Source organism: Rhipicephalus microplus, unplaced genomic scaffold (assembly GCF_043290135.1).
Source record: "Rhipicephalus microplus isolate Deutch F79 unplaced genomic scaffold, USDA_Rmic scaffold_15, whole genome shotgun sequence".
NCBI lineage: Eukaryota > Metazoa > Arthropoda > Arachnida > Ixodida > Ixodidae > Rhipicephalus > Rhipicephalus microplus.
In genome coordinates, this window is record NW_027464588.1 from 21,519,311 (window position 1) to 21,645,756 (window position 126,446).

At 46.2% G+C, this 126,446-nt stretch overlaps 1 protein-coding gene across 2 annotated transcripts; it reads left to right on the plus strand.

Annotated features, from left to right (window-relative positions):
* Positions 1 to 13,310: 13,310 nt before the first annotated feature.
* LOC142784704 (uncharacterized) lies at positions 13,311 to 74,178 on the plus strand. 2 transcript variants are annotated; one of them, XM_075883204.1, is made up of 16 exons: positions 13,311 to 13,589; positions 14,191 to 14,275; positions 18,926 to 19,105; positions 26,071 to 26,241; positions 29,717 to 29,785; positions 31,148 to 31,205; positions 35,745 to 35,909; positions 38,893 to 39,078; positions 49,427 to 49,496; positions 50,811 to 51,001; positions 57,349 to 57,444; positions 58,883 to 59,015; positions 63,653 to 63,906; positions 68,985 to 69,202; positions 71,919 to 72,026; positions 73,666 to 74,178. In XM_075883204.1, the coding sequence occupies exons 2-16, from the start codon at positions 14,258 to 14,260 to the stop codon at positions 73,774 to 73,776; spliced, it is 2,028 nt and encodes a 675-aa protein (XP_075739319.1). In that variant the 5' UTR covers positions 13,311 to 13,589; positions 14,191 to 14,257; the 3' UTR covers positions 73,777 to 74,178. The 2 variants fall into 2 exon arrangements, with proteins under 2 accessions (XP_075739319.1, XP_075739320.1); XM_075883205.1 differs by lacking the exon at positions 14,191 to 14,275 and adding an exon at positions 25,333 to 25,432.
* The last annotated feature ends 52,268 nt before the right edge of the window (positions 74,179 to 126,446 follow it).

Below are 126,446 nucleotides of genomic sequence, written 5' to 3' on the forward strand. Positions count from 1 at the left end.
TCTTTCGCAACGAGGAATTCGGCACTTGAGGTCATCAGTTTTCTATCCCCAATCAAATGGGCAAATCGAGCGCTTTAATCGCGTTCTGAAGGAACATATCCAGATCGCCCAATTAGAGCACCGTCCCCTCAAGCAAGTGTTGACGGAATGTTTAGCTTCGTACAGGTTCACACCACAAGGCACCACTGAAGTGTCTCCTGCTCAACTACTCCACGGTAGGCAACCGCGAGTTGCTCTCGACATAGTCTCTTTGCCTCGTAACATAGCAGTGTCTTCTCCTGATCAAATCCGTACCAAGGTTTTTTCTCAGCAACAAGCAATGAAAAAGTATGTCGACACCCGTCGAGGTGCAAAGCAGTCCAAAGTTCGCACTGGCGATTTAGTCAAGGTTCGTGTGCCAGGGAAGCGGCCCAAGTATCGCGGTCCTTACAAAGTCTTGGGCCAGGTTAGCCCCACTTCTTTTCGCTTAAGTGATGGTAACATCTGGAATGCTTCGCGCCTTGTTATTTTTCATACGGATTCGCCTTCAACACCTAAAAGTCTTCCTCATAACGTTCCGTTCACGCCTTTCAACTACGCATCAGATTATTACCTGTGGCCTCCATGTACAGGCATTTCTTCTTCAAGGGGGGAGGAGTTACCAGTCGGTGTTGCTGGTTCAAGTACACCAAGTCATACGGTTCACTTCGAACCTTCAAATTCGGCTGAGACCGTTGAACCGGACTCCGGTCTGCAAAATTCTTCCCAAGCTCTTTCTGCGAGCTCTGATGAGACCGCGAATTTTAACGCTCGTTCAGAACCTTCACAACTTTCTTCTCCTCTTGCACCCGATTCTACACCCAAAGGGGCCCGCCCTAAGCGGAAGCGGCAGAAGCCGCGTCGGTTCGATGACTACGTGACGTAGAACTATGAATCTATATTGTACTGAGTTGTATAGATTTTTTAGTGAATTTTCACGACTTCCAATGTACATATTTCAGTGCATTTCAAGACTCGTAGTGTGTGAGTTCAGTGTGCCGTGTTTTGAATTTTCATGTGTTCTAACGTTCATACTTTGTATATACTTTTGTATCGATTATGTATAAATGTAAACAGTGTATAGGTGTGCTTTTTTCGAGGAGGGGATGGTTGTTGTGTTCTGGGGTTTCGGTTTCGATTTGACATGTGAGGATGCCAGGGGGCGCCGCTCTGGCATCCGGGAATGCAAGGCGACTGTAAAATAAAACCAGTGTGTGCTAGGTAGCCGTGGAGTGCGGTTGTTGTTCCTTCTTCGGCGCATCGCACCAACCCGCGTGTTCGGGCTGGTGAGTCCCCGCCGGCCGCGTACGTCTCCGGCGGCCGTCTTCTTCTTCTTCTGCTTCGTCGGGACCAGCCAGCCCCCAACACAGCAATGCATTATTATTATCATTATTATTATTATCTTTTTCCTTATGGCCTTTCTCTTCATCCCAGAATAGCTGTAGTGCAAGGCAAATAAGTGAAAAGGGCTCATTGCCTTCATGATGGTTTGTTTTTGTACATCTAATGCTGACAACATTTACAGTTCATTGTATGCCAGTACGAGTTTCATTTCAAAAAGGCACAGGGTATTTCAAGTAGTGCAAACAACTAAAAAACAGTTTGTGTAAAGCACAGGACATATGCACAAACAAATATTGCTGTGTGCTGCATCGAAGTTTAAACGGGCTGGCACTCCCTTACCTCCTATTTCCTAGCACCTCTCTGCCAGAGGAGGACATGACACTGCAATTTATAGAAAGGCATAAAGCTACTCTGAAAAGGTCTAACTGCTTTGCCTCATACTGCCATCACCTGATCTTTTGGAGATAAGGTAAGGTTTCATGAAAAACAGGTAGCCTTGCATCAGTCATTCCCTAATACGTACCTCCTTCAAAAATCCAAAACATCCCCGGGATGTCCTGAAATGATGCAAATATTCTTGTCCTGTATGGTGTGCCACAAGACTGGCTGATATATCTGAGTCCATTAAATGCAGTTAAAATATGTAGATCTTTGTAAGGACATTATAAATACTGCCTAGAACAGTGTAACAGTGAAATACAGATTTAATGAGTAAACTGCAAATCAAGAGCAATAATAATAATAATAATAATAATATTAATAATAAATGAATATATTACTAACATGATTATATTAGTATTGTGGGGTTTCCACATACAAAGTAACTAATTTTCGAGGATTAAAAGGGAGTGCACAGGAAGGCAATGAGGTATATTTATAACAAATTCAATCTAACAAATTCTCTTACTGTGTTGCAAACGAAAGCTGGTCTATTAACACTACAAGGTATGCCAAAAATAGCAAAACTAAAGATTTTGTTTCAATTAATTCATAGTGACATAAACATCGACACGTCAAAAGTAATTTTTTTCTGTCATTTTAAGTTAACACATTACAGGCACTCACAAACACATAATAAATACACTTTTAAATCAAGTTGCTATGAATATTCATACTTCCCCCAAACCATAAAAGAATGCAAACCAAATAAGTCCTTTTGGTACTGATGCCTCATCTTTCACTGTGTCCTTAGATATGGTACAAGCATCGCGCATAACCGAGAGAAGAGAAAACAAAGAAAGGAAGGCAGTATTTGTAGAACAGTATAATAGACAGCGCTTTCTTAAGAATTACATAGAAACTGCAGTTGGATAAAGATAACTAGATGGCGCTGTACCCCTACTCTCAGATTGGCTGCATGGGGGGCTGTGCCTGGATATGCATAGAACGAGCGGATTTCTCAGTCTCCTTTATAGTCACCATACGAAGTGGATCGTTGGTGGGGTATGAACGAAGCAGAGTGGCGGGCACAATAAAGACGCTTGCGCTTGGCTCCTTTGGCACGCGTCTCATCGGTGTTACCCATGCGTCATCTGCATTCTCGAACGCGATTGAACGCATAGACGCACGCATGGACGGACGCTTTACCCCACTCATCATCAATCACTCCATGAATATGCTGTAATTTTTTTAATTTTCTTTTTTTTCTTCTGGAACTTAAAACATTTATCATTATTTTTCCTCATTTTAACTTGCACATATGCTGTAATACCACAACTATTATTATATTCTAACAAAGCTTATTCAGCAGCTAAGTACCTCTATATCACTCTACATTTCATACAACATTATGCAGTATAGATTCAAAACTACGCTTCAAAGTTAGACTCCACTTATTTACTCATAAATTGTGCCATTCTCAAGATGGAGTGATTCACAAACTGAAATATTTTAGAATTTTTTAACACATTTGACAAGGTCAGTCATAAACATTTACTTTAAAATTAAGTCATCTGGACCTTGGCATTACCGAACAATGTTTAGTACTTTGAATGCTTCGCATGAAATTGAACTCACTTTGTGCTCAGCTAAGCCCAGCTTATTTCTCATTTCAACTGCCAATGCCCCTTCCTTGCTATCATCTAAATTTCGTCATGATTTGCTGATAATAGTGTTGTCATTTGTGAAATTACTACCAGAAACTATTTGTACCTCATGTTATAGATATATTGCTAAAAAAATAGGGTGGAATTAATCTGAAACTCCCGCACTAACTTTAAAGTTAGTGCGGGATAAATACCATATTCTTTCGTCACGATCATAAAAATGCACGTGGCGGAGGCATACTCATCACCACTAAAAAAGAACTATTATGCTCTCTAATCAACACATCTTCACAACTAGAATCATTATGGGTAATATGCCGCGCCCCTCCCGAAGCAATAATACTTGGCGTATGCTATTGGCCCCCTCGAACTGACCCAGACTTCCCCCGCAAGCTTAACGAAATCTCATCTCAGGTAACTAATAAACACCCTAATGCACGTGTTCTGCTTTATGGTGATTTTAACTTTCCCTCCATTAATTGGCTCAATGAGGTTTCACCAACCTCGGGAAATACTGAAGCAAGAGAATTCGTCGATGCTTGCCTCAACTTTAATCTCATCCAACAGGTAACTGAACTAACGCGCGTCACTAGTGAATCCTCAAACATTTTAGACCTGGTACTAACAAATAGCCCCGAAAGCTTAAAATCTATTGCATACTTACGTGAAGTCAGCGATCACAAAGTCATTCATACTATATTTAACTTCACCCCAAAAATACGCTTCATTTTCCGCAAAACGATTCACTTGTATGATAAGGGTAATTATGAATTAATTAATCGTGAATTACGAGATTTCTTACCATACTTCGAACTCAATCTCGCTTCCTGTTCTCTCAATGACTGCTGGCTAATGCTTAAAGACAAGATAACTGACATGACTAATAAATTCATCCCCACAGTGAGCTTTACTGCCAATAAAAATAAACCATGGTTTTCCAAAAGTTTGAAAACACTTGAAAATAAAAAAAAGCCCCTCTTCCGAGCTGCGAAGTTTAATGGTAATGCGTGCGCATGGGGCACGTTCTATGCTGTGGAAGATGCTTATTATGCTGAAATTAGAAAAGCGAAACGGACATTCTATCACAATGATTTATCTAAAATTCTGAAATCTAACCCTAAAATTCTGGGAAATCATAAGCCCGCAACTAACGTGAGACATCACGCTTACAAACGATAAAAATGAAGACGTAAGCGACACTGTGTGTGCCAATATCTTTAACACCGCGTTCTCATCAGTATTCACTAAAGAAGCCAACGTACCATTTCTTACGCCACCTACTATAACATTACCAGTGATGGCCCCTGTTGTGTTATCCGTTAGTGACATTTCATCACTCATTGACAAATTAAAACTTTCATCATCAGCTGGCATAGACAATATTAACTCTAAATTGTTAAAAAATACTAAGGAAATTATTGCAGTGTACTTTTCAATGATGTTCTCATTTTCACTCGAAACAGGAATTTTACCAGACGACTGGAAGGAGGGGAAGGTCATTCAAGTCCACAAATCAGGTAACAGACAGTCCCCCCTAAATTATTGACCCATCTCTCTAACAAGCGTCCTCTGCAAAATCATGGAACATATCATATATTCACACATCATGAACTTTCTTGACACCAACAATTTTTTTCATTCTTCCCAGCACGGATTTCGTAAATCATTATCCTGTGAATCCCAACTTGCTTTATTTATTCATGATATACACTCTTCTCTCGACTGTCACTTTCAGACCAATGCAATCTTTCTCGACTTCGCGAAAGCCTTTGATAAGGTACCGCACAAACGCCTACTGTTAAAACTTTCCCAGCTGAACCTGCACCTCAACATTCTTGCATGGACCACACAATTTCTTACTAACCGCTCTCAGTTCGTCTCGATTAAAAATACCCGTTCTAGCTCCCTCCCAGTAACATTCGGCGTCCCCCAAGGATTTGTATTCGCACCCCTCTTGTTCCTAATATATATTAATGATCTTCCTGTTCATGTATCTTCTCATATCCGTTTATTTGCCGACGACTGTGTCATCTATCGCACAGTTACTAACGTTTCTGATCAAACTACACTCCAACAGGATCTGGATCTCGTGCAACAGTGGTGTGATCTTTAGTTAATGAAGCTTAACCCCACTAAATGCAAACTTGCCTCATCTCAACGCCAGCGTAATCCTTTATCATTCTCATACCTAATCTATAATTCTGCTATCAAACAAGTTCAGTCATAAATACCTAGGCGTCACCTTAACATCTGACCTTTCCTGGAACACTCACATAAACAACATCATATCATCCGCGAACAGACCCCTCGGTTTCCTAAAGCGTCATTTGCGTCACGCACCACTAGACATAAAACTTCTGGCTTACAAATCGCTCATCAGACCTAAACTAGAATATGCAGCGCCCATCTGAAGCCTGCACCACATATACCTAATAAACGAAATAGAATCTGTACAAAATCGTGCCACTAGGTTCATTCACTCTTCGTATTCATACGACATAAGCATATCATCCCTAAAACGTGACATTGATATTGATAATCTTTCTGTACGTCATCGCATCACCAGCCTCTGTTCGTTTCACAAGTTTCATCATCCTTACAGCACCTTACATCAACCCACCAACGCGCATATCTCACCGCACAACCCATCCTTATTCAATCGCATGAGCACGCGCTCGCACTACTACTTTTGCTGCCTTATTTTTTCTTCGCACAGCAGTGGACTCTAATGGCCTTCCCCGTGACATTGCAGCCATCAAGTGTTCATCAACGTTTGCGCAAAACATAAACACATATTGTTTGTCAGAAGACCACTCTCTGTAACCTCCATTTGTTAACCCACCCCTTATGTAATACCCCCTCACCAGGGTCTTTAAGATAATAAAGTGAAGTGAAGTGAAAGTTAGCAGTGCTAACCACATGCTTGGCTTGTGCCAGAAATGTCGCACCACTCCTTCCTTTCTTAATGTTAACGTACAATCAAACCAAAACATGTGCACGCATGTGCCTTTAACACATTTTGTAAACAGATTTGTCCAATGATTATGAACAAGCCTTACCAATGCCTTTTGGCCTGTTTGACACTTCAGGGCCTTCGATGCACTGTGAGGGCACAAGAAAACTTGTGGGTCTTAAAAGTGACTTGTTTCAAGACTTTGCAATATGATGGTTGATTGAAAGTGATAAAATACTGAAGTTGATAAATGAGTTAGTTATGGTGTCTTGTATAATGATATGCATACTCTGTGAAAAAGAAGCAAGCATGCAAATTACTAAATTCATAATGAAAACATAATGACATCAGTGCAAGATAGGTTGTTGTGGTAACTCACCTGCAGTTTGATCGTAATTATGGAATATGAATGTTTAACTATCTTGAGTTTTAATGAACTGGCATTTAGTTTGTGAATAACAGTATGCTAAAGAGCATGTACATATTCTTGTTTGGTTGTACAACAACAGCGTTAGGAAATATTTTTAAAGAATGAGTGGTAAAAAATTTGTGGCACAAGCCAAGAACACTATTAGCATTGCTCATTTTGTAGCCAGCCTGGACATTCGAGAATAATTTAACAGACATCTGCCCAGCCAAGTATTTAAAATTACCGAGGATGTTTCAAGGGACGACTACATAATAATTGCACCTGCATGCATGAGCTCGTGTCTCTCAAGTTTCATGCATGTGCTTCGTCATGGCAGAGCACGGTGCAAATACACCCAATGGTTGTCGGCCACTGTTTGGTACACAAGTTGTGCAGCAAAACGAATTTGAAATAAAATTTAATACAAAATGTTTCATTGCTATTTCCCAGTTGATGTATTATTTCCATTGCAATATAAAACAAGTACATCAAATACTGGCTGTATCTCCCTTTGCAGCTACGATAAGGACTCCTAGAAATCTTAAAAGTAGGAATCGAGTATCTGGCAAAAACATCAAGCCCTTAAAATCTACAGAAGTGTTAAGAAAGGGTAAGTGACAATTGTATAGGTAGCAAAATCACTTTCCTAGAGCGAAGCAGCCAGCTGCACTAGATAAGCTGTCATGTTTAATGCGTATAACCTGCCAGGGATAAAATTTATTATACTTTTACACATTTTCTCTTTATTTCAGTGCACTTAACATTTTAAATTTTATTAAACTAGTAAAAAATGTTTAGTTCTACAAATAATGGCGACTGAATCAAATAGAACAGTATTCAACTCGGTATGTGAAATCGTAGAATATTTTGCACACCCTTCGAATTTGGCAGTTGCAGAATTTCCTTGGGACACATACTTCTCCATATGGGCTTTACATGTTTTCTAGAGAAAGCTTCTGGGCCATCATTGTGAAATAATTTTTTTAATTAAGCCATCATAGCAAGTGTTATACTTGTACTTCATTTGTTTTTTGCAAAGCAGTTGTAGGGTTCACATATCTCTATTTTCAAGAAATATGAAGTGAATGAATGAAAGTATAGTTAGGCAGCTAACTGAATGATATAATGACCCGTATGGACTATGACCACTGGAAGGGTGGAGCGTGTGTTGTTACACGTGGACTTAGAGGCTGTTAAGGGTAGACAGACAAATATGGCTGATTGTGTGTAAGTATTAGGGCATGTCAGTTCAGATTAAATACCAGACAAAGATTACAGGCAGCAGTCCTGATAGATGTGAACTGTTGGAAGCAGTTCAAGCTGGAAAAGAAGTGGTGTATTTAATTGTGACACATTTGTTGAAACTTTGAAAACCAGGAAAATTTCTCGAGCAGGCAATGTTAAGTGATGTTTTTGATGACTGTGACATTGCACACTGTCACTCTGCACATGTGTCTGTTTCCTTATGTATTTTCTACCAAAGCCACAAACAAAGATAGATGGCAGTTAACTCGCGTCCTGTTTCCTGTCTTATGCAAGTGTCATTCTGCATTTTATTACCTTAGAAGTACTTGTTGCTGGGCAGGTTGGTATAACATTATTAGGGAAAATTCTAGACGAAGCGAATGTGTGGTGCAGTGTAAATATTTTCTGTAGTTCAGCTGCGACCGATGCTCTTTTTCTGTGCTTTTTCATTTTTCCAGTGGTGCTTAGGCATCTATAATTTTCCCCCTTAGCTTAATTACCTCCCTCAAGCTATGCATCATCTTGCCCATTAACAACCATTGTTAAACTATTGTATGTGGCATTGTTGATGCAAAATGACCTTAGAGTATATGCTAAAGCTCCTGCAGAATCACCGGCTGAATGTGACAACCAGTTCACCATTTATAGGACCCGAAGTATTGACATTTTCAATATGTCTGTTTGCAAAGTGCTTCATTGAAGTCATGCAAGCTTAAAATATGGTGCTCCCACAGAGAGATGTTTCTTCCTGTGCTGCGACCAATGGGAAAAATATGTAGACAATAATGAAAAGAGATCACAACTAGGCTTAGCTGTGTGATGTCTGCCTCAATAAAAATGTAATAAATTAATGCAAGTGTGTTCATATTATCATGGTGTTGCCAGTTTATTACTACATTTGATATGAATTTCTGTTTGCTCCACAATGGTGTTCCTAAGGGTGTACACAGTCTTACCTCTGAGACAGCATTGCCAGAACTAAATTGACTGTCACAACCTTGAACAGGTGTGCAACAAGCATGCGCCAGTGCAGAGAACACAAGAGAAGTGGTCACTGCTTGCATGTTCAAGGTCGTATGCACGTACACCGGACTATGATTTTGCAGTGTCTTACATTTTGAGTGGAGTATACATCGTGATGGCGGGAGCCATCTCTGTGGTCACCAGCTAGACTGTCACAATGTGCATATTGTTGCTTCAGACAACTGTTTAGGACAAAAAAAGGGCACCGTAGAAAAAAATATTTTTAGGCTAATGTAAGGGCTTGTGGTGAGGAGACTCTCAAAAGGTATATGGTGTGTCATCTTGCAATAGAGAAGCAACATTTATACCTAGTTTATGTTAGTAGGAGTCTGCTAAACATTGGCCATACAAGCTTGTGGCTAGAGAAGGATGATGTCCAGGAGATGCCCTCCTGAAATGTTAACTTGCACCGTCCTCCCTTGCCCTTCTTGGTGCACTGGAATTTTCGCCCTATAGGTACTAAATCCTTCAGTGGGTACTCTTGGAGGACTTCTGAATAAGCTCACTCTTACCACCTGCTTTACCCAAGGGCAAATCCTACTGTTGGAACTTGTTTGCTTGGCAGAAATTTTTAACAGGAAAAGAAGCTTCACTCGTTACACAAATAAAGCTACAGCATTGCAAGATTACTATGATGTTATGTACACAGACCTCCCACATATAACTCACTAAAATCTCACCACTTACCTCTATGGTGAGCCTGATTATGCCTTAAGAGAGCATGTAAGTTTCTTGATCCTATACTTTTTAATTAGTACATGGACCTTGGAAAAACAAGATCATCACGTGCAGTCCGTAAAACCAGTGCTTATGAACTGCAATGATGCCATCGAAAGCATCAGCGAAAGTAAATTCACCCTGCTGGAAAGCAAATTCTGTATGAAGCCTGTAAATGTACTGTTAACAAAGTCTTCTCGACAACTTCATTATGTCTATTTCTGCAATTTGCATAATACTGTTTCATACATACCTTGCTGTTCACCCTATAATTATTGACCTCTGAGTGTTACTCAAGTGACCATGCTCATTTAACATACCTGCAAGCCTCAGTGCTAACCTAATGAAATTGGAGACTTTAATAAAGTAATGCTCTCTAATGCTCACCCCTTCAAAAAAAGTTTTTAGCATCCCCTGAAAACCCTTTCTTTAAAAATTTGATCATCAGAGATGCGATGTATCTTCACACCTGATGACAGACATTTGTCCAATTACAGCCACATTATAACAAAAAGCAGCCTTTGTAAGATGCGTGAACACGTGCCATCATCTCAGGTCAACATGTTTCCTGAAACCAGCTTGCTGTTAGTTATGCGACAGAATGGTTTTCATAAATCATTTTCTTGCTAAGCTTAACTTGCCCCATGAGAAACTGCGTATTTAATTTTAGACCATTCTTGGGGAGCTATTTTTCTTGATAACTAAAGAAAGCCCGATAAAGTGAAGCATGAGCTTTTAAAAGGAAATTTTCTAAACATGCACAATCGTCTCCAATACCTAGCCTGAGTATATATTTCACTAATAATGATCATTTTCATTTTCGAGCACATATCTGATGGCACAAAATCTGGAGTACTAAGGAGTCTTCACAGGTATTTTTCACTTCGTTATTAGGGGCCATGCAACAATTTTAAATTATTCATGCAATATACTAGAAGTTTACTGCAGTGTGAATCACTTGCCACAATTAAAAAAAATAATTATGGGGGAACATATGGACTCTTTACAAATGTTGAAGTTGGTGCTGATGCCGTCTGTCGCATGACCAGTAATGAGACAAAGCACGGCGCATCGCATTAGGCCTAATAGCAGTGCTACGCTTGCATTTCACACACACACGCGCGCGTGCGTTATGTATGCTTTGCTGCAATACACTGCAAGTACTTCACCCCATGACACTGCTGTATTGCGGCAATGTTAACTTTTAAAAAGACCTTTAGGGGTTAGCAATTTAAGCTCGACAATGCTCCCAGCAATGAAATTTCTATATTATTCCATTGTTTTTTTTTTCATTTTTATACACTTGTTTAAACTAGTGTTACCAGCGGTCCCGAATTTCGCTGGACTGTCCAAGACTTTGCCCGCGCTGTCCCAGTCGGGGCAGTTGTCCCCGATTTTTTCCGGACCGTTCAGTAAACGAGAAAAAAAAAAGAAACGTTGTGTGTTATCAAAGGCACGCCAAATAACGTGCGTCCAACTGATTACACAGACAAAGAAATGTTGCTGTGGATAGCTGCAAGGAACTTCAAACACTTCAGCTGAACTTTCACGTCAACTTTTACTAGAGCATTCTACAGCGAGAGGAAGTGTCACGAAAAGCACATGGCAAAATTTAGTGCCACATCAAGAGATCGACGCAAGAGAAGAAATAACGAATTTGTTTGGAAGGCACCGCAACAAAGAAAACTAATTTCCTCACCCACACACAACTACCTTCACTGTTGGTTACCCCAATCTAAACACACACTGCTAAGCAAAGAAATTGCCATCATCTGCGACTGCTTAATAAAGCCACTCGGACAAGAACGTTCTCTAATTCCAACTTGTGCATTCCGTATCTATCTCGCGCACTTACGCAAGAACAAGCTTCAACGAAAGCGTTGGCACAAGCATATACTTCCTCCCAAGTGACACCAGCTGTTTGATCGGTCCTCAAGCAACACGCATGCACCTACCCATAGCCTCCTATATTTTTTTGTGCCCGCGCATTAGCGCTAAATACATACGCGCCATCCGTCCCTTATAGTTTTGGCGCTCGCCGCCAGATGCCGCACCGATCCCATAATAACAGCAGACGACGCGGCCTATGCACGCTTGCGTTTATGCGAAGTTCAGAAAAAGTGGGCGGAGAAACTTCACGAGCACAACCTCCAAAAGTTTTTTATGATGTCCCGGGGTCGAGCACTTGAGTTTGTCACGTTTCTGTAGTATTTGCGCGGCGTTGTCAACGGCAGCCTTCAGTGGCTGATTCATCTTTCTCGCTCTTGCGAGGAAAACTTCCGCGTAATTCTTTAGAGAATTTAGAACCATTACGAGCTCAATTGACGGATACAGGAGTACACCTGGGTGGATATCTCCACATTCAATCAGAACATGCTCCGCCGTTTCCTTATCTTTCCCGCAGCATGTGCATTGTTCTTCTTCTTTACTGAATCTTGCTTTATAACTACGCGTTCTAAGGCAACCCGATCTCGCTTCAAACAGTAAAGCGCTTCCCCTTGAATTATCGTAAAATGCCTCCCTCCTTATTTCATTTTTGCCCTTTCGGTAGTTACTCAAAGCCGGTTTTTTCTCCATAGCTGCCATCCATTCTCTCGTTTTGCGCCTCGGCGCTCCGCCAGGAGCGCTCGCATCCCATAATAGCTCGGGGGACGGCGCTGAGGGACCGACCGCTCGGGCACAAAGTTATAGAGGAGGCTATGACCTACCATACATCCGCGTAGTACATGCATCAGACCAACATTCACAAATCGCGTTCCAAAGGCCTTTATTATATGCTTGTTATCATTGCTTGTAGATTTGGTGGCAAACACTTCGGGCTGGTAGGTGTTCTGTGCTTCGGGCGAATGACGTCAACTACTCGATAAGCACGGATGAGAAGCTCCTGAACACGGCGACACCACAGGAATTAACAAAAGCGGCAGCGACTTGCGTATGAATCATTTTCTAACAACAGAAAGCGACCACGACCCCACGGGCAGAGGCGGTTCTCGCCATTTCAAACAGATTACAGTCCAATCCCACACCAACATCGGAGAAAAAAACATCACGACTAGAATACAATGAACCCGCCACAGACTGTGTGTCACAAGCTAGTGAGGAACTCTACCTAAACCACAGAATAAAGATCGCCCAAATCGCCTGAAAAATGTTTTCTAACACACCGATTCTAACGCCATTTATTCATACACTTTAAGTCAAGTCAAGCCGGTTTTAAGCGGCTATTGGGTGAACCGAACGCTTTTGCCTCGAAACGGTTCGTGCCACCGCTTCCTCCGTGTGCCACCGGGTGAACCAAAACACTTCCCACAAAATTCTTTCTGGAAGAAGAACCTCTTGAATTTTTAGTTTCGGTTTCCGTGCCGCCGGCGCCGCCGCCGCCGATGAAAATTGGCCGCGCGCCGCCGCCGATGAATTAACCGGCGTGCGCCGACAACGCCGCCGCCGCCGCCGACTCTGAACGACCCTGACGCCGCCGCCGGTCGAAATCACCTCGGCGGCCTCGGCGCACACCTCTACTCGTGGGCCACAGCAACCTTTATTTCTCTATGGCCACAGCGCGCGTGCGCGCTGCAAAAACGGAAGTGTGGTCGCCGGAAGTATCGCTGTTCGAACGAAATTTAAATCAGCCGCTAGCTTCCGCCGAGAGCCGTGGTGCCTCAAAAGTGACTAGGCAGCCCACAAACTCCTCATTCTCGTTTTGGTGCTTCAGCATTCGATTATGTTGTTGCGTCGCTCCTTGGGCCAATGAAACGAAAAAGCGAGCTCAAGTGGTAGTGTATAGGTGTTCTGTGGCGAGCAGTGAGCGACCACTTTGCAGCGGCTACGGTGCAAGGTTTGTCAGCTTTCTGTTTTCTCTTAGTTCATTGTTTTTTCACCAATTGATTGATAGATTGATTGATATGTGGGGTTTGACGTCCCAAAACCACCACATGATTATAAGAGACACCGTAGTTGATGGCTGCGGAAATTTTGACCACCTGGGCTTCTTTAACGTGCGCCCAAATCTGAGCACACGGGCCTAGAGCATTTCCGCCTCCATCGGAAATGCAGCCGCCGCAGCCGGCATTCGGTCCCGTGACCTGCGGTGCTTTTTCACCAATTGGCAAGCGTTTTTCTGCGTGCGAAACCGCTCTCATTAGACATTGCTCGGAGTATGATGCCCCACAAAATTATCTTTGCCGGCCAAAGCCGAGTACGTACAGCAAAGCCCGTCTTTGCTGTACGTACTCGGCTCTCCAGAGCGGAGAGAGGGACTAGTTGGGCTAGATCACTTCGTACTGCGGAGAGAGTGCTCCACGAAGTGCTCTGCGACACTGAGTCCCTGTCGAGCTCGAAGAAGTGACCTCAACAATCTCGTAGCTCACTCAGCCGCTGTACTTAGTAACCTTGCCTGTGCTCACTGGTGCTTCTTTTCTTGGCGTTTGTTGGCGCAGTGGTCCGGCTGTACTCGGACCATTTCGGGCTTGCAGCTGACCGTGGTCGCGACTTGATCTGCCAGTGATGCCGAGGACACACCAGGTGAGCTGCTTGAAAATTCCAACTTTTCTTGCAGGGTTGTGGTAAGCATCGCCGGTTGAACCTCATGGCGAAATGTTTGCATAATAGGGGTTTGTTTTGTTTTCGTTTTTCTAACACAACGTGAGAAATTGAGTCAGTATACGATTTCAACTGTGCTACTCATTTGACATTAGTATGCAAAGCATGCAGCACATTAGAGCACCGAATGTGAGAGTGGAACAAAATTTGCTTTAGGAAATATGGCATCATACGAAGAATTTGTAATGACCATTACGTAAACATGAAATAGATATATTCCCATTCAACGTGAACTTGGTTTACAGCGCAACACTGGAAACACAGACGCAAGGAAGCAAGCAGGCAAAAGAGAAAGACTCCAGAGCCCTCTACTATGCCGTCTCATAATCACATGGTGGTTTTCGGAAGTTAAACCCGACATATCAATCAATCGCGAAAGAAAACGCAGCATTTTGCACTAACGAGCTCATACCAGTGCCGTCCTGTCTTTTCTTTTTCTTTTTTCTCTTTTGCTCCTTCCTTGTGTCTGTGTTTCTGATGTTGCTCTGTACACCAAGTTCATATGATTCCCAGCCAACTGGCCCAACTTGTCTTGCCAAGATCATCATCATCATCATCAGCCTGACTACGTCCACTGCAGGACAAAGGCCTCTCCCATGTTCCGCCAGTTAACCCAGTCCTGTGCTTGCTGCTGCCAATTTATACCCGCAAACTTCTTAATCTCATCTGCCCACCTAACCTTCTGTCTCCCCCTAACCCGCTTCCCTTCTCTGGGAATCCAGTCAGTTACCCTTAATGACCAGCGGTTATCCTGTCTACGCGCTACATGCCCTGCCCATGTCCATTTCTTCTTCTTGATTTCAGCTATGATATCCTTAATCCCCGTTTGTTCCCTAATCCACTCTGCTCTCTTCTTGTCTCTTAAGGTTACACCTACCATTTTTCTTTCCATTGCTCGCTGCGTCGTCCTCAATTTAAGCTGAACCCTCTTTGTAAGTCTCCAGGTTTCTGCTCCGTAGCTAAGTACCGGCAAGATACAGCTGTTATATACCTTCCTCTTGAGGGATAGTGGCAATCTACCTGTCATAATTTGAGAGTGCTTGCCGAATGTGCTCCACCCCATTCTTATTCTTCTAGTTACTTCAATCTCGTGGTTCGGCTCTGCGGTTATTACCTGCCCTAAGTAGACAGTCTTTTACAACTTCAAGTGCACTAGTACCTATCTCAAAGTGCTGCTCCTTGCCGAGGTTGTTGTACATTACTTTCGTTTTCTGCAGATTGATTTTAAGACCCATCTTTCTGCTCTCCTTGTCTAACTCCGTAATCATGAGTTGCAATTCGTCCCCCGAGTTACTCAGCAATGCAATGTCATCGGCGAAGCGCAGGTTACTAAGGTATTCTCCATTGACTCTTATCCCTAACTGTTCCCATTCTAGGCTTCTGAAAACCTCCTGTAAGCATGCGGTAAACAGCATTGGGGAAATTGTGTCCCCCTGCCTTACACCCTTCTTGATTTGTATTCTGTTGCTTTCTTTATGAAGCACTATGGTAGCAGTTGATCTCCTGTAGATTTCTTCCAGAATGTTTATATATACTTCATCTACGCCCTGATTCCGCAGTGGTTGCATGACGGATGATATTTCTACTGAATCAAACGCCTTCTCGTAATCTATGAAGGCTATGTATAGTGGTTGGTTATACTCTGAGCATTTCTCTATGACCTGATTGATAGTATGAATGTGGTCAATTGTTGAGTAGCCTGTTCGAAATCCTGCTTGTTCCTTTGGTTGATTGAACTCTAATGTTTTCTTTACTCTGTTAGCAATTACCTTTGTAAATAGCTTGTATACTACAGAGAGCAAGCTGATCGGCCTGTAATTCTTCAAGTCCTTGTCATCTCCTTTCTTATGTATTAAGATGATGTTAGCGTTCTTCCAAGACTCTGGTACTCTTCCCGTCAGGAGACACCTCGTAAACAGGGTGGCTAGTTTTTCTAACACAATCTCTCCTCCATCTTTCAGCAGATCTGATGTTACCTGATCCTCACCAGCAGCTTTGCCCCTTTGCATGCTCCCCAAAGCTTTTCTGACTTCTTCTATCATTACTGGTGGGGTGTAATATGGGTTACTGCTAGTTCTTATAGTATTAAGGTCGTGGTTGTCTCGGCTACTGTACAGATCTCTGTAAAACTCCTCCGCTATTTTAGCTATCCTATCCATATTGGTAGTTATTTTGCCTTCTTTGTCCCTTAGTGCATACATCCGACTTTTGCCTATCCCAAGTTTCCTCTTCAATGCTTTGACACTTCCTCCGTTTTTCAGAGCGTGTTCAATTTTCTCCATGTTATACCTTCTTACATCGCATACCTTACGTCTATTAATCAACTTCGAAGCCAATCAATCAGCTAGCACTGAGAGGGAAAGTACAGGAATTCAGAGTGTCGCTGCAGAACAGGTACTCGGCTCTTAGTGAGGAAACCAACCTTAGCGTAGATACAATGAATGATAATCTGACGAGTATCATTACGGAGTGTGCAGTGGAAGTTGGAGGCAGGGTAGTTAGACAGGACACTGGCAAGCTTTCCCAGGAAACGAAGAACCCAATTAGAAAGCGTCAAATCATGAAGGTGTCAAGTACAACAGACAAAATAGAACTGGCAGAGCTTTCGAAGTCTTACCAAGATATGTCCCTAAATGGACTGATTTTCTGTAGCTGGTCTATCCTTGCTTATATGTTGCTGTGTTGCTTATTGTTCTGTGTATTCTGTCTGTGTACTTTCTTCTTAAGTATTAACATTCTTAAATGCATCTTGAGATGCGCAACATTACTGCCTCCACGGTAAATCAGTTCTGCGAAAGCTCACAAGGCCGAAAGAGGCTCATTCTAGGCTAAAATGAATTTTGAAAACACCAAAGCTGCTTAAGCCTGTCATAAAAGCTTTGGACGGCACAAAAAGCTATCGTCCTCGTTAACCATTGTGACTCATCCAAAGATAAATACCGTGGATGCACGTTTCAACTTTGCTGAAGCATCTGTGCAGAGTGCTTCAGCGGTGCGTACGAGAGAATAACTAGGGAACTGGAAAGGCAGCAGCCACTGTGTGGAAACATCTCCCCCCCCCCCCCCCGAAGTGGTTGAAGCCCTGAGCGAACAACGACATGCCCATAGATTTATGGGAGATGCAAACACTGTATTTCAGTGAGAGTTTCTGTCCCTGGAGCTAGGGCATCCGTTTTGTGTCTGTGACTCACTGTGGTTTAACTCGCTCAAGCCTCTCTTCGTAAAGAAGCAGCCGGCAACACATAGCCTTGCAACTACCTTCAAGGAAGCAGATCAAACTTAAAAATCAGCCAGATTCACTGTTTCAGGCCTTGTATGACTTAGCGGTAGCTTTGCCACTTTTTTACACTTCAAACTTTTATTTTTCTGATGGTGGTCATCGTAGCTTCATGCTGCGACTGGTAGGTCACAATCTTATTCTTTCTGGTTGAAATGTTTTGATGAACTTTCAACAGGGCAACTTCTGTACTCTGCCACCTGAGCCTTGGTTTAATTGAAAAGTCCTGCTTGAGATGGTTTAAATACCCACGGAAAAAATCTAGTGGAAAAAAGCCTTTGTACTCGGCTGTGATTGGGGACAAGATTCTTGAAGTCAAGTTTAACAAATGTTCAGCCTGAGGATTTCACGTAGCACCGATGTTAGCATGTTGATCCATTAGGCTTGCCTCTCACGACGCCAAATGTATGTGATGTATTAATGTAGTTTACTAGCAGCTTTGCAAGTTGAGAGCCCTGCAATACCGAAATTCATTCAATTAGGTCCGCTAAACATAGTTGCACATCTTTTATTTTCCACCCTGTATTCTGAGGTAATGTTCCTGCGGCTGGTTTGTTATTTGTCGATAAATCAACCCTCATTGACGAGCCACCGAGACAACCTTGTGACTTGCGCAGACTTTCACTGCGGTCTAAGAAGCTTAATACATTAAATTTGTTTAAGTCGCTATTGGTGCTAAATTCATAACTGGCCATCGTAAATACTCTGTACAGTGTGGAAAAAAGGCTTCAAGGACGCTAGAGCTTCCTATTTTCAAGTGGAACAAGAGAGATAGCATGATCAGTCTCTCTTTGCATATTCTCCTCATTGGCCTTGGCTTTCCTTCTCATTTTACGCCACAGTTGTTGCTACTAGAAAAGGAACATATGTGTCCTTAACATTGGCTGTAAATCGTGAAATCGCAAACACATTTAAGAAATTTCTGTGGGCTTTTGTAGGTTCAAGCTTGACTGCTGACTCGAAAAGTGGCGGGATGGTAGCTTGGCCGCGGCCGCTGCATTTCTGATGGAGGCGAAATTGTTTGAGGCTTGTGTACTTAGATTTAGGTGCAGTTTAATGAAACACAGGTGGTCGAAATTTGCGGAGCCTTCCACTACGACACCCCTCATAATCGTATAGTATAATACTCTATGCACTTCTAGCTGATTTATGTTCATTGTCATTAAGGACTGCTATAACGAGTGTCTAGCCACTCCGGGTTGGACCAGACACCCTCGGTTCTGAACTGATTCACCGCCTTCTGAGCGCACGTTCCTTAACATTATGGACATGCCATGCCCTCTGAATCGCTGCAGGCTCCCCAAGGTGCTGCTGCCTCCAGCTCTGCTTCAAAGACTGCCGACTACCAGCACAGCCCCGCACATCGTGGTCGCCTGGCAAACGAGCCAGTTAATTTGTACGTCGCTTCAGCATGGCCACTGCCGAATGGCTCACCTCATGGCCTGGAAGACTCTGAAAAAGACAGGCTAGGTCATGTAAGTAAACACAGTTTGCACTTACAGCTTCTGTTCAGGTACTATCAGTTGGCTTTGCTTTATGAGGTTTCTCATGTCTGCATCTGCTAGTTGGCAGTGTGGACATGAGGGCTTAGTTCGTTTCTCTATTCATGAAGTCAAAGTTTTTCCTAAGGGAAACTCTTTAGTTTGTTTTAAGTTCCAATAAGTGCGTAAAAAACTTTCAGGCAGTAGAATTAGTGGCATTTCAGAATTCTCGTATAGATTGGTTGAGAGAAGTTTCTACTGGGGGAGTATGTGAATGTGCATAAGCTGCTAAGCTAAAGAGTAATGCCCAAGATCCAGGTTATTGAGGGGTTCTTTTAATGGCAAGTTAGTTATTGGTGATGTCTGTGATCCTACAAACCAAATGGGTGTCCAATATGATGATCGTTTGAGTTTTTTTTTATCCCACACAATACGTTTGAATGAACTAGCGGGAGTTTTCCTTTATGATGTTCAATACTCTAATATTTGTGGTGCATTAAATTTTCTCTGCTTAGAACTGCAGTATATTCATTTTGTTTGTAGCATCTTTTTATTGTCCACTCTGCTGCATTCTAATAAAATCTGTATCTTGAGTTTTGTATTTATCATTAACCTTTCTTTGTTCAGTGGGCTTTAATTCTCTGACTGTGTGCTACTATATTATGGGAACAATGCACATAAATCTCTCATTTCCATGCAAAGCAGTTCTCCTTGGTGTAAATGACAGGTTATTTTTAGGCTTGTGCGAATATTCAAATGCTTCGAATATTTGAACGTATAGTAGAGTATTTGAATTCACTTCGATTCGAATTTAAATATCGAATGTATTGAAGTATTCGCCTCGCCGTTGACCCGCCTTACGAGAGAAGACGTCGCATTCTTATGGAATGAAGAACAGCGAAAATCCTTCGACGAGCGTTGGCAACACCTTCAGAAGCCACCAGTCCTTGCACACTTTGATGATGACGCCTCGACAACAGTGCACACCGACGCTAGCAATGTCGGCTTGGGAGCTGTACTCGTGCAGTGGCAGGATGGCGCTGAACGAGTAATTCCTTACGCGAGCAGAACTCTTTCACGTGCGGAAGAAAATTATTCAACCACGGAAAAGAGTGACTTGCGGTAGTGTGGGCCGTTATGAAATTCCGCCCATATCTGTATGGCCGTCCTTTTAATGCCGTCACCGGCCATCACTCTCTCTGCTGGCTGACAAATTTTAAAGACCCTTTAGGACGGTTGGTGCGCTGGAGCCTGAAGCTTCAAGAATTCGACATGACGGTGGTCTACAGATCGGGGAAGCAACATTCAGACGCCGATTACTTTTCTCGTGCGCCATACGAACCTGCAACGCCAGATGATGACGATACAGTCTTTGTCGGGTTGTAAACACTGCTACTATCGCACAGCTGCAACGAAACGACCGGGAACTAGGACCCGTATTTCGTTTTTTGGAAGGTCGCGCTTCAGCTGTACCTAGACTGTTTGCGAGAGGGCTTTCGTCGTTTTGCTTGCGCAACGACGTCCTGTATAAAATGAACTTCACGTCACACGAAAACGGCTACTTACTCATCGTGCCAACATCTCTACGGAGTGAAGTATTACAGGCATGCCACGATGAACCAACATCCGGCCACTTGGGTTACACGCGTACGCTGTGCAGAGTGAGGCAGAAATACTATTGGCCAAGACTGACGGTGATCGTTCGACACTATGTTCGGACGTGCTTTGATTGCCAGCGCAGAAAAGTCCCACCCGTCAAACCAGCAGGCCTCCTCCATCCTATTGACGTGCCTGTTACTCCATTCGCTCAAGTCGGAATAAATCTTTTGGGCCCATTTCCCGCCTCATTGGCAGGTCGCAGATGGATTATAGTAGCCATCGACTACCTCATTCGTTACGCCGAAACCAAGCCTCTGGAAAGGGGCATGGCAAGTGAAGCAGCCAGAATTTTCGTGGAGGATGTGGTGCTGAGGCATGGCGCTCCTTCAGTGGTAATAACTGACAGGGGAACTGCATTTGCAGCCGAACCATTACGGACGGTTTGAAGACTTAGTGGCACATCCCACCGGCGAACAACGGCGTATCATTCGCAAGCGAATGGTCTGATGGAGCGTCTCAACAAGACACTTGCGGATATGCCCTGCATGTACTTCGGTCTGGAGCATAAAAACTGGGACGAGATCTGGCCGTATGTCACGTTCGCCTATAACACGGCTCGTCAAGAAACAAGAACGCCATTCCGCCTTCTTCATGTCGTGAAGTCGCCACTATGCTGGATGCTATGCTGCTGCACGAGTGCGAAAAGGTTCAGACGGATGCCGATTATATCACCCAACTTGCCGAAGAAGCCCGACAACTTGCACGCCTACGTATTAGTCGCCAGCAGGACTGCGATTCACGATGGTACAACCTTCGTCACCGTCTAGTCTCGTACAAGCCAAGAGAGAAAGTTCGGATATGGACTTTTATTCGGCACCGTGACCTATCGGAAAAAAATGTTAAGACGGTACTTCGGGCCCTATGAAGTTCTACGACGTCTCGGTGACAATAATTATGAGGTTGTTTCTGAAACTGCGCACTCCTTAAGGCGTCGAAGGTGTGCTCCAGAAGTTGTGCACATTGTTCGGATTAAAACTTATTTCTCTAAATGAACTCGTGCGTTTCCAACGAGTACAAAGCACTTTGATCATAAAGCATTGGGAATGGGAGGCTAATGTCACGGCTAAGGTCGGGCAAGAAGACTGACTACGAAGTGATGAGCGTGGACAGCACCCACGGTTGCTCCGAGGAAAACGACGTCGAAGCGGCTGCTTTTTTGTTCTGTTAATACAGACCTCGTTTTTTCTGGTCGCACCGTTGTTCTGTATCCTGTTATTTTTCACGTCCCGACAATATGAACAAATAGATCTATATTTGTCCCCATGTAACCGCCTGTAAGGGTAGTTTCACTGCAGTGTAGTGGTGTTAAGCCGTGAAAACACCTTGCTAGGGGAATTTCACTCTGACGCGAAGTCTTACTTTAAATTTACAGGGGCCCTGCAACACTGGTTAAGCATGGCCAGCTGCTAATCGGTAGTCGAGGCAACCGAGAACATGCGAGCTTAATATTATAGCGCAGCACGTGACCTGGAATTCACAATAAATTCTCAATCAGATAAAAATTGCTCTCTTCTTTCAGCAAATGACGCCACTATGTCAAAAATCACTCGTCACAGCCATTGTACCAGCTATTGGCTGATTTGAGCATGGTTGTTATTGGGGCCGCCGTGGGTAGCCGCGTATTCAAAGAAAAAGAAAAAAGAATTCACAAAATCGTGATGCACACCCGACATATTTTCTTTCTCTATGCCATCTCTCGCGGCTCTGCTTCAAGCACTCTGCTTCAAGAGACAAGAAGGGAGAATGAAGTTGTAGCATGTGGGGAATCGCTAAATTCTGCTCATACTGGAGAGGCTCTAAAAGTTTTTGCAGCAGTTAATTCGTGAGGCAATAAGCTTCTTTAGTGAATCCATTCCATGGCTACTTGCAAAGTTGTTGAAAAACCCTTTAAATGAACATATGATCCTCAAATTGATTGATTATTTTTTATAAGCTTAAAAGCCTGCTTTGTTGACTTATACATTCTAACTGTAATGAATAATGTTACGTATTTTACAGGTTATCACTTGCATCCTACTGAATGCCAAATCCTGCTACTTCTCTAAGTTGTCTAGACTTCATTTGAAGGGGAAAGAAAAGAAAGCACTTTTACATAGAAGCCTTATTTATATAAAAAAAAAAAAATTCTGCAGGACAGTTAGGTCATGATAAATAATAGTCTATTTGATTGGAAATTATTCGACCAAAATCCCTATTCGCTTCGAACCTAAAATTCACTATTCTCCCAAGCCTAGTTATTTTTGTTGTAACACCTTCTTCGTTGGTACTCTTCGGCAAATTGTAGGTTACGAATGAATGCACGACTCATGCGCTAATGAGTGCAAAAAAAATTAGATGCCTTGTCTCCAGGTCTTAATTGCTGCCACCCCAATAATCCTTTGTTAAACAAGGCAACGAGAATCTTAGTGGCAGCTAACACTTAAAATAAGGAGGTGTGCATATGATTCTTATTAAAATTATGTACTTTATCCAACTTGTAGCAACACCCCTCATCTCGGCACTTCAGACCAGTTTTTCTAGACTCCGTTTGTAGTACGGCACGAGGAAATGAGAAATTTATCTGTTAACCCTCATTTCATTGTGCTAAACGAGTGTACCGGTTTATGTGTCGTGATATTAGAGAAAAAAAAACTGTGCGTTTCATTATTGTAACAGTTTCTTGGGACCGTCATGCAGTCGGACCTGGCCTGTTGAGTCAGACGCGTGCGTCCGTTGGAATATTGGCATTTTTTTGCTGCCACTGTTAAGCATGGTGGCTTACAGGTTGCGCATTGGAACAACCAGATTGTCCGAGTGCATGTGGAGACTGCTTTCTTTAGTGCTTTTAGTCGCTTAATGAAATTCACCACCTGCCCCGTTGACCTGCCCATTACGAGGGCTTACCGTAACTACGTAGCTGAGTCAAACCCAGTTTAAAATTTGCACGTTCGCAAAAATTATTGGTCCAAATTGCAGTTTTAACTTTAAAATTGAAGTTGTTAGTGCTTGCGTCGGTGATAAAGGCAATACTCAAACTAGTGAAGATGGAACTGCCTATTTTAAAACCTGTGTCCAGAAAATGAGACAGCCTGTGCAATGAAACGATAGTCAAGCATAGTTGTCAGTTTTTGTCTGTAATCTTATTATCGATGGAACATTTCTTCTATGCATACATGGTCAACTATTGCAGCGTTATCGTTGGAATGTTCGATAACGTATACATAATTGCTGAACTCTTGTTGCTTGCATACATTGGAACAGCATAAGCAATGAAAGGTTCCAGAATATTTTGGTGTGGCCTGTCCCCATAAGCGTTTAGAAATGTATGCTTTAATAATATAGGAATAGATGCAGTCTAATGTCCCGAAACGACGTTATGATTATGAAGAACAGTGTAGTGGGGGCAAGATGGCAAGTTGGGGCAGTTGGATTACGTTCATATCTGAAAATTTTGTTGAAGCACACTAAAGTACGGATGGACAGAAGACTGTACTTGTCAGCATCTTCTGTCTGTCCGTTTTAGTGCGCTTCAACAAAATTTTCAAATATGAACGTAGTGGGGGCTTTGAAAATTTTGACCAGGTTTTTTAATGTGCTCCTAAAGCCAAGTACATGAGCCTCGCACATTTTTTGCATTAATTGAAAGTGCGGTCAATGCCGCTGGTATTGGGTCCCGCAACCTTAGGGTTAACAATCGAGCGTAATCGTCACTACAACACCATAATGCGCATGTATCGCTTTTGTGAAGGAATTTGACTCGGGCAGGAAAATACAGATGCACCTGTGAAAATATTAGGAACTGTACATTAGTCAAAAATGCAGTTAAATGTACATACAGTTAAAGGCAGTTAAGTGCACATACAGTGAAATGTATGTGCATGACACCAGTAATTCCTTGTTAACTCGAAGCTGTCAAATCCAGGGAAAATTTCGAGATAAGCGGTATTTCTACTTACGCAAAACGTTGAAAATGTTTGCCCAGGTCACTGCAAAAGAAAAGCCAGTGTTGTTGGGAAAAGCACCACAGCACGAGAGAGCTACTGTAATAAAGGCATAAGAATTCGCAGGGAAAAAGAATTTATCACCGAGGACCAAAAAACTATGTAATTCTCGTCTGTTTCACGTTCTTGCTCAGTCCGAGAAAGGAGTTTTACAGTTGTTGGTCGCCACCACTGCATTCGGCCTCGTTGCGGTGCAAGTGTAGCATGTTACGCGTTTCTGTCGTCGTAGGCACTTGTCGGGGCTCTTCTTCTTCTTTGTGGTCATCTGCATTGTTCAAGGCCATCTCAACGATATCTGCATCCGACAGCATACTGGTAACGGGGATGCCCGCCTCGTTAGAAGCTTTGCTCAAAGCCTTCCAAAACCGTTTGCTTGTTCTTAAACACTGTCGAGGAGATTGACAAGGGGGTGCCGAATTTTGGCGATGCACGACTTGCTTCGACATACTCTTTCTACTTCCTTGATTAAGGCGACTTTTCTCTCCAACGTTAGCGATTTGTACTGCTTTGGGGGGCAGATCTTGGTTGATATTTAGAAGCATTCGTTGCACAGACCACGCACTGAAGATTCGTCTTGCGCAGATCGCTGGGAACACGGACAACTACCTCGAACATGCAAGGGCTAGCTTACGTACTGACGGTGCTGACTGCACGCTGCACACCGTGGAGAAGGCGTGCACAGGTGCGCACACTTGATCATTCCAATAGTTGCTTGAGAAGGCGGATAGCAAACGGCTGCGACAGCGGGCATTTCAAATTCACCCTTCACGACCACGTTTAGCACGTATAGTAAAAGCTAAGCATTTGCACAACGTCCTTGTTTCCTGTTGGGAGTGGACTTTGCCTTCTTTCCTCCGGGTCAAGATTTGGAGGTATACGCTGTCCCCTGCAAAAACCTTTCAAGATAAGAGGGGGCAAAAGAGGGGGCGTGGCGAAAAAAGTTTCGACTTGACAGAGATTTCGAGATTGCGAGTTTGAGTTAACGAGGGTTTACTGTACACCCAAATATAACAAAATATCTCTTATAACGAAGTAAATAAAAATTGTCTTGCCATAGACGTACTGTCAGGAATGAACTTTTATAACGAACTTTCGGATATACCAAACTTATTTTTTGTGTAAGATGCAATTTCGTTTTAATGAGATTTGAGTGGTTTTGTTCACATGCAATATAGGTAATGTATACCACACACAGGCAGCATCTTTTACCCAAGTTAAAATGGCACTGTCCTATGGCTTGCTTCAGATGTTAAATGCCTTTTCAGCTCTGATCAGGTTAAAAGTAGTGCATGCGCCTCATTGACCTGCCTGTTGCTCCAGCCACATGCGAGCGGTACAGTCAGCCCTGCCTCCAAGACCACCAGTATCCAATTAAGCGAAGGCCATGCTGTGGGCCAGCCCAGGAGATTTTTCGGGACCCCCACACGGCCCCTGCCAACAGCTTCGCCTACTTCTCATAAAAAGGGGTCCGGTAAACAGAGGCTTCGCCTGGTGAGTGGCTCATAAATGCACCTTAATGAAACGAAAATAAATTGCTATGCACTCGATCTGTAGCACTCACCTGCAAAAACGAATGCGCACTTTTTCAAACCAAGGTGTCCCAGACCTATAGCCTTTTCTTAGAGGAGGCCCCCTTTTTGGGAATGTAAATAAATTGACACTATAGAGAAAAGCGATTTTTCGCATATCAAAGAAGTACAAATTTCACAATCTCAAACGCCACTCTTGCTGCGACACGACGCTTGATAAGTGAGACAACTCGCGAAAAGAAAATATTGGTAGAGACGCCGCAATGAAATTCATGCACCAGACCGGGGTGTTGTAGATCTCGAAGGCTTCTTTCTACTGGGTCCTACGTAGCTTCTAATTGGTAAAAATGAAGTACATTGTCATCTGTGAGTGCTATAGATCTAGCATATGAAGTTTCAAAAAAATTATCTAGCCCATGTCTTGAAATTACAAAAAATACACTATAAAATTTCTGCCATCACCTGCCAAGTTCAAAAATAATACAACCTTGATTTTCTCCGCTAATAATAAACTTATGTTAGGGAAACATATGGCATTAGAGTTCTTTGAGTGCAGTTTGTCAATTTAAACCAACCTGTCGCTTCTCTTTAGTGTCTCTTTAAAATGAAATGTTTAGAGTTGCTTTTAACTTCTGCATACCATTTGTCAACGTGAACTTCAAGTATTTAATCTTTCTAGTGCAACATATAGGTTTCGAAACATTAATCAGTTTATCGTGTTAGGAGCAACATCTTTTTTTCAGAACTGGAAGTTGCAGCAAATTGACAGGCAGTGTTTCAACAATGCGTAATTGGTACTGACTGAAAAAAAAAAGAATGTTCGAAGTGCTCTTGAACAGAAGTTATATGCGAGCTCATCTTGATGTCGTATAGAGATCGGGTTTTTGAAAGTCGAGCAGATTCAGCACCGCCTCCGTGCACCCGAACATCTGTGAAGCAGTCTACTCTTAGCTGAAAAAGCTTAAAGGTTGCAACTTCTGAAGTAATCATTCAGATTTCACAGGTTTGTGCTACAAATAGGCTGATGCAATTCTTTCTTCCTTTTGTGAATCTTTTGCCACATTGCATGCTTATTTAAAGTTTTACATTTCCCGATTATTTTAAAATGCTGGTCAAGCCAGCTTAGGCTTTGCAACAGTTTCGCTAGCTGGCTGTCCGGGCTTGCAGCTGTCTCAAACCTTTCCCGTGCCGGATGAGGTTTGCTACACTTGCAGTAAAGCTTGACATGTTGTTAGAATCGCAGTTCTACAATGAAAAGCGCGGCTCTAGCAGAGGCCACGCTTAGTAGGTCTACTGTATTTCTGCTGCTAGATTCGGTCACAAGTTCAATCTCTACCGTGGCATCCCCGTTTCGACAAGGGGATGCCACGGCCGAGATGGAACTTGTCACTGAATGTAGTACCAGAAATGTAGCATACATGAAAATACAGTATAACATAGAAGCACTGATGCAGCTTTAGATTTTTTTTTTTCTTGAAGGCAGATGAACATAGACTTGCACCCTACACCGACATGTCAATTGCTGTGCTATCTAGCTCACGAGTGGGACTAAATCTACATTCTACTTTAATCGTGGAGGCGATCTCCAGTTGCTTCTATCATCTGTTTGGGGACTCTCCGACCTACCCAAGTTATTTCAGACTGTAATGTAGATTGTTTATGTGTCTGTTTCAATTAAAGTCCTTCCACTGCAAGCTTTGAAACTGGTTTGCATGTTTTGCTCGAAAAATTCCAGAACTTGAAGTAGCAGGGACTTTACTTGGGCTCGTCTCTTTGTAGCTCTGTTTAGCACATAGCTTGTGTGCTAGGCTTTGTTGGGATTGTTCACATGTTCTTATTTCAGTTTAGTTGACAGTGCTTATCTTTGCAAACCGTGAAAATGCTCTAGGCATGTGATTCATAGTGCCATACCTATAAGACCAGGGCACGCTATTATGTAAACATACCCCAAGTACTTCTTGTTATGCTAGTTGGTAAAAACATGGCTGAAAAATAAAGAATGCAAGGCAGAATACGGCTTAGGTTTTACTTGTATAGAGTCGAACCTGCATATATTGAGATCTGAAACAGAGTATAGTTGCAATATCTTTGAGAAGTTCCCTTCAGCACTGTGAAGGCTGCAGGGCCCCCAGGCAATAAGAAAGGCTATCAGCCCCTCTACATGTATTCATCCGCGCTGAGTCTGCTCATTGAATTGTCCTTCCACGCTCATTGCATGTAACGTGGGTGGTTTATGAACTTTAAAAAATAAGTAATACTGTCAAACTGGCCATTACTCTTCAACTTCAGGAAGTTTGGCGTCTTAATTTGTGGCTCTACGGAAGATCGGTAGACGCTTGTGCTGACAGATATCTTCACTTTGTGGCTCTCTGACGCTGTTTGTGGCTCTGGTATGACTGCTTCTCTTTCGACGCGTTCCTTCTAGTCTCTCGCTGCAATGTTTCTTGTCCATCTTTTTTTGTTTCACCGAAAGAGCATCTGACACGCGTGGAAGGCTGTGCGAGGTCGCATGTCTGATATTTGGCGATGCAGTGTTTTTCGCCTGGCGGCACAGCCCTGGCATCGGCGCATTAGGCTTATCAGATATGGCTACACAAGCAGCATATCTAGCTAATAACGACAAAATGTACCTGATGCTTCATCAGCAGAGTAAGATCAAACAAATCGATGGCTCATTTGACCATTTATTTGTTGCTGTCAGTGCGGTGGGCGTTTAGCAGGTGCAAGTTTGAATCAAAGCGGGTGGTCGCTCTGCATGGGCGCTGCCATGTTGAATTGTAACCATAGTTACTGCCGGTAGCTGACACAAAAAAGGAGATGTTCAGCAAATAAATGCGATGAAGAAACATATTGCACACACCTAACAAATGTCAGTTTTAGACAACCCTGCCAATTTGAAGGCACTTCCATGAGGGGCTACGTTTCGCTAAGCAAGTGTGTGGCTTTCTTACACCCCGTAGCTTTGGTAGTGCTCAACCAAAGTGGTGTAACAGAGTATAGTTCAATATATCATACGATTCAATAAGGAACATTAAAAAGGATTAGCCATATTTTCAGTGCGCAAGCTTATTTTACCGCACTGCTTTATGTTAACGCAAGAAAGGTAGCTTTACAGCAGTGTGTGAGGACTCTTTAAGCTCTTATTTTTCAGTGTTCAGTAGTTACATGTGCAGGTTATATATGAAAGCAAGGGTCATGTGCAAAAGTAATACAGCATCTATGTAAATAGCACCACTATCCACATGTGCAGCTATGTAAGCTCTTTCGGTGCCAAAAAGCCATTAGTCTGCCTTAGCCTGAATTTCAGCCTTGTTCTGTTGGCATCGCTGAATGTCACTCTTCGGCTTGCTACACTTTCGCATGTGGCATGTGTTGTCACATAGCATAACATGTGTTTAGTAACTCGGCCCTGCATTCTTTTTCGTGTGCACTTTCAGTTCTTGGCACAGGTCTTGGAAAAACCTGACACAGCACTTCTCTTGTCACCAAGCCGGCAACGACCACAGGTGGGTTTCTGCTCCTTGTGCTGTTGCTCTAAGGTTTTGAAAACATTTCGCGGTACAGTATCGTAGGGAGAGTGCAGCGCTGTTTGCATTATGCTTCCGTGTTTGCGGCTTACGTACCAGTGTTTTGAAGAACTGTTTATTTTGCACAGCAACCAGTTCTAGGTACAATAGAATGAAGTTTATTGGACCACATTTGAGAGCACTCAACGTTGTTGGCCAGGCAATAAAGAGCACGCTGCGTGAAGTCATCATCGTACTTACTCAATCTCATTGTCGACTCTAATGTAGTTCGACCTTTTATAATTGCTTTGCATATCACACCCACAAAAGAAAATCGTGAGCGCATTTAATAAAGACATTTATATACCATGTCGCTGAAGAAAAACTGGGATTTCGGTTTAGAATGGTGGCTTCGTGGCAGCACCTCAGACCAAACAGACAAGCTAGCTTCAATGCAATAGGCAGGGATTATCTGTAGAAAAGCTTCTGCAAATCATTGCTTAAAGTACTGCTTGCATGCAAGGAAATGTAATATATGTCACAGGCACGGCCGGAAGATAAACTTAATGTTGTAACCATGCCACAGCGTGGCCGATTTCTTGTTAATTTAGGTTTCGGTTGTAAGTCTACCATAGAAACTAAACAGATTTTGGTTTCGATTGAAGTCAACTGCCCACAATGGATTTCAGATTGAGATAAAATGGGTATATCTACAATGGTATAAATTCGGTACAAGATAGGGGGAGGGGGAGAAAGGCAGGTAAGGTGAGCATCTGGGATTTTCGCGCCATTGCAAAGGATGCAATCGAAAGCGAGCAGCTAAGCTAGAACTGACCTCTCCACATGGCCGATAACAGAGGCAGCTGGCGCTCCCCCTATCTTGCAGGTAACATGAAATGATTGCCAAAGCTGGGCAAAATGACTGGCTACTAAATGTGTGTTGTCTTCACACACATGCTCAATATTGGAGGTGACATGACCGAAAGTTAGAGACATTATGTATAGGCACTTGAGCTGCCTGTGCAGTCTATAAGCACTACGAAATTCTTTCAACAGCAAGTGTTTCACTTTTTGTTTCTATATACGTTGCTCGGAACGGTGGCTTGACTGTAAAAGGAAAGTTTGGGGTGCCTACACCATAGGTCGGTAAAACAAAAGTGGAACTCTCTCACTCACTCGAGAAATACATTTTGTGTTTTGCACTCGCTCGGACCCAGGCTCGCCAAAATATTGCACCCTGATTCGTAGCTCTATCTGTGTGCGACTAAGTCCAAGGGACTCGACTTGAGTGAGTTCGCCGACCTATGGTCTACACCACTATGCGCTTCTTCACATCTGTGCCTACAATTTTTCTTTCCTCAGGTGGCTGATGGTAGGGTTGATAAGAAGACAAGCAAGTGCTCGTCAACAAACATTAAAGGTAAGCTGCACACCTCTCTCAATATATGCTACTGTGAAGTGCATGTTAAAAGGGAGTATGGTATTCTTTCAAATACTGTACGACAGTGTAGAAAATAAAGGTGTTAGACAAGGGCAGAAGCATGGCAGGCAATCCCGTGGCAGGCTGGCAAAAAGGCAGAGCAACGGGAGAACGTGCAGAGGGCGAACACATAAACCGAGCTTCGGCGAGACTGTTTTTCTGTGTTTACTGCAGGCTGTTTTATGGAGTGGAAAGAAGGGCGATTCGCGAGCGAGGCATGAGCATCATGACTGGCATGCCCACACTGGGTTGGTAGTGGGAAAAGGGCATAGCGAGGCCTATCTCCACCCAGTGTCATGGACAGTGTGCTTGCATGACACCAGGGGTCTCATGACACAACAAAAGGGATTTTTACAAACTGAAAGTATCAATTACGATGCCACATGGTTGGGATGAACAAAAAGAAATGCAGCCGAGAAAGATGGAACACTTTGTTGGCCAAAATTGTGCCCAATGAGAGAAACCAAAGCTCGAAGTGCAATGAAAACAGCAGGGATAGACGCCAGTCACTTGAAATCTGAAAATCCGTCATTTCTTGCTCATTAGTGTGAAACTTTCTGCGTTTTTGCAGAGGAGTGGAAACAGAGACTTTCACAACCTGAGCAGGCCAGTACCTACGTGTGTAACAGGCCGGTGCATAAAAATGAAGGGCATGTGGCTTTACTCTCTCGGGAAAACATAGTCTTGATGTTTGAAACTGAAAATAGAAGTGAACCTTTCTTGGTGGTCTAGTGGTTAAGGCACTTTGCTGTTAACCTGCAGGTCACAGGATTGAATCCCGGCCGCGGCCGCCATATTTTCGATGGAAGCGAAAATGCTTCCAGCCAGTGTGCTTAGATTTAGGTGCACATTGAGAACCTCAGGTGGTCGAAATTTCTGGAGCCCTTTACTAGGGCTTCTCTCATAATCATGCAGTGGCTTGTTTTGGGACATTAAACTCCTACAAGAAGTGGGCAATAAAAAAAATCGCCACCATATCCACAAAGTGAGTGACCTTACAGGAGCTTACTCGGTGGTGCACGGGGCGTTTCTTGGCGAGACCATTTCTGTAGGAAGGCTTGTTAACGAGCCAGCGCATGATGGGTACGCTGAAGGCAGCATTGTCGGGCACGTTAACCACCTGTTCCTTTATGCTATACTGGCCGCTGGCAAGAGTCGTATTCCTAACGCTCGTAAATAGCAGATGTGGAGCTATCTGGCGATCAATGGGGTTGAGAGCAGGCAAGTGTTTTTTCTTTCCTTCCAGTTCGGAGGCGGCTCGAGTTTGCATGCGACCAGACCAAACACCACTGACACCCTCCTTTTTTCCTCCCTTTAACATTCCTTTTTCTCCTCCACTACTCATCCCCCGTGTGGTGTTGTTGAGGTAACCTCCTGAGCGAGAGACAGTTATGACGCCACACTTTTCTCTTCGCTTTTCTTTCTTACAAAGCCACTTTGTGGAGAAGAGTGGGCAGGTAATTGAAAACCGAAGCCTTGGGTGGCATTGCCATCTAGTGAGCATTTTGGAATCGCCAGAGAGGCAACCTTAAGTGGTGACCGCAGAAGTGCACACACTGGCAACCCTAGTGTACACGCCGGCAGCCGCCGTACATCAAGCTGTGAGCAAAAGGAGCAAGCTCCTAATAACGCAAAATGTGTCCTCCAATACTCTGATGCCTACAACACTGCTCAAGAGGGGAGGGAGGCTACCACAGAAGGGCAACTTTTTTGTTTGTTGAGATCTCCCAATGAAATTTCAGGGTAGTCCACAAAATTTCATGCATTTAGGTTTACTGGTTCCCAAATCACAGCTATTTATTAGGGTAGTGCACATAGGTTTTTGAGTCAGGCGCTTGTGAATGTAATCAATGGGCTAGCGCCGTGAAATTCACTGATGATTTTTGGATGGATGCTTTACACTACGACAGAGACCTTTTTTTCAAATTCCTTGCAGAAAATTTTTAGCAGAGCAACAAATTTGGTGTTTGCCATTGAGATTTTATCAATGAAATTTTAATCATCACAAATTGCAGATGCAACAAATTTAAAAAGCAGTTCTGTCACTGTTTGGGCCATTTATCAGGGTACACAATAAAACAAATCTGATAGAAATGAGATGAATGGTTGAAGAGATATCGCCAGACAAAACAGCCTCACTGGCCAAAACAAGTCATTTTGAGAAAACGGGCTTTGAAAGTTTCGAACTCGCATTTTGGTCTAAAATTACCCTACAAAGTAGCTAGAAATGTTTTCAGGACTCTTTTCCTTTTCCGCTTTTCCTGCTTGTGTTGCAGCCGTTCCTGAGCCTTTTTCACAAGAAAAGGGTCTTTCTCCGCTGCCCATTGGTTGCCGGCATAGCGCTGAGGTTCGGTCGCAAAGCAACACGTTCGCTATCTTCCGCAGCTAACTCCTCGCACGTCCAAGAACCTGTTGGCAAATGCACAGTCGACGACGCCGTTGCACTGTTCGAGGCCGTAATCGTTGCAGTTAGCGAGCGCAACTCGTCAGGCGCACTTGAGCACAAAACCCCAACACCGGCCTCACTTGTGACGACGGAGAGTTGCGCTGATGGTGTAGCAACCTCGACGTCGCGATAAGCATCAATGCAGTCATCGTCTTGAAAAGACGAAGGAGAAGCTGCTCAGCATCTATGCGACTGTCGCCCAGCGTTGGCGCGTGAACAAGCCTCACCATGCGAACAAGCGTCATCGGACGCTTTCTTGAACAGAACGCGTGCAGAGTCTCCAACTTTGCCTTGCCCACTCTTAGCGACGGAACAACAATCAGCGTCCCGTGAACAAGGGGAAAGATCATTTCATAAAGGCGGTAAAAGATTAAAGAGCACGTGTGAGAACTGAGCGAAATGATGGCAAACGGGACGCACAAAGCACGCCCAGAGAACAGTGGTGCTTGCAAGGCCGCGCGGAGCAAGCACCACTGTTCTCCGGGCGCGTTTTGTGTTGCAATTTTTCGGTTTTCAAAGAGCACGCCCCTTTTAGGGCATTCCTTGTGGACAACTTCAGGTCCTGCGTGGTCTCACTGAGAGCCTGCACTGCCATCTGACATGCACAGCCGCGTAGACAAGTGCCGAGGCGCTCTAGTGCTTTGTGTGGAACTATCGCTGTAGAAGTGTCACGAGCCCACATCTGCATCCAGACCCAAACACTCTTTGAGCTATTTCTCGTGAAGTCATTAAAGGTGTCAACGACGGCAGTCAGTCGTTTGCTGGTTCTTGATGTCCAGATGGGCAAGTTGTCTGGCTTCTCAGGCGCGCTTAAGGTACATGGTGATGTCAAGGTTTTCTTCGTCAGTGATGTTGGGTGGTATGACATCGAGCATGATTGTGAGACTATTATCATGAGACATTTTGAAAGGCTCCATCTGGGTGGTTTCTTATAGTGCCGTTTTGCAAGCAAAAGTTGCACGAATTGAGAGTGTCCCAATTTATGTATTCGATGTTGACTTGCATTACTACCGTCTTGACAGCTGTCTACAGCAATGCAAAAATTTGTGAGAGTTAATAGAGCTTTGCCTTCGTTGAGTTTTTCTTTTTAGTCTGTGTGTGTGCATTGTTTTAAGACTTCAACTTTTTCTGTGAACCTGCGGCACGTTCTGTACAGGTCTGGCTTTTTTGGTGCAATTAACACGAATTAAGTGCACTCAATTAGGCTTTCTTCTAGTATTACGTAGGTGGCACAAAAGAAAAAAGTAGCCTTTCATTCTTTTGTAGCACAAAGGTACAAGAAAAGCTGTCCGCATTTCTCGAATATGCCTATATATTGAACTAGTTATTTCAGTGTCATGCTCTAGCTAGGAGTGGTCGGATGTGCCTTGGACATTGTAGAACAACATAGTTCTCCTCACATAGTTACTGAGGCTTCCTTTTTGACATGTCAGCTGGGGCTTGCATGGGGTGGGGAGTCACATTTGTTTGCAGCTCAAGACGTGGTGACAGCTTCGCTCTTGATTGCTCTGTCTAGTGACAGCATATGTGTCTCTGGCACGTGTTTTGCGGCGGGGATGGTGAGCAGGTTCTGTACGGTTTGAAGTCGCTGTTATTGAATCTTCTGCAGCAGAGGAAAAATTCATACTTGTCCCAGATTTGAACCTGGGACTACCTTTCGAGGACTATCGCTCTTACTATCTGAGCCTGCACGGAATCTAGTAGATATTGGCCTAGGGTAAATTAAAAGCTGTAAGCACGGGATGCAGACATTATAATTTGGCATCCCAGAGTTATGAGTTGACTATTGATTTTTGCTGATGCTCCGTACCACTGGTCAGCATAGATAACAGCATTTTCACTTTTGCTCGGTAGTGAAGTGTAAATTGGTAGAACAGACTGCTTCATATTTGCTCCATATGTCCACTGTGTGTACGGAGGGCCAGAATTCTAGAAGCTAATGGGTGCAATATTGTAATTCTCTTGTAAGGACATTGCCTGTAAGCATCTTGTGCTTCCTGTCAGTTGAGCTTGTTCATGATGGCCATCTGCAGGCCGTGCAGCTGCACCGACAAAAGACCAGTGTCGATCGCCGTTTACACTGGTCCAGCCTAGGGAAATCACCGGTTGCCAGGTTTCACGGTTGCCACGTCTCGTCAAATCATCTGTGCGGACAGCTGCCAGCAACGAGTCTGAGCAAGCGCGACCGCTTCCACAGAGTAAGCAGTTATTGTAGTTGTCCCTAACACGTTGTGGTGGCATTTTAACTCTTAAAAGGGACCTTTGAATAAAACAGTTAATTGGTTTGGATTAATAAAATTCAAGGACTCTGTAATGTCACGAGTATTGCGTTCCTAAGTTCATTATTGGTAGAAGAAATCGAGGTAGAAGTGTCGTTTTAAAATTTCTCGCTGAATTCTCCGCCCGTAACTTCACCGATTTCAAAACGATTAACGGCAGGACCGAGTGATGGTGTTTGGTGTGGAAATGGCAAGGCGATTCCTACACCTTCACTTTCGTTTCATGCTTTTTCTCACTTGCGATGTGTCGCCTCATGATCAAGGGGTGTCTTCAGGAATGTGAAATTGTACTTTACTGATACAGTAGACTCCTTTAAAATGAAGCCTGAAGGGATCAGAAAAATGTGTTTCCTTTAAGAGGAGTTTTGTTTATTGAGAGACGAACAGGGTTATAATATTGAAGTACGAAACCAAAGATATTACCGGCAGTTATTCCATTTAAGCAGCAATTTCATTTAAAAGAGTTTCATGTGAAAAATAGTCTTTCTTTAGTGTCCCTCTAAGCTGGGATGAAACCTTAAAAATGAGTTAGAAAATTTGGCTGTAATGTAGTAATATACGCTATGGCTATGAAATTTGCAAGGAATCTTAAAGACAGATGCAGCTTGGCACAGGGGCTCAAAATCATTTCCACTGGCATTTTTGATTTTTATTTTTTCTAAATAGCTTTTTTTTTTTTAATTTGCTATCTGCAGAGGGTTGCAAAAGTGTAACTTAAATTGTGACTGCACAACAAAAGCTTGATTTATGCTTTTGCATTTCCTAATGCATGAAAACTGTCACTTAGGAATGTCATTTTTTTATATACTAAAATTCAAATGCACGTATGCTACAGATTCTAGTTGCATCTATCTAAATGACTCTAGTTAACACACATCAGAATTTTGTTTGCCTGTGCTCTACATAGTTCCTGGAAAAAGGTACATAAGCCTCTGAAATCCTTTTGAGAGAAATGCAGAGACCAAACGAAAATACATGCTCATTTCTTATCAACATTTCGAAGCCCAAAGACCAAAAGTTATTTTTGAAAAAGTGAGTACCCAAGTGGGATAAATGTTTTGAAAGCTAAAGAAATTTTCTATCAGGTGATGGCAAAATCGAATTTTTCTACTGAACAAAGTCTCTCTGCACCATCGAGTGGAAGACTGTTTTAGGCACCAGGTACTTTAGTTAGTATGGTATACTTCGGTGAATATGAATTTTCGTGAGCTCATATCGAGCCCAATTGTTATGTATAAGGTGGAACTTCGACTGTACGTCCCCCGGTTTGGCGACGACCCGCATTTTACAAGAAATCTGTTTGGTCCCAGCAAAATTCCCGTAGGAGCAATGTAAATAATCCTTGGTTATATAACACAGTTTTACGCAGAGCCCGCAGCCTTTGACGAATTTCAGATTCTATCCGAAAGAATACTAAACCAAACATCGTCCAAACATTCACGAGTGCAAAACATAAGCTTGTGTTCCCTCTGGCTGGAGTAGTTGCCTACAAGCTATAGGCACAAAGAGTAGCTTCAGCGGGCGGAAGAGCTGATATTTTTCTCGTTTTTAATCCGTGGAAACTTGTTCTGATCGACATACAGCTGATCTCTTTGCTTTGCCGCAGTCACAGGCTCGGGCACGATAAGGAAGCGACACAGCTGTTTTCATCGTGCAAAATTACTTTCACTTGATGTCCATCTTCGTGATAATAGCGAGAGATCACTAGTTGCACTTCACAAGCCAACAAATTGCAATGCGCACAGCTCAGTCGTGCACGAAGGCATTATAGGCGAACTCATGGTCGGTCGCCATTATGTGATAGCGATGACACTGCGACTCTTCTAATGGAAGGCTGTTGGCAACACTGTTTCAGTTTCGTTTTCTCGCACTGGCTTATACAAGTTTGATGATGCGACGCCTGGATTATACAAGTATTGCAATTTCGCATGGTCCCCCGAAAGTCGTATAATCGTCGTTCCACTGTACTAGGCTATTATTTTTAAATGACTCACTAGAACTTCATGGGATCATGTTTTTGATAAACTGGCTACTGTTAGGTGGTAGAGTTTAGCATGTAATGCAAGATCATCTCTTATCTGACAACCACTTGCGATCGTGATAGAAACTGATATCGCTAAAAGAGCTAGTATCTTCCAAGCGGTCTCGATCGTCGAAGTGGTCTCAGTGGTCTCGGTTGCGGCTTGTCGAGATGTATCAATCGGCCAGTTCCGCCTAATGCAAAAGCTAAGTTTAAAAAAAACCTTGCTGAAGAAAAAGGATATGTGCCCAGTGAAAGCACTCGTAACTGTAACACACAGATTTTACTGCTAATTTTTTGCTTAGTGCCTTGCTACAACAAGCTTCAAGTATCTGACCAAGTTTTTGGGGCAGCTTTCGGTCACCCATCGCACGGCTGCCAATGCCTAAAAATTCACAAGTTGATCATATTCTATGACGAAATTCACAAGTTAAGCAGTGACAAAAGGGGGATCCTTCCAAGGAGGGTGAGCAGCGATTAGGATGGAAACGTGGGCTAGTTGGTAATTCATAATTGTTCAGCCAACTGGGAGTGTGGGAAGAACACACACACAAAGCAAAGAAGAGGCACGCAACACGAACGCTCATGCTGTGTGCCTCTTATTTGCTTCGTCTGTGTCTTCCTCCCACGCTTGCAGTTCGCTGAACAATTATGAGCAGCGATTAGTTTGAACTTTGACCTCTTTCAGCTGCGCAAAGCGATGCATATCTTGGCAGTCGTAATCATCAGCACCCAGTGTATACATTGCCATTGTCAGCTTGAAAAACTCGAACGTGGTAAGGTTCTCACATTGTTCTGGCATCAGGGGTGTAAATTGTAGATATCACACCCTTAGAGTATCCAGATTTATCGGCGATATCTAAACTTCGTCACTCTCTGCAGGTATTCCTGCCACTCCTTTGTTTCATTACTGCCCGCAGCAAATTGCAGTCATTCAGGCTGAAGGAATCTCGAGCAAAAAGGGCTCAGAGCTGCCACAACACATAAAGCCATCTGTACCACTGGCAGAGCATAACGACTCGGAGCGGAAGCCAGCACGCCCATGGCTTGTAGATGCACTTCCAACAGGTACGCAGACGTTTTGTTCATGCTTCTTGACATCAATAATGCATGTGAGGTACCCTGTTTATAAGAGACACCTCGTATAAAAGGCAAAAATCGCTGTCTGGAGCATGCCTTATAAAGGTGTTCATCTGTATATTCAAGTCATTGCAGCCACATAATGTCTCATTGAAGCACGCCCCACCAGATAAGTTTGACAGAAAACAGTTTAAACTTTGTAGTTATGCAAAAATAAAAATTAAGTGAATATGTATTTCTCACAGCGGCCTGTTTTTGGTCCCCAACTTTCCGGGAGCAAAAATGGTACTTAGCCGTTCTTTCAACGCAAGACCACTGTTTCTCTGCTTTCGTTGCCAAAAACATGTACAGGCTTAATCCTCTGCTTTAAACGATAGTGGGACAAGCATGTTTCTTTGAGCATATAGGGCAGACATGGCATCCGCCCCCCCCCCTCTGACTCTTTCGTGCGTAGGCCGTTGTACTCTCCCAATTTTGTGTTAAAATTTTGTTTTTGTGTTTCCTTAATGAATATTATTGCATTTGAGTCCCAAGCTCACAGTAAATGATTTAATGATCAAGTCCACGCATTCTACTTCACCTTGCCCATTCTGCCCACCATTTCACCAAACACTCAATCCCACACTCACGTGCTTGGCACTTTTGCAAACGACCGAGAAGACAAACTGGCTGTGCTGTAGGTTTTTTGCCCTTCTTGGCCACAGGCAGTGCTATAAAGTGCCTTATCGGTGTCTGCAAACACTTTTCTTTCTTGTTGACCTTCGACGGAAAAATTTTGGTCTGTCTGTCTGTACATTTGTCGGTTTTGCCCACCAATATTGCTTAAGATTCAGCATTCATAGTTATGCGATTGTCAATTAAAAAGCAATTATTACGCATATCTGAGGCACCATAACAACACGTCGTTGTTTTGTATGTGTGCCTTCATACTAGAAGAGGCACACACAAGTAACTATAAGGACAGTAGTGTTTATCGCGCTGCACTGACAGTGCAACGCGATGCTCAGTAAGCTAAGTGTTTCCAACACTTTGCTAAGACCACGCGGTGGTGGCACCTGCCCATCACTTTGCGTTCTACACCTTATCACCACCGAGATAGGCGCGCATCTTTCTCCGCAAGCGCACACGCCATCGTTTTTCGAAGATAACTGCTAGATGGCGCTCGGGTCTAATATGCCTTGATGCGCTAGTTCCCCTCAGCTACACGCTCGAGACACTCTAACGCAACGCCTCCAGAATACGATTCACCGATTTTCTTGTGCAGAACATCAAATAAACGTTTTGTTCACTCTCTCTAGACACAAGACTATCGTCTTTCGACAACATTTGCAGTTGCCATCCAGATTCGGGATCAATTTTTTTAGTCGTAAGCACCATCTTTGACATTTGACAGGGAAGTAGGTTCTCTCTACACTGCTTGCTCCCCTTCAGTAGAAAGGGTGAGATACCACAGACGTCTCTGCTCCTTGTGGTTATGAATGCCTGCTCAGTTCAGAATAGGAGTAGCCTTTGCCACGGCGAGACGCACTTTCGTGATTCACACACACCAAACTACTGCTGAATCCTCCTCGGTGGTGGCTTCCTCCGCGTTGTTCTTCTTGTGCTCTTTTATGACCCATTGCTTCTTGTTAGTGTTGCATTTTTAGTTGCCTCATTCGTGTCTTGGACTCCCTGGCGCTTCCCTCGCACCCCTTGCCTGCGACAAGCAACCCGGGCACCTTCGGAAGCTGCCCCATCGCAGTGGTTTAGTGGATAAGGTATTCGGCTGCTGACCCGCAGGTCACGGGATTCAATCCTGGTTCCTATGATTGTTTTGCGTGTGAACACAATGTGCTGCATGAAACGCTGAACAACTTGATGATAGACCTTTTGCCGAAGGGCAGGTCCTCGGATCATAGCTCTACATGTCGCAGGCCAGCAAAGCGAAGCGGGCGTTGCTAGGTTTTTTAGTGTCAACTGAAGTAAATGAACGCTTGTGAGCGTGCAATGAACAGGCGCACATGTACCCACATGGAAGGCATGGTTCAACAACCAAGGCATGGTTCAAAAACGTGGAAAAGCTCACCAGCTGGGGCGGCTGTAAGATGAAGTTGCGCGAGTTATTCGGTCTATCTGTCGGGTGCAAGCAGGCCGCTAAAAAAGAACTTGGCAACTGTGTCCAGACATCCACGGAGACTTACCTGGCCTATATTCAAGATGTCTTGACCCTCTGCCGTTAGGCTGATACCACCATGACCGAAGCAGACAAGGTTGCGCACGTACTCAAAGGCATCCCTGATGAGGCCTTTAGCCTCCTTGTATTTAAAGGCTGTTCGACAGTTCAAGACGTCATTAAAGAGTGCCGACGCTTTCAAGAGGCTAAAAGCCGTCGCATTGCCCACCACTTAACCTGTCTTCCCAACACCACTGCAACTTCAACTTCTGAGGACCTCCGTTTTGAGACCCAGCCCAATCCATCCTCTGCTGACATTACTAGGGTCGTTCGACGCGAAATCCAAGCAATGTTACCAGCATCCTTGAGGTTCCCGACGCCGAATAATCCTCAGCCCACCATATCCCTCATGCAGAGCGTTGTGCACCAAGCATTGGCAAACAGAAGCCTTCAGGCAATTTGTTCTGTGCACCGATCCGATGTCCATCCGCCTGCCTTGAACACCCGTCAGCACTACCGGCATCCCGCTTCACGTATCCGAGGTTCAAACGCATAGAGTACGCCTGACGACAGGCCAATTTGCTTCCGGTGTGACAAGTGGGGACACATTTAGCGTTGTTGCTGAAGCACGTGGACCTCACCCTCGTGCGCAAGGCCAAACTTCACGAACTTCGATGCATTAGCCTGCCCTTCTAGCCAAGAACCACCCTGCCGTGATGACTCGGCTCATTGCGACATGACTGCCACGACCAATGCCCAATACAGCCACTTGCCTTCACCGCGATGTAGATTCTCACGGTCTCCTCCGCTGCCACCCCGCTCCCCGTCTTTTGCCCGACGGTTTCCTTCGGGAAACTAACTGGTGCAGCTCCTGGAGGTGACGCTGGTGCTACGACTTGCCCTACAATTCCTCTGTTGACCCTCCCGACCAAACAGAACTTGATTGATGTAACAGTGGATGGTTTATCTGTTAAAGCTTTAGTTGACACTGGCGCCCAAATTTCTGTTATGAGCTCGCACTTTCCTGACCGCTTAAAGAAAGTCTTGACTCAAGCCCCTTTACGCTGTGTTCGTGTTGCTGACGGCAGTGCAGCTGCCGTCGTTGGTGTCTGCACAGCACACGTTACTATAGCCGGCCATCAAACCTTCGTTTTTTTCACTGTTCTCGCCAACTGCAACAATGATGTTCTTTTTGGTCTAGACTTTTTGCCCGCCCATTCGGCCCTCATTGACTGTTGAGGTAGCACGCCCCGCCACGGTGGTCTAGTGGCTAAGGTACTCGGCTGCTGACCCGCAGGTCGCGGGATCAAATCTCGGCTGTGGCGGCTGCATCTCCGATGGAGGCGGAAATGTTGTAGGCCTGTGTACTCAGATTTGGGTGCACGTTAAAGAACCCCAAGTGGTCAAAATTTCCGGAGCCCTCCACTACGGCGTCTCTCATAATCAAATAGTGGTTTTGGGACGTTAAACCCCACAAATCAATCAATGTTCAGCTAGCACGTTGCAACTTGACCTGTCCTGTACGACTGATACGCCCAGTCCGCCCCAAGTTCGTCTCTGCTCTGCTGAACATGTCCATTTGTCACCGCAAACAGTTAGTTACCTGCATTGCCGTAACAGCGCCGCCACCTGTACCTGATGGAGACTACGTGCTCACGACCATTACATCCGTCCTTCTGACTCACAGTGTTACTTTTCCGCACATTATTATTCCGTTACGGAAAAACCGTGCTTGCATTACTTCGCTGAACTTTGCTCTGTGTCCGCAAGTGCTTCCGTGTGGATAGCTCTCGCTACGCTGACACCCTCTGAGGAATGCATCATCTCAGCTTTGTACCCCAATGGTGTGCGTCGCCCCAACTGCACGCGAGTCTGTTCTTCGACAGAGAGTCCATCTTCTAATGTGGAAAAAATGATCGCGGTGGACCTTTTGCCACATCAAACTGACGCGCTCCATCACGTCCTGGAATCGTACTTTGATGCATTCGACTTCAGGGACCGTCCGCTAGGTCAAACCAGCATTGTGAAGCACTGCATTAACACCGGCGATGCATCTCCGGTACATCGACAGCCGTACCACATTTCCCCTGCGGACCATCAGGTCATTGAAATGGAAGTCTACAAGATGCTCGCCATAGACATAGTTGAGCTATATTCTAGTCAATGGGCTTCCCCTGTTGTTCTTGTAAAGAAAAAGGATAACAGTTGGCGATTTTGTGTTGACTACCGACATCTGAACCGGATCACTAAAAAGATGCCTACCCGCTACCGCGCATTGACGACGCCCTGGATTGCCTTCATGGCGCTAAGTGTTTTTCCCCCATCGACCTTCTCTCAGGGTACTGAAAAATTGCTGTCGACGACAAGACTGCTTTTGTGACCCCTGGTGGTCTTTACCAGTTTAAGGTCATGCCGTTCAGATTATGCAACGCTGCAGCCACCTTTGAACAAATGATGGACACTGAATGATGGACACAGTGGTCAATTTGCCTATGTTACCTGGACGACATCATTGTATTTTCCCCGACCTTCGAAACACACCTCGACCGTCTTTTCTCCATCCTTTCTGTTTTTCGTAACACAGGACTGCAACTGAACTCGCCGTAGTGCCACTTCGGATGCCAGCAAATAACCATCTTGGGCCATCTTGTCGACTCTGGCGTATGCGCTGGTCCTGATAAAGTTCGAGCTGCGCAAAACTTCTTCGTCCCGACCAGCACTAAGGAAGTCCGCAGCTTTATAGGTCTACGCTCTTACTTCCAACATTTTGTAAATAATTTTGCGGACGTTTCCCGACTTCTTACGGACTTGCTGAAGAAAGATGTTCCACTCTCTTGGGGCGCTGCGCAGGCTTCGGCGTTGCTCATCTCATCGCGTTGCTCACAACACCACCTATTCTAGCCCACTTTGACATGTCTGCCCCAACAGAAGTCCGCACTGATGTTTCGGTGCAGCATCAAAGTGGCTGCACCAGTGTTATCGCATATGCCAGCCGTCTGCTCTCTGCGGCCGAGCGGAACTACTTGATCGCTGAAAGGGAATGCCTTTCTCTAGTTTGGGTGGTTGGCAATATTCGGCCCTACTTACATGGTCGCCGTTTCACCGTCACAACTGATCATCTCGCTCTCTGCTAGCTCTTGTCATTAAAGTATCCCATTGGGAGTCTAGTCGCTGGGCACTACAGCTACAAGAATATGACTACTCAATGTCTTACAAATCTGGTCGTTTACACCATGACGCTGACTGCTTGTTCCGCCATCCAGTGGACCCCCCTGAGACTTTAAATGAAGCGCGGCCATGTGTGCTCTCTCTCTTTCTGCTTTCAGCAACATCCGTGATGAACAGCGCCGAGATCCCGTCTTGCGTGACATTATTGAGAAGCGCAACTCTTCGACACCCCATCCGTCTACTCGACTGTTTGTGCTTAAAGAAGGCACTTTGTACCACTACAATGTCAACACAAATGAGTGCGAACTGCTCCTCGTGGTGCTTTCCCACCTACGTTCGAGTGTTATCGCCCAGCTCCATGACACCCCCACCGCCGGTCACCTTGGTCTCTCTGAGGCTTACGACCATGTTCATCGCCGATTTTACTGGCCCAGGCTTTATTGCTCAGTCCGCCGCTGTTTTGTCGCATGCGACCAGTGTTTACGTCGAAAAAAAAAATCGCCTATTAGTCCTGCCGGGCTTTCCAGCCACATGATCTTCCTATTGACCCATTCTTTCGTGTTGGTCTTGCTTGACCTTGTGGGGATCTGAGGCGCGCCCGCAACACTTTCGCGGGCATTCCACCGCACAGCTACATCCTTTTGCTTTTTCTGCTCTGGTAACGGTGCGTGGCGATAGATGGCGCCACGTGCGGGCGCGGCACGTGGTACATGTGCATTGAGGGAGCTCTCTCTCCTCCGTGGTCGGCGCCGGGTATGCACGTGTTTCCTTCGTCCACTCCCCCTTTGGGAATCGCCGGACTGTAGCCTGCCTGGGTGGCCTTTTGGAACCTCGGCAGGCGTGTTTACTTGAGTGCTAGCTTCGGTACCGTACGCTAAGCCCACAGCGGTGCCTAGTACTTGAAGTGGTCGTACCACACCGAGTCGTACTTGCCGTAGGCCTACGCGTATGAGGTTTGCCCTAACACTTGCGACCAGGCCCAGTGGCCATCGTGAGAGTGCGCAGCATAGCCGCGAGGGACGTTTTCCCGACCGGCGTGTCAAAGCTCGCCATTGCCAGCTGCGACATGCTCGCGGTTTCCCCTTATTGTGAACGTCTGCGTGCGGGTGCCTTTGCTCCCCGCGTCTCGGGAGAGGACGTTGTACTGTTGTTCGGGGTGCCGCCAAGGGCAATAAAGTGTTGTGTATTTTTGTATTGGAACACTGTCTGTCTTGCCGCGTCATGCTAAATGCCTTATTTGATGAGCGCGCGCGGAGCGGTGCGCTACACGCGAGTAGGTGGCAAAGTCACGGCCCTGTGGCTCGCTAAGGGTGAACCTGCGGTGATCATTCGCTGCAGTTAGTAGCGGGGTCACCATAACCTCCTAGGCCCTTTCCCTCAGTCTACCTCCGGAAACAAATGGATTGCTGTCGCTATGGATCATACAACCCGGTACGCCATCACGCAGGGTTTGCCAACCAGCTGGGCCACAGATGTTGCCGATTTTCTTCTGTACGATGTCATCTTTCATCATGAAGCTCCATGCCAACTCCTCACAGATCGTGGCCGCTATTTTCTCTCCTGAGTTTTTGACGACCTGCTTCGCTTTTGCAAAACCAAACATAAATTTAGGACGGCCTACTATCCACAAACTAATGGGCTTACCGAACGATTCAACCAGACTTTGACTGAAATGCTCTCCATGTACGTCTTCTCTGACCACCTAGACTGGGACGTTGCATTGTCCTTTGTTAAATTTGCATACGATTCCTCACGCCACGATACAGCAGGGTTTTCACCATTCTATCTCATATTTGGCGGCTACCCAACTCTACCTTTCGACGGCATAATGCAGACAGCTGTCGATTCGCCGACTGGATACTCCTGTGACACTATCTTCAAAGCTCGCAAAACACGAGAAGTCACTCGGAAGTCCCTCTTAGCATCGCAAGAAACAGAAGCAACGTTACAACGCACAACATCGTGATGTCTTCTTTGCCCCGGGTTCCCTTGTGTTGTTGTATACCCCGACTCACCATGTTGGTCTCTCCGAGAAGCTGCTTTCTCGGTGCTCAGGATCCTACCGGGTTTTGCGCCAGGTGACGGACGTTATCTACGAGATAGCCCCGCTGAATTCGTCATCTCCCTCCGATCCGTTGTCTACAGACATTGTTCATGTCTCCCAACTTACAACTCTACTACTGCTCAACACCATAGAAAGCACCGAGACGGTGCTTCTGCACCCGGGGGTATGTTACAAGACTACATCACGCTGAAGAAAACAGCGAGAAAGACAACGTGATTCTGGAATGTGGAGCGCGCTCTCGCTTGCCATCTCAGCTTAGGCTTGGCATCGTGCAAATATATCTCAACTGTCACCACGTTTCGCTGTGTGCCCTCCCGTAACAACACAAAGAAAAATAAGCATAAATGTCATGACCTAACTAGTCGACGCAATATATATATAAATATATTTTTTAAATTTAAGTAAGGCCTGTGCAAATGTCATATTTTCGGTTTAAAGGAAGTGGAAACAACTTTGAATAGTAGTCGGTGACTTCTGTTAGAATGCAAGTGACAGCCTGTAAAATAGGTTGCGTTCTAAAATTTATTATACTTTGAGCGTATAAGCCGACATAACAAGCTTTTAATCTGACATATAAAGAATATATGTGAGGGTAATATGTCCATTGAACCTTGAATTGGGTCTTCACGATAGTGCAGATTTTTTTTCAATAAAGGCGTTATTCTTATTCATAATGCCGCACTCCTCCGCTGCAGTGAAACCACCTTTGCAAATGGGTTACATGCGAACCAGCATACACCTATTCATTCATTTCTTCGAAATTTCCAATAACATAAATCTGAATTGAAGTGAATTAAAATACTGTAATATTTGTTCCAATATTCGAAGCTTTTAAATATTTGCACAAGCGCACTCAATAGTAATGAAGAGACCACTACCACTCATTTGTCATGATCTGGCCCGGGTCTTGACGTGTAGTTTTTAAACAAGTTTCTGTAATCCCAAAGTGAATATCGTTTGCAACTCGTATTCAGGTCAAAAAGCAAGTTCGACAGCACTTCGACGCTTGTGTGCACATTAGGCGGCTACCTTCTATGCTTACGTTATGGCTTGCTAAAACGGTTTAGTGGGCTCCTGGAAGGCTGCTCCTTCAGCTTATACTGTTATGTTTGTTATGTTTTCCCAAGTAAGAAGTCGCTGCTTGTTTCCTTAATATTTATTTATTTATTTCAATAACTCTTAGGGTCAGAGGCATTATAGAGGGGAATGGTACACTTAAAAAATACAATAGAAACTTTGTTCTGTCATTCTTGATTGGGGTTTAACTGCAGTGGAAGAATAAAATTGCACGGTTACGTTTAAATAGCTAAAGGTCATCTCAAAGGCAGTATATCCAATTACATGCATTTTTCAACATGTTACGATACCAGACTGCGACACTGTTTTTCAATCGCTTCATATGAATCGGCTAATAATATTTCTAAGTATTCTTTTTTTCTGTGAACAATCATAAATTAGAATGCCCTAGATGCACCCACCGTTGAAACCAACAGTATAGAATTGTTCGGCTCTTTACTTGCCAGTCGATTACGTGAAGTTCCATTCTTAGGCATTACATGCCTATCGCCTTATCTTTCAACTTGAATGGGTTGTCGGATTTTGTTTTTAGACTTTTTTTTCTTTCTTCTTGTCTATACGTTTTGCTCCTTTTTTGCTTCACACATCGGGTTAATTCTTTGCTTTATATTGTCTTCATTTTTTCACTACTGTTTTTCCTAAAATGTTCTATGCATCATTCTTGTTTGTGACCCCATTCTGCAATGACTACCCGGAGTTAGCAGTATATTCAAATAAAATAAATATAAATAAAATGTTAGCAGGGATGGCACCAGGATTATTTTACCATGAAGAGGGAGTTCCTTCAGGGGGGGGGGGGGAGCTTAGTCATTGTTTTATGACTATATTTCCTTTCGGGGAGGCAACGGGAGGTAGAGCAGGTGAAAATTTTGGGGGAGCTCCAGCCACCTCGTGCCCACCTTGGGTGCCGCCCTTCAATGTTAGCTGAAAAAATAACAGTACAAGTTGTAACTATGCAAGCAAAAATCAGACTGTTAGTGAAATTGCATTTTAGCATAAATAAAGAAGTTATAGTAAATGTCTTAACGAAACAAACAAGGATCACACTTTGCAAAAAAAAAATGTAACCACATAATTGGTTTTTTGCACATCAATACACTTGAGCCTAAAGTGTCATGAGAATGGGGAATAATAGATGTGATTTATTCTGGAAGATTCTTCAAGTCTTATGAGGTTCATGGAATAAATGACTGATAACATGTGCGAGTCCAGCATCGCATGATTCCCACCTTTTGGGGATAATCGGAACGAGTGTCGATGCACGGTGGAGAGAAAATAAAGCCCTTATGCAGGGTATGACGATAGTATATTTTGGGAAAGGGACATATGCGGGAGAATTTACAGCGATGGGTGTGTGACGGACGCTTTAAACAGTCGTTCATTCAAGTGATAGCTGCGGTATGACTGTAGTTTCTAAGGATAAAGCAGACAGAATTATATTGGACTAGCTCAAGAGCAGAGGTTAGTTTAACGGTGGACTGGTCCCAAATGAATGTAGCATATTTGTGTTTACTTTCTAGTAAAGTTTTGTGAAAAAGTTTTAAAGGGACAAGGGTTACCATTACTAATGATTTCGTTAATGTGAACAGACTAGGTAAGAGTGCTAGTTACACCCAGGTAGCGATGGGATGATATGAGCGCGACAGTAGAGTTGTCAAGCATTCAAGCAGATAAGCAGTAGGGAAATGTGTTCGGGAAAAGTTTAAGACTTTTCATTCAGTAGTGTTTAGGGTGTGGCTGTACTAATAGAGTAGCAGTCAAAAGCACGGCATCATACAGAATACTTCCGGAGGTGAAAATGACATGTGCGATAGACGGGGTAAATCTTGAAATCGAGTGAACTCGGTATGCTCTATTTTTGATGCCATGTGCAGGGGACCGCGTGCGTGAAACCTCGGAAGCTCCGACGGCTGGTATTGAGGCAAAAATGTACACGCCTATGAGGTGAGTTTTCAAAGCCATTTTTTACAGTTCGACGGAATACATAAGTCTTTACAGTGATGTAGAATAAAATATACTTCGTTCTGTGCTGAAAGTGATGAAAACTGGCATAGTATACTGCTGAATGCTTTAATTGGTGGTTCTGAATTCCGAAGTAGTAAACTGCATCAGACCTCTTAGAAGTTTCTGTAATATCGTTTATGTGTTTGCGTGGTTAGTGCTTGTACAATCATGTAAAATCAATGTATCAATGTAAAAAGTCTGCGAGGAGATGGCTGTGAGCTGTGTCGTTTGATTGAGCTGTGTCGTTTGATTGAGCTATTCGTGGGTGAACTTTTTCTTTGTAAGAATAAAGATTGGCAGATCCCACCTACAGTGGCAATCGCTGATATGCCGTCAATGGTATCTGTAATCTATACATGAAGGCATACGAAAGTGCATCAAGGCTTTCAAAATTAGTGCATGCAATCTTGGAGGCTACGACATGTCATTGAAGGCATAGTTTACTAAAATGGACGAGAGAGGACTCTGGCACTGCGATTGTTCAACCACCATGGTAATGATGTGTACTACATGGATTTCCTAGGCTTCTTGCTTGCGGGCTTCGAACCCACTTGTGGATTTGTTTATTGGGGTTCTGGTTTTGTTTTGAATAAAAAAAAAGGGAGGGACCCTTATGGACTTCTTGAACAGATTTGAATTGGTGAGCCAGAAAAGTCGGAAAGGTGTAGCATAACAGCTTGACCTTTGCTAAATTTTTTGCGGCAAAGTGGATTGAGGCCACATGGAGCCAAATTGTGCCGAGAGAAATTAGATTCGACAAATTCGTGGACTACCCGTCATTTAAACTCTGGCTAAAGCGCCGTGTGTTACATCTCCCATGCACGCTAGCACCAGAGTCACCTTTAGTATAATAGGACACTCCGTGACTGAAGGTATATTCTGACGAACTGGCGGTGTGGCACTCTAGCCCGCACTTGGGTTTCTGCACCCGTGCATGCTTGTGGCGCATTCTGTGACAGCAGGAGCAGCTCGATATCATAAGTATTTCGTAGCGGGGGTTCAAATCAAACGTCCTGGGGCGACAAACGGTACACAACAACCATACTAAATTACATTGTGGGCTTGTAAACCTCTGCCGGACCAAAGAACAATTCCCATCATTCCAAAATTTGTACAAGCACTGTTCCTACCACTACGGTTTTACCTTACAATGGGTTTTCTGTGCGACTCCTCAGAATTTAGTTTTGCTTCTGAATGATATGAACTTACTCAACCCTCTCCTATTTGCTTGTCTTTGCTACTCTGAACCTTCAGGTCAAAGAGCAGCCTGGGTCCAACCGATCGTAAAGGGAGTGACACGAGCCTTTCAAGTGGTTGCTCCTACAGCCCATTGCCCCCATCTGTAGTGCCGGACTTCAAGACTCCCGACTTTGAGCAGTTCCGCAGCCCTTTCAAGGACTGCACCATACACAGGAATCCCAGCAAAGGTCTTGCCATGCGATACGGTAAGTACATGCTACATACTTCGATGTCAATTCCTAAGAAGCATGAAAACTGCCAAAAATTACTCGGAAAAATGTGGTTGCAAAACTTCAAGCATATTTCTGGTGACCAGTGAAGCTCTGAGTGGTCTTGTGAGGGCCAATCTTGGGGTGACGAAAAATTCGAATTCGAGTGCTATGTATAGAGTTTTAGACAGTGTCAATTAACGGAAAAATCAAGGTAGCAATAGCCTTCTGTAGCTTGAGTGTGCTTTAAGGGAGGATGGAGGGATAAAATTCAGACTTTCTGAAAAAAAAATCGCTTTTAGATTTGAGTTGTTTTGGATTGGTGGTGCATTAACGATGCTGAGGATGCTTGGTTGTTTGTGCGGCAGAAGACAATAACAAAATTTTTTTCTCGAGATGTTGGTGTGGAGGTCTCTTACAAAGTCACGGCTGCAAAGTGGGCAAGATGCCGATTGTTAAAGGAACATGAAAGAGCCAAATGTTTTTTACGTATTAGTAAAGCACAGTTTCGCTGTCCTGAAAATACTACTCGTGCCGTGACATGAGGCCTGTGATGCGAAAAAATGTGCGAAAAGAAACTGCGGGTGAAGTCGCCACAGTGTGAAATTTAAAAAATGGCACTTGAAGCTTAATTTTCACTGCTAATAATTAATGATGAACTTATGACAGTCAAACTTAAGGCAACACAGTTCTTAGAGTGCAGTTTGTCAATCTAAATGAAGTCATTGTTTGTTTTTAGTTTAAGCAGCGACATCAAAATTACTCATGTCAAGATTTTTGCGTCAAGATTTTTGCGTCGAGTAGCTATCGACCACCTAGTAGCAATTCGCGACCTAAAACGCATCTGAGTGACGAATGAATATCTGTAATAATAATATATTCACTATCGAACATGGTTCAAAATAGGTGGAAAACCCGCCAAATTGTAGTGCTGGCAGCGCTACTTCGCGGCCACGTCGAGGCCGCTGCACAGCTGATGCCACATTCACAAAAAATGGGGACGTCACACTGGCGTTTGGTCTGCTAGGAGCACACGTACAGTCAGTCCAGCAGTGTCATTGAATGCTTAGACATGCCTCTGTCGCCAACATCGTCATCCTCGCCGTTTTCGCGGTCAACATCGGCAGGTGATGATGACAGCCACATGAAATTGGGTATCGCCGTGATTTGCGACGATCCTTGCTTGACAGGCTCCGCGTTAAATGCTATGTATTTATCAGTCTCGGCCGTACTGTTGGAGCTCAGGAACACCAACTACACGCCAAATGTCGCGGACGTTTGGCGAGTGAATTGCTGCTTTTAGCTACAGCAGGGCACACGGAAAAAATAGCCTCGGCCTCGAGAAGAGGTCTCGTACTGCCAGTAAAACCCAACTGGTTCGCCAGCACAGGATTTACTCTGTAGAAACTAGCCACAAAGTGAAAAGAGCAAACGCGGCTGTTCTTCACAGGCGTCCATCCCCCTGTCAAACGGCGCATATAAAGTCAACCCACTTGCTGCGTTGGGTTTCGTGGCTTGGATAGGCATGAAACGCCACGCACTTTCCGCTTTTTCCGCGCCTCGACGTGCAGATTCTCGCTACGCAGCGGTTACGCGACATTTTGGCACGTATTGTTGCTCTGAATGATCGTACTCACACGCAGTGGAGCACAACGCAAATCGGTCGATGTGACACGAATCGCACGCATGCTTCAACATAGCAAGGATAGCGACTAGTGAGAGCATGGCTGGAAGTTGGCTCCAAATACGCTCGGAGATTGTCGACGTCATCGTTACTAGCGTATTATCACTCAGGATGGTATTTGTGGAACGTGTCGCACCGAACACGTAGCACTAGTGTCGTTGTCACAGGGCAGTCTATTTTTCGTTTTTTCTCCTTAGCTTTTCTACGCTGTTTGACGTCGCAACAAAGTAACTTTTACACGACGGACGCCATTCAAATTTGGCCAAGAAGGCCTACCGTATTTTTGCGCGTATAACCCGCCCCTGCATATAATTCCCACCCCCACTTTCAGCTCACTGAGAAAGAAAAAAAAAATCCTCGCGTATTGCCCGCACATTTCGTATACAGGAAAGGCTGTACAAAAGCTACTGTTCAAGCAACATAGCACATATGTAGACAGAAAAAGCTTTATTTAGCAAGCAGAATACGCTGTCTCCAAGGCCAGTCACAATTCACTCACTGTCACTGCTCTCGCTAGAGCTATCACTTGAGCCGCAGTCCTCACTATTATGCACAAGGTCATCTTCGGTTCCATTCATGTTGTTTGTGATGCAGCATTTCTTGAAACTTTTTCGCACCATCTCACCTGAAATGGCCTTCCATGCCTCGACAATCCGCTTGCAGAATAGGGCAATATCAGGACTTCCGACTCGTCCTGTCGGCGTCAAGTCGTAGCAGCCTTCGGCCATTCACTCGGCGTAATAGCGCTTGACATGCGCTTTGAAGGGCTTGTTAAGCGACACCTCTAGAGAGAGAGAGAATAAACTTTATTGGGTTCCAGCATGCGGGATTCCCTCCGGCCGCGCAGGGCGTGGGGTTCACCCTATCTCACGTTACACTAGAAGTCCTAATGTCACGCGGGCCTAGACCTCAAGGCCTTCGTGCCCCGGCGCCGCTCGGGTTACTGAGGGTGTCCCCCTTTCGCCTTTGCAGCGCCAGTGCGACCTCGAGCTGCCGGACGGCCCTTCGCTGGTCTTCTGGGTCCGTAGACCCCACACGCTGTTCTACTTGCGGCGGTAACACCGGACCGTCCGCGCTGTCTGCGTCACATCCCCAGAGTATGTGAGCCAGGGTGGCTCTCGCGCTCGCGCACACACTGCACATTTCACTCACGGTCGCCGCAACGACGGGCAAGATCGTCACGTCATGCAGCGTGCGTACGCGGAGCGCGAGCCAGGCCGAGGAGATGGCGATAGCCTTGGCGGCACGCTCCCCGGGCGTGCGGACAATACTCAGTGACAGCAAGACGGCCATCCGTAGCTTCTCGCGCGGAGCCGTGTGCGGGGCGGCTGCTAGGGCGTTGGCAAGCGACGAGTCCAAGTCGAGGCTGACGCTAAAATGGTTCCCGGCTCACATGGGTAGGGACCTGATACCAGGATCTCCGAACCGCAACGAGGAGGCGGATGCCGCGGCCCGTGGTCTCGCCACGTGCCGGACCGCGGCCGCGCCCGCCTCCGAAGACGCGACGGCGACCGAAGAAGAAGGCGAGGAGCAGCTGCTCGATTACGGCGACATCCTCGCGTGGTACAGGGAGCAACGGCGTGGCTTCCCGCCTCCGCACAAGGATCTTACCCGGTGGGAGGCGGTGAGGTTGCGCCAGCTCCAAACCGAGACTGTGCTGACCCCATCGCTAGCGCGACACGTGTGCGACACCTCTAGAGGCTGCAACATTGTCGTCATTCCACCGGGTATAACAACTAAGTCGGTGCTGTTGCGTGAAAGGTGGTCCTTCACTTCCTCAGTTGTGTGGCCGCGGAACGAGTCAAGAACAAGCATGGATCTTTTTCCGAGCATCGCACCGGGCCTGTTCTCCCATACCGTCTTGATCCAGTCTACGAACAAGTTACTGCTCATCCACGCGTTATCATGTGCGCGCAGCGCCACACCGGCAGGCACATGAACCTTTGGTAGAGTTTTCCTTTTCAAGATGACGTACGGTCGCAGTTGCGTGCCGTCGGCGAGGGCACAAAGCAAGACTGTGATGCGCAGTTCCGTGTTCCGGCCGGTCGGCACGCTCACCGATTTGCTGCCCGTCTTCTCAATCAATGTGTCTAACGGCATTTCAACATAAACAGGAGTTTCATCCGCATTGCCGATTTGCGAGAAAATGTAATTGTGCTGCTTTCGCAGGCCAATTACATATCTCTGATACTTGAGCAGCTTCTCCTCATAAGAAGCCGGCAAGCGTTGACATATTGTAGTCCGCTGTCTGATTGAGAGCCCTTGCCGCTTCATAAAGCGGTGCAGCCATCCGCGGCTCGCACGGAACTCGTGAGGTAGGCCTAGCTCCCTCGAAAGTCGCCGCGCTTCCACTTGGGCCATCTCGGTCGATACGGCGTGACCCCTGCTTCTCACATCTTCGATGAACTTTACTAGCTCCGCCTCCAGCACAGGGTAGGCACCGGTCTTGGGGCCACGAAATGACCTACGGTCGCGGTGCGCGGCTTTTAGGCTCTCTTTCTTCTTTCTCCACAGTCGCACACAGGACTCGTCCACATCGTGCCGTCTTTCCGCTTTGCGATTTCCGAATTCCTCGGCGACGGCGATGATCTTAAGCTTTTGCTGTGCAGTGAAGGCCTGCCGCTGTACGCTACTCATGGTGACAGAACAGATCGACTTAGGCTTGGTGGACGGGTCGAGATGTGGAGAACTAGCGGTATCAGCGAGGTAAAGAGCGCTAACACTCGGCGACAACTTAACAGCACTACCCCTTCTAGTACACTGTAACAGCACCCTGGAAACAACAGAACCGAAATGCATGCCTGCTACTGCATCAAAAAGTAGTACATTAATTTACTGATAATATCTATAGGCACTATAATATCTCGTTTGCCTTGCTGAAATAAATACTGCTTTATTTATTATGGAACTTACTTTATTTATTATGGAACTTTCTTAGACAGCACCACCTTTTTGGCAAGCCCTTTCCGAAAGTAAACATGGCGTCCGTGACGTAGGGACATGTGGAGGGTCACTGAGCGGCCGCGAACGTCCAAAAAGTATACTTCTGGTGTGACAGTGAGATTTTACTCTGAACACTCGAATCGTCTCTCCCCAAATGTTTTTCTAAACGCTTCAACGATGCTAGCAAGCGAAACCAAAATCGACCACAAGCTGCCGTGCTACTTGCGGAGCAACACGAATTTGCGGAAACTGCCTCCGTAGCCTTCGCTACACTGTTAAGGGGCTTCACAGCACAACAGGCATTGCTGTGAAGCAGCACTATAGAAAAAACCCCGCATATTATTCGCACCTCCACTTTGCCACTGAAATTTTTGGGTTTTTGGTGCGGGTTATACGCGCGAAAATACGGCGTGCATACCAAGTGATCGAACGATGCGCACATCTCAATCTTGAAATTTGATGTCAGGGCTCCTTTAAGTGAATGTGTCTGTGTTGGAAAACTTGTATCCAGCGATTTTAATTTATGGAAGACTTTCGGTTTGTTGTGAACCAGACTACAATCAAATTAAATGGGCAGAAATTTAGCCTCACTAATGGAAAAGTCACTTGCTCTGTGGTAGCGAAGCTCAAGTGGGTGGGAACGTATCAAGTAATTGCCCACCGCTGGTTTAATGCCAATTCTGAGTAGGTTATGGTCTTTTTGTGTGCTACTTAGCTGATATATTACTCCAAATAGTTCATTGCAATTAGCGGGGGACCTCTTTTGTGACCAACATTTCTAGTGAGCAACATTCACACCTCGAAAGCTGCGAAAAATTGAAGACGATTGGATGTGATTGTCACAGAGCAGCAGCCCTAACTACGCAGCAGGTCATTTGGATTTTTTATTTTTTTGATAATCGACAAAGGATGTTGTAAGATCATCGAACTCTTTCTTCTCAGTTCAAAGTATGTTAGGAAAACTATGATTTCCTGATTGTTTTGCCAATAGCTGCATACATGCAAGATTCGGTTCTAGACAAATTTTACAGGGTCAAGGTAGGATACTTTTCTGATCACAAAGTATTTTCAAAGACATTAAAAAACTTAGATGTCTGACATCCAGTAACAAGGAACAAAAATCTTCACTCTTTGGATTACATCTTTACAAAAATGTCATAAGAGGCGTGTGACTCTCCTTAGCCTGTACTACAAATCACTTGAAGTGGACATAGTTATAAAAAAAGTTGGATATTTTTATTATTTTTCAAATGACAGTTCTCCTAAGTTGATATACCTGATCAATCACTATACCAGCTGTTTTTTTCTAATAATGCTAGGTTGCTAAAATTCAGAGGTAATCTATCTCTGCAATTTTCATCAATATTGGTAAAGCAGTTAATTGTTGACTTCAGCTCTGCAGAGCCCGTTAATTATGTATTCAAACCTTATTACAACAAAGAGTCATGCTACACAAAAAGTAAGTTTGGGATATATGAAAATTCGTTATAAAGGTGCATTCTTTACACTCTTTATATTGCAAGATTACTCCTAATTTATTTCATTATAACTGATACTTCATAATGCCATTGTTCGAGGTTTGAGTGTAGTTGACCTCTATCGACTTTCCATTGGTGACAGAGCCATATTGCTAAGCCTTTAAGCCAGTCTTTATTCAAGACTATCCATAACTGGGTATAGAACGAGACTTCTGTGTGGTTTTCATCCCTCCATCCAGATGACAGCTCTTCAGAGCTCGATTCTCCGGTAAGCGCTACGATCGACGTCAAGAAAATAGTGGCCTTCCCGATCCCCGACACGCCAGCACATTACAGTGAGTACTTCGTAAGGACCTCGTAGTGTCAGTTTTTCATGTGCTGTTGTTTCTGGCTGTTCCAATTCAAGGCGTGAGCACGGCCAGGCAATTAAATTTATTTGTTGGACACAAAGTTCTTGATAATAAAAAAAAAGCCACAAGAAATAAGGGCGAGGTGCTAGTGTTAGTCTCGATAATTCCAGTACTTGAGAGAGCGATAAAACTGTCCTGTGCGATCAAGACATCCTTCAAAACAGTACCGCTCTGATGTCTCCTGTGTAACTCCGCAAAAAATAGTTTTGGACTGGAAACATGAAGTTGACTGACTCCTCGGTTTGACTTTTGTGGTTTTACTCTGGCACAACCATACGAGCAATTGGTCCAAAATGGGAACCTCGCGAGGAGTGTATAATTTTTCATATTATGGCGTTTCACAGGCAAAGCCATAAAGGTTAAGGACATATTTCTGCTTTTATTCATGTCGCTATAGTTATCTCACATGGAAATAAATGTATAGGCATGCATCATGTGCAGGTCTGTTGTTAGTTTTCGGCCATGTCTGCAGATAACCTCACTAATGTTCAACGCACTTGCAAAAGTATATAAAACTGTGATTGGCTCTGAACCTTTCAATTGAGGTTTTTAATTTGGGTACAAGAGTACTAACAAAGGAGAGAGCCCCTGGGAAGGTAATTCAGATGACCTACACAGCATTTTCTTCAACCACATCATGTTCCTACATCATGAAGTCAGTACGCCCCCTCCCTCCTAATTGAGCTGTTTTCACGTCTGGTTTTTCCTTCACACCCTCAAACTCTTGCGATATCCTATGAATTTGGAATTAATTTAATGCACATTATTTTGAATGACAAAAAATGCAGGTACAATGAGCACTATAGGTGGTGCTAGCAGGGGGCACGGTGGAGCTGTAGCTTTTCCAGTGGTGCAGCTGTTACCCAGTCTCCGTGTCTTGTGGCGAAAGCTATTGACCCAAGGGCATTATGACTTAGACTGCTTCAGTAGTTTCATTCCTAGGAGACAGTGTTGCTTCACTTCGGCAACAGTTAGCAACTTTGATTGTAAGAGCGCAGTTGAAAGTGCTGTTGTGCTCGCGCCTTTTCAGCGGGCGTAGCAAGTGGCTAGTATACCCTTTTACATGCTGTGCTCCTGCCATTTATGTACTTCATGTTAAGATGACGCACTACAAAAACTTTTTTGCCCTGGTGCAGCCATATTCCCTTAAACTATTGCTTTGTGGAAATAAAACAATCGATTCAAAGTAAGTTCACGGCCAAGTCTTAATTCTTATAACGTCATGATTTGTTGCGACCGCATTCATTGCTTCACCCTTGCGGTGAAACCGTTTTTTTAGTGGCGGGTTTTCATCAGAGGTGTTGTTTATATGCAAGAAAAATATAGCAGTTATTCAACTAGGTCATATTATATCCACTTGCAGCTGGCACACCTGAACCAAGTGACAGCCCTGAGCTGTTCACACTTCCTATCAATGGGACCATGAGGCGGAGGCGTGCAACGAGGAATGTGTCTCCTCTTGTTCTACCGGAATTATTGCCGGAACACCTTACGGAGTAGGTTTGAAATCTTTGTTTTGGCATCCAATGGTGTATATATATATATATATATATATATATATGCGTGTGTGTTGTATGAATATTGCGTGCGTTAGTAAGCTTTAGTTGGTTGGGGAAGTTTTTTCTGTGACAGCCAAGAAAATGACAAGTTGCGAAATGTGTGTGCAATGCCTTTGCATGCTACGAAGTATTTCGAGAGCTTGAGGGGATTTGAGAGTGCAGTTGCAAACATTCTAAAATCCAAATAGTTAGCACGCGCGCACACACACACACACACACACACACACACACACACACACACACACACACACACACACACACACACACACACACACACACACACACACACACACACACACACACACACACACACACACACACACACACACACACACACACACACACACACACACACACACACACACACACACACACACACACACACACACACACACACACACACACACACACACACACACACACACACACACACACACACACACACACACACACACACACACACACACACACACACACACACACACACACACACACACACACACACACACACACACACACACACACACACACACACACACACACACACACACACACACACACACACACACACACACACACACACACACACACACACACACACACACACACACACACACACACACACACACACACACACACACACACACACACACACACACACACACACACACACACACACACACACACACACACACACACACACACACACACACACACACACACACACACACACACACACACACACACACACACACACACACACACACACACACACACACACACACACACACACACACACACACACACACACACACACACACACACACACACACACTGTGTTCAACATTTGAGAGAAGAGGTGTAGTTAAGACATTATTCTGTAAAGATAAACTGCTTTATTGTGGCTGGGACAAGACATCAGAGCACAAGTGGACAGGATGAACACAGATCGATTTGGAAAGCAAGAGAAAAGAAAATTACCTATTTGTAGCAGGAAGCCACAAGGAAATCCTTGTGTCCATATGCTTCGAGTTGTCGATGAATTCGCTCTCGCGGTGCCAATTGCTAGCTTCCTGGAAGAGCGACCGCCCCGTAAAGGCGTTGATCCCGAGTGCGAATCTCGCACCAGGACGAATTTTTTGGGAACTAAGGAGCTTTTCTTTCTGACAAATCCTTACGAATTTCCTTATAGCTTCATGCTGCAAATGGGCGATTGTCTCTTTCCCCTTTTTTTAATCCCTCCGCCACCTTGCGGGTTTCCGCAGAACTCATCTGTAACAGACTGATTTATTGAAATCACACCAACTTGCCTTCCGTAACAGTGCACGGGCTCAATAAGTCATGACCTCGTGCTGACAGAATGCTCCGTGAAGGCCCCCTGTGTACTTTTAAAACCAGCAGGTGTTCAGTGTACAAATAGCTCCTTAGAAATAGGACTCAAATGACTATGTGCCTGCCGCTCTCTCTGCTGGCTTTCTAGAAAATGGTAAGGTGGCGAGCGGTGATGCGGCGGGGACATTCGACGGTGTAAATGAAAGGGATCGCACGTGCACGAGAGAGATTCAGTGCGAAATTAGCCTTTCCTTGATGAGATTCAGCCTCGGCAAGTATTGCGGTTTTGGCAGGTAGCAGAATCCGTTTGTTACTCCAAAAGCCGGCACGTTGCCGAGCATGTGATCTCTTGCACGTCCCGCGCAATTCAAACTCGGCGTGGTCGTCGGCGCTGGGAAATGCTTTTTTGAACACTCGGACTGGGTGTTCAGTTCGTGCTTTGTCTCATTGCAAGGAACCATCGATGCGAGACGGATTGTTCTTGAATCGAAGTCTATTGCGTACGCGGCCACTGTGTCCAGAAGTGCACTCGATAAAGTCTCGTTCGTAACTGCAGTCAGCATCGATGTTGAGGTGCTGTGGCCCATGTTGACGTGCTCGGTGTGCCTGCATTTCTTGGATAATGGCCTGCATCTTTTTTGTCTGAAAAAAGCGTGTCACAATCTGCGCACGTTTGCACAGGTCTTCATTATAGAGACGATGAGCCCGATGACAAAAACTTTTTTTGTGCGATTTCGGGGAAGTGCCCTGCAGACTTGCGCTTTTTTCGCATACAATGGCATTAGAGCAGTGAAGTTCACGTAGGGAGAGTGTCTGCTGCGCATGGTGGCGGGAACCATTGAATAAGTGAGTGCATGCGCCATCTGCCGCCGCGCCCGAGCAGCAGCTGTTTTGCTTGGCACGCTTGCCTGGTCTTAAGGTGGTGACGTCTAAGTGCCGGGCTAAGGAGCTTCGTGCCTAAAAATGATTAAGCTCTTTCTTTGCATAAAACACTCCACTCTTTCCTGCAGAATGGGAGTGGTGTGTGGCCGAACGACCTTTGTGTGGCAGACCTGGTTATGTATTAAGCGTTTAATAGAGCATTCCAGCGCACTAGGAAATGAGTGGGAAGCACCTGCTGTTTAATTGTAGGATATGTGCCAAGAAGTAGAGCCAGTTTTAATGTGATAACTTCAGAGAGCTCGTTTTGTAGAAATCAGGGCATCGGACTCATTTGTTGCCAGCGAAAAATCACTTTATTCGTGACCGAAAGAGTAAGATGCAAATAAAATAAATATTTCAGGGTCCAACTGGCGAGCGATGTTTTCTGCATGGCAAGCAAGTGTTCTACCACAGAGCCACAATATTTGTCAGAATAGCCTGAAAATAAAAGCACTATATCAGTGTCATGTAGTGGAAAGAGCTTACGCTTCATATATTGCGTGGCAGAAGCATACAGTCTCGCCAGGCATCAAAATATGTGAATTTAGCAAAAAGTGGGTGCTCTAAAAGGCCACCCATTATAAGGTCCTCGGACATATTTAACCATAATCAGCAGCTGAACCATCAACAAAGTGAACAGCTGGGTAGGTTCGCGTGTTGCCCTACGGACACTTAGTGGGCCCTCCGCTGATTCACAAAGCAAATATGGCTAAGGGCACTTAACAGTGGGGCTTGTAACAGGCATTCATCGATGCTTTGAAACGACCAATGTTACGCACACAGCCATTTGGGATAGGGAAGGAGGTCTCCAATTTCTCGTTACAATTCGCCGTCGCTCCACCTAAACCATTCTGACACTCTGGGTCGGACATACAGTCGAACCTCGATATATAGAACGGCGCGGCAATCGCGAAATAGTTCGATATATCCAGAATACGATATAAAAAAATCGCAAAAAAAATTCGTGAACAGCTTGCTGAAAACAACCAACGAACTGTTCAAGCGTGGTGCAGTAAATACTTGAAGAATCAAACATAATATTTATTGTGTTGGTTTAAAATATTGAAAAAGAGTAGCCTGATTTTTGTTGGCCATGGCGTTTTTGACGGCTGCGTCCTCAATATAGTCCAGGCAATCCATAAGTGATAGGCCGGTGCCTTCAATCGCGCCGCGGTGGCGGCGCACAAGGGCCAAGGCAGCTACGACCTGAGCTGATGTCGGGAGCGGGGCACCATCAGCCCTTGCAGGATCCACCTCGGCAGAGTCTTCATTTGGCTGCTCAGCAGTAGCTTCGGCGTCAATCTCCACATCCGTGAGCTCCGCCGTTCGGAGTTAGGCCTGTCGCGCACCACAGCGCGCGACAGGCCTAACTTTGAACGCATGAACACTGCGAGCACAACGACCGATGCCTGCCGATGCTACGGGGGAGGAGCTTGCAACAAGTGCGCAGTGTGCCGTTGACACCATAGAAACTGCAACGACTGCAAGCTGCAAGGCTGCTGCGTGAGTCCGGGTGTAAAGCGCGCACATGGCGCACCCATGCCGGCTCGCCCGACTGCTTTCCCTTTCCCGGCGGCAACGCGGGCCGCGTTCGAGACAGTCGTCTGCGTCCTTTCCCTCCTATACTTTCCTCCTCAATCTTTACCTTCCACTCCCCCTTCCCCCCGCGCAAAGCCATGTCGGTGCCTTCGTATTGGAAGACAATAACAGCTCTGCGCTTTTCTCTTCACTTTCCTCATTCAAGAACTTCTATCACAAGGCTGCAGCGCGCGTACGCCGCTACTTTAAAGTGGCGCTCTCGGCGCCATCGATGTGTGCAGCATTCGTAAACGCCCGCGGCTCTACCGCTACTTTCGAGAGTTGTGGGAAAGCTCGCCGCCTGTCAATGGATCGCGGGTGGTTTGGGGGGCTGAGTTTGATATATCTATTATATGTCAAACTTTGTTTGAAATAAAAAATCAATAATGCGTGCGATTTCCCACGTGATATAGGAACCGTTCGATATAGGCAATAATTCGATATATCCGTGTTCGATATATTGAGGTTTGACTGTATTCTGTGTTCAGAAGACTACTTAAAAGGAGTGGCCTGTCTGCTGTGCTTGCTGTTCTCCTTCTGGATCGATCTGTGTAAATACTCTCAAATAGTTATGTTTCATCTCGTTTTACATAACAGTATCGTGGTTCGTTGGCGTAAAGCCACAAGTAATAACTGAATCGTGGCAGAAATCCATCCTTATTTGTGGTGTGGTGTACATTGGTGTGCAAGAGTCTTCTTCAAGTTTCAGCTTGCAGTCCACACTTTCGTTTTTCTCGTTGCAGGAGATTAGAACAGGAGCCTGAAGGTGACAAAGGTGATGAATCGGATGACAAAGATGATGAATCAGACGAGTCTGACTATGGCGAGGACACGGGGGGTGCCACAGAAATCCCCAGTGCTCGAGCACCGACGGTGCCGCTTTTCCCGAGCCCGGACTTGGCAGCCTACAGGCGCATCATCCACGAGGAGATGGCTAGGTGTTACGGTGCACAGATAGTGTCACCAGTCTCAACAGCCTATTCTCCGGCAAGCACAGGTGGGCATACTAGTAATTATAGACTGTGATGGACTATGTGGAACAGTTTAACCTCCACTATAACGGAATTGACTGTATAACAAACTACAGAAGGCTTTCAGTAAATGGGAAATCTGTTAAATGGAACTGCTGCTTATTAAATGAAACTGCCTCTGGTATCATTGGTCTCGTACTTGAATTCTACTCGCTTGTTTGTCGCTCGGTAAATGGAACTCTTGTTAAACGGAATATCCTGGTCCCTTTATTAAGTCTGTTTGATAAGCTTCCTGTAACATGTTGCCCATATGAAAGACTGTGTTTTCGAGTAGTCGAGTTTGCAGGCCTTGCTGCCAGAGGAATACATAGAACAGTGTTTTTTTTTTTCAGCTGCACTATAGTAAGCATACGCACAACTGAAAAGGAAAGCATGTGCGCATTTTGCAATAGAAGTTTAACTCTGTGAGGGTCAAATTTTTTGTGACATAACCTCCAAAAAAGTTTATTTTTTTCATTCCTGAACTAAATTTTTGGGTTATTCTATCTTTTAAAAAAATTCTCATTGTTTTGAGGGACCATAATGCATCAAGCAAAATCCTTAAAAACTGGTATGATTTCTTTAGAACTACCCTAAGCACTCGAATCTAACGCACACCTTTTTTTCCGGTTAAGCGAGTTCATAAATCGCATGCGCATTAGAATCGAGTACGAAAAAAAATGAATACGGTCATTCTATTGCCATCAACATTTCCAAAATGGCCGCCCCCTTTGTGCATCGGCATGGCGCGTCGGCCATTTCTGCCCTTGTGTTTCCCATGTGCAGCACTTCGTACATGTGCTGAGGAGTTCGTCATCTTGTAGTGCATTAGCATCGACCGCATGGAAGGGCTGACTCCAAAAACTCGAGTGCACCACGATGCCGCTTTTAAAAGAAAAGTCATCGCGTGTGCAGAAGCGGACGGAAATAGGGCCGCATCGCAGTCGTTCGGAGTTCCCGAAACATGCGTGCGGGACTGGCAGAAACAAAAGCAGGAGAATAAAGCTTCACGCAAAGGCTCCAGTGGATCACAGCAGGGTTGGTTTTTGCAATTGAAGAACTGCTCGGCGAGTATGTGCTTGAGCAGCGAGCCGCGCAGCGGCCCGTGACGATAGAACTGCTCCAAGTGCGGGCTATGCAATTAGCCTTAGAAAAAGGTCTAATGCGGAGCCAGTTTAAAGCGAGCAGGTGCTGGCTAACTAACTTTATGAAAAGGAAAGGCTTTTTCCTCCGAAGGGGAACGGGCATATGTGAAAAGTTTTGCGTAGGAGTACAATGAAAAGCTTCAGTCTTCAGAGGTTCGTCCTAAACTTGCAGCACAACAATGGCTACCTGCTTGGGCAAATCGGGAATGTCGATCAGACACCTCTTTACTTAGACATGCCTGGCACCACAACTGTCGAGAAGAAGGAGGTGAAGGAAGTTCGCGTGCGGACATCGGTCCACGGTAAAACTATAGTGACGGCAATGCTCTGTTACACGTCAGATGGGCACAAGCTTGCCCCTTACCTCATGTTTAAATTGAAGACGCTCCCGAAAGGAGTTGTTTTTTCGAGTGGTGTGATCGTTCGGGCCAGCGAGAAAAATGGTTGCGCGTTGCAATTGATGTCTTACTTTCTTTTTTTTTTGTCGTGGAAATTGGGTGCGCGTTACAATCGAGGGCGCGGTAGAATCGAGTAAATACGGTAAGTTACTTTTGATAAACATAGCTTGCAAAAATACAAAAATAGGCACACCAGAGTACTTTTTTGCTGGACTCGCAAGCAGCAAAGCAACTGGCGCACACTTTAATTGCGTAAGTGAAGTGAGTAAAAGTGCGGAAAAAAATCCTTATGGTCGTGCACCTATAAAAAAATAGAGAACAAGTAGAAAAGGTACAATTATTATTCGTCTTAATTGCAACAAGAGAGAGTTAGCGTTTCAGAGTCGCCAAAACAGGAAACGTAGCCAGGGCGGCATTGTTTGTGTAATGTAGCGTCACATAGAAACAGATGTAATTGCGGCCCGGGGAGCAATAAAGTAGAAAGTAACTAGGGGTCACTCTTTAAGAGATTATACACCACACAGCCATCAGTTTTGCGGGCGCAAGATGCGAAAAGCACCCGAATGATGAAACCAAACCAGCTGCACCGCTAGAGGCACGCTCGGATGCGCAGGCGAAAGCCGATGCTCGCAAGCAAAAGCCAATGCAATACCATACACTTACGGCGTAAACCCCGAAAGATTAAATGTATTGGTTGCAGAACTTGCTACTTTCCTCACTAACAATCAAGACAGCTCTTAGTCATGAAACCTTAGTTCAGAGGCCCTAGTGGGAAAACAATAGAAGCCAGTGTGCTGTGTGATGTCGATGCATGTTAAGAAACATCATATGGTCAAAATTTTTGGAGCCCTTTACAGCGACACGTCTCGTAACCATATCGTGGTTTTGGGACGTAAAACCACAGGTATACTTTATTGCTGGCCCCAGTGACATTGAAACATCTTTGGTGTTCCTGCTCCCAAGCTCGTGGGATCTGCTCACAAGTTCTTGTGATATTTTGTATTTTACTGTCACTGATCCTGTTTATAAGGAGGCAATCGCCAGACAGGTACCAAGGGCCAACGAACCGGCCCCTTTTACATGCACTACAAAAGCACAGACAATTTAGGGTAGGCCCTTTTTGGGCAGCAACGAATGATGGTTGTTGTCCAAAGACATTCAGAGCAGAGAGTTCCTAAAGCAAAATGTAATCTCGGTTAAGGCTGCAAGCATCCCACGAACCTGCACACTCAGTTATCAAAAATGGCTACTCATAACTCGCAGTGTAACTCAGATGGTGTTTAAAACAACGGAAACAAACTGATCGCACTACATATGCAATCTCCTGCACTGAAAAACACTGTTTTGACCATTTGCATAATGAATCCAGCCCACTATTCTTGAGACGTATCTCGATTGTTTCTCTTTCACGAAACATTCTCACAAACTCCAGTGCTGATAGTCGTTGTTCCCTTCCGCTATCGGCCTGTTGGCGACGCTTCTAAATTTTTCACTATTTTCTTAGCGTCATCATTCTATTCTTTCAGATCGATTGACCACCCTACCAGAATCGCTTGATCAACATAACTTCTTCATTGGTGTCGCTATCCTGCTCACCTACTCCCTCCGCCACCGCCTGCATTTATCCTCTCGCTTCTGGATTTGCAAATACACTCAAACCTGGATACAATGAAATATCGGTTATAGCGAAGTAAATGAAGGACATTCTTGCAATAGAAATAGTGCTAAGAATGTACCTTTATACAGTGAAAGCTCGTTAATTCACACCTCAATAATTCGAAATTTTGGATAATTCGAAATGGTCGCCGCAGTCCGGTCCGCAGTGCATAGGAGACCATATGTAAAACGATTCGTTAATTCGAACATAAATTGCTGCCTGTACAGATAATTCGAAGCGTGCGCCGCCGAGCGTCATCATCGTCAAACACTAGTGGAAGCTTTTACGGTCGAACGATAGGTGGCACGACCAGTTTTTTCGAACTTCAAGTGGCCTCCGAGCAAAGGGTGAGCAAAGTATGGCTTTCAAAATCCAGGAAGCAATTTTTTTTTTTTTCGTAGCCCTCCCGCTATCTCGGCGCCTGGCGCAACTTGTACGCGGGACCCACGGGACGCTGAGGAGTCGGCGGAGTAGTCCTAGCAGTCCTAGGCCGCTCCCGGCAGCGTCACTTTGTTCCTCGAGCACGTTGTTCGTTCACAAATGATTTTGTGCACGGGCGACAGGAAGGACTTCGGCATCACGCTGCTCACTGCCATGCACATGTTGGTGCGCGCATGGGAACAGGTGACCGCGACCACAATCGCAAACTGTTTCCGCCACAGTGGATTTGCAGCTGGAAGTGCGCAGGATAGTTGTGACGTCGACGTGGATGGGGCTGAGGAGCTCATGCCAGTGGCATTGCGCGACACTCTTCGGGGCGTGCGTTTTGCGGATTATGTTGAAGTTGACATCGGTGTGTGGTGCCCTGACTGATGAGGCCTGATGTTTTTTTTTTTCCTCGCTGGTTTTATTCATTATCGCATAGCTCAGCTTTGTATCGGGCTTCCTTTCACGGTGCTTCGAGACTTTGCCCGGAGTTTGATCAGAGACTGCTTTTGGTCACCTGCCGTTACGAGGGGCAGAGAAGTCGTACTCGTGGCATCATTTGATGGTTATTTTTTTAATGTGTCACGATGAACCGATGAACCGTCAGCGCCTGGACTTCAGTCGGCCGCCTGAAGTCAGCAATGCGTGCCTAATTGAGCACCCGTTTGTAAGTTTCCAGTTGATAGATCACTTAGTTTGGTCACGTATGGTGGAAGGTCTAGGCTGCGAAAAGCATCCAGACTTCTGCACATGAAAGCCTCATCCTTTGGCATGACTTGCGATGATTTGTCGCTCCAGCCATTACTGAACAGTGCTGCACCAGCCATTACAAAACTCCAAACTTGCGTCTTGCTGTGCAGTACTTGCTTCTTCGGCGCAGAGAATGGCAGCCTTCGTGAGAACTTTTGTGAACGAGTGCAGTTTTTTGAGGCAAGGATGGCACTCATGATGGTCAAGCTCGACTGTTGGGAACATCGGTAGCACACAACAGCTGAATTAAAACATTCGAGGTCTTCTAGTGAGGTCTTCAAATTCGAGGTCTTCTAGTGAAAAATGCTTTTTGGTTTGTGATTAGTCTTGTTGTTGCTAGCGTTCGATGTTTCGAGTTCCAAAAATTGACTCTGCACCTTCATATGTGAAGTTTAAATCTCGTAAGTCAACAACATGCAGTTGCATAAACATGGTAAATACAGTTTATTTGAGACTTCACTTCAAGTTTCAACTGTATGGGCCCACTTTCATATTTTAATGCTTGCCAGCTGGATTGGGCTCAAATGGCCAAATGTCGTAAAGTTACAGTTCAACATAATGGCTATGCAGACGCTGCATGTGCAGTGAGATTGTTTTTTTTTGTCTGCCATTTTTTCTAAACACATTTTTACAGTGCCTCTGGCAAATAACAGCTGCACTGTTGTCCCCTTTTTTACTACTCTTTTCAGTGTCAGGAGTGTCGACTGGCGGCTACATTGCCTCATCTCCAGCTGTAAAGACTACCCCTGCGTCCTCGCCGTCGACACTGGCCACTGCCTTCGCGGGATTGTCGGCACAGCCAAGGCTGAGCCCGATTCTGAAGTTGTCGTCGCAACAAAAGGGCCGCCTGAGTACTGTCTTAGAGTGCACGGAGACAAGCGACAAAAGGAGTGGGACAACTGCGCTTGTGAGTTGTGTTTTTTGTGTGCCACAGTTGTATTCTTTTTGATTATCTTTTTTGAAGTAGTCTTCATGCGTCAAGTGCTTATCAAAAATAGTTGCTCAGAAAAGCCCAACAGCCTGCCAAACACGCAGTACCAATGCGTCTTTAAAGCTTTTATACGCATCCTAGCATGATGGCGAACCCGAGCACTTTCTTTGCAGCCTGTTCATTGGTAGGCAGCTAGCAATGTCCACAATACACTAGTATTGCAATGTTCACAATAGTCGTAGTATTGGACTTGTGGTAGAATGCAAGTGATGACCTGCAATATATGTTATGTTTTATTAAAACTTCCTGTACTTTAAGTGCATCAGTTGGTATAAGAAGCTCTTAAGCTTGAAAAGTGATGAATCGACGCCAAAGCAATATGTTCATTTATCGTTAAAGTGGGGCTTTGCGGCAGTGTGGATTTTTTCTAGATAGGTGTTTCACGGCTTAGCCTTTTTTTTTTATTGCAGAAGAACCATCTTTTCAGGGAGTTACATGCAGTTAATACTAAGGCTGGGCAGAGATACCCGAAAAAGTGTTGCGGAATACAGATATTGAAATACACAGTGTGGATGCCTAAAATACAGATACTACGATACATTTGTAATTGACGTAATGGGATATTTCAGCGATAGTTTTGCAAAAACTGAAATACTTTTCTCTATGTCGGAGATAGTCATACTTCGTACAGAGATTCGTTATGTGCAGCAGAGTATTTTAAATGCGCAGTGCATTAAAACTTGCAATTATCTTTACTAATTATTTTATCACCGTAGTCCGAGTTTCATTAACGCATTACAAAGAGGTCTACACTGCACATAATTGTTAATAATGACTTATTTACAGATATCAGTTGCTCTAGAAAATTATGCTGTATGAAAGCAAGTCAAATGCGTTGTACTCCAAAATCCGGATACTTGGCGGCAACACTATTAGCTATGCTAGAAGTAGCATAGTTCAAGCGAAGGGCTGGAACCATTAACAAATGAATCGAGAAAAGCTATGCTTTTATTTAACACAAGTCTGTTTAGTTTAAACATTTGGTGCGTCAATTGCACTTGAGCAGCAGTAGGTTCTCAGATAGGCCGTCATCTAGACATCGTCATTTCGGCCTCAAAACAAGACTCGCGAACGAGGAGTCACTCTACTGCTGCAGAGGAGCACAAACTTGTGTTATAGTGGATACAATTCACATCGATACTCTGACCACAGTAAGCGTGGTGCGTGAGCAAACAGTGCCTAAAATGCAGAGCCAGTGTCGTCAGAGTAGGACCGCCACCTTAACGTAAGTATTTTGCCCGTTAGAGTTTTGAAATTGTAACGAGTACATTACTGAGTTACCTAAAAAAGCAATGTACTACCATTAATGCAGTTACTTGTTACATGCTACGGCTAATCCTGCACGAACACAGCGGTCAGCATGTGTCTCTGACTAAAAAAAGGAATTAAGGCTCCTGAATTCCTTGCTGCCACTGTAATGGTGGCGCTTGCTCTGTACGAAGTACGATTTTCTCTAAGCAGGCTAGCGGTTCAGGCTAGTTGGTTTCCAGTTTTGCTAAAGTGGCCTAGCGCAAAGAAAGAAAGGGACACAGAAACAATGAAAACAGGTGCTTGCTTCCAGGTGAAGGTTTAGTGTTTTCTTGAAACACAGAAAAAGCAGAAAGAAGAACGAACAAAACAAGGAGTGCAAAAGGAAATGCAAGAAGACCTCCTTCCAATCGCCGTGTCGCTACGCCGGCGTCTTCCGGAAATGCTTTGAAGAAAGAAGTATCGTTGACCGCACACGGCACCACACAGCAAATTTCTTGGGTGGTTTGTGGCTTCCACGATAAGCTCCGCTTTTCAAGTGGGCGCTGCAAAAAATAGAGAAGGAAAAAAAAACGAGAGAAAGAATTATGCACTGCTCATTCAATTGGCATGAGGAAACACATTTTAAAAACGACACTGTTGGTTGCCGCCCATTGTGCAGTATACAATGCTGCTCATAATGAAAACATCTCTGCTGGAATTCGAAATGGCAGTATAGCAGTGTTGGGAAGCTCAAGCAGGTGATCATTCAAACACATTCCAGTTCTGCCTGAAGGTGCACAATGGAATGCGCGTAGCAAAGCGACTAGCTCACCTTCAGGAAGGTACGAGTCAGTTTCATCCTCAGCAGAAATGTAGAAATGGCGAGTGCATATGTCGCCGCGAACTGCCAAGATCAGAGCAGAAAAAAAATGGTTCCCATTCTAAACACGTCTTGGCTCATTTCAGAAAAAAAAGTAACCAGATACCCGTGTCCTGGATAGTATCGAGATATGAGCAATACATTGTAAAGTATTTCACTACTGAGGTACAAATACATTTTTGAAAAGTATTTCAATACAGCAATACAGCTACTCAAAAGTATCTCTGAAACACTGTTGCGATACTCTTGTATCGCAATACTGCCCAGCCCTGGTTAATGCATACACTTGGGTACGTGCTTTTATAGCTTAGAACCTCTATCTTGCAGTAAAACCACTTTTACAGGAGGTTACATGTGGACCAATATTATATAGACGTAGTCATTCATTTCTAATACTTTGCAATTTCCAATTGAGGCAAATTGGAATTAGGAATATTTGCACAAGCGTTCACCTGGAAGGTTAGAGATTTATATCTGAAAATGGAGTTTTTTTTATTCCTCTTTTCTTTTTTGCTCTTTCAGTGGGCTCATCCAGAAGAGTCTCTGATAACGAATGCCAGGCAGCCGTCATTGATTGATGGGAATTTCAGCTGTATATCACCACCGGTGGCATTTGGCCATGAACAGCTGGTAAGTTGCATTGTTTTGCGAGTACTACTTGAAACTGTGCACTCTTACCAGGTGGAAATTACACTTGCGCTAACTTTGTTGAACTTGCCCATAAATGTCCTCGAGCTAAAGTTGAAACGCAGTGCACACTGCTTCTGCTTTTTTTTTTTGCCCTCGTCTTTTTGCACAGAGTACTAGGTCAGTGAATGGTGAGGTGCAGACGCAAGTGTTTCGCGGTGTTCAGGAGTGCAACACCTGCGCCAATTTGAATCAATTGCCCTTTTTTGCGCTGAGCTGCATCAAAACCATGAAATTCGCCGGAATTGTGCCACACTGCACCAAATTGCCCGACCAGCCTCGAAACGTTCTCAGTTGCGCTACTTTCAGCGAGATGTGGAGGCCACGTTGGCCACTTATAGTTTGCGTGGTCAATCAATCCAGGGATCCAGGTGCACACACTCCAACCCTAAACTAGTTTACTAGAATAGAGGAGTGCCCGGAACGACCGTTGCACCAATGCACAGAAAGTGCAGGCCAAACAGAGTCAATCTGCATGCGGAACTTCGGTTGGCAGTCTGTGATTTGTCATTGCTTTAAGAGATGCGTGCGGCTTTGCTGAGGTAGTAAAGGGGCAGAATTCCCGCTTCCCGCTCAAAAGACCCAGAAGCTGTGAGAGTAGATTTGTATTCTTAGTGTCACTTGTACTGCTGTGTTGGTTTCCTTTTTTTTGAGCTTCAGTTGCTATATATTTCTACCAAATATTCCATGAAATACGAATTTAAAAAAATGTTTGACAGCAAGGGTATTTATTTGCAGTGTATTGCAGCAAGGGTATTCATTTGACGCTTTATGAGATTCTTCGCTTCCTGGGAAAGCTTGCCAGTGTCCTGTCTAACTACCCTGCCTCCAACTTCCTCTGCACACTACGTAATGATACTCGTCATTACGTAGTGTGCGTCGTAATACACGCGCATTGGTTCGTGAAAAGGTCTGTCAAAAATCACTACGTTGCCAAAACAGGCAAGTTCTAATTGATTATGAAAGTTGAGTGGCTGGACTAACTACTAGAAAGCGCTAGGTGCATGATAAACAAATTTCACATGCCAAAATCGATGACCCAAAAGTGTCTATCACTAGTGATCGATCTGAATAGGCGTGGTAACGCAACAGTTGAGTGATATTCATACAAACCTAGCTAGGCCACACTTTTTGTGTGTAAAAACTCTAAAAAGCATTCTTTATATTACCTCAGAATACAGAAGACTTCAGATTGTTAAATACAGTCGAACCCCTTTATAGGAGACACTCATACAAGAGACAAATGGGTATGAGAGACACCAGTGTGCCTTCAGTTGAAACCTGCCTTCGACATCAATGGGCACGTTTCATTCTCATGGTCTGCGAGGGTTTTGAAGTTTTAAGGTGAATAACTTCTGTCACCTTGCTCCAACTTCTGTATTTCTTGTTGCGTTCATGTCTGTATTCCGCATAACACACAGCCCAGTGCTGCAGAATGCTGGCAGAACAAGGAACATTGCAGAACCCCTTTAAATCCAGAGTGATGTTGATAGCAGAGGTGTTCAAGTTATTTAATCATGACTCTTCGTACTATATCTAGATGTCCAGCCGTACTCTTATCTCTCTGGCTTTTGTCTCGCAGGATCGACAGTCCGTACAGCCCCTTTCAGACTCGCTGCTTTCGTTCATGAAACACGAGCGAAGCATTCTGCAGGCTTCCTTGGACGAGGGTGCCGTCCTTCCCAATAGCTGAGCAAGACAGCTGTCGAGTCTGACGGCAGTCTCTGTGTCTTCACTTTTGACAAGCGACACTGTTTTTGACAACTGTCTCAGATATTGCGAACCACTTTACTTTGACCAGCCAACAAAAGGCAGCAGGAGAGGGCCTGCACCAACTCTGGCAGTGTGAAAACCTAATAACCTGTTCTTTGAGTTTGCAGTGGCTGTCAGCTTTAGTGCTCTGCGTTTTTTCTTTCTACAAGAGCTGCTGCATACATGTAGGGGCGTAGTTATGACCGTGCAGTAAATTATTGCACCAAAATTTTTTATTGTGGACAAATGGGCTAGTAAAATATATATATTGTTGCGTACATGCACGAAGACAAAGAAGCGTATACGGTGAACGCACTTGTCGCCGAGAGCGAGAAAGGAAGAAGAGGATCAGGAGGATCTTTAACCAGTCGGCCGCTTCTGAGCTGCCCCTCGCGACCTAATAAACGACCCCTTTCACTGTCTACCAGTCTCTTTCAAGCGTAACAGAGTGGTGGAGGAGCTGGGTAAGCGCTTCAACTATGGAACAATCACTGCCACAGCTTCGACGAAGCCGTCGACTTGCCGGTCTTCCACCATCTGCCGTGAAGGACTTCGACATGCCCGAAAAAGCAGGTGTTTCCAGGACGGCACCGTCTGGCCCGCTTTCATACTACAGAGTTCCACTGCCCTTCGGAGGAAACGCTGAAGAAGATCTCGACGCCTGGCTCGCCAAGTACAAACGTGTGGGCAAGTCCAACGGTTGGGATGCAGCCGCTATGCTAGCCAACCTAGTGTTCTCCCTGACCGACACCGCACTGGTATGGTAAGAGAACCACGAGGACGCACTCACGACGTGGGATCTTTTTGTTGAAGAGCTCAGGGCGTGTTTCGGCGGCTCAGTTGCTAGAAAGAAGCGGGCTAAGCAAACACTGTCGCAACGGGCACAGCTACCAGGTGATACATGCACCGCTTACATAGAAGTGTTAAGGCTGTGCAAGGTGGTCTGTGCTACCATGTCAGAAGAGGCCAAAGTTGGGCATCTGCTCAAAGGGATTGCTGAGGACGTGTATAATTTTCTAATTGGAAAAGAAAGCCTCAGTTCTGTGTTTGACACCATTCTGCAATGCCGAACATTTGAAACGCTCAAGATGCGTCAAATTGCCCCCAAGTTTGGTCGGCTGGCTAACGTTACTACTGTTGCCAGTGTGGACACGAATCCTGGCCTCGACCTTTTTTCTACCATTCGACAGATTGTGCGTGAGGAACTGTCCCACCGAGAAATTTCGTGTTCGACAGTTGACTATTGCGAGTTGTGTTTGCCACGTGAGGCTATGGATGTGCCTCCTTCGACCCCAGGGCAACCGACGGTGAGCGTGGCAACTGTGGAGTACAGCCATCCCCACAGTAAAAGATGACAACCAGATTTCCCGCGTCGCGGTATGACCGACGCTCTCAGTGCATGCCTCCGCGACACCCGACGTCTCGTTACAACATACCCGACCAGTACATCCGTTACACAAGAACAAGTGATGACGCTCGATTCAACGAAGAGGGACCAACGTTTCGACCTCAGCCGGTGTGCTATTCCTGTGGTGTGCCAGGCCATATATCGCGATTTTGCAACCGTCGGGTGACTCCTCGGTATCGCCAACCATCTGACTTTTCACGACCCTTCGAACAGCCTCATGGTGTCTGGCGACCGGCCCACATATCACCTGATGACAACTATTGGCCAAGCAACTTCCGCAACCACTCCCCGGCATCTGACAGGAGTTCAATGCCTCCACCGCTACCTCGTGCTCATCGTTCTCCTTCACCGCTGCGTCGCAAAGCGCCCTCTTCGCCACCGGAAAACTAGCCAGTGCCGCCAATGGGGGTGAAGTCGCTGGAAACGTGCTACTGACAGAAATACCTCCTGTGCGTATGTTTAAAAACAAAGTGCGTGTTTTGGTGGATTACGTGCCTGTGATGGCCTTGGTGGACACAAGTGCAACGATTTCCGTGATGAGTGCTTCAAAGACGTGTTAGGGCGGAAAGTTGTTTTTACCTGGGATGAAACTTCGACGTTCTGTGGAGTGAGTGGAGAGCCATTGCGCCCTATTGGTGTGTGTAGTGCTTAAGTATTTTTGGGAGGCCTTATGATAACGACAGAGTTTGCGATTATTTCTCGGTCGACATACGATGTCATTCTCGGCATGGACTTCTTGCGAGAATGTGGTGCCACTGTAGACTGTCGCACGGGGAAAGATTTTGTGAGTAGCCAGATGCCGTCCAAACTTCTGGGAACTCCAGCGAATGATCAAACTACGCTGTGTGTCTGTGGCTATACGTTCATACCTGCGTTGTCTACCGTACGTGTTCCTGTTGTTTGTCGTGGCGCGGATTTGGACAGCCTCGATGCGAGCTTAGAACCAATGCACATAAACTGCTTGAACAAGAATGTGTTGGTTCCCCATTGTGTGGTGTCGATTGATGGTGGACGAACTGGCCTATGGACTGTAAACTGTTCCTCTGAGCCTGCGACACTACCCAATGGTTTGAAATTAGCTTCAGTCGGCAAAGAACATGCGACCTTATCAGTGGTCGAGCTCACAGACGTGCCGGAAGAACGTGACGGAACTGGTTGTCATAATTTGGACGGGGCGCTTATGGCAATGATAAATAAGTCTCTTAGCTCAAGCGAGCGCCCAACTTTAATGAATGTGCTGTTGAAGCACGTTTCGGTATTTGACTTTGCGCAGAAGGGCAAAGTAATCCCTATCCCCCCGTCTCGAACGCGCCATACCATCAACACTGGCGTGGCAAGTCCGATTCGCCAAAAACCATATCGTGTTTCCCCATCAGAAAGACAAATTATCAACGACCAAGTACAGGAAATGATGCAAAAGGAAGTGGTACAAGAGTCAGCCAGTCCGTGGGCAGCACCGGTTATCCTTGTCAAGAAGAAAGATGGTTCTTGGAGATTTTGCGTCGACTATCGCTGCATAAATGCCGTGACTGAAAAGGACGTATATCCGCTGCCCCGTATAGAGGACGCAATAGACTGCTTACATTCAGCCTCTAATTTTTCCTCCGTAGACTAACGATCCGGTTATTGGCAAATTCCGATGCATCCAGAGGACAAGGAAAAGACTGCCTTTGTAACCCCTGATGGGCTCTTTGAATTTAACGGGATGCCATTTGGACTGTGCAACGCACCGGCAACGTTCGAGAGCTTTATGGACATCATTCTGCGTGGCTTGAAGTGGGACATATGCATGTGCTACCTCGACGACGTCGTCATCTTTGGCCGCTCGTTCAGTGAACACAACTCTCGTCTGGATACTGTTTTGAACTGTATCTGAAATGCTGGCCTAATTTTAAACTGAAAGAAATGCCACTTCGGAGACCGCCAGACGCTTGTGCTCGGGCATCTCGTTGACAAAGATGGCATCCGCCCTGACCCCCAGAAAACAGCAGCAGTTGAGGCATTCAATGCGCCGCGTTCCGTCAAGGAGCTTCGTAGTTTCCTGGGGCTTTGTTCGTTTTTCCGCCGCTTTATTCCAAAGTTTGCCGGCGTTGCGTATCCTCTTACATGCCTCTTACGAAAGGACAATTCCTTTGAGTGGACTACGTAGTGCGATTCTTCATTCCGTCAATTGAAGTTTTTGCTGACGTCTCGACCCGTCCTTCAGCACTTCAGTCCTTCTGCTCCGACAGAGCTCCATAGGAATGCTAACGGCATAGGTATTGGAGCCGTCCTGGTACAACCTTACGGCGACCGCCAACACGTCATCACATACGCAAGTCGCTCCCTATGCAGGCCGGAACAAAACTACACTGTTACAGAACAAGAATGCCTGGCGGTACTATTTGCAATTCAGCGGTTTAGGTCTTACCTGTAGGGGCGCCCATTCACAGTCGTAACCGACCACCACTCGTTGTGTTGGCTTGTCAACCTTCGTGACCCTTGTGGCCGCCTTGCGCGCTGGGCACTTCGGCTACAAGAATACAGTTTTACCGTCGTTTACAAGAGTGGTCGTCGACATGCTGACGCGGACAGTCTTTCACGTATGCCACTTAGCACAACAGACTGTGTATCTGATGACCTTGACCAGCTTGTAGCGTCTGTGTCTCCTACGTTCCCGGACTATCCCAGTTTCAGAACAGAACAGCGGAAGGACGCTAAACTAGCACCACTATTCGCCGCTGCATCCGCTTCCACTAGTGCACTCCGTTTCTGTATGCGTGATGGACTGTTGTTCAAAAGGAAGCTCTTCAGCAGTGGCGCGCGTTTTGTTGTAGTGGTCCTGGAGAGCCTGCGAACAGTTATTACGAGTGTCATGCACGACGACCCTACATCTGGACATTTAGGTTTGGCGCGGACACTTCACCGAACTAAAGAGCGCTTGTGAGCGCGACAAGCGAATGACTCTTTATTCTCTTTGATATAATCATCACCTGTACATCTTCATCTGAAAATATCATCACCAGCGTGATTTAGCTCGAGCCTGGCTGAAAAAACCGGTTCCTCGCAAGTGGTGGACTGTGCTTTTCGTTCCCTCAAGTCCTCTCGCCCGTTCTCGCTGGAGCTCCGCTGGGGTCGTCGCATACAACCCCCTGCCATGGCGGCCCAAAAAAATCCTGGCCCATCGAACGTCCCCGTCCTACTGCAGCCACCGCCACCCGCTCCGCCCAACAACATTCGCCTGCGCGATCCACCTGTGTTTTCTGGTCTCTGAGGCGATGATGTCGAAGACTGGATCAAGAGCTACGACCTCGTCAGCAATTTGAACAGGTGGGGCAATCCACAGAAGTTGCGCAGCGTCCCATTTTACTTGTCCAATGTTGCGAAAACTTGGTTCTGGAACCACCACCCGGATCTTCCCGACTGGGACACTTTCGAGCAGCAAATTCGACAGATATTTGGTGCACCTGCAGTTTGCACTGAGGTAGCAAAGAGGAAACTCGCTGAACGCACGCAGCTGCCGGGTGAATCTTACACCTCTTATATTGAGGATGTCCTTGCACTGTGCAAGCGCGTTAACACCGGCATGTCTCAGAACGACCAAATACGCCACATTATTAAAGGCATTAACACCGCCGCCTTTAACACCCTCGCCACGCAAAATCCTTCCACCACACAGGACGTGATAACCATCTGTCAGCGACTTGACGAGCTTCAATCTCTTCGCCTTTGCTACGATGCCACCGACGTTCGTTTGCCTGCACCCCTCGACTTGCGTGCGCTTATCCGCCACATCGTTCGTGAAGAGCTGCATGGGCGCTGCTCTTCCTGTGCTGCGGAAGTTACTTTCCCTTCTGAAAAAGATAGCTTGCGAGACCTGATTAAACAAGAGATCGCCTCCGCATCGCGTCCGACGTGTTCCAACAGTCCCTGCGGACGCCAGACGCGCACGTACGCCGAAGTTGCCGCGCTCTCTGCCGCACCCACCGTTTCTGTGCCTACAACAGCAGACCATACGCCTGTGGCTTCGTTATCACCGCCAGTGCGAGCACCACCTTACTTCGCACCTCAGCGCCCACCTCGACCAATCTGTTACTACTGCGGCTATCGAGGACATATCGCTCGGTTTTGTCGAAGGCGCCAACAAGACGAGCAACGCGGCTACGCTCCCGAGGAACATCGAAGCTTCCGTCCGACCATAAACTACCTACGACCTCCCTCCCGATCGTCCTATTACCGTTCACCGTCTCTTACTTACCATACGGACATGCCTGGGAATTCCCGTACGTCTCGCCGCAGGTCGCCTTCGCCAGGTCGCCGTTCAGTGTCGCCTCTGCAGCCCGCCTTCTATTTCATGAACGACCTCGCGGAAAACTCCCCAATGCAGTTTTACGAGGGGAAACTGCATCCCTTGGACAGCTAACAATTCCTCCAGAGCGGCCATCGAATTTGATAGTAGTGTTTGTAGAAGGTGTACGCGTTGAGGCTCTTGTAGACACTGGCGCTGCCGTTTCGATTATTCGTGCTGCTTTTTGTTCCCGCCTTCGAAAAGTCGTCACACCTTATGGCGGCCCACCTCTACGTGCGGCAACCAACGCTCTCATTCGTCCACTTGCACAGTGTACCGTTCGTGTCTGCATAGAAGGCATTCGTCATCACAATGTTTTCGCGGTATTTCGTGAGTGCACCCACGCTCTCAATCTTGGGTGGGATTTCTTGTCTTCTGCGTCCACTTTCATATTGGCACGTTTCATTTCCCAAGTTTTTGTTATCGTCCCAAAACACCACACGATTCTCAGCGCAAACCGCGCCTGCAGTTTTCGAGAAGGTTCCGGACTGTAGTAGATCATTTCGATAAGATCACGCCCACTGTGCGAACGGTACAGATTGTTCTCGAACCTACGCCACCGCCAGCGATAACGCTAGAACATTCGACAGCAAGAGTATAAATGCCGACGCGCTTCGCCGCTTGTCAGTAGTTGATCGAAGGCCGACGCTCCGTTCGCCGCTATCAGTCCGAGACTGCTATCTGTGCGAGATTGCTGCTGTAATTGGACTTTCCGTTTACCGGGCACAGGTTTGCCTAAATAAACAGTCAAATCCCAACACGAAGTCTCCCGTCTTCGGCCACGTCACGACCCCGTGACATCTGGTGGAGGTGCTGCTTCGTTCATGTACCGGACGCCCCCGTCAAGCCGTGAACCCAGCCCACGTCGCGAAGAAGACACCGACGCCAACCAGGAGCAGCGAACAAGCCCCTGACAGCAAGGGCTACCACCGGAGTACGGGCTTCTACAAGACAAGGTGCGGAAGACCAAGGCCATGACCGCGACTGCAGCAACAATGACAACCGCAGTGTCCCAGCCCACGATGGTCATGCATCAACCCAGGGAACCATCAATTTTCCATGGGTCATCGTTCGAAGACCCGGAGTCCTGGCTAGAAACATACGAACGTGTGGCCGCCCTCAACCACTGGGACCATGAGGAAAAGCTGCGTCGTGTGTTTTTCTAATTGGAAGACACCACAAGGACCTGGCTCGAAAATCGGGAGTCCACGCTCTCAACGTGGGATGCTTTCTGCGGCGCATTCCTGCAAACGTTCGCGAGCGTCGCTCGCAAAGAGAGGGCCGCTGCTTTATTAGAGACCCGGGGTCAGCTACCAAATGAAAATGTCGTCATTTTCACAGAAGAAATGACTCGACTATTCCGTCATGCTGACCCAGACATGCCTGAGGAGAAAAAAGTTCGTTTCCTCATGTGAGGGGTCAAACAGGAGCTCTTCGCGGGACTGATGAGAAACCCACCGAAAACCGTCCAAGAATCTGTAGCCGAAGCGACCACTATCGAAAAGGCCATGGACATGCGCACCAGACAGTATAATCGTCGCGTGACTGCAGACTGTGCTGCTGCTCAAGCCAGTAACTCCGGAGACCTGCGTGAAACGATCCGAGCGATCGTGCGGGAAGAGCTGCGCAAGCTATTGCCTTCGGCGCAACCTCAAGTGGATTCAATCGCCGACATTGTGCGAGAAGAAGTTCGGCAATCGCTTCAAATTCCCCACGCACCGCTGCCCGAGCCGGAAGCTATGAGCTACGCCGCTGCACTGCGCCACAACGCTCCTCCCCGTCCACGCCAAAACGCCGTCCCGTCGCACTTCCGTCGACAGACGCCCCCGCCGCCACCACCCCCACCGACGTCATACCGTTCGCCAGCGGCCCAGCGCAGTGCACCGAGGAAGACTGACGTCTGGCGCACCCCTGACCATCGCCCTCTCTGCTACCACTGCGGCGAGGCCGGACACACATACCACCGTTGCCAGTACCGACAGATGGAACTGCATGGCTTCGCCGTCAATGCACCGCGTCCACAGCCAGGAGAACCACCACGTGACATCACCGACTACCTGACAGCAACTCGGTGGACACCACGAAGCCCTTCGCGTTCGCCGTCGCCCAGCCGCCGCACGTCACCGCACCACCGGCAGTACTCTGGCCCTACGCGGGGCCGTTCTCCTAGCCCGTATCCGGGAAACTAAGGGCAGCAACCGGTGGAGGTGCGGTTGCTGTGCGACGAACTACCGAAGATCCTCCGACGACGACGACGCCGCGACGGAGCTTTCCGAATACAACGCCAACCAGGCAAAGCCCTGACGGCGAAAGCTCACTTACGGAAGGTGGCCTGACGACGCAACATGGAAGCAACAGAACAAGCCGACGCAGCCGTGGCCCGACGCCACGCCCTAACTGTAATGCGAGACGGCGAGCTTGCGACCTCGGTGTTCTTATCGACTGCCACAGTGTGACCGCTCTCGTCGATACTGGAGCCGACTATTCTGTCATCAGTGGGTCATTCGTCGCGAAGTTAAAGGAAGTTAGGACAGCTTGGAAAGGCCCTGAAATCCGCACAGCCGGAGGTCATCTCGTAACGCCTGCAGGAATCTGCACAGCGAGAGTCACCATTAACGGCCGTATTTATCCTACAGACTTCGTAGTCCTAAAGCGTTGCTCGAGAGATGTCATCCTTGGCAAGGACTTCTTATGCCTCCATGGTGCTGTCATCAACCTAAAAACAAAGTCGGTAACCTTATCCACAGAAGAAGCACTACCGCCACGCACGCCGTCAGGACACCATGCCTTGAATGTGCTAGAAGAACAAGTCATCATTCCGCCTCGCTCAAGCGTCATTATTTCAGTCGGCGCTCCTAAATCACCTGACTTGGAAGGCGTCGTTGAAGGCAGTCAGCATCTGTTGGTCACCCGAAATATTTGCGTCGCAAGAGGAATTGCAGAGCTGCGGGGAGGCAAAGCAACGGTTATGCTCACGAATTTCAGCAATGAGTACAAACATGTGAACAAAGGAACAACGGTCGCATACATTGAAGAAATTGTCGAAGCCACCAGTGCTTTCGCCCTCGCCGATTCTGCGGAACCTGCTCAGAGGAACCAAGCCCCTCCCATACCTTTCGACGTCAATCCCAGACTTCCGAACGATAAGCAAGAACAGCTCAAGGCCCTGCTCCTGTAATACGAAGATTGCTTTTCGTCGTCATCGAAAATTGGGCAGACCCCAATCACGAAGCATCGCATCATAACCGAAGAAAATGCCAGACCACTCCGTCAGAGTCCGTACAGGGTTTCGACGCGAGAACGTGATGCCATGAAGAGACAAGTTGATGAAATGCTACGGGATGACATTATCCAGCCGTCCAAGAGTCCATGGGCATCCCCCGTGGTGTTAGTGAAGAAAAAGGATGGGACCCTACGTTTCTGCGTCGATTATCGCCGCCTGAACAAAATCACAAGAAAGGACGTGTATCCTCTCCCACGAATAGACGACGCACTTGATCGGCTCCATAACGCCAAGTACTTTTCGTCAATGGACCTCAAGACTGGCAATTGGCAAATTGAAGTCGACGAAAAAGACCGAGAGAAGACGGCGTTTATAACACCAGACGGCCTCTTCGAGTTTAAGGTGATGCCCTTCGGCCTTTGCTCAGCGCCTGCAACTTTTCATTGCGTTATGGATACAGTACTGGCAGGATTGAAGTGGCAGACTTGCCTTGTGTACTTGGACGACGTCGTCGTGTTTTCCTCGAGTTTCGACGAGCATCTTCGGCGCCTTGAAGCTGTACTTCAAGCCATCAAGACTTCCGGACTCACACTGAAGCCAGGAAAGTGCAGATTTGCGTATGAGGAGCTCTTGTTTCTGGGGCACGTTATCAGCAAGTCTGGAGTTCGTCCCGATCCATGGAAAACAGCCGCCATCGCCGGCTTCCCGCCGCCCACTGACAAGAAAGCCGTGCGCCGATTTCTGGGCCTGTGCGCCTATTATAGGCGGTTCGTGAAAAACTTCGCCCTCATCGCCGATCCTCTGACTAACCTTACCAAGGCCGACGTGGAGTTCAAGTGGGAAACGCCACAGGAACACGCTTTCCAGGAGCTTAAAACATCGCCTCCAGACGCCTCCGTTACTTGCCCATTTCGACGAATTCGCCGAGACAGAAATACATACTGACGCAAGCAGCGTAGGTCTTGGTGCCGTTCTTGTGCAGAGGGCTGACGGACTTGAAAGGGTTATTAGTTACGCCAGCCGATCGCTATCCAAAGCAGAAGAAATTTATTCCACAACAGAAAAGGAGTGCCTCGCCATCATCTGGGCTACGTCGAAATTTTGCCCCTACCTCTACGGCAGGCCCTTCAAAGTTGTGAGCGACCACCACGCCTTGTGTTGGCTAGCCACCTTGAAGGACCCTTCAGGTCGCCTCGCACGATGGAGCCTGAGACTTCAAGAGTATGACATTACTGTCATTTACAAGTCCGGCAAAAAACACTCCGACGCCGACTGTCTCTCTCGTGCGCCTGTCGACCAACCGCTACCCGACGACCCGGATGACGAGTACTTCTTGGGAACGATAACAACCGACGACTTCGCTGAACGACAGCGGGCCGACCCGGAACTTAAGGCCCTAATAGAATACCTCGAAGGCAGGACCGCCAAAGTCTCGAAGGTATTCAAGCGCGCACTTGCGTCATTCTTTCTACGAAACGGTCTTCTACAAAAGAAAAACTTTTGACCGCTTCGAGCTAAGTACCTCCTTGTGGTGCCTCCAGCTCTGCGACCAGAACTCCTGCAGGCCCTGCACGACGATCCGACGGCAGGGCACCTCGGTGTTTCTCGCACGCTCGCGAGGATACAAGAAAGGTACTACTGGCCACGTCTTACCACCGACGTCACTCGTTATGTGAGGACATGCCGGGACTGTCAGCGACGCTAGACACTGCCGACAAGGCCAGCGGGACTTCTGCAGCCAATTGATCCACCTTGCCGACCTTTCCAGCAGATTGGTATGGACCTACTGGGGCCGTTCGCGACGTCGGCTTTCGGAAACAAGTGGATCGTGGTAGCTACCGACTACCTCACCCGCTACGCCGAGACAAAAGCCCTGCCAAAAGGCAGTGCATCCGAGGTAGCTAAGTTCTTCGTCGAAAATATCGTCTTACGTCATGGCGCCCGGAGGTCCTTATCACCGACAGAGAAACGGCATTCACTGCCGACTTAACTGAAGCGATCTTGGCATACAGCCAAACAAACCACCGCCGGACGACAGCGTACCACCCACAGACCAACGGCCTCACCGAGCGGCTTAACAAGACGATCGCAGACATGCTGTCAATGTACGTCGATGTCGAACACAAGACGTGGGACGCCATTCTTCCGTATGTGACCTTCGCATACAACACGGCGGTGCAGGAGACGACGCAGATATCTCCATACAAATTGGTCTACGGAAGGTGCCCGGAAACAACGCTCGATGCCATGTTACCTAACGTCATCAACGCGCCGAAGAAGCCCGACAACTTGCGCGTCTCCGTATCAAGAATCAACAAACGACCGACAGCCACCGTTACAACCTTCGACGACGCTTCGTGGAATACCAGCCCGGTGAACGTGTTTGGGTGTGGACGCCGATACGCCGACGTGGACTAAGTGAAAAGCTTCTGCGACGGTATTTCGGACCGTACAGGGTGGTTCGACGTCTCGGCCCACTTGATTATGAGGTTGTCCCCAACGTCGTCACGAACTCTCAACGACGCCGATCGCGACCTGAAGTCGTACATGTCGCGCGCCTCAAGCCGTTTCATGCGTGTTAACAAACTGAAACAGTGTTTTTTTGTATTATTGTTCTATCGTAATTTATTCATTGTACTTTCTTGCATTATTACTTTACCTTCATCTTTAGTTAAAGCATCGGGACGATGCCTTTTTTCAAAGGGGGGCAATGCCACGTTCCATTTCCCAAGTTTTTGTTATCGTCCCAAAACACCACACGATTCTCAGCGCAAACCGCGCCTGCAGTTTTCGAGAAGGTTCCGGACTGTAGTAGATCATTTCGATAAGATCACGCCCACTGTGCGAACGGTACAGATTGTTCTGGAACCTACGCCACCGCCAGCGATAACGCTAGAACATTCGGCAGCAAGAGCATAAATGCCGACGCGCTTCGCCGCTTGTCAGTAGTTGATCGAAGACCGGCGCTCTGTTCGCCTCTATCAGTCCGAGACTGCTATCTGTGTGAGACTGCTGCTGTAATTGGATTTTCCGTTTACCGGGCACAGGTTCGCCTAAATAAACAGTCAAATCCCAACACGAAGTCTCCTGTCTTCGGCCACGTCACGACCCCGTGACAATATCATGTCATCAGCGCCGCCTGCATCTAAATGCCACTGACTCTTCTCCGCTTGAACACGATGGACGCATCCGCCTTGTCACCAAGTCAGATTAAGTACTTCAGCCATACATCGGAGAAATTATAAGTGTTAATTGCACCGACATTGTGAATGGTGACGTACTCAATCTCCCTTACGGTCATGCCCTACGTAGGGGCATTGTGATCACACCAGGGCTTATTCGCTTCTTCGATGTGTCTACGTACCTAACCGCCATAAATCAAGCACCCGAGTGTGTACTGCTCCCCTGTGGCTCAACAGTATCTTGCGCGGTCGACAGTGAGCCTGTTGCGATTGTTACTCTTTCGAACAACAACCACAACGATGTTCCGAAGTCACAATCACTGCCATTCAATGCCTCTGCCACACCTGTGTTGGCAACAATAAGCAATGACTTAACACCTGATCAAACTGAAGATTTGCTCGCCCTGTTAAATAGACACCGTTCTCTATTTGACGTGAACTCGCCAGCCCTCAGCGTGACTACCACCGCTACCCACAGCATCCAGACTGACGGCTCTCGTATTGTACATCGGCGTCCATATCGTGTGTCTCGGGCAGAACGCAAGATCATCGAGGAAAACATCTCAGACATGTTACGACGCAACATCATACGTCCTTCCTCGAGTCCCTGGTCATCCCCAGTTGTTCTCGTTCAAAAGAAAGATGGGACAGTGCGTTTCTGCGTCGATTACCGTGCGCTAAACAAAATAAGGCGCAAGGATGTTTATCCCCTCCGTCGGATCGACGATGCACTGGATTCATTACAGGGCGCAGAGTATTTTTCTAGCCTCGACCTTAGGTCAGGCTACTGGCAGATACCAATGTCAGAGTCTGATAAAGAGAAGACCGCCTTTTCAACGCCAGATGAGTTGTTTCAATGTGATGCCTTTAGGACTCTGTAATGCGCCCGCCACCTTCGAACGCATGATAGGCGGCGTATTGCGTGGTTTGAAAGGGAAAACATGTCTGTGCTATCTCGATGACATAGTCGTGTTTTCATCCACGTTCTCGCAGCATCTACAACGTCTTGACGAAGTCCTCACATGCATTGCAAAAGCCGGTCTACAGCTTAACACCAAGAAATGTACCTTTACTAGCAAGACAAGGTTTTCGGTCACCTTGTCAGCAAAGAAGGAATTCGGCCTGACCCCGAGAAGCTTGCCGCTGTCCTCGATTTTCCTCGTCCACTACGTCAAAAGGACCTGCGCAGCTTTCTTGGGTTATCTTCTTGCTTCCGGCGCTTCATACGCGGCTTCGCGGAACTTGCGTCTCCGCTCCATCAACTCCTCGCAAGGAACGTCCCCTTCAATTGGTCCGAAGACTGCGAAAGCGCTTTCACGGCACTGAAGCAAGCCCTCACGTCGGATCCGGTACTGTGCCACTTCGATTCCACCGCACCCACCATCCTTCACACCGACGCAAGTAGTCATGGTCTTGGTGCGGTACTCTTGCAGGGTGACAAAAACTCACGCAAACGCGTCGCTGCTTACGCAAGTCGCGCTCTTACCGCTCCAGAAAAGAACTACACTATCACCGAGCAGGAGTGCCTTGCTGTTGTTTGGGCAGTGCAAAGATTCCGACCATATCTTCACGGCTGTCATTTTACAGTTGTGACCGACCATAACGCCCTATGCTGGCTTTCATCGCTGAAAAACTTATCGGGTCGCCTCGGTCGCTGGGCGCTTCGCTTGCAGGAGTATGATTTCGATGTCGCCTACATATCTGGGAAGAAGCATCAAGATGCTGATGCTCTATCACGCTGTTCTTTGCCCAGCGGAAGCCACTCATCATCGATACTTCAAAACGACAGCACCTCTCCAATCGCAGCGCTAAGTTCATCACCTGCCACCCTATCCATCCTTGTTTCACAACAACGTGTTGACCCATACTGCCACACCATTGTTGACCGCTTGACCAGCTCTACTACTCCTCCAAACGCCAGACTCCGTCGACAACTTAAACAATTTAAGCTTGTCGGTGATGCTTTATGTCGCTACATTTACCATATCGATGACAACAAGTGGGTACCTGTCATACCACGTTCTTTTCAACGTGAAATTTTGGAAGCCTTTCATGTTGATCCAACCGCCGCTCATCTAGGCTATCACAAGACTTACGACAAAATACGAAGTCGTTGTTTTTGGCCTGGCCTCTCTTCAGCCGTCGCTAAGTACGTCGCCTCCTGTGTCCATTGCCAACGGCGAAAACGACCGACAACTGCTCCGGCGGGCTTAACGCAACCTCTCCCTTGTCCCGCCTTGCCTTTTGAAGTCGTTGGAATCGACTTGTATGGCCCTCTTTCTATATCATCCAATGGGAATCTCTGGATTGTCACGGTTGTCGACCTCCTTACCCGCTACGCAGAAACAGTTTCTATACCATCTGGGACTGCCACTGAGATCGCCGATTTCTTTCTTCGCCAGATCTTTTTGCGTCATGGAGCTCCACGCATTCTCCTGAGGGATCGTGGCAAAGTCTTCCTCTCTTCCATTGTCGAGCAAGTTTTGCGTGCCTCGATCACTGTTCACAAGACCACTTCTAGCTACCACCCGCAGACCAACCGATTGACTGAACGGTTTCATCGGACCCTATCGGACATGATCGCCATGTACATTCACCCCAACCACATGAACTGGGATGCAATTCTACCCTTCGTGACATTCGCCTATAATACGGCTGCTCAACGCACTACGGGCTTTTCTCCATTTTTTCTCGTCCGTGATCGCTCGTAGAGTTTCGCTCTAGCTGTCTCTTTCCTTTCGGCCTCAGGCCTGCACCCTCGACGGCTCCTTTCTCTGAAGAATTCCTATCTCGTTTCGCATACTGCCGTCACCAGGCCCGTGTTAACACTGGCCTTTTTCAAGACATTCGAAAATCTCGCTACGACTCGTCTCGCCGTGTTGTGAGTTTTTCCCCTGGTAACGAAGTTCTTCTATGGACTCCACTACGCGTCCCCGGCCTATGCGACAAATTCATCAGTTGCTTCATTGGGCCGTACACGGTGGTCGAACAGACATCTCTTGTCAATTACCGTGTTTCTCCTCTTAGTGCTAGTCCTGATCATCAGTGCCGAGGAACAGAGATAGTGCACGTATCTCGTTTAAAGCCTTATGCGCGACGCATTTCTTATTACTGTCAAGCGACCAGGCGGCCGCTTTCACTTCGCGAGGAAATTAGTGTGAGCGCGACAAGCGAATGACTCTTTATTCTCTTTGATGTCATCATCACCTGTACATCTTCTTCATCTGAAAGTATCATCACCAGCGGGATTTAGCTCGAGCCTGGCTGAAAAAACCGGTTCCTCACACGCTTTTATTTGCCTGGTATGCAAAAGTCTGTTGAGAGTTATGTGGCAAGCTGCATGCAATGTCAGCATCACAAACGTCCATCAACTGGTCCAGCTGGTCTTCTACAGCCGATGCCTACTTCAAGCGCACCTTTTGAACAAGTGGGGATTGATTTTCTGGGCCCCTTTTCAAAATCGGCTAAGGGCAACCGATAGATAATTGTTTTCGTCGACTACCACGCACGCAACTGCGAGACGGCGGCCGTCCCCTCCGCAACTGCCAGTGAAGTCTCGTCGTTTTTGTTACAGTACGTCATCCTCCGACACGGCCCACCTCGCCTGATTATCAGCGATCGTGGATGACAATTCACAGCAGATGTCGTGGAGGAGCTACTCCGTTTATGTGAATCCCGCCTGCGTCACTAGACACCATACCAACCCCAAACTAATGGGCTGACGGAGCGTACCAACCACACCATTATCAAGATGTTGTCTATGTATGTCTCATGTGACCACAAGAACTGGGATGACGTACTCCCGTTCATTACTTGCGTGTTCAGCACCGCGAAGAATGAGATTACAGGCTATAGCCCTTTCTTTTTGCTTTATGCACGTTCGCCCCGGCACACAAATCGACACAGTATTACCTTTCTGTGATCATGACGTCACTTTCGCCAAGACTTTCTGCCTCGCCGAAGAGGGGCACTGCGTAGCTCGATTATGCACATTGGCATCGCAAGAGAAGGCGAAGGCACGCTATGACATTCACCATTGACCAGTGATTTATTGCCGTGGTGATCTGGTGTGGTTGTGGACTCCGATGCGCAAGCGCGGGTTATGTCAAAAGTTCTTGGCCACTTACGATGGACCTTTTGTCATTGTCGACAGACTTACAGAGGTCAACTATGTAATAGCTCGTCTCACGGCGAGTGGTCGACGAGCTGCCAAAACTCGAGTGGTTCATGTTGCCCTCCTGAAACTATACACGCCACGACAACTCGACTGACTCGCCCGGCGGCCTTCGTCTGCGCGGAGAGGAATATTGTGCACATGCACGAAGACAAAGAAGCGTTTAAGGTGAACGCACTTGTCGCCTAGATCAAGAAAGGAAGAGGATCAGGTGGATCTTTAACAAGTCGGCCGCTTCTGAGCTGCCCCTCGCGACCTAATAAACGGCTCTTTCAACGTCTACCAGTCTCTTTCAAACGTAACAATATCACTAATCCTTGTCAACTCTGTTGGTATTGTCTAGAATTTCACACTGTAGAACTAGTTTTGTGGCCCTAGTGGCCCGGGAGGTTGCAGACATGACCAGCTTGGTGGGTTTTTAAAATTTTGGTACATTAACGAGGTTGTCGGACCTCTTATCAACCCTTCAGATGTCGCATGTAAAGAACCTGTATATAGTCAAATGTATGTATCATTTCGAGGCTTTGAACATTTCATTGCTATGCAAACATCATTTGTACATCTTGTAACAATAAATACATAATTTACAATATTTATTGTATGGTCCTGCTGTTTTAAATAATTATATAAGAAATTATAAGCAGTGCCTATTAGTTTTCAGCTTCTTTGTTCATTTTGAGAATGAGCAATTTTACTTCAGACGCTGCTTGTCAGAAATGGTAGGGCCTTCAGCAAAGCCTTTACATTGTAACTGGAGCACTGCAAAATGGTGTATAATGATGCATTTATGAGTTCGCTTAGCCATTTGTCAACATACCTAGCAAGAACAAGTGTACATAATTCTATATGAAGTGTCTCAATCTCAAAGGGCTAAGCCACCATAACTGAACTGTTTAACTATATATGAATAAATGATAAAGTTGTCCACATTATTTATTTATTTATTTAGTTAATACTGCCGACTTCTATGGGAAGTCGTAGGCAGGAGTGGGTGACAGATACACTTGATTGGACATTTTCCAGGGTAAGAAAACAACAGAAGCTTAAAACGGAAAAAAAAAATATGTCGGCGGGGGGGGGGGAATATAGAAGAAAAACAGGGATTTACAAACATTGAATTCAATGCAGCGCTTCAGAATGAGCAAGTTTTGTTGACAAAAATAAAGGCGAGAAAAACGCATATCGACACAATCGATGAAGCGTGATACAATTGAGCTAGCGCTGAACATAGGAAAGTAATACAACTCAGACACACACGGGAGATATTGAATGCGGTGATAATGAAATAAAAAGAAAGAAAGAAAAAAAGCTCAAAGGATAGCTGGCAGATTTGCTATCGCATTCATGAATTAAGCGACAGTTGTGGATGAAACAGCTTCATCGGGCAGGGCATTCCAACTACGTGCTGCTCGGGGAAAAAAAATAATTTTTGGAAAGCAGTGGTTCTGCATGAAAATTCCTGGAATTTCTTGCCGTGGTGTGACCGGGTTTTTTTCGACGGTAGAATATATTTAGTTTTATCGATTCCAAGGTTACTGTGATAGATCTGATAAAACAGTTTCAGTCTTTCACGGGAGCGTCTGCGTTCTAAGGGTTCCAAGTCCGAACTTTCATGGAGGGTCGAGGGGGATGTGTTTCTTCTATAAGCGTTGTAAATAAACCTTATGGATTTTCTTTGTACACATTCCAGTTTTTTTAATGTTTGCCGATGTATGAGGTTCCCACACAGGAGACGCGTATTCCAGTATGGGTCTCACGTAAATTTTGTACGCCAACATTCTAATTTTTTTGGTAGATTTTCCAATGGTTCTGCGTAAGTACCCAAGTGCCTTCATTGCCTTTTTTTGTGTATACTCTATGTGCTCGTTCCACTTTAGGTCGGAGGTAATTATAACCCCTAAGTATTTGTAGCTGTTAACTAGAGATATACAGTTATTGTTGATGCAATAGGTGAAAAGAAAGGGACTTTTTTTGCGGGTAACGCTCATAGCGACACTCTTTTTTGGGTTAATACTCATCTGCCAAGTCGAACACCAAGAGTGTGTGTATCTTATCCAGGGATTTGTTTAGGGTGATCTGGTCGTTGGGGTCATTGATGACGTGGTACAGGATGCAGTCGTCTGCAAAAAGCCTTATTTTAACGGGTATGTCACAGACTATATCATTAATAAATACTAAAAACAGAAGCGGACCAAGGATGGAGCCTTGTGGTATACCGGGTTGAACTGAAGGGGGGTGGAGCTTGAGCCATCTACAGACACTTTGGTATCTATGGGAAAGGTATGCCCGAATCCATGTTAGTAAAAAATCGTTTTTCAGGATCGGTTTTAATTTTATAAGCAACTTGTGATGGGAGACTCGGTCGAATGCTTTTTCGAAATCAAGGAATATAATGTCAATTTGACTATGGCTATCTAGAGCACTAGCGAGGTCGTGAACTGTCTCAAGTAGTCGATAGTCCTTTGCGAAAACCGTGTTTCTGGGGGTTAATTATGTTGTTTCTGTCAAGGAAGGCGGAGATGTGTTTAAATACTATGTGTTCAAGCAATTTTGCACATGTACATAACAAAGAAATAGGCCTGTATGATGACACAAGTGACTTGTTTTTAGATTTAGGTATAGGAATGATTTTTGCGTATTTCCATTCACTCGGGACTTCGCCACTAGACAATAATTTGGAGAATATAAGTGTTAGATATTTGGAGCACCATTCCGCATAACGAACAAGAAATTCATTGGGTATAGCATCAGTTCCGGGTGATTTTTTTGTATAAATGTTCAGCACCAATGACAACACACCTTCTTCAGAAACGCTAATGTTGTCTAAGGGGTCTATGTCGTATAATGATGGAAAAGGAGGGGCGATTCCGTTATCGTTTGTGAACACCGAACTGAAGTAGTCATTCAATGCCTCTGCGATTTCTGCACTGTCGACTACGTTTGTATCGTTTATGGAAAGACTGATCGAAGTTTTATTTTTGGTGCGATATGACGCCAGAATTTCCCAGGCGATGAAAGAAGAAAGTTTGTTGAGGACACTTTCTGATAGTGGTTTTTGGCTTCTGAGATTACGTTTTTGAGTTGCACGCGCAGTGTTAGCATTTTATCTGTGCTGTTCTTTGAGGGGCGTCGTTTGTGCTGTTTTCTAGCTTTATTCAGCTTACGACCTAACCGGATAATATATTTTGTTGTCCAGAGGTTAGAATTTCGCAGTACTTTATCTTTGCATGGAACGAAGTTTTGTACGCCCTTGAACACTAACTCTTTAAACAAGCGCCATAGGTTATCTACTGAATGTTCAACAGATTCATAAAGAGAAGTTAACTCAGAAAAGCTGTTGCCCGTAGCATCCAAAATGTCAACGTCACTGGCACGGGGAAAGAACGAGAATGTTTCTTTTTTGGACCGTGTGTCTCGCCGCAAAATCTATTTTCATAATTAGGGACACCATTTTATGGTCAGATATGCCCTCAAGTACCTGAACCTGTGGGTTGCGACGCAGAATGCCGCTGTTAACAAGAAAGAGGTCCAGGACTGACTTGCTGTTTCGTTGAGTTCGAGTAGGCTCCTTCACTAGTTGCGTTAAATTGTGAAACAAAACAAGGTCAGCACGTGGCTCAGAAGCTCTGCAAAGTGGATCCGGGAAATCTTGAGCCCAGTTTATCAGAGGCATATTGAAGTCGCCGGCCAGTAGCAAATCGCATGCGTGATTTCTATATTGACACAAAAATTCATTTATTTGATCAAAAAACGTGTTGTCAGCGTTCGGAGGGCGATAGAATCCTCCAATAATTTAAATAAATTCTTCGAGGAATATTTTTATAATTACACATTCAATTCCAAGAATATCCTGTAGTCTTAGGACGTTTAATGATTTCAAGAATAGTATAGCTACTCCACCGCCTCGGGAATCCCGGTCGTATCTATGGATTTTATAGCGGGGAAATGCATGACGATAGTTATAGCGCGAGAACAAAACGACGACACAGAGACAAGAAGGACACGAAAGACACGAGCGCTATGAAAGACACGAGCGCTTCGTGTCCTTCTTGTCTCTGTGTCGTCGTTTTGTTCTCGCGCTATAACTATCGTCATGCCATACCAACTAGCCCAAGCTGCCACACTTCTAAGGGGAAATGCAATTTCAGCGTCAGTGATGTCTTTGTGCAACCAGGTTTCAGTTATAATTATTACATGAGGTTTATGTGCTATTATAATGCTTTCAAAGTCATCCATTTTATTCAATATGCTGCGCGCATTAAGATTCAAGCACCTAAACATTTTTAGCTGCCCATGAGGTCATTTAGACCGTCGTGTTCTATCACCATCTTTACCAACCCGCACCCTTATCTTCTTAGTATCATCCCACGTGAACATATTGCCATTGATCTTGATCTTGTCGTAAAAAAGCTGCACTTTGCTTCCAGATGCTCTTTCATCAGCGGAACTTTGCCATAATTGCTTTCTAACATGCCTTGTTGAAGCAGAAAAGTCTTTCGAAATAGTAACATTTCGTTTGCCTTTTAGCTTTGAACAATATTTAGCACGTTCAGCTTATCACGGTGGTCCAAGAACCTCATGATTACTGGGCGCGGTTTATCTATTTGTTTACGCCCCATTCTGTGCAGCCGTTCAAGTGAGGAAACCTGTACACCCAGTGTTTCCGTAAATATTTCTTCAACAATTTTTTTCCATAAGTGACTCGGGTGTCTCATTTTCATTCTCAGTAATACTGAATACTATGAGATTATTTTGCCTACTTCGGTCTTCAAGATCAACACGTTTTCTTTCTAATGTCTGAATGCTATCCTCTATCTTGTCAATTCTTGCTCCAAATTCTAAGAACTTTGCCACGGATTCCTCTAGATTCTTCAGTTTTATTGCTATGCCGTCTAGGCTTTTCATCATATTTTTCTGACCCACAAGAATTTCTGTGAGTAGTTCCCGGTCACTAGGACCGGGATTTGGCTCCACATCGCCAGATAGTAATAGCAGCGACAGTACAAATTTTTTTGCATATGATATAAAAGCACTCGGGTAGTGTGGGCACGTCAGCTGGACAAAGAACGGATCGCTAGTTTTCACCGTGGAATACTTTGAACTAACGTGCGTGAAAAACAGGATCGGGTTCATAGCGTCCGCCGGGAGCCAGCTGACGTGCCCACTGACAGGTAGCTGGTAGGATGATCTTCTTATAGCTGTCGATAGTGGCGCCGAAGTTGAATATGGTGGTACGGTGAAGTCCAGGGTCTGTGATCGTTCGTATTCGTAGTTTTCAGTGTTGGAGCTGGTATCGGTTGCGGAGCATGTTGTTTCCTCGTGCGCGCCGGCCGTCCGTGGAGCGATAAGTAGCAGAGCCTGCGTGAAAAACAGGATCGGGTTCATAGCGTCCGCCGGGAGCTAGCTGACGCGCCCACTCAGTACATGAAAAACGATTCTGTTGCCATACAAAAAAAAAAGGAGGGGGGGGGGGAAGGACCACAGGCCACAAGCTACAAAACTAGCTCGATTGTGCCTGAGGCCCAACTGAATACACTGATATGGTATACGTGGCTAAAATACTGCACCTAACAAGCAAAATTCATTACTTCATGATTCACAATAAAAAAAATCATTACTTCACAATAAAAAAAAAACTAAATTTGGAAGTTCGAACTCGAATGAAATACCGTACTCAACCGGTACAATATACACCAAAAAAGCATACGCACTGCACATTACACAATGTGTGTTATCTAGTTGTTGGCGTGTGTATGCAACTGTCATGTTGAGTGTGTCACAGTCCATAAAGTGATGGCATCCAGAGGGATGCACACAGACACACTTCACTTTAACTATTTACTTTCAATCAAACATGAAAATGAAATACACATGAAAAGGTACCGACAACAATGTTCTAACTGTAGTGGCTGCTTCGAATTCGACATTGCTAATTAGGAGTCCAAATCGCAACCTAACTTCGCTGCACGTTAAAGAACAAAGTCCAAATATACTTTCCTTCGTAGAAGTCGGGGTCCAGAGTAGCATCTGACACCAGGGCCTGGAGCGTAGCTGAAGTGGGTTCTTTCCAGGAGTTCGTGCACATCTTGACTTCGCCCGAACAAAGTCTCGACTGCCTCGAGCTCTAGGTCAGCTTCGTCGAAATATCGTGGCTTCTCCCGAGATTCCTTTGGGGTCAATAGCAGGAGAGGAGCCTTTCCTCCTGCTGCGCCGGTGTGCGGGGCGTTTACACTGAACGTTGCCTGGCGCCGGGACTGCAGGGCCCATGAAGGGGGTGACTTCATGTTTCCTGGTGTGCGAGATGGGACGCCCACTCTAAGTTTGCACTTTTTAGTGATGTATTTACTGGGCATAGATACACTTGAGTTCGATTATTCAACGAAGTCCTTTCATATATGTTCACCAGTGACAATGCGTAGACTGAAACCTCGATATAACAAAGCCAGATATAAGGAATTATTGGTTATAAGGAAGTAAACGAATCAGTCTTGCAATAGTCGGGAATATACGTAACGAATTTTTTGATATAATGAACCTATTTTCGTGTAAGATCCACCTTTGTTGTTATGAGGTTTGATGTCAGTTCTCGGTACAATGATGTTCATTTCATGTTGTTAAACTAGCCAGTGATTGACTTCTCCGCATGCCATGATGCCCGGTATGCTGTGGGAGCGCAGGGTGATTGATATGTGGGGTTTAGTATCCTGAGACCAGCATATGATTATGAGAGACGCCGTAGTGGAGGGCTCCGAAAGTTTCGACCACCTGAGGTTCTTTTACGTGCACTCAAATATGAGCACGCTTGCCTACAGCATTTTCGTCTCCATCAAAAATGCAGCCGCCGAAGCCGGGAGTTGATCCGGCGACCTGTGGGTCGGGAGCGCAGGGTGGTTCGGAGGTGAATGCTATCTCTGTACAGTGATATTGGGATCACAGTGTCGTGTAAATCTTTGAAAATGTTTTTCTTTCCAACAGACCTCAGGAAGTTTGTCAAAAAACGGAGACACAAAATCCGCACGCTGGCCACGACTTCCTTCATGTAGCCTTGCACTGCACCCGTTTGCTGCAAGATTGCCGGCGCGTCCCGTTTTACGACTGCTAGCAGTCATTTTCTCGTAGTTGATCGAGTTTGAACCCCGTAATGTTCCTAAACGGCAGTGTTGCCGGTAACACGAACAATGGCATCAAACTGCACTCTAAAATGAAAATGGAGGTTGAATTGTGCTCACGTAGGCACCCATCTGAAAAAGAGACATTTATAGGCACCTATAAGCGTTTTGGCACGAAAGCCATAAGTAGGCATTTATAGGCACCTAAAAACACTATAAAAGCTTTTCTTAACATCTAATTTCTGCTCATGAAATCTTAGAATTCTGCTCATTCGCTTAGAATTTGATCGCTACTCGTGACAAATGGGCTCATTTTTATATGTGGTATCTGCTCTTCGAATTCGACTCGAAATCATTCGAATCAAATCGCTATTCATTTTGAACTTAAAATTCATTATTCGCAGAAGCGTAGATACAGGAGGTGGTTAAAAATATAAAGGAATATAATAGCATGTGTCCAAAAGAGCGGTAGCGCAGGTAGTATACTTAACAATGAACTATCTAGTGTGTATGCTCTGTCGCTTGACAAATCAAAAACTAGGGACCGAAAGGGTGTCTCATATGTCTAAATCTTTATTATATGCTGTTTTAAAAATCGCCACCATGTACACTAAGTGAAGGATATTAGAGGAGCTTGGTCGGTGATGATCGGGTAATCCTCGAATATTTTGTACATCATCATCAGCCTGACTACGTCCACTGCAGGACAAAGGCCTCTCCCATGTTCCGCCAGTTAATACGGTCCTGTGCTTGCTGCTGCCAATTTATACCCGCAAACTTCTTAATCTCATCTGCCCACCTAACCTTCTGTCTCCCCCTAACTCGCTTGCCTTCTCTGGAAATCCAGTTAGTTACCCTTAATAACCAGCGGTTATCCTGTCTATGCGCTACATGCCCGGCCCATGTCTATTTTCTCTTCTTGATTTCAACTATGATATCCTTTGCCCCCGTTTGTTCCCTAATCCACTCTGCTCTCTTCTTGTCTCTTAAAGTTACACCTACCATTTTTCTTTCCATTGCTTGCTGCGTCGTCCTCAATTTACCCGGAACCCTCTTTGTAAGTCTCCAGGTTCCTGCTCCGTAGCTAAGTACCGGCAAGATACAGCTGTTATGTACCTTCCTCTTGAGAAATAGTGGCAATCTACCTGTCATAATTTGAGAGTGCTTGCCAAATGTGATCCACCCCATTTTTATTCTTCTAGTCACTTCAATCTCGTGGTTCGGCTCCGCGGTTATTACCTGCCCTAAGTAGACATAGTCTTTTACAACTTGAAGTGCACTATTACCTATCTCGAAGCGCTGCTCTTTTCTGAGGTTGTTGTACATTACTTTCGTTTTCTGCAGATTAATTTTAAGACCCACCTTTCTGCTCTCCTTGTCTAACTCCGTAATCATGAGTTGCAATTCGTCCCCTGAGTTACTCAGCAATGCAATGTCATCGGCGAAGCGCAGGTTACTAAGGTACTCTCCATTAACTCTTATCCCTAACTGTTCCCACTCGAGGCTTCTGAAAACCTCTTGTAAGCACGCAGTAAATAGCATTGGGGAGATCGTGTCCCTCTGCCTTACACCCTTCTTGATTGGTATTCTTTTGCTTTCATTATAAAGCACTATGGTAGCAGTTGATCCCCTTATCGCTGATTCCACGTCTTCATAAAGGCTTTCAACTGAAGCGTCACCATGGCTGGATGTAGGCGCGTAAGCCTGTACCACCTTCATCTTGTATATCTTATTCAGTTTAATTACGATACCTACCACCCTTTCATTAATGCTATAGTATTTCTCTATATTGTCAGCTATGTTTTTGTGAATTAGGAACCCCACTCCCAGTTCTCTTCTGTCAGCGAAGCCCCTATAGCAAAGGACGTGCCCATTCTGTAGCACCGTATAGGCCTCATCTGTCCTCCTAACCTCACTGAGCCCGATTATATCTCATTTGAGACCCTCTAGCTCCTCGAATAGTACAGCTAGAATTCCCTCACTAGATATGGTTCTAGCGTTAAACGTTGCCAAGTTCATGTTCCGATGGCGGCCTGTCCGGATAAAGAGATTCTTAGCACCCTCTGCTGCGTTGCAGATCTGACCACCGCCGTGGTCAGTTGCTTCGCAGCTGCTGGGGACTGAGGGCCGTGAGTTAATTGACGTATGCGTGTGGGAGGTAGTGGCCAGATACCACACCAGGGTGGCCAATTTTTCCCTGGTGAGGCCGCACCCCAGGCCTCCTACTGCAGTTCCATCACCACGCGGATTTTTTTTTAATCCAGTTGGAAACTGCGCGGCACCGGGATTTGAACCACGGGCCTTTTGCATGCGAGGCGGATGCTCCAACCACTACGCCATCGCTGGAATTTCGTACGTACTCCTCTACAATCATAAAAACACCAACAAATAAAGACGTGACCAGTTTGCTGGTGTCCTGTCTCTTGCGCAGTGCAAGGGACAGGATGCAGGGTATTTCTGCGAGTAAATTAGTGCTTGGTGGTGCTCTGTCACCAGTTTTTACAGCGAAAGCTGTTACGAGATCACAACTCGGACTTGTTGGCAAATTTGCCTTGGGCAGGCTTGATGTCAGGAAATCAATCGCGTTAATGCGACTTGTAAAACGTTTTAAAACAGCGAAAGAACAAGCGGTCGTCGCACAATGCGAACAGCGTAACGAGTGGGTCGTTTAATGCTCCAACCCATTACGAAAGCTTGTTCTTGTTCAGCTATTAGCTGTTGCGCATACGCACTTCAGGCATAATTCATCATTGTTGTCTGCCACTACATGAGCCATTGGCACGAAATTCCTCGCAATAGTTTAGCGGACACCAAGCTTGCTTGCTTGCTTGTTCCTTTCTTTTTTTTTGGCTCTCACCCACTAAGGGGGATTGGCCAAGAAGCCGGTGGTTAATGCAAGTAAATACCTAGAGATTTTCTAGATTAGGGGAATATGATTACTGTGACACCAAGCTTCTCAGAAGAATGACGAAAAATAGCATTGCGAATGCCGACCAACTAACCCTTAAATCTTCATCATTAAAGGCTGTAGTGGGCATCAAGCAAGTGTGTTTCCAGCACTAACTCAATGAGTGTTTAGAAAAGGCTCTGAAAGGCCGCTCTTCTTTCACTGTGACTGTGCTGCACCTTCCGCGCAGGCCCATCAGTTTTTCTTGTCAATGTGTTGTTTAGGACGCTAAAAAGTTATAAACGTACACCAACTAGCCCAACAGCAACAAAAAAAAAAGACCATCTCGCCCAAGGTAACCCTTATGGGATGCAAAGCATCAGCGTTGCGCACGGGTTGAACGGCGCTAACGCGGTTGCTGTGGTGAGCGCTGCGAGTTTCGTTTGAAGCGATAGCTCGTACAGGTCTTGTAGGTCACACGTACAGACATATTTTAACGCGTACGTTAGGCGCGCGTCAGGTTTATTGCGCGTGAACCGACGATTTGGGGGTGTAGTGAGTGTTGGTCACTGCATGTGTTACGGGCTAACGCACGAAGCGGCAGCTGCGGGCGTCGCAGCGAGCGCGTGGTAAGCAAGAGAGTGACGTCAGCGCGCACAGCGAGGGGAGCGTGACGCCAATGCGTAGCAGTGGTCTGACCTACTGGGCACCGCACCAGCGCCTGCGGTGCGTTGTACGGAGAGACAGCGTTACACAGGCTAGTCAAGGAGTTGCTTACAGTGAATGCTGTCGCAACAGCGAAGTTCTCACTTTGAAACTACCACTGGTGCTCGCGACGAGTGACCTAATTTTTCTTCACACGTACGAGATGTCTCGCCCATCCTTGGAAAAGGAGTGGTAGACATAAACCCCCGCGGCTGCCTAGGGTTTCCACCGCGCCTCTCGCGCCAAGTGTGGCCTCGCATTAGTTGTTGCCGTTCCGTCCGACGCCACCTAGAAATACCGCTTTGTCCGTCACTGAGACTGTTGCGACATCTACATGTGTGTCCAGAAGAGATTTGTCCTTCGTGTTTTGTGGACACTGCGGTACCTCGTTCTTACCATTTAAACCGATGAACATCCGCCACCGTTAACGCGATGCAACGGGTTTGCACACGCACCCCTCCACCCCCACCTCAAAAAGACTTAATCCTGCCGACGCCCTGTTATTATTACACGCAGTTGTACTTAATGCTTCATCGAAAGCTTACTCATACTTGTGATTTTTTGTTCCAATCCATTTTGTTTGTTTCTTAGCCTTCTTTGATCGCCTATTTCAATAATAATAGGATGTGCCATTTATGAATCAACACATTGTGCTTACCTTGAAGTTACCAATGTCTAATAATAATTATCAGTGGATACCATGGTACGCTCCAAGCGTTTGCCGACTTGAGGCCATATAAACGACTACAGAGGTCCCCCACTATTTGCGTGTCAAAAACTATGAAGAGATCGCACAACAGCGGAAACCACTCGAATTTTCTTTTCTTGCAATAAACGAAAACTTTCACGTTGTGCAGATATATTTGTTACAGATTTATTGTAATGGCAAAGAAACTCTTGAGTTAATTGTGTGATAACATAACATTTCTTGCTGCGTATTTTAATTCACAACACAAGAAATACGGGTGAGACGGTTACGGGGATATACACCATAGGGGGGGGGGGGGTGTAAAGCGCGTAATCATGAGCCATGCATGCACATTTTGGCACAATCGTCCTTCGTTCGGAATCGGTTATCGCCAGTAGGGCAGCGGTGGTGTGCGAGGACGGCTCCCGATGCCTTGACGCAGTGGAAGGTGCCGCTTCCCGCAGTGGGAACTCCGATAGCGAAGTACGGAAACCTAGCATTTGGAGTAAGGAAAAAGAGACATCATATGCGCCACAGAACTTTCATCGTGATTCACGACAGTAATGCGTTTGTTATAATAGTTATTATATAATAGTTACTTACATTACCTTGCCAACCAACTCAAAACCAAGTCAAAACTTGGTCAATGTTATTATTCATTCCAGGGCTAGTGTTGTATTTACTGTGGGCTTTGCGCAAACAGCAAACGTCTTGACACAGGGCAATTGCTCTTCACCGCGAACGTGTTGGAAATACGATAGCCTCACGTTGGCTAGTGCCAGATATGCGAAAATTTGATTTGACAACGAGTTCTAGTTCACCACAGCTGCCGAAAAATACGCCGGCATTATAGCAGTGGTTGAGTGATTTATCTCTTAGGAAAAGCAAAATAAATGTACTGTGTGGGGCTGCGAGGAACTCCAACACGGGGTCTTTTATGCAAGCTTTTGACTCTCGGCTGAAAGCCATCGTTTGTTTTCCCAGTGGATGTATTAATACTGTCATATGCTGCCTTAAGAAAGCCTTCTGAAGCTCACCCGGTTTTCCGCAGCCTCCGTGATTGTCTCGCCTTTGGCCAAGCGATGACATCATGCCAAACGTCATAGTGACGTCATCACGTGATTACTTATGCATCACTCGTGTTGCAGCTGATGGTCAATTATTGTATTTGACAAGGTATACCTAAGGCTTTCGCCTTCATGGACTTCACGTTATTTCCAAATATTGCAACTTTCCTCCAGAGCAATTCGCCTTTGTACGGGCTTTCAAATGCGAAAACATGAAGTTGGCCACGTGGTAAATAGCTTGCCCTTCGGTTTGAGCAGGTTCACTTTAAGTCGCCGGCCTCTGAGAACAACCACAGGTTAGAATGGTAACAACGTGCGTTGAAATTTAAATGTATAATTATACCCTTGTTACAAATATGCGGTACATTGATTGGATACACTTTGAGCGAGTGTACCTCGCCACGAGTGTCATTTGCACGCTGTCACACGAAAAACTTTAGTGTCACTCATTGCAAAGTACACAATGCCGGCAAGGGTGTTTGTTAACGTCCCTTCGCTGTGACGGACTGTTCAGCTTCGGTAGCAGTGGCTTGCACATAAATACGCTATGGTATAAACAGGCGCTCATTGTATTTAAACATCTGTTGCCGTTATGATGACTACTGCTGTGTGATAAAAGAAGTCATACTAGAACTAAAACTTGGCTACTCTTGTGATAGAGCAGCTTCCTGTCACGTCTGCTTGGGGAATATGCACATACTGTGTATGCAATGTCTGCGTACGCGGCGTTTGCTTCCGTGCACATGTTTAGGTCAGTCGTTCTCTAGTAATTTGCGATGGCGCGTGCCACCGGTGTCACTTCCACGAAGGCAACATGGTCCGGCGCTGATGATCGGGAGCAAAAATAAATATGTGTTGCGCAACTAATTCACCAATTGCCACTGCTATTGTTTCTAAAGTACACTTCACTTTCTCGTGTAGCAGTGCACTTCCAAAGCGATGCTCTGAGCGTAAAAGCACTTGCACAAAGTGCACTTGAGTTGCCAAGTATGTCAGTGATATTACATTCAAAGTAATCATCTACGCAATGTTAACGGCTCATGTCTGCATTTAAACAAATAAGCAGTGTATAGGTTACATGAAGAACCGTGACAAGATGATTGCTATTTTCACGTGCTCACAAGGCAGTCTGCTGCCAGCGTTGAAGGTACCGTCGGCTGTGTAACAATGGGCCTTCTGATGGGGCGCGATAATTGACTGAAGGTCGTGTCGTGGAGCTCGGCGGCGTGAAGTAGCTTTTGCAAACGTTGAAGCTCTGAGGGTGTGAGATGCCTGATGAGCAGATGCTTGAGTGTTATGTACGTATTCTCTGCAAGTGGACCGACGAGTAGACTGTGTATTTCGTTGGCTGTTTTCGGTAATAGGCTAGCGACCGCTTGGTCATATTTTGTTAAGACAGCATTAATTTGACAAGCACCGAATCGCGACTCCACCTTCAGGAACCAAAGATACGGCTTACTGCCCAAAACGGTGGGAGCTTGGTGTCGATGGCGGAAATGGCTGGTGCGTCAGTTGATCTCTGCATGACGTCGATATGTTGAAATGGCGGTAAGCCTCGTCCGGTACCCTACGGTTGGGACACGAGTACGCGCGGCAAAGAAATACAACTGCACGGTGAGGATCCCCACTTTCCACTGACTTCTTTATTTTTTTTCTGTTCACTCTCGCTGTTCTTTTCTTGCCCTCGAGGTGAGGGAGCCGAGTAGGAGAAGGGAGAATCGGTTATGAGAGGAGAACTGCCGCTTTTTTTTTTGCCTCGGACTGTTGGCAGCCACCACAATCCCTTTAACAATCATTCTTTAACACGCTGAGCATAGAATCAACGTTTAACTTCAGAAAAGGAAGATATCGAAACTCGATACCACCTGTGAACTGCTCACGATTGCGGCAATTAAAGCAAGCACCGCCGCTGGTGACACCTACCGAAGTTGGTGAGCAGTGCATAGCTCCCTGACCGGTGGTATGCAGCGGCGGTTCAAGTGGTGTTGTTGCTGGTCGCCAGCTCCCTCGCAGTGTTGAGCGCATTCATGTCTACTGGTGAACGCCTCTCCACCATCGGCGTCCGTCAGCGAAGGGCAAGCACCCAGCGGGAAATTCCACGACTGGCATCGGGAGCCGTCGTAGTACCACCACTTGTGGCGCACGTCACGCCTGCGACGAGAGGACACGTACATGTAATCCGCGGTTCGCGGGCTTCAATGCAAGAAATTAAGTGAACTCTAGGAAGATATAGGCTTTGTTAATAGAGAGGTGTGCTTGCACGCGTATACAATAACGCCCCGCTACAGTGGTCTAGTGACGAAGGCACTCAGCTGCTGACCCTAAGGTCGTGGGATCGAATCCCGGCCGCGGCGGCCGCACTTTCGATGAAGGCAAAATTGCTTAGATTTATCTGCACGTTAAGAACCCCAGGTGGTTGAAATTTTCGAAGCCCTCCACAACGGCGTTTATTGTAACCGTATGGTTGTTTTGGGACGGTAAAGCCCAACAATTATTATTACTATTTGTTTTTGTTTATTGGAAATACGTCAAGGACGAGTGCGATGAGGGCACGCTATTACGGTCTTCTTATTGAAGCGACTAGTCTGAGGCTCCTCTTGAGAACCTAAGACGACCTTACTTTCCTGCGACTGCGAATGTCCATCAAATTATTGATAACCATAGGTTAGAATAAGAATGTGAATCATAGGTTGGAAATTGTTAAATGTGGTTTCGCTGTAGGACGAAAGGGGTCGCGCTGAGCCCAGCTTCGTATGCTGATAATTTCCAAGATGACGCAATGATAATGAAGCGTGGCGGTTAGGGCTAGTTGGTAAGTCATCACGACTGTTACAGCACGAGCTAAGAACGATCACGAAGGGACAGGAAGTTGAGCGCTGAAAAATAATTGATTATCCACGGAGTGAATGATGATGAGTGGGGCGAGGCGTCCATCTATCCTTCCGCCCGTGTGTCCGTTCGTCCATGATGCGTCCTATCGCGTTCGAGAATGCAGACGGCGCGCGGGTAACACCGACGAGACGCGCGCCAAGGAAGGCGAGCGTGGGCTTCTTCAACGCGCCCGCCACTCTGCTTCGTCAATGCCTCACCAACTATCCGCTACGTACGGCGACGATTCAGAGACTGAGAGAGGCACTCGTTCCCCGCGCACACAGGCAAAGCGCGCGCAGCATCGTTTCGGAGAGTAGCGCTACAGTGCCATTTAGAATATTCTCACTCAACTTCAGTATGTACTTCTGTGGGAAATCGCCGTCTATTATACTGTTCGGGAGATACTGCCTTCTTTTCTTTCTCGTCTCTTCTCGCGGTTACGCGTGACGCGTGACAAGGTTAGATCTACTAAGAGGAGCTTCGCCCCTCAAAAAAGGTACGGTGCGCCATACAGTTTCGCTTGGCTGTACTAGAAGGAAACTGTATTGTCTTCTTGTCCTTTTGTCGTCGTTCTGAGCTATTGCTATAACAAGCGTCATGACCTACCAACTTACCCAAACCATCACGCTTCTATGCAATAATCATTCTGCATTGATCTCAGATAGTTCATGAAAATTTCAAACTGTTCCGGTTGTGAAATAACACTAAATCATGCGAAGCTTATCAAAGTACGGGTTCACCTTCTGGTTTTATTGTGGCCCTCCAGTGTATAGTGTATCCCAGAAAAAGTGTGCTCTAATAGATTTCTGTGCCATTTTACGGAAAGCATGAAGACACTTAACAACAACCACCAAAGGACAGACAAGTGCGATATACCGTTTGTGGAGAAGTATCAACTTGAAAAAGACTTTTTCACGCAGTTATAGACAGGGACGATAGAAGACGAAAATACAGGACGCCTGTCGTCGCACAACTGAGGCATTAACACCAACGTGTTGAATATTATGTGATCCGATCAGCATTTTCGTTTGTTTTAACCCACTTTACTTTTTTAAAGCTATTGTTGTTTCTACTTACAAATACATAAACAACGCCAGATCAATTGCATGACGTCTGTGTTGAAGTCGCCTTTTTTTTTCTCTTTTTTCGCTGATCTATACTTTCTTCATTTTCACCGTACTTACTTTCTCCGCTTATTTACACGACTCATTCACGCATTTTTCTAAACTCCCTTTGTATTCAGTGTACTACAACTATCCAAGTAAAAACGTAGAATTCTGGGAGGCCTTATTGTGCAGTCATGACGTCGAAGATCAACTTCAAGTTATCGGTCTCGCCCTGACCGCTACCGAATTCCAAGGCGCTCCGGCCGACGGCTAGGGGAATGAACGGGGTAAGGGGCCAAAGCTTCCACCTCCATCATTGTCGATGTGTGCAAATAAATAATATTTCTCTCTTTCTCTCACTCAGTGTACGCGAAAGGGTTGACTTCTGTCAGTTGTTGTTTCTTTATTTATCACTTTTATTTTGTTCCCGGCTTAACGAATGCCGTAATTATCTGAGGCGTACAGACGTGTTATGCATCCTTGAACTGCATACCTGGTGCACATTGAGAAAGTGGCTGTATGAAAGCACTTTTCAGCCGGCACTGCGCTCTCGACGCAGTTCTTCCGGCAGCTGGCGTGCGAGACGAACTTGTTGCGGCTGTGGTTGCAGACGACGGTGCTGTCGGTGGGTGTCATGACGCACGCGTTCACCGCCGGCTGGTAGTAGTACTCGTCGCGCACTTTCACGCAGTACTTGTGCAAAGCGACGTAACAGCCTTGCTTTGGTGTCTGCTGCGGGAGAAAAGATTGGTGGGAGTCCAAACCATACGCGCTACAATGCGTCAGCGCGTGGCAGGCCGCCTTGCTATCCGCGCGCTTTTCCTATAGGCAGAGGGCGCGCTAGTACACGTAGTTGCGCGCCCTTTCCATTCAGGTGAACGCGACGCAACGCCGAGTGTGCACGCCACGCGATGGCGCGTTGTAAGGCGTATGCATTTCTTGAAGTTTCGCCTGTACGGGGTCCCGAACCGTACGTCTAGATTTTAGGAGCTTCGCCCCTAAAATATAGATGTATGGTTTGTTGTGACTTCGCGTTGTGACTTCGCATTTACGAATGCGCGAAAAAGTCTCGCCTTTTTTGTGCACCTCAAAAACTAAGCGGCGTCTGCATCTACATGAAACACTGATGGTGCGCCCCGGTACTGTCCATAGCGTGACGAGACGCGCGCCAAACCGAACTACTTCGCGTAGAAGTAGTCAGAAGCTCCATCTCCGTAGCTTTCCTTTCAGTGCCAAGAAAAGTTGTCGCCGAGTATAGTAGTAGTAGTAATAGTAGTAGTAGTGGTAGTCACGTCTCGTTTAGTCCTAGGAATTTCCGCTGGATGGTGGTACTTCTATATGATAAAAAATGCCAGCATATTCACAGAGTGAATGATGGAGAGTGAGGCGAAGCATCCGTCCGTTCATTCGTTCTTGCTTCCATCCGTCTATGCGTCTGTCTGTGTGACCGTCCGTGCGTACGCACGTCCATCAGTGCTTCCGTCCCTGCGTTCGTCCATGCATCCGCCCCTGCGTCCGTCCATGCGTCCATCCGTTGGTGCAAACATCCGTGAGTTCGTCCATGCATCTGTCTGTGTGTCCGTTCATCCATCTATTCAACACTCCAAGTACCACAATCTCCCATCTTTTCATCATATATTCCGCATATGTATCACCATCCAGCGGACATTCCAAAGACTAAACGAGAGGTGGCACACGCACACTTTCTTACGACTTGCGCTTCGTGTCTACTTCCCAACTTTAACCACCTCAAGTTCATGGTATACTAGTTCACTGTATTCGAGGTACTGCGGCCCAACGCTCGCTAAACCTTTCTGAAACCAAAGAGGTTACCCCCAGCGAGTATAACGTAGCAACCCTTTCTTGTCAGATAGTTCTCAATGTACATGCCAATGGCTGCTAAGGGGGAATGAGAGACAGGAGAATTTGGCTTTTAGGTAACGCGCACGCTGCAAATGTTTTATTGTTCAACAACGCACAGAAGAAATCTCTCACCGGCACCACCTTGGAGGTCAAAATGTAAGACTGGTTACACACTACGACTACACTCTAAAAAAATTGCCCGCAGCTTCCCTCGGGGGAACACTGAGGAGGATGCGGAGCATATAATTGGTTAACGGGGTGTTAAAGTGCGACTTACTTGGGTAGATGGCTAAATTGGTTAACGTGGTTGTGAAATGGGGTGTTAAATTGCGACTTACTTGGGTCGATGGCTAAATTGGTTAACGTGGTTGTAGGAGGGGGTGTTAAATTGAGTGAACACGTACACACGTATGCGAAAGGGCGGCGCTGGTCGAAGGGACGTCGATCATTGTGTTTGTGGATTCGTTGGCATTCATTTCACGGCGACTTCGGACGTCGACGCGCCGTACAAACCAACGGACGAGCGGCAACTGAGCGAGCGAGCGCCGACCTTGAGTATATATACAGCGCGACGGCGCGTGCGCTGTCAGCTGTCGAATGTTCTCGAAAGAGAAGCGCGCGTGGCACAGATGGTGGGCGACGGCGCGACGGCGCATGCGCGCGCGTCAGCTGTCGAATGTTTGAGAAGCGGTGCGGACGGCGCACTACAAGGCGCGAGTATAAGATGCTTCCGCATCTAAAAATATTGAGTAAAAAGGGTGTCTTTTTGTCCCACAACAATAATCGTCGTCAGGCTTGCATGCGCTCCCTTTCTTGAAAACTCGGCACTGGCCACTTTCCTATCGAGAGTGCAATGTAACCCTGATAATGGGCATGCCGATCGTGACCGGAATGTACCAGGCGCGGGGCGATAGCGCAAGGATGAAAAGCAATATAAATGACGATTATTGTTTTGGGACAAAAAGACACCCTTTTTACTCGCTCTTTTTTTTAGAGTGTAGTACTACAATATGAGGGACGAAGGAGTGCCGCTATAAGGAGCTTCGCCCCTAAAAGATGCGAGATGGTAGTACCTGGAATGTTCACTAGACAGACAGACAGACAGACAGACAGACAGACAGACAGACAGACAGACAGACAGACAGACAGACAGACAGACAGACAGACAGACAGACAGACAGACAGGTGAATGTACGAACGGACGGACAGACATACAGATGTACAGACGCACAGACGGGCGGTCGGACGCACGCGTGGACGGATGGATGGACGCACAGACGGACAGAGTCAAGAACGAAGGGACTGTTGAACGCTTCGCCCCACTCATCGTCATTCAGTTTCTGGATATGCTTTCAACAGGGAGAACTATATCGCACGTGTCTGTGGCAGCTGCAACACAATACGGTTCATCCAGCGTGGAAATGATGGGCAGTACATGGAAATGCCTTCGCTTCCTTCTTTATAGGTGCCGTACACTGATCAAACGGAGCTGAGTTGCCCGCACTAGTCCATTCCAAGTTCGCTGACCTTGGCCGTAACGGGCGCGCGAAAACAAACGCGCGCATGCGTCCCCCTTGTATCCGTGCTACAATCTGTTCGATCATACAGGGAGAGAGACGCCCGAATCGCTTCCCAATTTGACTGACCCTGTAACATTATTGCGTGTCTTCTCCGCTAAGAATTGCATTCTGGTGCTGCAGTGATACTGAGAACTCTACTGCACAGTGCCTACGCTCCTCGTGCATTGAGCGGCCTGCAGCCGATTTGTTGCAAGACGAAGTTCCGTGAAAGTTCAGCAGTCTTCGGTCATTCAGCTGGACTACTTCAAATCAGTTCACGTGAAGGATATGATTTAGTTGTTTTTTATTTGATCTATAAATCAGAAGACAACAATAAATTAAGTCACGAGTGCGTTCAAAGCCTCAAGCACGAAGCCTAGGCAAATCTATAGGTGCTACTGATCGTTTACATGTTGATTTTCAAGCCAGCAGACATGAAGACGCTCGCGAATAGCAGGAATTAATGTTAGCCCTAGTATGATGCGTGAAAACTTGCTCAGTCCAGGAACAATATACCAGGTGGGACAGACATGTCTTCAAGACATCTCTGTCCCACCTGTTATATCGTTCCTGCTGTTTTGTACGCCAAGAAAATTAATAATGCGCATGTGCAATGAGGAAAGCTTATCAATCTCTTTGTTTTGCATATTTCTCTCATAATTATGTCACATTGGTGCTGGCCAAGAAGCGAAAAATTGAGTTTGCTGTTAGCACAATGTTGCGTTATCCTTTTTTGTGTGAGGTTAATTTTACTCGCAAGAGGTTTATTCGCACTTACCTCAGTGTCCGTTTTCTCAGCAGCCTCCTCCGTTCTTTCAGCAAATCCAAGAGTCGTTGCTGCCGGCGCTTCTGCCGCCCCGTCGGTGGTTTCAGACACCCCGTCATCAGCGTACCTGGGTGCGTGGTGGTGCTGGTCTGATCTCGGCGTCGATGACCCGAGTGTGGCTTTCGATGCGGTCAGCGTACCGCGACGAGTCGAAGCCGTTTCACGGTGGCCGGCATTGGTCTTTTCACGTACTCTTACATCCGGGAGAAGACTCCGCGATGAGGCAGGATCGAAGCCATCATACTCACTTACCCTGTAGTCGTTGTGGGCCAGAATATTCGCACTAATGTCCTTGCTCATTATGAAGAGGCCGATGACGCCAATCAAGAATGTTGCGACGAGGGCCGTGACCACGAGGGCAGCCTGGAGTAGTTGTGGATTTACACGTTGCCTGTTAAGTATGCGCTAACAGTGTTAAAAAAACTAGAAACGCCTGTGAGGTCTATACGAATAACTAAATTTTAATTGTCAAGTACAATGAAAACTGTTTTGTTAGCACAATAATTATCAGAATGGTAAGGAAGAGCTCGTAGAAACGGGGTAACAAGCCCCAATTCGCCTCTCCATCTCAAGAAAAGGAAATAGCTAATGGTCCTATATTGCATTGTGAATTTGTGCTGTTTGTTATGAAATTCTCATTATAAACAAAAATTTTTAACTGTAACGCCAGAGCCATCACCTCACTGTCATCTTGCCTATCATATAATCTGCAGTGTAACGTGAAGCACAGCACAGTACTAAGTACTAAAATTAAGGTTAACCAACTAAGGAGACGTGTATTTTCTATATGTCTTGCACATAATTTCCTTCAAACTAAACCTTACAACTTTGCGGGTATCGGAATGTGGTATTTTCGTCCTTTGTTTCATCAATTACTAAAAAAAACACGCCACCTGTGTATAAGAATTTACTCCGAGGGCACCTTGAGTACGTATACTTTTTAAAAGCTTACTTATGCACCTTATAGTCAAACTAGCCTATGTTGAACACTGGTAAGCCGAATTATACTTTCTATTGAAATATAGCAGCAGCCTTCTTACCGAAAACAGCCGCCGATTGGAACCACCTTCCCTCTTCCGTTGTAACAATAACAGACCCTTTGTTATTCAAGACTGCAATTTCTCAGCAATGTTTGTAACTATACGCAGTTTCCATTATCTATCTTTGTCTTGTATGTGCTTGAATTCTTACTTATACATTTTTAGTTGACTTATGTTGCCTTCCTGATTTGCGCATCTGACACTTGTTTCTTTATTTTGTCTTTTTTTCTTGTGTGTTATAAAATGTTGTACCCACCCCCTCTGTAATTCCCTACGGGCCCTGAGGGTATTCTAATAAATAAATAAATAAATAAATTGCCCCGCCGCGATGGTCTAGTGGCTAAGGTACTCGGCTGCTGACCCGCAGGTCGCGGGTTCAATTCCCGGCTGCGGCGGCTGCATTTCCGATGGAGGCGGAAATGTTGTAGGCCCGTGTACTCAGTATTGGGTGCACGTTAAAGAACCCCAGGTGGTCAAAATTTCCGGAGCCCTCCACTACGGCGTCTCTCATAATCAAATGGTGGTTTTTGGTTTTGGGACGTTAAACCCCACAAATCAATCAATAAATCTATTGAAATATTTGCAATCACCAAATTGATTTCACGTCCTTACACTAATATGGCTGCATCAAACAAAAATGGCTGAGACGCTTCATACATCGAATATTGGCTAGAATGAAACGCCATGCACGAGAAGTATATAGGTTGTCCACCAAAAAAGCTTTATGCCAGTGATCGATGTGTTCAGTGAGTAAACATTATTTTTTTTCTTTAACAGTGCCATTTGCATGAAGACCATAGTTTCTCGCTTATAACGCACCCCTGGGTCTAAGTCGTACCCCTAAAAACTAACACCGCAGGAAAAAAAAATAACCCAAGTGCTGCCGTGAAGCCGCCTTTCTTGCATTATTGTGAGGCGGCGCCGGGAAGTAAACATGCTTGTCCATATTCGCATGCGATAAGATTTTAAATAGGTTTATACTGAATTATACAATACATCACACTGCTTCCCTGTTCCTGTTTTTTGCGATTCCATTATTGGCAGGTTCAAGTGTAAAATTCATTTTTTACGCCGAGTTTATAGGATGGCGGAGCTTACTGAGTGACTCTATACGTTGTACCAAGCTAGCATCAGTGAATCCTTGCGTGTATTGTGTTATGATATAGGCGACACGGCACACTGTATGCTTCAGCCGATCACGTATTTAGTCGGCGTAAGCTTCGCATAGTGCTTCGCGGCAAATCGTGGCGACACTTTTTTTCCTGCGTAGAAAAGCCAATTCAATTGAAAACGTGTCATATCGCTATGTCTGCTCACCTTTGGCGCACACGACACCCCCTCGTGCTGGGTGGCTACATCCAAGTCTGTAGTGTAGTAAGCTCGTGACAGTAAGTGCGCGGCAGTTCCTTGAAGAGCCGACGCACTGTACCCGCCAGCAGCAGCAGGGTCGCCGCGCATGACGCCGATCCTCTGCGGCAGCCGGCCGGGGATGATCCGAGAGTTGCCGCTGCTTGGGCTGAATCGATGGCGTCACAAGGATGCGAACTGGGACTGTGAGCTACGCGATGAAAAGGCTCGCGCTCGGTGCTTGTCTACCGCTCCCTTGGCAAGACTCGTGTTGTGAAGCTGTAGCCTTCCTGACGTGGCCATGTCATGGAATGGAAGCCCGTGTGCGAACCCTTTGGAGCGACAGTTGCGTTCTTCTTCTTTTGTTTGTTTAGTCTCCAAAGAGAAATGGGCTGATGCCCAGTAGGGGGATTGACTACACTGTCTATTATAAAGAGAAATTAAACGCTGTAGAATAGCAACAAATAATAAGAGAACGAAATCACGGTAAATAAAAAAATCAGAGAGGTGAAAGACAGAAACGGTAGGAAACTATGGTGGAAAGATTCCAGAATACGTAAATGCAAAATAGCCTTTCTGACACGACCTTTACGGCATGTGCCTAAGTGCTATTCTGATGCTGATACTTGTAGCTATAAAGGCGATTGCACATTGTCTCGAGTCTCGTATATATTACATAAATGTGTTCTAAGTTCTATAGACTCTCTTTTTCAAAACTATTGCACAGGCAGCTATTATATGGACAGAGTAATGAAAATTCAAGAAATAAAACTAATTCCTGATGCATTCATAGATTACAGATAACTAAATTTTGGTTTGCCAATCTTTTAAGGATGTGCATCCGCAGTGGTCTAGTGGGTAAGGCACCCGGCTGCTGAGCCGCAGGTCGCGGGATCGATACCCGGCTGCGGTGGCTGCATTTTTGATGGATACGAAAATGCTGTAGGCTCGTGTGCTCAGATTTGGTTGCACGTTAAAATACCCCTGGTGGTCGAAATTTCTGGAGCCCTCCACTATGGCGTCTCTCATAATTAATCATATGGCAGTTTTGAGACGTTAAATCCCACACATTATTAATAATCTTTTAAGGATGGCTGGATAAATGACACTCATATGCTTCATACGATATTCCATTTATGTTTGAAGAGTGGCTCGTACGTCACTATTGTGGTCTCTTTTCTTGATGACCTTGCGTAAACTGGTTTGCTAAATCATACATAGCTCATATTGGCCACTATGCTTTTTTTCATGAGTGCCTTTTGTTCCAATTCTTATCGGGAAATTCTCAGTGATCCAAAAAGATAATCAAAAGGTCTAGGTCAGAGCGAGCAAAAAATGCATATATATTTCGGCAGACGATTTTTTTTCCTCTTCTAGAGTGAGATGGTGTCAGAAATGTGCTGGTGGTGTTACTTAATTGAGAATATTCTCTCAAATCTATGGTGGATCTAATTACCGAGCTCATAGCGCAAAAAAGAACACGAAAGAAGGACATGTGGAACATGCACTTGTCCTTCTTTTGTGTTTTTTTTCACACCATAAGGTAGGTAAAAATGAACAAACTCGCCCAATAAGTCACTCTGGTGGATTTAATATTCTGTTGTGCTTTTTCGTAGTTCTATATCACATATCGTAATTGGAGATTTTGTGTGAAACGTCTCCTCTTAATTTTTCTTCTAACTGCGCATTCCACCGTAGCTTATAAACTTCACTGTTTCAGCGCGAGGCCGTCCGGAGGCCCCAAAGAAGTGGAAGTTAGGAGCACGTGCCCACGCGAACGCATCACCCGCTTTGCGTTCACAGTTCGGGGACTCTTCTCAGAAATGGCGTCAGGCCCTCGTCAAAGCCCGAAGACCACTGACGAGTGCTGCGCAGAAGGGACTCCACAGCGAGAACCAGAAAACGCTGCGCCACGCAGATCGCACCAGTGGTTTTCTGGGGGCCCTTTTCAGCAGGGAGTTTGCTTTTCCGCCAGTGGAAATAGTGAGACGGTCTCGCAGGTGGCCTCATCGTCTTCAACGCAAGGCCTTCCAAAGAACGATACAGCGGCGGCGCATGTAGAATTCGGAAGAGTATCGCACCCAAGCAGCCGGCAATGGAGCGTCATCAGCAGCTTCCACGACGTGCGCAGATTGTCGCCGGTGTATTCGAGCGAAGACCGCTGCAGCCCGCACAGCATGAGCCGCCTCTTCTCGCAGTCCACGTTTGGTTACGAGTTCGACCAGGCGTCGCTGTCACACCGCGTCAGCTCCATAGCCGAAGACCGGCAGAGGTGCGCTGATGTGGGTCCCTGCCAACGGTACGCGCTGATGATGTTCTTGGTTGCAGTGCTGGTGGCCTGCGTCACCGCGGTCGTGGTGGACATGCGATGGACCGTGCTTTCCCGCAACCATTGGGCGCAGCTCTTGGTAGACCCGAACCTTCCCATGGTTGTATCGCCAGTCGAGGGCAACGCGTCGGTGCAGAGAACCACATACCTCTTGCGGACTACAGTGGCCACAGGTGAGTCGTCATCCAGTGCTAAGGAAAGAGCAGTCCTCTACGAATGGATGACCTTGGGCGGTCTAGACGATAATGTAACGGTTCCATCTGACGTGCAAGAAGAAACCACCGCACTGATCATGAAAGTCACGCAACCACCATCAAGTGAGGAAAATATAACAAGAGAAATGAATAGTACCGTAGCACCGACTCAAACTTCTGCGTCTCTGCCACGGCAGCCCTTGAACACGAAGCGTCGCAGCTCGCAACGTCCCACGGCATTATCACGGGAAGAAGTTTTTTATTCGAGGCGGAACGTCTTGTCGGCACCGATACGCAGACCGGTAAGTTTACTGCAACGCTGCCCACCTTCACAGCCGCGTCCTTTATTATTGATGTTCAATAAACTAAAACGATCAATCGCCTAGAAAAATAAAAGCCACAGAAACGTCGAGACAGCCAAAGTAAGAGGGTCTATGGTCAGTCGTCTATGGTCCGTCAGTGTCTTTCGACAGGGCTGGTTGCTGAGTGGAATCCTTTGTCTTGTAGCAGGCGTAGAATGATAATGCATGCGATTACTTACAGGAGATATTATATAATTGGTTATAGTTTACCGAAATACAAAACGACGTGCAACCAAGGTTGATGAAGTCGATGGAACAGGAAAGGTTGAAACACGCTTTTTTTAATAGGGGTTACGCCATGTTTTTTCAATGGTTCTTGTATTTCAGTGACCATGTACTTACTAGTACACCAAGACGCATTACATGAATTCTAGGCGAGACATCCGTACTTGTAGAAAGTGATGGTTAGGGGACGCCTGTGTGCTTTCGTGCACCGCAAGCAGTTACAGTGCTCGGCTACGGACCCGAATGTTGCAGGTTTGATCCAGGCTAAGATGGTGGCATTTCATGGAGACAAAGTAGTAATAGTTGGTGTACTTTGCGATGTTGGTGCACGTTAAAGAGCCCCAGATCGATGGTCGAACCCTAAATTGTATCGATTGTTGTGTTGCATTAGGTGTTCCCAATAAACTTTGTTTGTGGATGCTTCGTAAACATCGGTCTCATTCTAGCAGGAGCGAAAAGAATACTCGAACAAAAAAAAACGTTGTCTTGTACCTTTCGCAGACAAAGCACAAGTGTGGCCTGGCCTTCTACACGTATTGTTTGACGTTCCTGCACGAGGCCTACTACCGCCACACGACGCGTTCGTGTGTGCGCACTCTGGTGGACGACGTGCACGTCTGCAATCACTCACCAAACAGGTTCACCTCGCGCAGTGAGTGCGAGAAGAAATGTGTCCACACCCACGTGACATCAGATGCCTGCTTCGAGAAGACCCTATTCTCCTGGTGTAACAGGTGCGTGCCTTAGTACAAAATTACCAAAGAGAGCCGATAACCCACCACTGCCAGTTAACAAACAACTTGGTGGATTCTTTTTGGCCTCATCTAGCGTCACATGTACAATTTGCGATGAAGGAAATTAGTCGCGAAAGCGGAAACAAAAAAAAATTGCCCGCAGCTTCCCTCGGGGGAACACTGAGGAGGATGCGGAGCATATAATTGGTTAACGGGGTGTTAAAGTGCGACTTACTTGGGTCGATGGCTAAATTGGTTAACGTGGTTGTGAAATGGGGTGTTAAATTGCGACTTACTTGGGTCGATGGCTAAATTGGTTAACGTGGTTGTAGGAGGGGGTGTTAAATGAGTGAACACGTACACACGTATGCGAAAGGACGGCGCTGGACGAAGGGACGTCGATCATTGTGTTTGTGGATTCGTTGGAATTCATTTCACCGCGACCTTGGACGTCGACGCGCCGTACAAACCAACCGACGAGCGGCAACTGAGCGAGCGAGCGCCGACCTTGAGTATATATACAGCGCGACGGCGCATGCACTGTCAGCTGTTGAATGTTCTCGAAGGAGAAGCGCGCGCGCGGCACAGATGGCGACGGCGCGACGGCGCATGCGCTGTCAGCTGTCGAATGTTCTCGAAGGAGAAGCGCGCGCGGCACAGATGGTGGGCGACGGCGCGACGGCGCATGCGCGCGCGTCAGCTGTCGAATGTTCGAGAAGCGGTGCGGACGGCGCGGACGGCGCACTACAAGGCGCGAGTATAAGATGCTGCCGCATCTAAAAAATAATATGGTTGTTATGAATTCTATAGCATTCAAGCTGCACACAGCGAAGTGGTGTATAACACCGTTCGATGTCAGGATCATTTGTACTTACCTCTACATCGTTGCAGAAGACGTGTTTTAGACATGTATTATTCAAAATTACTTTTTTGATTGATTGATTGGTAACGTCCCAAAACCACCATATGATTTTGTGAGATACTGTAGTAGAGGGCTCCGAAAATTTTGACCACCTGGGGTTCTTAACGTGCACCCAAACCTGACCACACGGGCCTACATCATCTCCGCCTCCATCGGAAATGCAGCCGCCGCAGCCGGGATTCGATCCCGTGACTTGTGGGTCAGCAGCCGAGTACCTTTGGCACTAGACCACTGCGGCGGGGCTAAAATTACTTCTTTGGGAAGGTGTACTGCATAATTGGGTGTTTAAAAGAGGCACTTCACTGTACAGGTGCTAAAATGTTACTGAATTTGATATTAAGACTGCCAACATAAAATAAAGAAATCACAAGGATGGGCTCTGATTGTCTACTGACTATTTAATGCAAGTAATCAAGGAGAACTTTCTTCCTACGAGTCAGTAAGGTTGAATTGCTCCATCCTCCTCTGTTTTCGATACGAATGACTTAGAACACGAAATATAAACATCTGTTCCATGATTTCAATTATCGTACTCAGTCTTGCATTCTTTGCCTTTGTTTTTCTCATGGGCCTGATTGTCATTTTTCTGTTATAGCTTCGTGCGCTGCTTGTATGGCCCCTCCTGCAAATGCTTCATGATGATCTTTGGAATTGGTGAATAAATAGAAGAAATTAGGATGGAACATTGTACAGCTCTAGACACGGATGGAACATGAATGATTGCTTGTCCTATAAGTAGATGGCGGCTGCGCTTTCGAGCGCTTTTGTGCATTAGACGGTTGGATGACAGCCGGCCCGAGGAAAACAAAGGACAGCCTTCTCGCGCATGCATATATTTTGTGCTAAATATTATGTGCTGTGTTCACCTTTCTTCACAAGTTCACCAGTTGGCACCTTCTTTGCTTCTGTGCATATTATTTTCCCTTCGAATAGACAAGATGTCAAGTCCAGTTGGTGGGTTTTCGATGGTCAGCGATGTAGGCCGTGGGACTTTCCCAAGGGCCGATGCCCAAGCTCCGACGACAGCGACATCTTCGGAAGCCTGGACGAATGTGTGGATCACTGCTCATCGCCCCAGCTTCTAGGTGATAGCGATCGCCAGAGAAATTGTAGGGGACCCGGAGACGGAGTCACGTGTGACTCCAATGTCCTGCGGTTCCCGTTCTTTGCCGACGTGTCGCCCGGCGCTGACGGTCACGTGCGATGCGTCCGCGCGTCGGCGGCGACTCTGCTGACGCACCGCTGCGGCTCCAACCGGTTCTCCTCTGACGAAGCCTGCAAGCGAGCGTGTGTGGATGGCGCTACGCTGCGGCGAAGACTGAAAGAAGAGGATGTATAATGAAGGGCTTTTCATCTTACTTGGACCCATTGTTTTGCCTACACATCTGAGTTACACTTCTTCTAATAACTATTCCTTTATATGAAGTGATAATCTGTTCCTTACGAGCAGAAGAAATGCTGTTTATAAATAAAAGGGACAGGTGCTAGAAAGATAGCGCCTGTCTCTTTAACAGATGTCTATTTTTGTGCCACCAGTGATAATGACATAACGACTAGCTAGCCGAAGTAATCACTGTTAGGTCGTGGTATCGCATTCCTGGATAGCTTTCTTAACCCGTTAATAGTTTTGAATGAGCCCAGCTCGTCCTTGCCAGACTGTGCCCAAACCGTTTGGGACGAGTGGCTCGTCCACTTGAAATATCTCTCTACGAACATTTTGAATGAGGCTCGGTCGTTGCTTAGTTCATGGTTGCAATGCTAGAGTAAAGTAGCAAATTGATGATGATGGTATGTGGGGTTTAACGTCTCAAAACCACCATATGATTATGAGAGACGTGCAGGGGATCCGGGAATTCAGAACACCTGGGGTTTTTTAACGTGCACCCAAATCTGAGCACATGGGCCTACAACGTTTCCGCCTCCATCAGAAATGCAGCTGCCACCACCGGGATTTTATCCCGCGACCTGTGGGTCAGCAGCCGAGTACCTTATTCACTAGACCACCGTGACGGGGCAAGTAGCAAATTGAGCTACTTGGTACAAACTCAGCACCCCCCCCCCCTCAAAAAAAAGACACGAAAACACTAGTAAGTAGGTGGTACAAGTGCTGTCGAACAAGTGAATGAGTAAACTTTATTTTAAATCCGGTAATTTCGTTCGTGCGAGATGGGCGAAGAGAGAATCAACTTCCGTAATTTCCCCCTTCGTCGATTATGACGGTGGTGCCTCAGGAGACCGCTTGAAGTCCTTGGAGCTAGGCGGCATCTTAGGGTTGCCGGACGGCCCTAAAGTCCTTGGATATTTTTGGAAAAGCATCGCCATTCTTTTAACCAAGCCGCCGCGCCGCGCACCCTCCTCTCCCGCCTCTCAGGTCACCACAAACATCGTACGTGTTATCAGAGTTACATAGCATTCTTGATAGGAAAGTGACGCGAAGCGTGGTATAGGGCCAGTGGCCGCACTGTGAACGTTGTAGAGAGGATTTAAAAAAAAGCCTTATGAACACTTGGGAGAGGAGGGCTTGACACTCTGGAGAGGATATGGAGGAGAGTTATTGTCTCAGAGTTTGTCCCTGCCTGACATGCGTCGCGCGCGAAGGGAGCGGCGGCAGCGGTATTAGCTTCTCCGGCACACCCCCAAAGAATGTGCCGCAATGTGGCGCTTGCCCCGCTCACTTTACAAGCGTCCGTCGGGCCTGAATAACACAGGCGTAGGATCGCAGGGCTGGGGTACGTATTTGTTTGCAATTATCTCGGAGTTGCGGCCTGTCTTCAATTTTTTGTGTGGTGGTGGGTATTTGCGTCTGTTTCGTCTGTACAGTTGTGTAATGTCGTTGAATGGTGTCAGGCGATCACGCCACGACCACTCCGGTTGTTTCTCTTGTGTTGATAATGTCAACGCCGCGCTCTCGGAGGTGGAGTCGGCCACCGAATCGGCCACGGTTCGGGAGCCGATTCGGTGGCCGACAGCATACGAGAGACTTGTCCCCTGAAGCGATTCGCACTTAACACATTTTAGTACGGTGCGACTTCTGGTCTTCTCCTGAGGACTTCGGCGCGTGGTTAGGTGGCGTGTGCAGCAATGCATCGTGACCCCAGAACATGAAATCATGCCACTCCATTCGTTCTTCAACAGCAAGGTTTAGACCACTAAAGCAACTGCTATACTCTGAGATGTAAAAGTATGGCATGAGATTTGCTCTAGCTAACGTGGTGAACGTATCAAGTGTATCACGCAGTAACGTGGTGCAGTCGCACGGTCTGGTTTATCCAGTCTAAACATGTGTCAAATGCGTTGGGCGCTCACGTTTGTTCAAATGGGTGTACAATGTGAAATAAAAAAAAAACATTTGTAACATACACGGCGTTGCCTGATGTTATAAGGAAGATATTCATGGGTGTTTAGGAAAGCATAATAATAAACTCCAAAATAAGTCTGCCATAAAAAGTGTTGCTCGTGCCTTATTCAATGTTAGTTTTATGTTTCTTTGTTTTCTTTCACGGCGCACAAATTTCTCAACACTGGTGACACGTGATGCTGGTATTTGCGTGTGCGTGGTGTGGAGCTCAGCGCCGTACCCGGTGTCGCCGTGACGCGTACGGAGCTGAGCTGAGCAATGGGATCGCGTCACGGCGTCACTGTGGCGCGTCCCTATTGGTTGCCCGCGTAGCGCAATGAACCATGAACCACTACGTGAAAACATCTCATCCCTTACAGAGCCAGCGCTATCGCCAACATTGTGGTCACGAGGAATGCAAGACACCATCCCACAAGTCTGTACACAACTGTCACACCTGTCCCGTTTATTAGGGAGGCAATCGCCGGGCTAATTCCAAGAGCCGAAGTATCGGCCCCCCGAACCGCACCACGAAAGCGTGGACAATTTTGAAGTGGTCCTTTTTGGTGCGCCAGCGGACGCCGGTCGTGGCCCAAAGAACAAGTCAGAGCCGAGAGTTGATAAACAACCAAATTATATTCTCAATAATGGCAGATCGAAAACAATACATAAGAATGCACACTCCACAATAGTTGCATACAATATGACACCAATCAAACCAATCAATCAACGTACTACACAACACAATCAGCCACACTTAATACAACGGACACGGACAACAATACGCACTACAATGCAGTCGCATGCATTGAACAACCAAGACACCTAAAGACTAAAGAGATAGAAAACCTATTCAGTCCAAAGTTCTTGAAACCAGAGTCTAGATGATACTCTTCCGAGAATCACTCACTCAAAGTCCAGCGTTGTTGTCGTTCCGCAGCCCTCTGAAGTTTCTCTTCCAGGAAACCTCGCCGGAGTTTCTCTTCCAGGAAAACTCCCGTCTTCAATAGGCCACTCTCCTAGCTTCAAACTTCTTCGCCGGAAATCCGTCGGCTTCACACACGCAGCTGTTGCCCGCGTCTTCGCTCGATAGCGGTAAACCCACGCTCTTGCCTGTAGCTCGAGCCGTCCCTACGGACCAAAAAACTCGCCGACTACACGGCGGAATTCCTACGCGCTCTGGCGCTCACTTCCGTCTCCTCCTGTTCTGTCACTACGGGCAGAACCTTCGCCGACTCCACGGCGGAATTCCTACGCGCTCTGGCGTTAACTTCCGTCACCTCCTGCTTTCTCGTCTCGGCCGCTCGATTAAATACCTTCCGCGCCACCTTCCAGAAATTTCTCGTCCTTTCGTCGGCGCGATACGCAGCGAAGGCTGGAGAGGGGCGAGACGGTTTGTCAGCCCTCCGCGCCGGGTGACTCAGCTCGGCGTAGCCACGCCTCCTTCGTTCTGGAATTTTCTAGCGCTTGCCCGGCCGCCGCTGTGGGGTGAGGAGGTTCGTCTGCGAAGCCGTGCTTCTGCGGGGAGAGCGCGCGCCCGGGAGCCTTGGATGTTTGCTTTCTTTTTTTTTCTTTTTTCCTCGCGGCGTTTCTACCGCCCGTTGTCGCAAGGATTTGGCGGCGCGCTCTTTTTTTTAGCGCTCGTTCTGTGACACTGCCCCCCACTTTAAGAATATTATCTCATAATATTCAAAACCACACAAACGAGCGCGAAAAGTCACCACACACTCTCACAGACTGTAACACCATCAGTCGCTCATAACACTTCACATTCACAATAGATCACGCAATACAATCTTACATTGTAGTTCAATTCCACAACACATGAAATATAGTCACAGGTACATGCCTACAACACTTCATCACACATTCCAACAATACAAACGTACAAAGTTCTGTCTATACAACAATTATACAACACTATACATCACATCATCGCACAGAACACTGACTCGCTCGACATACACTTGAGACACAGGATAACACAACATTAACACAACATATGGCACTCAGCACTGCCCAACACATTCTGATTCCACCTCAGCACTTATCCTGTGTACTTTGAGTGGCGCTTGCGCCCTTTCTTGCGGTGCTCGCTCGATTTCTTCTTGTTTTTCCACGTTCTCTTTCGGCGAGCCCTTTACAACGACGATATCTGAGGCGGCGTCTCAGCCATCGTTGTCACTTCCGACACCGTTAACGGGTCATTACATTCGACGGGTCCTGTCTGTTCATTTACCCGCTTGATCATGCCTCTACATTTTGCCCGGCTGGCCAACTCCATCTCCTTTACACTGACAGTCGGTTGAGGTCGTGCCGACGTAAGTCCGGTTGCTCGGCCCGTGAACTTATTCGACACGATCGTCTTCTCCTTCGCTGTCTCTTGCGCCGCGGTTTCACCTTGGCCTCTAGTGAGATCCGTCACGAGATGCTCCTCCCTTGTATCTCGCGGCCGCTGTGTTGGCGAGGGCTCTATCTTCGGGTCTTCTCCCAAACATTCTGGATCACTTGGCCCTCGCGCCCCGTCGATGTTTCCGATGACAAGGTCGTAAAGGGGGGTCGTCATACACAGAGCGGTTACTTTCCCGCTGAAGTACGGGGTTTCAACCTCAATTTCTGCTTCGGGAAGCATCCGAACTGTACGGTCAATTAGGCAAACCGGTTTCGTTCTGCCTGTCAACTCACCTTCCCGTACCAAATTTCTCCGCACGATAACAGTGGAACTGCCGGTATCTCTTAACACCGTAATCTTTTTGCCCGCAACTTTTCCAGGCAGCGCTGGCATTCCTTTCGTAACACCGGTTGGCTGTTTTGACATTACGGCACCCACAATAGGGATTTTCTCCCCATTCTTCAACTCTACGAATCCATCAGTGACGACATTATTATCAGATTTCGGTGCCGCTTGCACACAGGATACCTGGTGAGTTTGACTCGCTCCGTTACGACATGCGTCTGCCTTGTGCCCAGTCTGACCACACTTAAAACATTTTACTGTCGTAGGGCTCGTAAAGATTGTTCGACAGTTTTTCACGCGATGACCCACTCGGTTGCACAGAAAACATCGCGGAATGCTCTCTGGTGCACGCTTCTTTTCTTCGGGAGCCAATTTCTTCGAATCATCGGGACATTCTTTCTTGACCTTGGCCAAATTAGTGCCACCTTGTGCTTCCAAGAATTGATCAGCCAATTCAAGCATTCCTTCAAGTGAGTCAGCCTTCCTCTCTTTTATGTACAGTGACAGGCTTGGGTGGCAACTAGTAAGAAAATGTTCTCTAATTAGGAGCTCTCTAAGCTCATCGTACTCCTGTGCTGTCCCTGAAAGTTCAATCCATCTGTCGAAATAATGGCAAAGTCGGGCGGCATACTGCGTAGCCGTCTCACCATCAGCTGGCTTTCCTGTCCGAAATCTGTCCCGGAAACCTTCCACGGTAAATCTAAATCGCTTCAGCAAAGCAGCTTTCACCTTTGCATAGTTGGCTGCATCGGTCGGCGTCAGCCTACCGTACACACTGAGCGCTTCACCACTCAAGCAAGTACTCAAAGCAGTTGCCCATTGCTGTTCCGGCCAATTCTGGCTCCTCGCAATCGTCTCAAATCTGTGGAGGTACGCGTCTAGGTCGTCCTTCCTTTCATCAAACGCTACAAGCAGCTTGCTTGGGTTCAAGCGGAAGCCGTGGTCCTCCCGTTCGCTGCTTTCAACTCTAGCTTGGACGGGAGTTTCACTTCGCTGTTGCAAACGGAGCCGCTCGAGTTCCATCTCGTGCTGCCGCTGCCGCTCCCTTTCAGCCATCTCCGCTTCTCTTTCTTCTTTCAGCTGTCGCTCCCTCGCTTCTCTTTCCTCCTTCAGCTGTCTCTCCTTTGCTTCTCTTTCTTCTCTCGCCCTTTCAGCGGCCAGCCTTTCTCTCTCCAACTCAGCTGCCTTTTCTTCCCTGGCCCTCTCTCTTTCTTCTTTTTCCTTCTGGGTAACCCACTTCCGTAATTCGGCACCAGCAAGACCCATCTTCTCACCAAGAGCAACTAACTTTTCGAGATCCATGGTGTCTCGCAACTCGCAAATAAAACCTTGCCGCGTGCAAAACGTATCTGCCTAAATCAGTCTATCGGAACACTCCCCTGCACTCGTTAACGAGAACACTGAACAAACAAAATCGTTCCGATAGCAGTATCAACAACTCGAGGCTCTTTCTTACTACTTTGGACACACTGTGCACCAAAAGGTCCTGTCTCGCGGACGCCAGATTAATTGTCACACCTGTCCCGTTTATTAGGGAGGCAATCGCCGGGCTAATTCCAAGAGCCGAAGTATCGGCCCCCCGAACCGCACCACGAAAGCGTGGACAATTTTGAAGTGGTCCTTTTTGGTGCGCCAGCGGACGCCGGTCGTGGCCCAAAGAACAAGTCAGAGCCGAGAGTTGATAAACAACCAAATTATATTCTCAATAATGGCAGATCGAAAAGAATACATAAGAATGCACACTCCACAATAGTTGCATACAATATGACACCAATCAAACCAATCAATCAACGTACTACACAACACAATCAGCCACACTTAATACAACGGACACGGACAACAATACGCACTACAATGCAGTCGCATGCATTGAACAACCAAGACACCTAAAGACTAAAGAGATAGAAAACCTATTCAGTCCAAAGTTCTTGGAAACAGAGTCTAGATGATACTCTTCCGAGAATCACTCACTCAAAGTCCAGCGTTGTTGTCGTTCCGCAGCCCTCTGAAGTTTCTCTTCCAGGAAACCTCGCCGGAGTTTCTCTTCCAGGAAAACTCCCGTCTTCAATAGGCCACTCTCCTAGCTTCAAACTTCTTCGCCGGAAATCCGTCGGCTTCACACACGCAGCTGTTGCCCGCGTCTTCGCTCGATAGCGGTAAACCCACGCTCTTGCCTGTAGCTCGAGCCGTCCCTACGGACCAAAAAACTCGCCGACTACACGGCGGAATTCCTACGCGCTCTGGCGCTCACTTCCGTCTCCTCCTGTTCTGTCACTACGGGCAGAACCTTCGCCGACTCCACGGCGGAATTCCTACGCGCTCTGGCGTTAACTTCCGTCACCTCCTGCTTTCTCGTCTCGGCCGCTCGATTAAATACCTTCCGCGCCAC

Bases quoted from the DNA above. Each gene is read 5' to 3' on its own strand.
- LOC142784704 (XM_075883204.1), top strand. The intron at 19,106-26,070 runs GTAAGTAAACAC...CTGTTGCTCCAG, and splicing joins AAAAAGACAGGCTAGGTCAT to CCACATGCGAGCGGTACAGT. The intron at 72,027-73,665 runs GTAAGTTGCATT...TTTGTCTCGCAG, and splicing joins CATTTGGCCATGAACAGCTG to GATCGACAGTCCGTACAGCC.